The sequence below is a fragment of the Akebia trifoliata genome, chromosome 4, assembly GCF_017979445.1.
Source record: "Akebia trifoliata isolate Shusen 1 chromosome 4, ASM1797944v1, whole genome shotgun sequence".
Taxonomy (NCBI): Eukaryota; Viridiplantae; Streptophyta; class Magnoliopsida; order Ranunculales; family Lardizabalaceae; genus Akebia; species Akebia trifoliata.
Window position 1 is genome coordinate 37,612,874 of NC_141378.1, and position 144,179 is coordinate 37,757,052.

At 34.3% G+C, this 144,179-nt stretch overlaps 6 protein-coding genes, 3 long non-coding RNA genes, 2 other non-coding genes and 1 pseudogene across 18 annotated transcripts; 7 read left to right on the plus strand and 5 right to left on the minus strand.

Moving 5' to 3' along the window:
• The first annotated feature begins 6,953 nt into the window (after positions 1–6,953).
• On the plus strand, positions 6,954–14,540 carry LOC147404861 (cyclin-dependent kinase D-1-like). Of its 5 annotated transcripts, none has more exons than XM_086440954.1 (8): positions 6,954–7,112; positions 7,817–7,980; positions 8,108–8,406; positions 9,121–9,229; positions 10,033–10,158; positions 11,463–11,698; positions 11,776–12,072; positions 14,079–14,540. In XM_086440954.1, the coding sequence occupies exons 2-8, from the start codon at positions 7,852–7,854 to the stop codon at positions 14,134–14,136; spliced, it is 1,254 nt and encodes a 417-aa protein (XP_086297080.1). In that variant the 5' UTR covers positions 6,954–7,112; positions 7,817–7,851; the 3' UTR covers positions 14,137–14,540. The 5 variants fall into 5 exon arrangements, with proteins under 5 accessions (XP_086297080.1, XP_086297084.1, XP_086297081.1 ...); XM_086440955.1 differs by having other exon boundaries at positions 6,970–7,112; positions 7,735–7,980; XM_086440956.1 differs by having other exon boundaries at positions 6,970–7,112; positions 7,752–7,980.
• Positions 14,541–30,053: 15,513 nt separating this feature from the next.
• On the minus strand, positions 30,054–33,182 carry LOC147404862 (putative carbohydrate esterase At4g34215). Its single transcript, XM_086440960.1, has 2 exons — positions 32,549–33,182; positions 30,054–30,425 (listed from the first exon to the last, which is right to left on the minus strand). The coding sequence occupies exons 1-2, from the start codon at positions 33,140–33,142 to the stop codon at positions 30,180–30,182; spliced, it is 840 nt and encodes a 279-aa protein (XP_086297086.1). The 5' UTR covers positions 33,143–33,182; the 3' UTR covers positions 30,054–30,179.
• A 7,499-nt stretch (positions 33,183–40,681) lies between these two features.
• Positions 40,682–52,171, plus strand: LOC147404863 (uncharacterized). Of its 2 annotated transcripts, none has more exons than XR_015177983.1 (3): positions 40,682–40,886; positions 50,681–50,866; positions 51,932–52,171. It is a non-coding gene; the product is annotated as an uncharacterized LOC147404863 (long non-coding RNA). The 2 variants fall into 2 exon arrangements; XR_015177984.1 differs by having other exon boundaries at positions 40,686–40,886; positions 50,681–50,782.
• A 5,621-nt stretch (positions 52,172–57,792) lies between these two features.
• Positions 57,793–58,355, minus strand: LOC147404864 (OVARIAN TUMOR DOMAIN-containing deubiquitinating enzyme 9-like; annotated as a pseudogene).
• A 766-nt stretch (positions 58,356–59,121) lies between these two features.
• On the minus strand, positions 59,122–67,226 carry LOC147404865 (ion channel DMI1-like). 2 transcript variants are annotated; one of them, XR_015177985.1, is made up of 3 exons: positions 67,207–67,226; positions 60,262–60,456; positions 59,122–59,314 (listed from the first exon to the last, which is right to left on the minus strand). XR_015177985.1 is itself a non-coding variant. In XM_086440961.1 (3 exons), the coding sequence occupies exons 1-3, from the start codon at positions 60,912–60,914 to the stop codon at positions 59,291–59,293; spliced, it is 336 nt and encodes a 111-aa protein (XP_086297087.1). In that variant the 5' UTR covers positions 60,915–60,926; the 3' UTR covers positions 59,122–59,290. The 2 variants fall into 2 exon arrangements, 1 of the variants encoding a protein (XP_086297087.1); XM_086440961.1 differs by lacking the exon at positions 67,207–67,226 and adding an exon at positions 60,798–60,926.
• Positions 67,227–74,954: 7,728 nt separating this feature from the next.
• LOC147404866 (small nucleolar RNA R71) lies at positions 74,955–75,061 on the minus strand. The gene has a single exon (XR_015178186.1). It is a non-coding gene; the product is annotated as a small nucleolar RNA R71 (small nucleolar RNA).
• Positions 75,062–76,080: 1,019 nt separating this feature from the next.
• On the plus strand, positions 76,081–77,121 carry LOC147404867 (uncharacterized). Its single transcript, XM_086437922.1, has one exon. It carries the CDS (start codon positions 76,081–76,083, stop codon positions 77,119–77,121), a length of 1,041 nt encoding a protein of 346 aa, XP_086294048.1.
• A 5,492-nt stretch (positions 77,122–82,613) lies between these two features.
• On the plus strand, positions 82,614–84,808 carry LOC147404868 (uncharacterized). Its single transcript, XR_015177263.1, has 3 exons — positions 82,614–82,912; positions 84,093–84,143; positions 84,418–84,808. It is a non-coding gene; the product is annotated as an uncharacterized LOC147404868 (long non-coding RNA).
• Positions 84,809–92,972: 8,164 nt separating this feature from the next.
• LOC147404869 (uncharacterized) lies at positions 92,973–94,334 on the plus strand. Its single transcript, XM_086437923.1, has one exon. It carries the CDS (start codon positions 92,973–92,975, stop codon positions 94,332–94,334), a length of 1,362 nt encoding a protein of 453 aa, XP_086294049.1.
• On the minus strand, positions 93,369–93,475 carry LOC147404870 (small nucleolar RNA R71). Its single transcript, XR_015178189.1, has one exon. It is a non-coding gene; the product is annotated as a small nucleolar RNA R71 (small nucleolar RNA).
• A 6,658-nt stretch (positions 94,335–100,992) lies between the features above and the next one.
• LOC147404871 (uncharacterized) lies at positions 100,993–112,546 on the plus strand. 2 transcript variants are annotated; one of them, XR_015177264.1, is made up of 3 exons: positions 100,993–101,289; positions 102,791–102,886; positions 112,194–112,546. It is a non-coding gene; the product is annotated as an uncharacterized LOC147404871 (long non-coding RNA). The 2 variants fall into 2 exon arrangements; XR_015177265.1 differs by having other exon boundaries at positions 112,213–112,546.
• A 13,023-nt stretch (positions 112,547–125,569) lies between these two features.
• LOC147404872 (stearoyl-[acyl-carrier-protein] 9-desaturase, chloroplastic-like) lies at positions 125,570–143,159 on the plus strand. The gene is made up of 2 exons (XM_086437771.1): positions 125,570–126,026; positions 142,599–143,159. The coding sequence occupies exons 1-2, from the start codon at positions 125,589–125,591 to the stop codon at positions 143,157–143,159; spliced, it is 999 nt and encodes a 332-aa protein (XP_086293897.1). The 5' UTR covers positions 125,570–125,588.
• Positions 143,160–144,179: the final 1,020 nt, after the last annotated feature.

Consider the following 144,179-nt stretch of genomic DNA (forward strand, 5'->3'; position numbering starts at 1 on the left):
CAAATCATAAGTATTTCTATTGGGGTACTTTAAGAAACTAATCAAATCCAATAAAACCAAGTAAGACATGGTGGTTCCGACAAAGTTTTAAGTATGAATTGCTTTACCATGACAGTGTAATGTAGTTTCCCTTGCATACTATTTGAATTATTAAGAGAAGTAGGTCCAACTTTATCTTGAGCTATATGACCTTATACTATTCCTTCACAGTTCACCATGATTTGCATACCATTCATACACACATTTGTAGCATTTATTTGTTATTCTCTTGAGTATCGATTTCTTATGGAAAGAGAGAGAAGACATTTGAAATAATTCCTTATTTACAAATTGAATGTAACAGAAAAATATTACCTAAAATAAATGGTTGAGGCATGTACAAAGCACTATCCTAAAATGAAATTCGCCTTTCCTACGGTACCACAATTTGTAGGCATTCGTTCTCCAAGATCCAACAAACCACGTTTCTAAAAAGGTACTATAATTGGAATGTAACTTCGAACTCTACAATGTTGTGTGCTCTCATAATGAAAAATAAAAGTATACTAATAATTGAAAATATGTAAAATAAAATATCAGAGATCAAATGTTTTAAATCGACTAAACTAGAAGATATACGCAAAGAGAAAGTGATTGTTTAGAATAGTCACAAACCTGTTCGAATGTACTGGTTCAAAACAGACATAGCGCGTACCCACGTGAGATATAAATATGAGATTTTGCACCCCCCATGCGGGCATGTCGTACGTGTGCACACCTATTAAGGTTTTCAGACCAGTGGATCCAAATCCCAATTGAAATCTTAGATTTTTCTCTTGGGCCGCCTGTGCATGCGTGAGTCCACCCACTACTTCTATTAACTTTAAAGCTATTAGAAGGATAACTATTTAAGAATTGCAAATCAATTCTTATCTTAATCGATGTGGGACTAAAATTACTCAAGGCAAAAAATAAAACTATAAACTAAAGCTTAAAGTAATAAAGTAAAAAAACATAAAACATAAAACATAAAGTAAATTTGGGATTGAATTACCCTATGGTTTAAATATTGGTTTACTATATGGTTTAAACCTATTGAATATTAAAAGGTTTTCAAATTCAACCCTCTAAATTCCAACAATCCCCCACATGAATGTAGAAAACATAAAATAAAAAATATATAAAAAGATAGCACTTTTTGAACAACTATGTTTCAGTATAAGTGTTTTTTGAACTTGAACCTTATCTAGTATAAGTCTATCGGATTTACAAATCGGTTAGTGGACTTTAAGCCATTAATTGCCAATCTTTATAGTAAACCAAAACAATGGACTATACACATAAGTTACTCAATCAACTATCAAGTTCTATCAATGGTGTTCATTTTGGCCCTAAATATAACCTAGTATCATGAGTGCTTTAGATAGATTAGCCTAAACTCACATAGAATCAACCCAATTCTACACTCATTTTAGTGTGCTTATGAGAAGTACCCTTATATACTCCACTTTTACAATAACCTTTCTTCTTATAGGCAACACTAAACACTTCATAGGAATGGACTTGGAATAATATATTTCATTAGTGTTTTCTTTTAAATCACATTCAACTAATTTGCCCATTAAACTTATATTTTGGGATCTCTAATCAATTAGGTTGGGTTTTCATTGAAGTAATTTTCAATCAATAGGTTTTAGGCCTATTCCCCTCGAAGTCAATGCAATTAACTCTTTAGATAATCATTTTGTTAGAGGATCCGTCAAATTTTCTTAGACTTTACAAAGTCAATGGAACTAATCCCATTATATAATAGTTGTTTTATTGAGTTGTGTCTCCTTTTAATATGCCTTGACTTGCCATTATATACATTATTTTTTGTCCTTGCAATGGCAGTTTGGTTGTCACAATGAATAGATATAACAGATACTGGTTTAGGTCAAATAGGAATGTTAATAAGAAAATTCTTTACCCACTCAACATCTTCACTAGTTTTGTCCATGACAATAAACTCAAATTTCATGATGAAACGAACTATGCATGTTTATTTTGTGAATTTCCATGAGATTGCTGCACCTCAAAGTGAGAAAATATAACCACTAGTGAATTTTGACTCTTCCAAGTCTAATATCCAATTAGTATCACTATATACTTCTAATACGGCATGATACCTATTATAATACAGTATGTAACTCATGGTATACCTTAAGTATATCATTATAATCCATTTACAACCAATTATTTTATTATCAGGAGGTAGATTGACTAATTTTCAAGTGTTATTACTTATAATTGAATTCATTTCACTATTTATAATTTCTTTTCAAAATGGAGCCTTAGGTGTTGAAATTACATCTTTAAAAGTTTGAGGATCTCCTTATAAGAAAAAACTAATAAAATCATATTCAAAGGATGTTGTTGTTCTAGTTCTCTTGCATTTTTTAGATTCTATATCAGATTCTTATTCTCTAGGTTCATTATTAGATAATTCAATATGAGGTCTCTTTAAAGATTTTTCAATTTTATCCTTACAAGGATGCACATCCTCAAAAAATTCAGCATATCTGGATTCAATTATTAATATCATTTACATCAGATTTATATACAAGAAATCTATACGCACTACTATTAATAACATATCCAATAAAAATGCAATTTATAGTTTTAGGACCTAATTTGGTTCTTTTAGGTAAGGAGACAATCACTTTAGCTAAATACCCTCACATTTTCATGTATTTAAAAGTAGGTATTTTACCTTTCCAAAGTTCACAAGGTGGTTTTTTGAAATTTTTTAATGGAATTTTATTGAAAATATAATAAGATATTAAAAGGACTTCTGCCTATAAATTTAAAGTTACACTTGAACTAACAAATAAAGAGTTAACCATATTTTTCAAAGTTTTTTTTTTCTTTCTGCTACACCATTTTGTTGGGGAGAATAAGGAGTAGTAGTTTGGTGTATAATTTCATTTTCTTGACAAAATATAGTTAAAGGATTATATTCATATTCTCATCTTCGATTAGATGTTAAAATTTTAATTTTCTTTTCAAGTTGATTTTCATTTTTAGATTTATAAATTTAAAATAATTTTAATGCTTCATTTTTACTACTTCAAAGATAAATCATACAAAATCTAATGTAATCGTAAATAAAAGTTATGAAATATTTTTTACTACTTCTAGATTGAACGTATTTTAGATCACACAAATCAAAATCTATTAATTTTAAAGATTTTGTACATCTTTCAACATTTTTAAAAAGTTATGTAACAAATTTTGATTCAACACAAATTTCACATTTTTTAAATGTATTAATATGCATTTTACGAATCATACCACTATTCATTAATTTGATAACCGATCTATTATTAACATGGCCTAATCTAACATGGCAAATATTATAGTACTCATAAACATAAGCATAAGAAGTGATATTATTAATAAAATAAAAAATTACATTGAGTTTGAACAACCCATCACATAGATAGCCTTTGCCCACAAACATCCATTCTTTGTGATTATACATTTATTAGATTCAAGCACCATTTTGAAACCTTTCTTACTTAAAAGAGAATCTGAAATCAGGTTTCTTCGAATGTTTGGAACGTGAAGCACATCATTCAGAGTTAGAATCTTGCTAGATGTGAAATTCACATTCACTTTTCCTTTTTCGATCACAATAGATGTAGAATAGATTTCCATGAATAATTTTTCGTCTCCAACGTTGTTGTAGAAGGAAAACATGCCTATCTTAGAGCATATATGTTTTGTGGCTCTCGCATCCAGCCAGCAATCATTGGTATTTTCTACCAGATTCACTTCTAAACAATCACCGATAGGTTCTGCGTTTTTGTCACATTAACATGTTCATGTTTTTTATGGTATCGCTGACTTTTTCTTTTGCGAAAGTCCTTGGCCCGGTATCCAAGTTTATTGAAAAAATAACAATTTCCCTTGGTTTTCTAGATATTGACTTTTGAACCATGCAAGTTTTTCTTTACATATTTTTTTTGGAATCTGGGTTTGAACTTTTTAGTGAATTTGGAAGGTTCTTCTTTCACTACATTCACTTTAGAAATCATATAATTTTTCTCATTCTTTTGGTTATCGTTTTTAATTTTAAATCTTATCCCTAGATCCTCGAGTCCCATTTTTTTTTATTTTTTTATGTTTCAAATTATTTTTGAAGTCTTTCTAAGATGGTGGTAATTTTTCAATTATCGATCCAACTTGGAATCCTTCACTTATACTCATGCCTTTAGCATGAATCTCATGAATAAGGATTTGGAGCTCTTCGGATGTGATACAATGAACTTAGAGTCTACCATCTGAAAATCTAGAAAATGTCCAACAATAAATTTCTTTATTTTTTTTCAAGAATTTTCCACAATATCTTGGTAGATTCAACAGAGGAATAAACCTTATAAAGAATAGTATTTAATCTATTTAGAATATAATTCCGACACATGAAATTGGAATGTTCCCATTTTTGATATTCAGTTATTTGATTTTGTCCTCCTCATCATCATCCAAAGAAATTATTTCTTGAAAGATGATATAAGCCAAATGTAATGTTGTTAAATAAAATAACATTTTCTGTTACCAGAATTTGAAATTCTTTTCATCTAATTTTTCGGATTTTTCACTGTGCATGGAATTAGAGATTGTCTTCATAGAAATCAATAATTAATATAATTTCGTTTTAGATTGTTATTTTCTTAAGTATTGATTTCTTATGGAAATAGAGAAAATAAGTTTGAAATAATCCTTGATTTGCAAATTGAATGTTATAGAAAAATATTACTTAAAATAAATGGTTGAGGCATGCATAAAGTACTGTCCTAAAACGAAATTCGCCTCTACTACAGTATCATAGCTTGTAGGCATTCGTTCTCCAAGATACAATAACCCACGTTTCTAAAAGGGTACTCTAATTGGAACGTAATTTCGAACTCAACGATGTTGTGTGCTCTCACAGTGAAGAATAAAAGTATACTAATAGTCGAAAATATGTAAAATAAAATATCAAAGATCAAGTGTTTTGAATCGACTAAATAAGAAGATACAAATAAGGAGAAAGTGATTGTTTAGAACAGTCACAAACCAGTTCAAATGTGCTGGTTCAGAATAAATGAATTTTAAAACGACTATAATCTTAAATAAAAACGGGCCTTTGCACATACCCACATGAGGTATAAATCCAAGATTTTATACCCCCCTTACGACACGCATTAAGGTTTTTGGATCCAAATCCCAATTGGAATCTTGTGTTTTTCTCTTGGGCCCCTGTATGTGCGTGTGAGCCTGCCCACTACTTTTATCAACTTTAAAGCTATTAGAAAGACAACTATTTAAGAATTGCAAAGCAATTCTTCTTCTAGTCGATGTGGGATTAAAATTACTCAAGGCAAAAAACAAAACTATCAACTAAATCTTAAAACAATAAAGTAAAAAAGCATAAAATATAACGCATAACGTATAAAGCAAATTTGGGATTGATTTACCTTATGGTTTAAAGATTGGTTTACCGTATGGTTTAAACCTATTGAATATTAAAGGGTTTTCAAATTCAACCTTCTAAATTCCAACATTATATCAATCCCAAAACACTATTGACCCAAATTCAAGGCCATAGAGACATGCCATAATCCTCTATCCAATAGTATAATAATTGAGCATCTTGGATTATGTGATGGGTAAGTTGTACTCTAAAACATGTAAAGTTATTGCATGGTTTAAATTATAGATGGATAATTAATATATGTGACATTCACAGATAGAAAAAATTTATTAGTCAAATTTTTTAGGGAATATGTTATCGAAATTTTAAGAAAATTATTATAATTTTCTAGGTTATATGTTGTCAAAATCAATATTTTTATGAGAAAATATAAATAAATTTCATAATAATTAAAAAAAAAGTTTCATATATGGAGTTTTTAGGGGTTTTAGGTGTAAGATTATTGAATAATTAAAAAAAATGTTAAAAAGTTTTTTATTTTATTTTATTTTTATATATAAGTTTTTGTGATCAATGCACAAACAAACAATTGCAAAGTTTTATGATGACATGAAAACGAGTCTACCAAGCATTGCAATTGTAAACAATTGTGAAAGATAGAAATTGCAAAGTTTTGCATTTTCCTATCTTTTACGAGATACCAAGCATGTCCTAAATATCAAAGAACTACTAATATAGAACTAAACTCTTTTTATCTTTTCTAATAATAATTCAACAAGCACATTTCAGTGTTCCACTAATTCAAATATTAGGGTTTGGGAATTATGAGAATGGTAAATCCCTTCATCTCCTCAAGTGACCTCTTCTCTAGCGATTGTTTAGGTCTCTCTCATCTTCATTTTTATAAGATACGACTAAATGAAATGGTAAAAGATGATTTGACTGTCCCAAATGGAGTAGATCAATAAAAAAAATTAAAATATTTTATTTTTAATTTAAAAATAAAAATAATAAAGTTAATTTTATGGAGAAAGGCTCGAAGAAAGTCAAAATCTCTATGTTGTAACCTATTCCATTAGTTTCTTCTTCCCAAAATGAAAATCATTTTTTTTATAGACCCGATCTAGTAAAATTGGATTCGAATTATTATATAAATATAAATAATAATTATAATTATTTAATTTATATAATAAAAATATTTTTTCTCTTAAAAATTTAGAGATCTTCTATAGCCACACCAACATTTTTTAACGATACCCCAAGATCAGTGCTAATTAATTGGTGATTTACATATGAATTGGGTGGCTTTTAGCAAATATTGGTGTGGCAATAGAACTCTCAAAATTTATTCTGTTTCGTTCTTCACTTTTCGCTTTAAAGTTTTTTTCCACGCTCCACGGCTCCACCCATCTTTCCGTCAACATGACCGTTGGATTTGAGGGAAAAAAGCAGATTGCCTAGAGATCCGTTCCTCGATGATTCAATATTTTCCTAGGGATACATATACGTTGGGAATCCCTAACATCCCAACGGTCATATAGGCTACCATTTTCCTTCATTATTCTTTCCTCAGTACTCTTCCCTTCCCCCATTCTCAATCGGCTTTGCAAGCAAAGGAGTGGGGGGCGATGAGTTACCTTCTCCAACCAGCCATCATCTTCCCCCGCAATTCCATGTAAGTCCTCTCTCTCTCTCTCTCTCGCTCACACACACACACACACACACACACATCTTCAACATCAGCTAGAAACCCTTGATTTTATCTCCCCAAGCTAAAAAAATCTTGATTTTTTCTCCCCAAACCCCTCATCTTCAAACTCAAGCCAAAATCCTTGATTTTTCTCCCCCAAAACCCCTCATCGTCAATCTCAAGCCAGTAAACCCTTGTTTTTTCTTCCTCAAACCAAAAAAACTTTTGAATTTTCTCCCCCAAATCCATCACCTCTAGGGTTTTGGAGCAAAAAATCTTGATTGGCGATGAAGGTAATTTTTTTTTTTTTTTGGGTAACGAATTGGATATTATTGGATAAATCCGATTCGAATTCGGATGTTGCTTATTGATATCAGTCAGATTTCGAATTCGGATTTTAGATTTTTTTTTTTTTTTTTATAGTCTCACTTGTTGTCTAAACCCTCATTTACTTAGTTGATGTTTCCAGGGTTTTGAATTCTGCTCTATTTACGATTTTTTAGTTTTTTTTTTTTTTTCTTACTTTATGTGTCAATTTCTTTGACGTTTATAAATGGGGATGGGGTTTTCTTGATTGCAAGATTTGTGAATTTCTTTGATTTGATAGTTAGATCTATCAAGTAGGTGTTGAAGAAAATGGAGTGGCAATACCAAGTGCCGAATTTGAATCTCTTTGATGCATATTTCAGAATAGCAGAAGGAAACATAAAACGACAACTTTAGGATGAAATCATTAGCAACAATGTCTGAAGTCGATCAATTTTTATCGAAGAAAGTTGCAGATCGATACCTCAAGCGTGAGGTCCTCGGTGAGGGTACCTATGGAGTTGTCTATAAGGCCATCGACACAAAGGTTAATCAAACTCTAATTTATTCCTTTTCATTGATCATGATCATGATCAATCTAATCTAGGGCTTGTGAAACATTCAAAACTAATAACAAAAATTTATTAGAATTGATGTTTTTTTGGTGTGCACAGACAGCACAAACAGTTGCGATAAAGAAAATTCGGTTGGGGAAGCACAAAGAAGGTGTGAATTTTACTGCACTTCGGGAGATTAAATTGCTTAAAGAGCTCAAGGACCCGAATATAATTGAGTTGATCGATGCTTTCCCGCACAAGGATAACTTACATCTTGTGTTCGAGTTCATGGAAAGCGACCTCGAAGCTGTAATACGCGATAGAAACATTGTTCTTTCTCCCGCTGACATAAAGTCGTACCTTCAAATGACATTGAAAGGCCTTGCTTATTGCCATAAGAAATGGGTGTTACATAGGTACATTTTGCTCCAATGGATTGAACTAATGTGAGATTGTGGTGTTGTATATTGCACTTACCATAGTGACAAAGTCAGAGAAGGGGTTTAAAAGGGCAAGGAAAACGATAAAAAGTAATATTTAAAAATATATTAAAAATTATGAAAAATGTGTCTACATTATACATTTATTCTAAGTCTTCAATATATTTTTTTTTAGTAAGAAAAGACACTATTGAATATTTATGCATGATAACAGGTGAAAACCTTACATAGTTATACATTTTATGATGCTAAAAAGTTTAATCATCAACATATCTTTTCTTCAAAATAACACACTATTGAAAAAACTAAAATCATAACATTAAGAAAAAGCTAAAATTATAACATTAAGATATTATCAATTTATCATCAAATTCCATATTTCTACATTTTTGAATTACCAAATCCTACATTTTGTATCAAATCCCACATCAAACAACATTCAATAACCAAATCACAAACAATCATAAGGTTACAAAAAAAATGTTCACTTTTGAGAAATGTGTTTAAAACATAAACAAACATATCTTTTTTTTTTTAATTTTCTCAAAAAAATGTGTCCTTTTTAATTTTTTTAAGCGTTTTAATTGCTAGATGGACAAAATACATTTTAAATGTCCCCCCCCCCCCCCCAAAAAAAAAAAAAAAAAAAAAAGATTTTTTTGTGACTATGTCACTAACTTGTGGTTTCAGGGATATGAAGCCAAATAACTTACTAATAGGAGCTGATGGACAACTTAAGTTAGCAGACTTTGGTCTAGCACGTATTTTTGGGAGCCCGGATCGCAAATTCACTCATCAGGTATGGGATCTTGGTTTAAATTCATGAGGTGGTATTTTCTTTAACAAGGGGAATTTGGGAAAGCTATTTTGTTGTTTATGAAAAAAAGTCATTGATGGTGTGGATGTTTAGTAGATTTTCTTAGTTGTTTGGTGCTAATTGATCATTTTTTTTTGCTGGTCATCTTCAATATTGTGAATTGACCTATTTGATTTGTTTTAGTGTAGTGAATATTTCAATAAAAAATGACTACCAAATATGTAATTAAACTCTTATTTACTTGTCAAACTTAGATTAATCTTTAGTCTAATTTTTCTTTCATCTAGTTTATGACATTGTGAGTAATTACGAAGATGAAAGGTAGCTTGGGCTATTGCCACAGATTTTATTCGCTAATACACGTCCACTTGGGACTCTGATCTGGCAAATCCAAATGCTTTATCGGACAGATGATCATAAGGACTGACCACATGAATAGCACCCTCTTATGTGTCACACTCACAATTACCATGTTAATACTTCTTTCCTATTGATGACAGACCTTGATGGTTAATTTTTAAGCAGAAGTTGCAAGATGACTTCCTCTTTTGTCACGTGACAAAGGGCAATGTGGCTGAAAATTGTCATAGGGAGAGGGGGTCAGGTCATACAATAGGGGTACCCTTTGGTTTCACCATGTCATCTGCCGTGTATAAAAATTATACTTCGCATAATGTTATGTTCACTCTCAGTTCTGTGTCTCAAATTTTTTTTTTTTTTTTTTTTTAAATATATGAATCCACATCTTGTTTTGAGTGTCAAATTGACCAATTCCTTTTAAGTAGGTTTTTGCTCGATGGTATAGAGCACCTGAACTATTGTTTGGCACCAAGCAATATGCATCTGGGGTGGATGTTTGGGCTGCAGCTTGTATATTTGCTGAACTTCTCCTCCGTCGACCTTTCCTACAGGTGAAAGTTTGATACCTTCATGATCTTTACCATTTTGTTTCATTTGTGACTAATTATATGTTACTTTGAATTATTTTCAAATACTCATAGATTGATTATGCCTTTCCTACAGGTGAAAGTTTGATACCTTCATGATCTTTTCCATTTTTTTTCATTTAATTATATGTTACCTTGAATTATTTTCAAATACTCATAGATTGATTATGCTTGTTAGATTTATGAAGAATTTTAAGAGCTTAGTTCCATATCATAAAACGAGGTGCAAGTGGCAACAACGGGATATCCAATCCATTCCAAAAGGGTTCAATTTTCAACCCTTATGTTTAAAAGAAGTCCCACCGTCATTGGGATATTATCCTCCTGAATCATTTCTTCTTGTTGATCATTGATCCTTCTAAGGTTCGTGCATCATTCCACCATGAACTACAACATTTGCCTCTCATTTCCTTAAAGGCTCAAATGTTAAATCATCATAATCAGAGCCTAATAAAAATATTGGGAACTATAGAACGAATCCTGTTTCCTCCATTCAATTGTTAAGCCATCTCTTATGTTAATTCAAGTATGTTCATATCCACCCTCATTATTTCAATCTACTTCCTTTTTTGGGGATCTTCTTCTTGTTCTTTTAACTCCCAAGGTACAACTTAATTCCAATATGCTCTATACTTTGGCATACAATGGGGAAAATTACCCCACCCCCAATCAACATAGATCTCTAGATGACACGTGCTCGGTTGAGGTGTGTTGCATGTTTTTACCCATTACCAATGAAATAGAAAGCATATGCGGTCTGTCTTTGGTTTATTCGTTAGGCTCTATTGACATAGGTGCTTTCACCTAGTTGACTTCATGATTAATTAAAGAGATCGTCTTGAGATAATTATCTTTCCTTCTGTTTTGGTGTTTCCATCTAAGAAGAGAAATTGATTCCCAAGTTCATAAATTGTTGGAATATATAACAATGCATGGTGTTTTGATGTCATTTTTGTAGTCAATTTATGTTGAAATATTTCTTTCGCTCCTTTATGGTTTTGCATTTGTTCGTATTGGTATTTGGATTGACATTTCCACTGCATGGGCAGACATGTCCCTTAAGCTACATGCATCTCTTTGAAATTTATTTCTGCTATATATATACATTTGATAGGTAAATTTATTGCCACTATTCAAAATCTGCTAGAACATGCCCATCTCTTATCACGTTAACTAGCATCTCTAATTATTGGTTCTCGTGTGACAATAAATGGGATGTTCAACATGAATTGATAAAGATACTGATCAAGTTGGATGTTTGATGCCAGGGTTCTAGTGATATTGATCAATTAGGAAAGATATTTGCAGCTTTTGGGACACCAAGGCCTGCTCAGTGGCCTGACATGGTTTATCTTCCTGATTATGTGGAATATCAATTTGTTCCTGCACCTCCACTTCGTTCATTGTTTCCAATGGCGAGTGACGATGCTTTAGATCTGTTATCGAAGATGTTCACCTACGACCCAAAGACAAGAATTTCTGTTCAACAGGCACTGGAGCATAGGTATGTGGTAACTATGCTATTTCAATTCGAAGGGCCATTTCTATTCTTGGGTCTTTATTCTTTTGTCTTCCTATTAGGTATTTTACATCTGTACCTGCACCGACAAAACCAGCTTTGCTTCCAAGGCCTCCCCCGAAGGGAGATACTTTCAATTCTAGGCCCGTGGATCTCAATACACAAGAGGGTCCTATTGTGTTATCTCCACCAAGAAAGTCAAGGAGGGTAACGCTACAGCGGGAGAATAAGGTTGATGATCACTTAAATGAAGTTAGACAAGCAATTGGTGAAAATACGGGCAGGAGCGAAAATATACCAATGTCAATAGATTTGTCTGTGTTTGGATCAAGACCTCCACCCAGACCTACACTTAACAGGTAAACAATAGAGAGCTGCTATTGGCACCCCAACTTTTACTTACTACACCCCAATTTCTTAAATTGTTTCACACCCCAATTAACGATTAAATCACTTTCTTCAAACATTACCAAGGTTTGGCTTAAATTATGATCTCAACATTACAAAATATTATAGCACTCGTTCAAACAATTTCAGTAGTTCACAATTATGATCAGGCTCATAAAATCCTAAACCCAAAAAATAGAAATCTAAAAAAAAAATTGAGATTTTTTATTGGCAACCCCAACTTTTACTTATTCTAAATCATTCACTTATTTTTAATTGGGGGTGTAATAAGTAAAAATTGGGGTGCCAATAGCAATTCTCAAATAATATAGATTTGTCATTATTCCAGTTTGCGGTTCATCCAATTAATTCAGATCCTGAGAATTGCACCTAGTTTGATGACCTGACCATCCAATCAATCGTACTCTGTGTCACATTCAGGAAAAGAATTTGCATTTATAATTAGATGGTCGAGAAGAATTAATTCTACTGCTTGAATGGTAGATCTTTGGACTGCTGCAATTTTATTGTTTGTGACTAACTCAAGATAACCCATTGATTGGGTTGTAAAGCAAGCAAATGGGAGTATGGAATTCCCACAATAAATTACTGGTGTTCATGCTTGTTGAGAAAATGTTTCCTTGAAAATCATTTTCCCTGGAAAAAATGTTCCTGGGGAGTTGGATTTCCTTAGAGCATGTTTTCCAGTGTTTGGTTGCACCCAGGAGAATGTCAAAAAAGAGAGTCTTTTAGTTTAGGGTTGGGGGTAATAGTTGCAGATTACCTTTGGAATTTCCAAACCTGGTGAGAAAATCATTCTCCTAGGATGCTGGGTTTGTCAGTGATTGGCTGCACCCAGGAGAATGCCAAAAAGAGAGTGAGTTTTTTTAGTGGGGGTAATAGTTGCAGAATAACCTTTGGAATTTCCAAGCCTGATGAGAAAATCATTCTCCTAGGGTGCTGGGTTGGAGAATATTTCTCCCGCTAAGATGGAAGAATCATTTTTTAAATGTTTTTTAACATCTGCATCAAGTAGTAACATCTGCATCAAGTAGTAACATCTGCATTAGGGCTGCAACTCGGGTGGGTTGGGAATCAACCCGTGCCCAACCCAAACTTGACAAACACCAACCTATGCCCTTGTCCAACCCTCTCGGGCATGAAATGCTCAACCCGAACCCTACCCAAGTCGGGTTAAATACATTCCTCATTAATACTTATAGAAAAAAATACTTTCCTCATTAATACTAGGTAATTTAGTACTAGTAAGGGTTTATATAAAGATAAGTGGCGTGTAAAAGAACTTAAAATTTACAAAAAAATTTCTTAAAAATGTGTTTCAAAAGTTTATATACATAAAATTATAGTTAATTTAAAGAGAGAAGAAAAATAATAAGATGAACTAAAATAATCATTTTTTATAATAATCATAATTTTCAAGAAAATAAAAATATTTAAAATTGTAATATAATCATTGTATGACAATATAGTATTACACTTAAAACAAAGCATTAATAACAAACATGATTATTTATCTAATGAAAATAATCACACATTAATTTTGATATATAGATAAACAAAAGCATACATATTGAAATATGAATTATGAGTGTGAAAGAAACCAAGATAAGAAATATTTTTAAATTAGAATAATATTAAGTTCGGGTTTGGGCAAATCGTGTTGGCCGATACCTATGCCCATGCCCAACCCAATTTGAGTCGGGCATTTTTTAGTTGCCCGAACCCGGGGCCGAACCCAAGCTAATATGCCCAGACATGACCCAAGGTTGGGTTCAACCCATCGGGTTCAGGTTTTGCCCACCCAAGTTGCTGCCCTAATCTGCATCACATTTTCTCTGGAAAAAAACTCATTTCCCACTGATTTGTCGCACTCAATCATGCATAGCCTAACATCTTTAAGAAAGAACATTCGAATGCCTCTTGAAGATAAAACATGATTTTCGTTTCTTTTCTGCAGTGCTGACAGATCTCATCTAAAGAGGAAATTAGATCTTGAATTCCTACATCCCGAGTGAGGAAAACCTATACCCACCTCCTCACTCACTCGTGTGTGATGGGTGTAACTCGTTAAATATGGTTTCAGCTTCTTGGAAAGGAAATTGTGGATGGTGAGGTTGAAGTGGAATTCATATTTCTGGTTCTTGGACCATGGGGCTAGGTTTTTGCATTGGCTGGGATGGGATGCTGAGAATTTGAAGGTACACATTTTTTTTTAAAAATTTTCCCCTGAGAATTTGTACACTAGCCTAACTGCTTCAAGTTATTCAGTAATTTATTTGCATAATTAAATGCCTGAAAGGATTGGAGGAATCTTTATTATTCAGAGGGTGAAGGCTTTCTGTTTTATGTAATGGAGTATATTACCATTGTTGCAGACTATGAATCCCACTAAATGTCTACTCTTTCCTGGGTCATTTAATATTTTGTGAAGTTTTTTGTTGTTGAATTTGAATGTTTATTATCTAGCAAAAAAATAAAAAATAAAAAAAAATTGAATGTTTATTGCTATGATGTATTATGCTGTTTCTTGTAAGTTGAATTTGAAAGATAAGTTCCTAGAATTCCAGTGTAGACATTGCATTTTGGGTCTCCTTTATGTGTTATAGATTGATTCACGTGTCAAGATAAAGTTGCAGTTCAGTGGTTGGGTAGAAGACTTGTTATAGGTACATCTTTAAGTATCATGGAATCAGGAAGGAATTGGAGCCATTTCATCCAATCTTGCAATTGATCTGTACAGTGGATTTGTGTGTAAATGTGTGCAAGGTTTTATCTGCACTGAATTACATTTAAGCCTAAAGACATACTTTGTGCTAAATGCACTCTTGCTCAGTATCTAAGCCATCGATAAGCTTGGTGCCTGTCACCTAGAGGGTCTTTGTCATCTGTGCGACTGTTCTCTTTTGCATACGAAAGCCTTACTCCACTTTGTTGGTGCCATGAGCCACTCCATCTATGTCCACCCCGCCTAATCCCCGCCGCGATGCCAAGGTAACTGCAACGATTTTTGCTAGTGTAGTAAACCGACCTATAATCACAACTGTTCTCTTCTGTGGCAAGGCTCATGTGCCTACTGCAATTGGCATCATCAACCAATGAAAGATCGATTTTTAAAGTTATAAATCACATCAATTTCATAAATAAATAAAAAATATTAATTAAGTAAATAAAACGTTGGAAAAGTTACTTAGGGTGTGTTTCATTGCACATGGAAAATAGGGTGGAAAATCAATTTCCATGGAAAATGACATTTTTCAAGTATTTGATTGTACATGGAAATAGAAATTCATTTTCCACCCCATTCAAAAAGTCCACTAAATCATGGATTTCACTTTCCCACCCATATGGGTGGGAAAGTGAAATCCATGATTTAGTGGACATTTTGAATGGGGTGGAAAATGAATTTCCATTTCCATGAAATCCACCAATATTTTCCATATGGGTGGGAAAGTGAAATCCATGATTTAGTGGACTTTTTGAATGGGGTGGAAAATGAATTTCCATTTCCATTTCCATGAAATCCACCAATATTTTTCATCCTCAATTCTTCCCTACCACTACCACCACCATTACACTAACCTCATCGTCGTCGTTACCATCGCCGTCGCCGTCGGCTCCGTCTCCGACCACCTTCTCTCTCTCTTTTCTTCTTCTCTTTCTTCTCCATCTCTCACCTCTTCCGCCACCACCACCACAACGTTCTCTCCCCATCTTCCTCACTTACCTCCGTCTCCGTCGCCGTCGCCGTCTTCGCCGCCGCCACCGTCACCACATCCTCCCCCCTCCCTCTTCCGCGTCATCATCTTCTTCCTCTCCCCCTCCTCTCATCTTCTTGCTCTTTCTCCTCTTCTTCTTTTTTCTCATATTTTTCCATGATTTTATCCAAGTGAAATCAAACAATGGAATTTGATTTTCCAACCCTACCTATTTTCCACAACTAATTTTCCATGGATTTCAAATTCCATGGAAAGTGACTTTCCATGCAATCAAGCATACCCTTAATGTATCCTGATGTTCTTAATACCCCCTAATTCTAGGGTGGTAGCATGATAAGCCAGTTGGTAAATTCTTTCTTTCTAAACCCTCGAAACCTCTTATATCATTTTTCAAAATGCCCAAAATACACTGCAAGGTTGGTATAAAATTAATTTTTTTTCTACCTTCTTATTACCTTCGAGATCCAACTTCACTCTCTCTCTTTTGACGATTTTTTGCATCAAACTCCGGCAATCCACTCTAAAAAGTGATCTAATGCCCCGTTACGCACTACATTTGCAATGTCTTGTCAATGAAAAGTTCATAAAATGTAGGTCATTTCTTTTTTTAGGATATTAGGGTTTCTTGAAAAATCACATCGTATTATTAGGGTTTTATACAAAAATCATATAGCAACAAGAAATGTGGTTCATTGCCGAAAGAGTTATTAATCAAGCTATTTCCAATAAGTTGCACAACTAGCGGAGATCTTATTGCTTCTCACTAAAAAGTTGTGAGATCATTGTTTTCACAAAAAAAACAAGCAGCTTATCTTATATATATAGGGAAGCATTCAAAGAGCCAAAACAGAGTGCCAAACATTTTTCAATATATGGGCTAGAAGTTTTGGAATGGGCTGTTTTTATTTTTGTGAGGATGATCTCGATGGTGAGGAGATCATCCACACAAAAAAATCAGCCCATTCTGAAACTTCTAACCCATATATTGAAAAATGTTTGGCTCTCTTTAGGGCCTCTGAATACTCCCCATATATATATATGTATAAAAGTGTATGCCCTGTTTTTAACTATTTTAATTAATTGTTCATGATGCATATTAAAAGATTTGGCATGGGTGGTCTTAGAAAAAGGAAGGTTATCGAACCCCAATCAACTTCTGGAAGATGGATGTTAATATTGAAAAAGCGATGGATCAACAATTTTTTGGGTCCCCCAATGACTATTACATCATTATGTAGATCCATAATTCCACTATTTTTTCCTTGTTGATCTAAAGGAAGGGGTATTATAGGTAGATCATTATTAATATCTTAGTTTTTTTTCCCTTTGATGTAAATAGTTATGGGAGATTGTTGTAGGATTACAATATTGGTTTTTTTGGTTCTTTTGGTTGGTTTGTAACGCATTGGATGGTTGTAAAAAGCATAGCAGAAAATAAAGTGCACAAAAATTTTCTTTCATTTGATGCAATGATCTACCAAACATAGCAGAAAATAAAGTACACTAAAATGTCCAACAATGAGATTTAGTAGCATTGGATGGTTGTTAAAAAAGAAAAAAAAATAGTGAAAGCTCTAAGGTCCACTAAAATTTTATTCATTTCATACACTGATCTATTCTGTACAATATAGTAAGATTTAGTAGCATTCTTCCTCTCAAATGATACCCAACATCCTCACATTTTAGTACCTGAACATGTCAACTTTTCGTGATTTTCCACATCTATCACTGGTAAGGTTTGAACTTGCAAGGTATCCAATGCTTTGGAGCCCTTGTGATCCGCATATAGTAGTTGATTGGGGCTCTAGATAACTTTGATCCCCTATCTCTAATCATCAAAACCTGTTTAAAACCTATTTTTCCAAGACAACCCATGTTAAATTAAAAGCTTGAGTATGTATCCTACATCGTAGAAAAGGATAAATGAAGAGTTCAATTGTGGTCGTTATCTTGAAGTTTTATGGTCAATTTTTGAACCATCGTGTACTTGAGGAGCCGATGCAGAGATGATGGAACCGCTTTGACACTGTGGACCTAAGGTCTTCCGAAAGGAAAATTGAAAGCAGCGGGATTTCCAAGACTTCGAAGGTGAATGGTCCGATTACCACGGGCAATTGAATTTTCCCTGAGGGATTTTTTTTTTGAATTGTCTAATGCTTGAATATATCTTTCATTAGGCTTGATTTCAGAGCGTTTTATAGTTTGCAAACGGTAGCCCATGGGCAAACATTTAGAGTAGACCCATTGTCTATCAGAACTTGGGCCACGATCATCGCTTGACATTTGGCTATGATATTGTGTGGCTCAAAATGACCATATCCAACTTGGCTCATCCTTTGTGAAGGTAATGGCATTTGGGGCTAAGATTTGACCTTCCATTTTTCTCATGATCTCAAGGGAGGTGATCTCTGGTATGTGGGTAGTACCGGTGACATTTAACTGTTTTCCATGTGATTGTATGAGTTTAGAAGTGCATGATGGAAATCTGTGCAGGTTGCTTTCCCAATAGTTCATTGCCTTGTATTCACTGCACTTTATGAGTGCTAAGAGCTCAATGGTCATCTTTCATTATTCAGACTCTTCTTGTCTCTCATATTTTTTCTCAAGGATTGATTACTCGGAGTTATCTATTAATTTCTCTTTCTTTTTTCAATCTCCTCTACCTCCTGTGCCTTTTCCTTTGCTCTGTCAAGTTTTTCTGCCTCTTATGCCTTTTCTCTTGGTGCCCCTTCTAAAAGTTCCAATTTACTTTCCATAGGCTTTCCATTGTTTTCTTTTCCTTTTTTCCTCTCCAAGGTGGCCTTGTTGCTTTCTTCTTCTTTCCCCTTTAAATCTTATGGTTTGTAGTACCTGCCAGACCTTATCATGTTCCTTATTTGCCTGGTCATTTCCTTTGTTACTGATGAGATTCCTGACTCATATACCTAGGGGTGTCAACAGATAGTAGAAAATCCGATTCCGATTTGAATTCGAATATGAAAAATCGAATATTATTCGAAAATTTCAGATATCGGATATCGGATTTGAATATTTTTATCTATTCGAATCCTTGTCGGATTCGGATTCAGATATTAACATATTGAATCTGATAATATCCAATCTGAAATATTATATATATATTTATAATATTGAACACAAGGGTTTTTTATTTTAATTTTTCCTTTGATTTTGATACAAATGAAGATGAGGATTTTCTATTTTGATTATGAAAAATCAGATGGATTTAGGAATAATCGAGAATTTTTTCTCTCCACATGTTACTCAAATCAAATCGGATATTTTTGGATAGCCAATAAGAAAATCAGATTCGTATTTGAATTCATTGACAGCCCTACATATACCCAACATATACCCAAGGGACAACATGGTTGGAGTGATAAGGGAATGGAGCGGGGGTATGCAAGATGATTGGGGGAAGATCTGGCTTAGAAAGTAGAAAGAAAGGTGGTGGTATAGAATTGATGGAGTCCATAGGAGTGGAGGATATTCAATGATGAATAGGGGTAAGTTTTCGAAATCCCGATTTTCTCAAAGTAGTGTAGATAGTCGGGTAATATAATTAAGGTCCATGTTGATTATTTGGGCCTCAACTTCTGTAGTTTGGGGTAATTAGTGTCTTCAATCATGCAAACTAAAGGTATAGGTGTCTTTGTTTGAAGGGGACTCTAAGTTGAGTACTTGTTGGACCTATAAGTTGTTAATGATAAATTTTTTTTGAATCGGTTGGGGGATTTGGAAGGAGAGGTCGGCTAAAGTTGTGATCTTGCAGATCCTGGGTCTCCTCTTCTTATGGTGCAAGTTGAATAAGGATTTTGTTTTTAGATGGGTTGAGTTTTGTTCTATGTAATTTTGTGAAGGTGTTACTGTCCTGGTGATGTAGCTATGCGATGTTAGAGTTTGAAATATTGACATTATGCGATGTTAGTTTTATAAATCTAATTTTTGTAGTGATTCTCCTTGGATTGGACACCAATACATCTAAGATTTAGGTAAGGGTTCGATTAGAAAGTGGGAAAGGCGTTAGGTACCCCTCTTTCTCCACCTGAAATGGTAACCTTGAAACATGACTATTCTTAGAAAATAAAACACGATAAAACTCGATTTGAACCCTTATTTGCAAGGGATATTGATATTGGCCTATATCATGAGGATCCTCTTATTGAGAGAAGGGATCTTAATCATGTCTTACCTTAGAGCACACAAAATTTGAAGAATGTAGGCTTAATGGTTATGGGCCCATTTTCATGGAGAAAAAGGTCCAATGCTTTTAGCCTTGAAAATCAATTTTTGTGGTGCATGTAAAGGTAAGGAAACGGAAATTTTCTTTTTGAAAAAGACTTCCATCCTTATCTTTTCGATCGAGTTGAAGTCCAATTAATCTATTGGGTGCAGATGAGGGTGTTCATTACATCCTAAGGGTTTGCTAAATCGAAATTAAAAAAGGGGAGAGAAATAGAAGAGGGAAAGAGGATAACATTTACATTGATTTTAATCCTTGAACCTACCCTGTTCTTGATTGTCTTTCTTCTTAATCTTCAAAAGTAGTATTTTGATATTGAATTGAGGTTGAAAGTTGTAGGGATTTAAGATTGAGAGAGATGGTTTAGAAGCTTGAGTGGAGATTTGAGGTTGAGAGAGAGTAATTATTTAGACTTAGAGGGAGAAATTGAATTTTTTTTTTTGTTTTTTTGTAGATATGAGGCTTGAGGGAGAGGATTCAAGCACGTCCTTTTCAATACGAAAGGGTATAAAAATGCTTTTGGTATAAAATGGTTAAGGATAGCTTTTGGGGTCAAAAGGGTCAAAGATAGAAGGTGGAAGAGAAAGACATGAAATTTGAGTATAAAATGCTTAGAATTTGAGGTTAGGGAGGTGTAAATGTGGTAAAGGGTTAAATGGGTTTCATTTAATTTGTACTCATGAATAAGATCCAAATGGGTTTGTTTGACAACCCATACCTTAGGTTTAGTAGAGGTAAAGTTAGGAGGTGTGATTTTTTGGTTGAGAGAATGAGTTTCATTTAACCCATATCCTAGGTTCATTGGTGGTTAAGTTAGGAGGTGTGGTTTTTTGGTTGAGAGAATGGTTAATGTAAGATGTGGTGGTTTGATTTTGTGAGGGTGAGTGTGGTGATGATATGTAGCAAAGGAGTATGGCGGTGTGAGTTAGGCGAGTTGATTAAGGAGAAGGGGTGTGGTGTGGTATAGAGGTGGCTTGTGATAAGTTTTTGGTGGTGGGGAGAGTAGTATGTGAGCTTTTGATGATGAGGTTTGGTGGGATAGATTTGACAGGGTGAATGTGGTTGTGACACATGTCCATTTTGTGAGAATGGGCTTTTGATATGTAATAGGACCCTGACCTTGGTCAATGCACCTTGATTGTGTGGTGTTGGGGATAGTTTTGACAAAGGTTTGAAATTGAAATTGAGCTTAAAATTAGGTTAGAATTTGGTTAGGGATTTGATTGAGTATGGTTTAGGTTGCAAAATGGTTAAGGGGTTGGAATTGACTAAGGATTGGGAATAAGATTGGGCTAGGCTTATGTAGGATTTGAGATAGGGATATTATGATTTAAAAGTGATTTATGAATGATGGATTTAGAAATTGGTGTAATAAGAAGCTAAAAGTGAGTTGTTTGTGAGCTTATGGGCCAAATAAAGGCATGGGCCATTTTATTAGAGAAAAATGTGGCATTTTAAAACATTGGATCCTTAAGCCATTTTGATTATTAAACACTTTTGATAGGCCTTTTCGAGAGGGGCCCGTGCAAATTGGGGTGTCAATTTCATCAAAATCCGATATTTCAAACGAGTTTTATGCTAACGAGACCAAGGAATATCAGACCCTGTGCTTCGGTGTTTTCAAAATCGTATCTTAGCAAGTTTATTTGGACTAGCACAAACAAGGGTTCAGTCTATTCTTTGCAGTTTTTTGCATGCAACTCTTGCAAAAACGGGTGACTGTAGATACCTCAATTTGTAAGGGTCCCTCTCGAAAATGCCAATAAAAATTGTTTTACAATTAAAATGACCCTAGGCCTAATATTTGAAAATGCCACTTTTTGTTTTAATAAAATGGACCAAGGTCTTTAGTTTCTCATTACACTTATTTCTTAGTCTATCATTTCTAAATTACTTTTAAACTATAATCCCTCTCTCAAATCCTTACCTAACCCCAATCTTAGTCAATTCCAATCCCTCAACTATTTTTCAATCTAAACCATATTCAATAAAATCCTAATTTTAATTTTAATCATAATTTTTTGTTTTGTCAAAACTATCTTCAATACCATACCACCCAATCAAGATCCAATGATACATCAAAAGTCAATTATTACAAAATGGACATGTGTCACCATCACATTCACCCTCTCAAATCTATCTCACCAAACCTCATTATCAAAAGGTATACACACCACTCCCCCACCATACCTCATGTCATAACCTAATCTTATGATTTTCTCTCAAAATCTATTACAAGCCACCTTCATATCACTCTACACCCCATCTCCTTAATTAACTCACCTAACCCACACCTTCATATTCTTTTGTCACATGTCATTACCACAGTCACTCTTCCAAAATCAAACTGTCCAATTTCTTACATTAATCATTCTCTCAATCAAACAACCACGCCTCCTTAATTAATCACCACTCAACCTAGGGTATGGATTGACAAACAAAACCATTTGGATCTCATCTATGGGTATGGGTTAAATGAGACCTATTTACCTCTTTTCCACATTATTTTTCGATAAGTAAACTGAATTGTAATAAAAAGAGAGAACAAACCGGTTGAGATAACCAATTAACATACAAGAGTTAGGTAACAACTAAAAAGCTAGCAACAAAATTAACTAGAACATAAGGACTCCCACTTAAAACACAAACTCATCAAAAAACACTACTTTGAAATCTGAATCCAATTTGCTCCAAAAGAATAAGAATCCCAACACCTCCAAACTCTTGGATTTCCAAAACATGCCTATTGAAGACTCTACAATTCCTTTTTCTCCATGTAACTTGGCAAATCACAAAAGGGACGAGTGACCAAAGGTATCTTTTTCTACTCGAATACATGTTATGGATATATAATTCAAGTAAAGATAACACTGAGTTTGGAAGCACCCATAAGAAATGAGCCCACAAACTATGAACAAATGGATAGTGAATCAATAGTGGCAAATGGACTCCCCATTCTTTCTACACATAAATGCAATAATTTGAACCAACAAAACCCCTAATCATAAGATTATCAAAAGTGAGAATTTTACCCGACACGGCCAACCGTAAGAAAAAATAGATCTTCAGAGGTATTTTATGACCCCATATAGGACCAACTGGGAATGAAAGAACCCCCGAGAGAGTGAGAGTATCGCGGAATGAACTTACTGTGAAGTTTTTGTCCTTTGTGCAAGTCCAAACCCTCTTATCAAGCCCTGATAACTCCAATGTTGTCTGGTTAAGCTTGAAAGTCAACTCTGCCAACTCTTGAATCTCCCAATCATTAAAATCCCTTCTGAAGTCAAAATCCCAAGATGTCCCTAACTCAGAGTGATTCAAAAAGTTAGCAATCAGATTTTCCTTTTTCAAAGATAGCACATAAAGCCTTGGGAATTGAGAGTTCAAAGGAGGTCCACCACATCAATTGTCCTCCCAAAAGCGAATCCTCTTCCCAATCCCATATTCGAAAGCCACCAACTCCCTAAACTTTGCATTCACACTCATTATACCCCTCCATAAACTACACGCGTATGGTGACTTCACTTTTTTACTCTCACCCAAAGATCTTTCCCCATACTTTGCCTTAATAACCTTCCTCTAAATACTTGACCTTTCTACCCTAAACCTCCATAACCATTTCCCTAAAAGTGCCTCATTCGTCAACTTGAAACCTTTTATGTCTAGACCACCATTTTTCTTTGGCATGCAAATAACTTTCCACTTAACTAAATGGAACTTTCTTTTCCCTTCTCCTATCATTCCACAGGAAATCCCTAACCATTACACCTCTTTAACCTCAAATTCCAAACATTTTATCCCCAAATCCCATGACTTTTTCCCCTACATTCTATCTTTAACCCTTTTGATACTAAAAACTATCCTAAACTTCTATAAAACCCCTTTTCTCCTATTGAAAAAGACATGCTTGAATCCTCTCCCTCAAGTCTCATATCTACAAAAATCTCTCTTCCTCTAAAGTCTAAACTATGACTCTTTGTCAACCTTAAATCTCCACTCAAGGTTCTAAACCATCTCTCTCAATTTCAAATCCCTACAACTTTCAACCTCAAGTCCATCAATCTCAAGCCTTTACACTACAAATCTCTCAACCCTCAATTTTTCTACACTAAAATTCAAGATCAAAAGACTTATTTTGAAGATTAAGAAGAGAATTTGAAGAAAAGAAGACAACCAAGGACAAGGTAGGTTCAATGATTAAAATCAATGTAAATGTGATTCCCTTTCCCTTTTCTACCTCCCCCTTCTTTAATTTCAGTTTAGTAAGTCCTTAAGATGTAATGAACACCCTCACCTACACCTGATAGATTGGGTTTCGCCTCGATCGAAAGGGTAGGTGTTGAAGTCTTTTTCAACAAGAAAATCTTTGGTTTCTTTACACTTACACTCATTTTCACCCACTACAAAAAGTGATTTTCAAAGCTAAAGGCATTGGGGCCTCTTGCTCTATGGGCCATATATTCTTTAAAATTTGTGTACTCTAACAAGACGTGGTTAGAATCCCTTTTCTCACTGAGATGATCCTCATGATCTAGGCCAACATCAGTATCCCTTGCAATCAATAGTACAAATCGAGTTTGATCGTATTGTCTTTTTCTTTTGTTTTATTTTATAAAAATGGTAATGTTTCAAGGTTACCATTTAAGATTAGAGAAAGAGAGGTGTCTAAAACCTTCCCCACTTTCTAAATGAACCTCTTACCTAAATCTTAGGCAGACCAGTTACTTTATCCGTATGAGAGTCACTATGATGTCAAAACGTTAAGTTTTCAAAACTATTTTTTGAGTGGCCATTCGCACTCTTTTCCAAAAATGAATGGTGGAGACTTCAATTCACGTGGTATCGATATTTCGAACTCGAAAATCGCATAGTTACTGGTGTTTTTTCTTCTGTTTGTTGCTTCTTGTTGGGAGGATCCCTCATCCTCCTTGTTTGGTTCTTTTTTCTCAATAAAATTTATACTAATAAAAAAAATGAAGATTTGGGGGAGATGGTTTTGACGGTGTTTTGTGAGCTTGGGTTGGTATGGTCGTTAGTAGGTATGGGATTTTGTTTATACTTTGTTGTGGTGGAAGAGATGCAGTTGCTTCCAGGGTCCGGTTGACCCTCGACTCAACCAGTTGCACGTAGGACTTTCTGAGGGGGCGGTGTTTGTGACTGTGGGATTAGTCTCACCTGAAGCGTGGGGATACCCACGATAAGGGGGAAAAAAAAAGATGACCTTGGGAAGGACCAAGGAGTCCACTTTCATGGTTGGCTCAAACTTTCTTCCGGGCCTTCTGAAACCAAGGTTACTACAGATTGTCCCTGTTGATCCATGGCAAACTGATGCTCTCCCACGGGGGTCCCTACAAAAACAATCCAATGATCGAGTCAAAATTCATTGGAGTAACATTATAGTATGAGACATTGCATATCTATGCCTTGGTCTGGCCCCTATTTGTAGATTTTCTGCTTCAAATCTCTCTAAATTCAAGGTTACCCCCTAATTGGTAGTTTCCTTTTGAACCACTACTTTCTAATTACATGAGATTTAAAGTTATCCCCTTGCCATGTTGACAACTACCATTTTTAGCATTGTCTCTGGGGAGTGAAATATCTCACCATTGATTTTCAGGTGTAGATATGTTATTGCCTAAAAGCTAAAATCCAGTTGGGATTCAAAGTGTTCCTTTCCATGAATGTTTCATGACGAGACGTTGTATGCACAATATATCTTGCATACAGGATTGGGAATATTTTATCCTGCCCTCAGTATATATTTGAATGAGATTCTTACATGGGGTATTTTGATATTAATGATTGATGCATTATTGATTTTGGGTTTGCTTTTTGACTATACATGGAGTAAATGGTTTTAGTTTGATAAAATTTGTGTTTTTGTTTAGGAGTTCCTTGATATGCCCATTCATGAGCTTTATAATGTGTTCTTTAAATTTGTCCCTTCCAAGAATGACCACTAATCAATTGCCAATTTACTTGGATCCCAATTCTTAGTGATGTGGCTATATCTTTTTGGCTGTAATGTGCTCTTTAAATTAACTCACTTTTTTTTTTGAAATTATTTTATTAGTGAGATCCACAAAACATTGTTTCAGGGCATAGTTTTTGTCTTAAGAAATATAAAAATAACAAACGATGCTTTAGTTTACATAGAAGCACATTCTAGTCAATTTTCCAGAATCCAACCACACTTCTCCAACATCATTTTCAAACACATATCTAGCTCACAACACTTCTCCAGCTCCTTCTAATAGCACTTCAACTCTACCTTGAAGTGTAATCTAGGAACTGATCCATGCAGACCCCTATTTCCCCTAAATCATTTTCATCATCATATTTCACCTAATCGATCTTCCCAAATACCAATCTATCTATGATCTCCTTGCAGAACTATATGCATATAATTGAAGTTGAACCCTGAATGAAGCATATAAAACATTGCAGAAACCTGCAAAGTGAAAGTGGGTTCAATGAGATTTGAACTTAGGTAGTGGGATCAACACTCCACATGCCTTTACCATTTAGCTAAGTTGGCACCTTCACTGAAACTTGCAAATCATTGATCTTGTACATGGTTTTATATTATACATTCTTTCCCGGTCCTCTTTAATGAACTCTTATACTTGTCACAAACTAATTATAGCTGAGAAAAGGATGGAAAGCAGTTGAGGGTAGTCCTTAACCATGCATTATGTTTTTTAGTTGGATCCATTGGTTGCGATTCATCATCATCATGTCAATATATAGGTCTTTCCTTAGATTCCAATTATTTGTTCTTTAAGATCCGACACTAATCCTTTCATATCTACTAACTGTTGTATTGTAGAAGCATTTACTATATAGATGGTGTAATGTATAGTTTTTTGCTCCATAGCTCCTGGGATTGTTTGGATCAGATTTGACATTTAACTTCGAGCTCTCACAAGAATGCAAAGAACACTCTCGGCTTTCTTGAGTTGCCTTAATTATCCGAATTTTGACAGGTACTCTGAATGTACCTGTATAAGCTAGTGTTCATCAACACAACCACAAACTCTTTTTGAAGTGAAACCCCAAGACGACTTTTATCTGTTTGTTTCTGCATTTGCCTCTCTAGTATATATATTTAGAAAGATATTACTAACTTCACTCAGCATTCGATTTAGTTCATCTTTGTCGTTGTCGACCACGAAAATTAGGCCTTGTGTGTTCTGGAATTGGAAGTAGTAGTGCCTTCATAAAGGCCAAATCGGTTTAGCATTGAAATGTAAAGATAAACATATTAGTTCCAGTAACAATTCATGATGCATGGTAACATAAATTTTTCTATGGTATATAACCATAAACCAAATAGTAAATGTCATTGGGTTCCATATACCACCACATGGCATGTAAAAGAATGAGGAGTAAAGTGGACACCAAATTCCCATGTCTAAGGTAAACCACTCATGCTTGGGTCAAGATCAAAGGTGTGGACAATTGTATTTTTTAATTGTTATAATACAATTATCTGTCAAATGGGTTAGAAAAAAAGGTTTAGAGCAATGGGACCACATAATATAGTAAGCAATTAGAACAAGTCTCTTAATGACACTGGAACACGTTCCTTGACTGTCTATTATCGGTCAAATGAGTTAGAAAAAAAGGTTTAGAGCAATGGGACCACATGATATAGTAAGCAATTAGAAAAAGAAGGGACAGGTGTTTCACATGGAAGGATTTTTATAGAGAAATTCTATTGGCACATCAATTCTTTTTTAAATTAAACAGTTGTTTACATATAGTTTGGTGTGTTAAAAAGTAAAAGTTGGTGTATTAATAGAAGTTCTTTTATTTTTTAATATACTCTAACCATGTTGGACACTTAGATGTCCAACTGACACGGCTGAGATGGAAAGTGAAATCAGATTTTATAACGATCAGTATGGGTAGGATCTGTTTAGAGCTATGTTACCTGATTTGTGGGTTCACTCAGTTCAAATTCGGGTTTGTGATTCATTACTCGAGAATGAACCAGTTCATATGGGTAGACAGAGTTGGAGGCATTTAAAGGCTGAAATGAAGAGTAGGGTAAAAAAAAGAGATTGAAAGTGGCTGCTTTTGTGAAGAAAAAATTCAGGTTTTTATTTTTTATTTTTATTTTTTTATTTTATTTTTTTAATTTGATGTTGAAGATGAGGGCATTTGGTCATATTTCATTAGTCTATTAATAATGATCAAGGTCAAAGGGTATACTATCAATTTGAAATTTTAGGGCGATATCTCAAATATTATCCATGTGTAGGGGAGGTTTTTTTTTAAAGGTAGAATGGATTGGCTCGGTTCGCAACTTTTCAAATACTCCAATAGCAAACCATACCACGAACTTGTTCGATTCAAACTGTTTAATAGTTCTGTACCTTTCTCACAAATTGGGTAACACTGGTTTAAAGATGTAGGATATGTTTTGAAACATTAGGAGTAGTGTTTGATCTGGGTATATTTCCATATGCATTTTAGGTATTTCAAGAAGATCTATCTGTTGTCGAGGTTGAAAAATCAAAACATCAAAAAAATTTGAATCATCAATATCGATGGTTGAAGCATTAATCTCAATAATTCATGATGATTGATTTTTTGAGATTGACAATGGATTGATCTTCCTGAAATTCCCAAAATGCATAAGACACTTGGATCAAATGTTACATCCAAAATTCATACATTATAATTGTTTTACGTTGGATCCAAATGTCCGTTTCACTATCATAGTATATGCATTTTTAGTATATCAAGAAGATCGATCTAGTGTTAAGCTTGAAAAATAGAAAATTTTGAAGTGTTGCCGATCTTGACGATTCAAATGTTTTGATTTTTTAAAATAGAAAAATATGATGCCATTCTTCATTCGTTAAATCTACAGAAATAAATGGAAAATTGTATCTAAATCTTCCAAATTATGAGTATATTGTTCTCTGTAGATGTAAAAATTTGCACTACTTCGTGATTCTTGCTGATAAAGGAATTCTAGTTTTCTTGTGCTCTTAGGTGTGTTTGCAACAACACCACTCAGACGTCCAAATCAGGATTTTTAGTATCAGAAATAGTATAGGGTATTTTCAAAGAAAATTGCATATCTTTCAGTGCCTTGCACTTATGTATTTATGAGGGTTTCCTTCCTTAGATCTTCCTAGATTTTCTCCTTGATTTTTGTTTGAACAATTACATCCTTTTAGGGGCTTGTCTTGATTTCCGCAAATACAGTTATACATACTCCTTTTAGGCTTTTCTCAAGACGTTTCATTTACTTTAGCAAATGAACGTGCACCTAATTACTCTAAGGGTATGTTTGATTGCACATGGAAAATAGGATGGAAAATCAATTTCCATGGAAAATGACATTTTTCAAGTGTTTGATTACACATGGAAATGGAAATTCATTTTCCACCCCATTCAAAAAGTTCATTAAATCATGGATTTCACTTTCCCACCCATATGGGTGGGAAAATGAAATCCACCCATATTTTTCATCCTCAATTCTTCCCTACCACCACCACTACCACCATCACCACCACCACCACCATTACACTAACCTCGCCATCGTCGTCATCGTCATCGCCGTCGGCTCCGTCTCCGACCACTTTCTCTCTCTCTCTCTCTCTCTCTCTCTCTTCTTCTCCATCCCTCACCTCCTCTGCCACCACCACCACCACCACGTTTTCCCCCCATCTTCCTCACTTACCTCCGTCGTCGTCGTCGCCGCCGCCACCTTCACCGTCGCCATCACCACATCCTCCCCCTTTCCTCTTCCTCGTCATCTTCTTCTTCCTCTCTCCCTCCTCTCATCTTCTTCCTCCTCTCCTCTTCTTCTTTTTCTCATATTTTTTTCATGATTTTATCCAAGTGAAATCAAACAATAGAATTTGATTTTCTAACCCTACCTATTTTTCACTACTAATTTTTCATGGATTTCAAATTCCATGGAAAGTGACTTTTCATGCAATCAAACGTACCCTAAAAATGATCCAATTTGTTAATTATATTTAATTCTTTTTCAAAAAACAATTCGTACAAAATTCCTAAAATCAATGATAAGGACACTATCATGAGTTATATATTTCATGAATAAATAAATCAAGAGGTCTCAAAACCAAAAGTAAGATTTCTTTGGAGCAGCATTGCTGATGGCCGTGGGGTTTTGCAAAGTCTTGAGAAAAGCCTCAGCCAACATGTGTCCAAGCCGAACCTGAGCGATTGTGCTGAGGTGCAAGCCATCTGCTTGGAGTGGTAGTCCCATGGCATCGACGCACCTAACGCTTGGTAGGTCGAGTCCCAGCTGAGCTTCTCTCACCTTCTCTATGAATGGGCCTTGTGCTGATGCCAAAGCAACCTGCATGTAAATCAAATGTTTGTTAATGGTATTTTACATGAAGAATGTAGGTAGGACCCATAATGATGAAAGGTGAAAAAAATAAATACCCATCCGAGTCGAGTCAACTCAACTCAAAGATTCATAGCCCATTCATTGAATGAGTCAAGAATAGTAGACAATTTTTTATTTATTTTATTTTATTGGGTAAGGCTGGGTTTGAACCCACGACCTTAGTAGACCAATTTTATTTTAATTATTATAAATTTATAATAATATATCTCATGAGGAGGTAAGCCAACGCCATTACAAGAAGTCTTTTATGAAGCTGGAAGGCTTTCACATTACTTTGTAGACTACTAACTATCAAACAAATTTAAAAGGGCAAAAAAGGCTTTGGAGCAATGGAACCACATGATAACATGGACAAACACATTGGGTGATTCACGTGGATGGATTTTTATATTTTCCAACCATGTTGAACACTAAGATGTACAATAAACGGCTGAGATTGAAAGTGAAATAAGATTTCATAACAATTGGTTTACGTAAGATCTGTTTGATTGTAGAGAGTTCGTGTTTAAGGGAATTTGAATTCTTTCAAATTCATTTTCCACCATTTGATTTTACTAGGAAATATCATAAAGAGAGTCGAATAGTTTTAAAACTGAGAAATTTTCCAAAATGGAGCACTATACATCTTATTTTCGAAAACGATTATTTATCGTTTTCAGAAATGTTTTATTTTACCAAAATGGTAAAAATAGTAATTTTCATATTTATGCTACCGAAAATATCTTTTCTAATCTCACGTTAGAATTATCCTTTTGATACTATATAAAATGCATTCTGATCTCATGTCAGAAGTATTCTTTCGACAAATTTTTTTTTTCAGTAGTAAAAACATGAAAATTACTATTTTTATTGTTTTGGTAAATAAAATATTTTCCAAAACAGTAAATTACCATTTTTTAAAATAAGATTTATAGTTCAACATTTTGGTAAATAATCGATGATATGCCTGTTTTGGTGAATTTTCCTTTAAAACTTGTTGAGTCAACTTCAAATCAATTTGATTGGATTTTTATGTGACAGCCAAAAATTATCAATGGAACCAGCTCATCAAGTCAACTTGACAAAACATTGAGCCAAATCGATTGAGTCCACAAAAGAATACACCTAGACAGGTAGAAAAACTCCATTAAGTTATTCAATTATGCATAATAATGCTTTGGAGAACAAAAGATAAATACATTATTTTTTATAAACTATTAAAGATAGTTTTAAAATTTATTTATTTTTAATAAAATTTTATTTGACCATTCAAGTCAACTAGCAAGTTTTTTTTTACTCGGCTCGTCGTGTTTGTAACATTCTGAAGCGGGAAAATCATTTTTTGAGGGGGCAAGGATGGGAATCTAATTTACGTACCCTCGGGGTTCAAAATCACATTGATTACAATTGAATTTCAGGGAAAATATGTAATCAAACTCCTAAAAACTATATATAATTTTTTAAGGAAAATTATTTTTCAACCCATTTTTCCTAGAGAATCTTTAATGAATATCAGTCCCAGAATGTCCTCCCATGATCAACACTAGATCATTCACTTATGAAAGAAAGAAAGATAGAGAGTTGCTATTAGCATCCCAATAGCTTAAATTATTTATCGAGTCATGTTGGAGTGATCTCAAGTTGGAATCTTATATCGCACTTGTTGACGTGAAAGTGGATAGGAATCATAGATGCTTTTTGAATCATATTTCGATGAAGGGCATCTATGGGTGCGTGCACGATATGAGGTTCCAGCTTGAGGTAGCTTTATTCTTATATATCACACTCCAACTTCAATTATTAAAAAGGTTTGGCTCAGATTATAATTTCAACATTACAAAACATTGAAATACTTACTCAAACAATTTCATCATTTGTTTCCAATTATGATGAGGCTAATATAAAATTCTAAATTTAAAAAATAGAAATAAAAAAATTAGAGCTTCCAGTGGCACCCAAACTTTTACTTAATTTTGACTAATCGCTTACGTTTTCTTTATTTTTAATTGGGGTGGGGGTGCCAATAGCAGCTCTAAATAACAAGAGGGAGGAATAATTATAATTAATAAAATTATAGGAGGGAGACTTACCTGAATTATAGGAAGCAATGGAGACTCGAGATCCAAACGCAAGTCAAGGAATAGTTTCTTCAAATTCATCTTATAAGACTCAGCATCCTCTCGAATCACTGTATCACTCTCCCCTTGGTACCAAAGAATCGCTCGAATCGATCCACCCTCTTCCAACGACACCTTCGCCCTCTCCACCAATTTGTTGTAAAGCCGAGTCCCCCGAGCCCACTCGGTGATATTTGTCCCTCCAATGGCACATGGGACAAGACCCACGACCCCAATACTCGAATCAACATCTCGAAGTCCATTCGCAAATGCCATTCCGGGCCCTACCCCACATGTTTTATTCACATCGATGTCGGCATGGAGAGGCTCATGGGCTTCTACCCATTTGAGTCTTGCATTTAATCGGAGAATCGCTGGGCTGGGTTGGCACTCGGGTGGGACAATTCGATCCCATTTGTCGTCAACAACGCCTCCTCGACCAGCCATGTTACTCTGCCCAGCTAGAATAAATATGTTCTTGTCTAGAAATCCAGATCCATGGACGAGTTGTGAGGTTTTGGCCAACCAAGCGTAAGTTAGAAGAAAGAAAGATAAGAGGGAGAACATAACTTGCTTCCACTTCAAGGTGTATTATTAGTTAGATTTATTCTCCAAGCATTATGCGAGGGGTGGGTGGATATGTCAATACTTCTCTTTACTATTATAGAACGAACGAGTCATCCTCTCGAAAGCAATGATTCCTTGATTTTTTTAGAAAATTTTTGGTCACATAAATAAAGGCATGTTACCTGCGCAACTGGTGGGTTTTTTTTTTTTTTTTCCACAAATGCTTTTCATAAGATTCGTGCTGACTGATCAAAACTGAATTCAATTCACACTTTGCTGATCTGGAGGGCCCACACAACCATAGATATTTTTTTTTGCTCTTATCTCCACGAAAAGTATCTATAATTTGTTCACACCTCCACATCAGCAAAGTGCGAAATGAGGTCACTTCATCATTATTCATTGGATAATGATTAAATGACTCGTTGACATGAGTTAGAATTGTAGATCTGCAATTCTTGGGATACATAACTCTAAATCTTCATAGATATGTGAAGTTATGTATCTCGAGGAGTACAGATCTACGGTTCTAACATGTCATGTCAGGGTAGTTGATTGAGTATGTCACGTGGGGCGGCGAGTCATTTTAGCACTGACTCTTTTCCATTTTTTATTCCCACATGACATTGTCCCCTTACGACTTTCCCATGTCCATTTTTTTTTTATAAAAAATAAAAAATAAAAATCTAGGGAGTAGATCCGTTGTAGTTGTTTTTTAAAGATTCCATTGGCACACCAAATTTTACTAACAACACATCAATCCTTTGAAATTAAATGATTGTTTTGCACAAGATTGGTTTGTTATAAGTACAAGTTGGTGTGTTAATAGAAGATCTCTTATTTTTCCTGTAGTACTTATTGGACGGTTGAGAGAGGGCCACATAGACAACAGTTAAATCTGACCATTTAAAATTGAAAGTTTAGTGACAGCTGTCCATTTTAAAAGCCTTCGATCGAGTTCAAAAAGTTCTTCGTTTTATTTCTAAATCTGATCTAGACCATGAATGCTAGGGGCTTGGGCCCTCTTCCAAATTGCGTGATAAGTACTAAAGTGTACTACTAAAGAAGAACTACCACAGAGGATCCACTCCCTTCACCATCGTATTGAGTTTCCAAAGTCCATTTCTTATGTAAAATCTAGCCTCTACATGGGCCAACAAATGGCTGGGATGTGAAGATATTCCCTTGGGATTCCTCGTAGAAACTGATTTTGGGAAAAATAATTAGCTTCTTTTTAAAAATATATATAAGGGAAATTGGATATCTTCACATTGCGGCCATTGTTGATAAAGATCCTCTTATTGGACCCAAAATTATATACTTGGGCACAAGAAAAACTCAAGGGAAAATGATTGTCAAGGCCATATTTGTGAATACACCAACCAAAAGGTCTTCACCTACAAAGTATGTATCATGCAAGGCACTGTCTTTGAAACTTTGCCCTTTGAAATATCCAAAATACCTTTAACATATAAATTATTAACTTATTCCTAAATATTTAATAAGACGCAGGCTATTGACACCTACCTTTTTGCTTACTACACTCACTTATTGCTTTCACCCACTGTACTTGGGGGTGTATGCAATAAAAAATTGGCTGCTAGAGGCGTTTTCTCTAACCTCCTGTAAAGAAAACGCTAATTGCACCTCTAAATCCCATTGATTTTGTAGTGAGAAATGTTTTCTCCAACCGCCTGTAAAGAAAACCCTAATTGCATCTCTAAATCTTGTCGATTTTGTAGTGGCTATTTTCACCCACAGATTTATTTTAAAACAAACAGTAACCTACCGAACCTTTCAATAATTTTCGGCAAATACATGTTGAACATTTTCAAAAAGGTTCAATAATAACATACTGAATGCTTTACACAAGAGAGTTCATGCATGGAATTGTTCGATATGTAACTATCGATCTACGAATGATAAATTTAGTAGAAACATATTGAAAAAATATGCTATTATATGGTAGGTACATATCGAACAACCCGTTACATGTGATTTCATGTGAAAAAAAGCATTCGGTATGTACATGTTGAAATAGTGTTGATGACTTCACTCTTGACTTAACATATGTACTAGAAATTTTGAATTTTTTTTTATGAAAAAATAAAGATAAAATCGATTTTTAACATGGTTTATTTGCAAAATGATTAAAAATAATTAGAAGAACATAATATGATAACAACTCACATCCATGTATCAAAATGCTTAATTATGCCAAATAATGGTATAAAAAAAATCATATTTTAATGAATAATGTCCCCCACAAATGGATCGAAACACGATCATTTGATGAATCTTTGAAGAAATATTTATTGGTTATGTGGATTTAACTGAACATTTGAAAGGGTTTTTCAATATGGATGTTTTAGTAGGATTTGATATGCTTCAAATTAGTAAGAGGGCAAAGTTGTTTCTGTTCAGTGAGTGTTGGGAAGGTGTATGTAGTAAAACATAATAAAACCCAAAAGGGTATCTAAATACTTACACATTATTGACATTTAACGTTTAAGTGGGTATGATGAGCAAAAAAGTTAGTGTAAATAGCGTGCTCCATTTAATCAATTAACTATTTTTATGTCTCCTCCTTCCAATAGGTTATTAATGAGTCGTGTTATTGGAAGGACTGAAGAAAGAAATAAAGAAAAGTTTTCAAAAAGTGAAATTCTCTACACATTCTCTTATGTAAAAGCACCAAAATCTTTTATTCTAAAAGATTTCATACATCTCTCACATTCTATTTTAATTCGTTTTTATTTTTTCTATTCTCCTACCATTATTTGTTTTTCTAGACTTCTCATTATTATTATTATTATTATTATTATTATTATTCAATCTTCCTTTCTAATCTCTCTGCCTTTTTGATTTTTTTTTAGTTTATTTTTCTAGATTTTTATTCAATAATTTTGATGGACTTGTCTATATAGATTGTTGGCTAACATCCTAGTTAAGGCTAAGTATGAAACTTGAATATTGTAATTTTATTTCGATCAATAATGATAGATTAATATTTATATTTTTTTGGATTTATCTAAGGTGAATTAGTTATTTTTGTTTAATTATATATCTATAAATTCTTTTTTAGTTTTTGTTTACAATCATCATATTGAATACTTGAAAAAAATTTCTTGATTCATTGTGGATGATTGTTACATTAATTACTTAAAAAATCCCTGTGGTATGTGAATGTTCTACACATGACAATCTTATATTTTCAAAATATTATAAAAGAATAAATTTTTGGTTTAGTTGTTATATCATCCGATTAGGGAGAATCTTTATTCGAAACTAACCGAGAAAAAAGTAAAATGAATAAAATTATGATTTTTTAGTGGATCCTTAATGCCTTAGAGTTTTTTAATTTTTGTTTTAAATATTTTAATTTTTATTCCATACGAAAGTGTGGAAAAACATTTTTTTCATAGTTTAAGTCAAAGCTTCTTTTATCTAATCCATGTTTTATTTCAATTTTTACACAATCCATGTAGATCGATCTCGGATTCCCAAGATTTGATTACTTCGCTACAACCTTACACTTGGGGTATTTAACTTATACTATTTCAGTCATAGCATTCAGTAGGTACTTACCAAATCGGATTTCTAATATTCAATTGAAAATTACGTTCGGTAGGATATTTATTGAATCTTCTAAAACAAGTTTGGTCTGAAACTTCTGAACAATATCTATTAAAAAATCTATGAGTGCTTCAATTCGAAATTGTTGTTTTGAAGGTTTTAATAGTGGTTTTCCATCTTCTTTGATGGTTTAATGCAAAAAAGTAAAACAAAAATAAAAGAAATAAGATTTTTGAAAAAGAAAACCTAAAACCTAATCTCCATTTATTCGACCCCTCATAAAATTCAAAATGAGATGAATATGAAGAAGAAGATAGAGAGAGAGAGAGAGAGAGAGAGAGAGAGAGTAAAGAAGAATGAGACAATGAATAGAGAAAATGGTGAGATGGTTGGGATTTTCATACAACAGATAGATATATGGAGAAAATGGTAGGTGTGTAGAGTAATTCAATGAGGGTATTAGTATAATTTTTTAAAAAAACTTAAGTGGGCATGGAGAACGTATATAGTGGGCACTAATAGCACTACTCGTTATTAATTTATGAAAATATTATCTTACCACAGCCATCTGGATTTCCTAGAAAAAATTCAAATCCAAATTAAAAAAATTCCAAAAAATAATTTCTTTTGGGTTAGATCCAAAGTTTTGAAATGGACGGTTATTGAACACCTAGGGACTTCCAAATTTAAAATTTAACTATGAAAATATTTTTCTTAAATATTTATTTTTCAAAGTACTTAGAATTGTGTCATCTACATCCTTGTAGCATGGAATCATGTCTTTTTTTTTTTTTTTTTAATGTCGAGGTGAGCTCCACAACACTTAGTAAGATTAGTTTTACTCTTATTTGAATTTTATGACTTCTAGTCCTTACAAACACAACACAACCTTAAGAGTCATTTTTCCTAATAATATGAAAATATTAAATGATTTATTTTAATTTCAAAGTGACAAATTAAATTAAAACATTTTGATTTACATGAGAAAACAATTACCTATTTTATAAGACAATAGATATTTTCCCAATTTTAGTTTTTGTAAACTATTAAAAAAATCCATTTTAAAAATTATAAATCTTTTCTTTATGTTAACAAAAATATTTTAATTTCACAAATAGTAGTTTACCATTTCGAAATTAAAAATATAGTCTTTTGTTTAAAGAATTTTTCAATATTTAAAAAAATATTTTACAGTTAAATTTTAATCTTAAATTTGGAAGTCTATTTCAAAACCTTGGATGAAGTCCAAAAAAATTGTTTTTTATTTTGGAATTTTTTATTTGGATATGAGTTTTTTCATGAAATCTAGAGGGTTGTGGTGTTGGATTGCCAATGAGATAATCCATTTGAGCTTAAACGACACCCTTAGTATGATTTGAAATCTTACCAAGTTAGTAAGGTGAGTCTTTTTCTTAGATTAATAACCTAAGTAGATGAGAGAGATGTAAAAAAAGTCACAACTGGGTTAGAACAATTGTGTGCGACACAAAACATTTAATCAACTGCATTGTTGTGGGCGACAAATCAAATTAAGATAAACCTCTCATCATTTACAGTTTTGTGGGTTAAATCTCCCATAAAGGTATAGTGTCATGGGACCCACTTTATTTCCTTTATTTTTTACCTCCTCTATTTTTATTATATTTTATCTTCTATCATTTTAATCTATTTTATTATTTTTCATCTTTTACCCCTTTAATCTTATTTTTTTAATAATAGGCATTCAACTCTATATTTTTCACTTTTACTTGTTAACCTGAAAGAGGATACCCTCTCTAACTTTACTATATTTTCTATTTTACCCTTTTAATTCACTTTATTATTTTTCATCTCTTACTCTTTTAATTTAATTTTTTTTAATAATACCTCTTCCATCAAATTATAGTTTCTTGGGACCCACTTTATTTCATTTATTCTTCACCTCCCTTAACTTTACTATATTTCATTTTTTACCCATTTTATCTACTTTATTATTTTTCATCTTTTACTCCTTTAATCTCAAAATTTAATAATAATTTTGTGGGTTAAACCTCCCATCAATTTATTGTTTTATAGGTTCTGTTTTATTTTCTTTATCCTTCACATCCTCTAATTTTACTATTTTTTTCTCTTCTTCCGTTTTGAGTCACTTTATTATTTTTCATCTTTTCCCCCCTTTAATCTTTATTTGTTATAATACCCCTCAAACTCTATTTTTTTTTTTTTACTTTTACCCTCTTAACCCGAAAGATGATGCCTTTTTCTTTAACTTTACTATATTTTCTCTTTTATCCCTTTAATCTGTTTTAATTTTTTTTCCATCTTTTACTCCTTTAATCTCAATTTTTTAATAATACCTTGTCCATCAAGTTATAATATCTTGGGATCCACTTTATTTTATTTATTCTTCACCTCCCCTAACTTCACTATATTTTCTTTTTTACCCATTTAATTCACATTATTATTTTTTTTTTGTCTTTTACTATTTTAATCTCAGTTTATTTATTTATAATAATACCCTTACAACTTTATTTGTTTTTGCTTTTATCCCCTTAATCCGAGAGATGATGCTTATGTCGCAGGTACGGGTGAACTCTCATATATATAGGGGGCTTTCAAGGGACATAAATAAAAAACATATGTAAAAGCAATCATTTTTCAAAATATGGTTAGAAGTTTTGGATTGAGCTAATATTTTGTGAGGATGATCTCTATGATGAGAAGATCATCCTCATAAAAAATTAGCCTAATTTGAAATTACTAAATCCATCAAAAGTGATTTACAAATTATTGGTAAAAAATCAACGATCCACATTCTAAACCACTTTTGATGGATTTAAAAGTTTTCAATTAGGTTAATTTTTGTGAAGATAATCTTCTCATCATAGAGATCATCTTCACAAAAAAACAGCTCAATTCAAAACTTCTAACCCATATTTTGAAGAATGATTGTTTTTACATATGTTTTTTTTTACTTATGTCCCTTGAATGCTCTCCTATATATATATATTCTTGAGTTTTTAAAATTTTGTGATCATGTAGCATTGAACGTGTTTTTGGGAAATTTTATTGACACGCCAATAATCTTTAAGGGTTGGGCACTTCCAATCAAAGGGCACCCTTTGCGACACCATTGAATTCGACGATCAAAGAGAGAAGAAAAAGAATGTTTGGAAGAAAAGAAGAAGAAGAAGAAGAAGAGAGAGAGAGAGAGAGAGAGAGAGAGAGAGAGAGAGAGAGACTGACTTGTTTGTTCATCAGAAAAGACGTAGAAGTAATAGAGAGGATAGTCGACGTGTGGGTTCATCGAAGAAGTCTTAGAGGTGAGGGAGAATATTGCGTACCTAATTTTTAGATAACATAAAAAATAATAAAAAAGCGAAAAAAAAGATAAAGAGATCTCATTCGAGGGAGATCGAACCTCCCAAGTAACTAATTCGAGATGTTAGTCTCAAAATCCCAAAAGACCTTTAATATTAATTCTCTCCATGTTTTCTAATACAAATATGAAAAGTTTAATAATAAAAATTCCTAACTAGCCATTACAACTTAATTTCCTACCATATAGTCCCCAAACTACCAACCTACCAACATTGCAAGTACAAGATACCCTCGTCTCCTACTTTTTCCTTTTAACTAAAACATTAAGAAAAATTTCTATGTTTCTTATCTATTTTAATCAAATCATATCATTCCATAGGTAAGGTTGTGCCTTTATTTATTTATTTGAAAAATGTTGAAATGATATAAAGTATTTACTGCGATTCTCACAAGTCTGACATGGGATGTGCACATAATTATAGATGTGTTTCCTCGCAATACGAGTAAAAATCATATACGGTTACGTAAGTATGCCCACGTCAGACTTGAGGATCACAGTAAATCCAATGTCACCCCAGCCTATGTTTTTACCTGGAGATGTGATAACCGGAACTTTCTTACTCCTCACTCTTGATCATACATGTCACGTGTAAAACGTGACACAGGATTTCTTAGATATTAACAACAACAAAAAAAAAAAAATCTTACAGCTAATCTTCCATGGGTTTCTTTGCAAACTCAATCGTTTTCGATAGGGTTCTCTAGGTTTTATCTCCTAACAATACACTAATGGCTTCTTGTGGGAACTCTCATATAGACCGAAAGTTGCAGAGATAGATCAGAGTTCGATTTTTTCATCAAACATCTGGTACTCGTTCTTGTGTGTTTCATTTTTATTTACTTGTTTCGATAAATTTCCATTAAAGTTCAACTGAATTAGAAGAATAACAATTGATTAGGGTTTATAAATTCTGTTATTTTTCTATATTTCTTCAAAAAAATGTTTTTTTTTCCAATGTTTTTGAAGAACTTGAGATATACTTGTCTGAAACCCTCTATAATTTGCAGCTCATTTTAATCGATTTGTTTCTGTGAATCTTTAACTTCTAATGTCTTGATTACTTTTTAAGAGAAACTAGGGATTTAATTTATACTTGGGTCATCTCTTGATTTTGAGAAGAAAATAGAAAAAATAAAGAAAGAAACAAAGAACGAAAAGAAAGGTGGTTGTTTTTGTTTTCTTTGCTTAATTATAACTTTTTTGAACTTTTTTTTTTTGCATTAATGGGTATCTATTTTCAAACTAATTGTAAGTGATGACATTGAGGCTCAGAATTATCCAAATTTATCGATGATTTTGCAAAGTTGTTGTTGTTGCAATCTTTGATTCCTCCCAGTTTGGTGAAGGCTCGAGCTATTTATACATCCTCTAATGAAAAAAATATCCAAAATTGAACTTTTATGGTTTTACCACCTGTTTTTTGTTTTTTGTTTTAATTAATTAATAATTTTCTTGATTGGTAAACCTGTTTTTAATGAGACCGGTGAACTTGATGACGGTGGGAATTTTATTTTGTTTTTTGGGATTTTTTTTTTTTTTTTCAAATTGGTAAGCCTGTTTTTTATGAGATTTGTGACATGATGATGGCGTCTATGGTATCTTCACCTATAGATTTCACCAACTAAGCAAGCTGGAACCTTTGAATATATCACTTGGCAAATTAAATTTTGTGTAAAATCCTTGGTCATGTCTTATTAAACGAGTCTTGAGGTATGTTAATTAGGTTTCATTTACATCCTGGATTACTGCATTTTGTTTTTACAAATGCTCACTGAACTTGTAATGTATGAGAGTGAAGGTTGATATTTGTGTACATGAACTTTAAACAGAGCCCCTGGCATAAAGTTTTTATAATTTGGCCATGTTCGATTTGGAAAAAATTTCAATTTGAACAGTACCCCTTTCTCTAGGCCAAAAATTTGTTCAAATCGATTTTTTTTAATTAATTTTTTTTACAAAAAAACTTAGTCTGGTTTTTGAAAACTTGGTCACATCAACCAGCTTGAATCAGTTTTGGTGCTTTTTTTTTTTTTTTTTCATAAAATATATGAACGTTTAAGTTATTAATTTTTTTAGTGAAATTTTGTGATTGTTGCATCTTAATCCAGTTTTAACAGAAAAATAAACTATTTCTGATACATATATATGTTTGTATGTATATATATTTAAATTATGAATCGGTTTAAGACAGTTTGACTAAACCGAGTTGGATTGGATTGGTCAATTCAAATGGACTTGCCAAGTACAGATCCGATCCCAAAAATCTGGTTCTTAAGATCATGCCTGGCATGGGAGAAGCGTCAGTAGGTAATTTTTCAATACGTTCTTGGTTGAAGATCTTGGTGTAGAGATGAAAATTGTGAGCCAAGTATATTTTTATTAATATGTTCATGTCTTCATATGCCTTAGTTTCCCCTATTTGAGGAACTTAATTTTTTGTTATTATAAACCTTTTCTATGAGCATGTCTCAAAGACGGTTTATCAGCTTCAAGTTAAACTAATTTGACTGCTTTGATATATTCGTTTACAATGCAAATGGCATATGTAATTTTTGTAGATGGGTAACTGAAATGAAACTAACTATATTGAGTTGGGTTAGATGAAGATGTATAATTAGTTGAATAGGTGGTCATATTTAAAGAGACTTCCCTTGGTATATGTTATTTGCATATGGTTTATTGTCGGTCAATGAAACAAGGATGCAATAAATTCAAAACTATAATTGGTAGGATACCTTCGAAACTAAGAGCTTTTAGACAAGTAGGATGAAGGCATGATTGATGTTGTGCAACTTTAGTATGAACGTTGCTAAGGGCAATATTTTAGTCAAGATTGATGGGAAAGAAATATCCCATTGAGATCACTACTGCGATTAAGATTCAGTTACCCATAAATATGGAAAGATTTGTGAGATATACCATGTTGGGCTGATAAAGTGGAGGAGCATTTTTCGAGGATTATGTGGTCAACACATATTGATGAAACTAAAAAGAAAGATAAAGTGAGAAATATGTTCATTTGAAGGAACTAGGAAAAACTCCCATAGGAGATTAAAATTGAGGAATGGTATGGAATATGTATAACAAAGACCAATGGAGGCATACTGATAAGGAGTTATTATGTCGAAGTTAAAATCTCTACAAAGGCGAGAGGAAGGCTGAAAATGACGTGGATGGAGGTAGTATGAAATTATATAAAGCCATATGCTTTAACTAAGGGTATAACTTAAAATAAAATTGAATGGCAAATAGAATTCATGTTGGCAATCCCAATATTTGGGACAAGGCATAGATGATGATGATTTTACTCTCAAGTTGTGTCAATGTATTCTTATCATTGAGCTGCTTAAAAGAAATCAATTCGTGGTTATGCTCAATCAGTGAAAATAGATATATTTGGGAATATCCATCTCCAATCAAAGAAAATAAGTGAAGTGAAGAATAGTGATGAAAAAAAAGATGGCATATTAGACCACTTAATGTCACTTGATACATCTTGAGAATGATTCACCCTTTGAATAACTTCTCTACAAGAAATGATGAGTGAGGTCTTCTACCCATCTCTCATAAAAAGGATGTTGAGATCTTCTTTATCTGTCTTGTTATCAAAATTGTCAAATGATATTGTGCTCCATTTCCTTACACTCGTTACAGTGAGATTACAAGCATATCCTGATGATGGATGAAATGTAGGTTTTAGATCAAATTGTATAAGATTAAGATTGAGCATGATAGGATGACGAAGAAAATAGTGTTTTACCAATACTTCTTGATCAATGTTAAGTTTGTACAGGATGTATGTTGGTATTTGCACGTAAACTCAAATGCTTATTGATCTAGTAATTATCTTAATCCACATTCATCTTGGATATCTAGTATGTATTCTATTTCGCCATTCAACTTTGTCTAGAGCTATATTTATTTTCAGGGCATTTGTCTTTAAAGTTTCTCTTATTACCTCAATCCAAGTCATTTTTGACCTTCTTTTCTCCTTTTAGATCTTTCAAATTGCACCAAAGAAATCTTTAACATTGGTATGATCATCAATTTTTGTTGAACATGCTCAAACCTTTTAATCGACTTTCCTCTATTTTATGTACTGTTGGGACTATTCATCTGTTCCAATATCACATTTTAACGAGGAAATGTTAAAAAAAAAAACCTTGGAATAGACCATTGCCTTCCCTTAATCTTGTTTGATTTTGTAAAATCAGCATATTGCAGTTGCACGCATATTCTTTGAAGGTACTTCAGCGAAACAAAAGTGTGCTTCTAAAAGTTGTTTCTTGTTAGTTCTTACTGATGAAAAATAAAAATGTTTGAAGGTATTTTGATGCCCGTTAGTTGCCTAAAAGTGAGGGATGTTAAAGAAGGTTTTTTTTATATGTATCATTGGAGAAGGACTTATAGTCCTTTGCAAACCAAAGAGTAGAGGAGGCCTTGAGTTCAGGCAATTTAAAGATGTTAAAAAAGACTTGTTCGACAACTGGCATTGGATATTTGGGGAGGAGCAAGTTGCATATAGAGAAGATTTATGATAGTGAGATAGTAAAAGCCCAAATATCTTATATGAAGTGTGAGTATCGAGGAACATTTGAAAAATTCAAAGGTTAAGGTGAGTGGGTCAGATTTTGGGAGGAGATTGATGTTTTGAGATATCTTTGCAATCTACCTATATTTTTGTATGTTGGTTGGAGGTAGATAATCGTTCTTCTTGGAATTTGAGCTTGAGAAGAAATGTGATGACTGGAAGTGAATAACATGGAATGGGTTCAATGTGAGGTGCTTGGTAGGATTCGAAAAGGTAATAGCTGTTGGATTTTTAGGGTTGTAAGAACTGGAAATAGTGATTATCTAGGGTTAAGGTATCTAAGAAACAACTTATCAAAAAAAAAAAAAAAAAGGGAAGCTAAGAAACTAGTTGAAAATATATTTAAAACTGATTTGACATCAGGGCTCGAAAGGGCTGCAAACTAGGCTAAAACAAGCTAGCAAGTCTGATCATAGGGTAGAAAACAACACAAAATTCTACTATTGATGATTTTGGAAGCAAAAAAGATGGGTCGATTGGGTCTCATAGCCCTTGTTAATAGATTTTAATGCTAAATTATCCCAAAAGAAATTGAAATTATCAAACAATGAATCCTAAAAATTCTCAACTTGCTATAGTCTATTAACTAGGGTGAGCACGGAAGAGGATGGGAGGGAGTGGACTTGTGCTAATGGTTTTAACTTCTTTGTTAGTTCATTTACCTCTTATATGATTTCTCCTAATACCTCCTCTTTGCAATTCCCTTTCAAGTTCATTTGAAGCTCAAAGGTTTCTTCAAACATCTGTTTCTTTACTTGGTTAGCGACTCTTCACAAATTACCCACTCTTTATCACTTAATTAGGTGGGGTTTTGTAACTCCAAAATTTTACCATCTTTGCAATGCGAGTGGTGAGTCATCTTACAATGTATCCTAATAATTATCCGCTTGCTAATGAATATCATAAACTCTCTTAAGCACAAGGAGTTTAGGGGTTTTTTCTTTGAAGGTTTTATATTTAGGTGGGAAACTATAATTAGGGAGTAATTGTCATTTGTCCTTTTTTGAGGAGTCCTTGTCCTTGCATCAATAAATTTTATCTTATCAAAAACTACAATAAAAAAAATAAAACCTTCAAAATTTTGTCTACCCAAACCCTAATTTAGTTAAAATATTAATGAATTTTTTTACTGAAAGAGGAAAATGTAAATACTTATAATTGCAAGTTCATGATTTTACCATAGATATTAAAATTGAATTCTATTATGACCAGTAAAAATTGTAATATACTAAAAATACTAAACTATTATTCTTTTTTTCTATAAGACTCATTTGACGAGATCTTAATCTTGGTGTAAGACAAGTATATTACATGTTAATTCCTCTCTTTTTAATAGATGTCTTAATCTCTATTTCTTAGTAAGTTTCCTTCTGTATTGGGATTCTTGCTATTTTTTCATGTTTGTCTTAGCAATTACTTGGTTTTGTGATCATGCTTGATATATGTTTCTGTTTTCGGAATCGATTTTCGTTTTTTGTTAATCTTTTTCAATCTTGGCAATATCAACCATCTCTTTATCTCTTCTTTGGTAATATCAATCACACTTATCTCAAGGTAACATATTTATAATGGGGGATAGAACTATATTTTTATCCCCATACCATTTTCTTCTTGATCATCCATGGCAATTTGTTCGACAAATCAAAGAAAGTACTACTCTTTTATGAAAGACAACATCATGATTAGGGAGAATTAGAGTTTTGTTTTCTGGAGGAATCAGTTGCAATTTATTATGATAAAGGCCCATCTAAGGGTATGAATGCTCCCAAAGCATTCCAATCCTTATCAGAAGGATTTAGTGATGTATTTCTTGAGGAAAACACTCCCTCACTTGAGAAATGAGTAGTCTACATCCAAGAATGTTGGGGAAGTCACTTCTAATAAAAATATGTTTAGATTCAATAGTCGATCAGCTCGAGGACCCACTCCAAAAGTTAAACCATTGATCAAGCCTTTTGATCCTGGGCTTTACCCAGATCATCTGCAGGAGAAGATGGCTGAGGTAATATGGCCTATTCATAGTATTGTTTAGAGTCTTCATCATGCAACACCTTTCACCTTTTCATGGATATTAAGATGACGTTATCTTTGAGAACTCAATGAGTGAGTTCTTTCAAACATGGAGGGTTTGTTGTAGGTTGAATCTCAAGAAAACAAAACAAAAAAAAGAACACATGAAAAGTAGTTGTGATCAAGGGTGGTAAAAAATACCAGCGTTTTTGGGGAAGAATGAAGATTTCTATTAGCCAAATGTGGACCATAGGATTGGAATGAAAATACAAGCTTTTGTGAGAAAATTGAAGAGTTCATGGAAATAAAATGGGCTCTTAAGGCAATGACAAGTTTGGGTTGGAAAATTAGTCTCCAACAACCTTTTGGGACTTGTTATATACATTTAGTTAGGTTTTTTTGAATTAGTGCCTTTGTGAGTTCCTTGAGAATAATTTTTCAATTTTTTTAGGTTTATTTAGTTGTTTAATTCCATTTTTTTATGTAGGTAGCAGTTAGGGGTTGGAATTTTGAATGTGGTAGGGGGTTGACAATCATGGAAGTAGTTAGGGGTTGGGTATTAGTGGTTGGGGGGTTATGATCAATATGACATTTGTAAGCCTACATTTTGTTTGCGTGTGTTGGGGTTTGGTGGCCGGGGGGGGGGGGGGGGGGGGGGGGGGGGGGGGAAGAGATTGGCACCCTTGGAGCCATCCAAAGTGGATTTTATCTTTTAGAGATTTTCTCAAAATCTTGAAGTTGGGTGTTTCTTTCTAAACCCGAAGTTGGAGGTTTCTTTCCAAACCTGAAGTTTTGTGGTTTTCTTTTGAAAACCTAGACAAGGTTCTTGGTTTTCTTTCTAAAACCTTGCCTATCCTCTTCCTCATCCCTCAATTAGAGGTTGGCACCCTTGGAGGCATCCTTGCGTTGATTGGATTTTTATCTTTTAGAGATTTTCTCAAAATCTTGAAGTTTGAGGTTTCTTTCTAAACCCGAAGTTTAGTAGTTTTCATTTTAAAACCTGGACAACATTCTTGGTTTTCTTTCTAAAACTTTGCCTATCTTCCTTCCTCATCCCTCAATTCTTTATTTATTTTCCTTTTTGATAACCTATTCCCCATCAATTCATAAAAAGCAATTGCATCTTTATCAATCTCCATTTCTTCCCCATGTTAATAAGAGGAGGAATGCTCGTGGAGCATTAACAAAATTATGTATAATAGTGGAGAGATTGACTAAAGTGTTGGGTGTATAAAATAGATGAGTTTTTTAGAATTTTATGTGATTGACGTGTATTGGTGAAACCAAAGGAAAGTTTTTTACAAGACAACAATACGATAACCATGTGCCATGGAACAAAATTTCAGATAATCAAGAATGGGCATGCTGATGGAATTAGAGTGGAAAACATTAGAATGTTGGGATGGATGAGTGGTAATTACTAGGAAAGAAAAAATAAGAAGAAATTAGGAATAGCTCCCGTAAGAGAGAAATAAAGGAAAATCGATTGAGATGACATAGGTATTTATAGTGAAGATCAATGAAGGAACCCATGAGGAGTGCTTTGGTGCAAGTGGGAGGCTCTATAAAGGTGAGGGGGAAGGCTAAAAGTGATGTGGATTGTGGTAGCAAGAAATGATATTAAGACATGCCTTGACTAATATAGCTCAAAATAAAATTGATGGCAAAATAGGATTCATGTCGGCATTCCCAATATTTGTGATACGACATACATCATGATGATAATGTAACTCCAAAGGAGTGTCTTATCATTAACTTCATTTAATTTGCGAGTACATTCAATCTAAGAAAATAGACATATTGGGGAATGAGCCATCTCAAATCTAAGAAGATAATTGAAGTTATCAATAGTTGTATAAGGATGATGTGTGGTCGAGGCAAACAAATATAGCATAAAATGCTACTTTATGTTGATTGATACAACATGAGAATGATCGAATGTTTTGCATAAAGTCCTTAAAAGGAGATATGGGAAGTGAGATCTTTGGATTTAAAAGAAAAACAGGGGGGGTATGAGATCAATACTTGGCATGTAATTAAAATTGTCAAACGTATTGTGCTCCAACTTCTTACACTTCCTACCATGAAAGTACAAGCATAGCTTGGTTATCAAGAAAGGGTACAAGCATAGCTTAATGATAGAAGTGTAGTTCGATGGTAAAATTGCATAAGAGAGCTTGTTTTGCCAAAACTTCTTTATCCAAGTTGAGTTTGTTATATCATCCCTGTGTAATTTAAAGTAGCTTGTACAAACTGGATGTTGGTTTTTTTTTTTTTTTTGCATAATCTCAACTACTAAGGTGCTTGTTGATACAACATCACCATCATCATAATTCACGCTCATCCCAAATATTGTGCAAGATGAATCCTAAAGCCATCTAACTCTATATAGAGCTATATTTTTTTGTCAAGGCACATATATGTAGAGTTTTTCTTACTATCTCAATCCACATCAGTTTTGGCCTTCTTATCATCTTTGTAGATCCTTCAACTTGCACCAAAGCCTATCTTTTCATTGGTCTTTATTTTACATGATTAAATCATCTCAATAAACTTTCCTTTATTTTATCTCTTGTTGGGACACTACTACTTTGAATGTACTTGTTTCTAACCCAATATCACTATAATGGTCAAATGTAAAACCTTTCGGAGTGTACTTTTCCCTTATAAAAAACCCTTATTAGCTCTTGCTCCAATTTGTAGAGTTAAGCGAATTGCAGTTGCAAGAATATTCTTTGAAGGTGCTTCACAAAAAAAACAAAGTGCACCTTTAAAGATTATCTCTCATTTGTTCTTATTTATGAAGAAAGGAAGGAAAAATTCCGGGAAGGTATTTGAATCCCACGAGTTGTCTCCTAATTGTTCCATTTTTTTTTTTTTTGGGTATTCCCTGATGCAGTTTTTCCTCTATTCCTTGAGTGGACTGACAATGTTTTCTCTAATCGCAAAAGATATTTATGGGTCATCCTTTTGTTCATCGTTTATTGGGGGCTTTGGAAAGAGATGAACAACATGACTAGGGAAAGGAGAATTCCACTCTGGAGTGCAAGCTGAGCGAAGATTTCAAGGGTGTTTTTTTTGTTGTTGAGGATTTTGTGTTCAAGTGGGACTCTTTTTGTGCTTAGTTGGGTTGGGCGGTTTTTGGCCCCTTTTTTCTTTTCTCTTTCTTTCTGTTTTTTTGGTTTCTTGCATCCTTGTTGGGGGCCATCTCGGCCTCCCCTTTTTTTTTTTTTCTTAATATAATTTTATTAAAAAAAAAAAAAAAATCAAGATTGGGGTCTTTATCATTTGTGGGATGGGTTGAGGAAGTTTAGAAATATTAAAAAACCATGGTGGACAACTGGCATTTGAAATTTGGGGAAGAGCGAAGTACATATTATGGAGAAGAGTTCTTCATAGTAAGTCTGCAACTACAACAATGGGTGAGATATTAAAAGGCTGAACACTTCATTTGGATGAGAGCAAGAGTATTTCTAGTGTTTAAGGAAAACTTGAAAGTTGAGTATTTTTGTAGTTGGGTAAGGTGAGTGGATCAATTTCTTGGACAACATTTGGTGTTTGGAGACATCTTTGCAATCTACCTAACCTTTTCAATATGCTCTATCAGATTTAAAGAGTGTTGGGTGGAGGAAGGTGATCATGTTCTTGGAATTTGAGAATAAATGTAAATGACTGTGAAGTCGAAGATGATGATGAGGGCAGATGATGTGGAGGCAAAACGCTAATGGAAATTGATGTAGGACTGGAGCTCTAATACCAAAATTGATGTAAAATAGTTTTTTTTTTTCTTCGGGTTCAAAAAATGGTACTAGGTGTCTATTTCAAGGGTTGAAAATAGTGAATTGGTCTGTGGTTAAGGTGGGATAACTAACTAAGTGGAAATATGACTAAAACAGATCTGAAATTAGGACTCAATAGCTGCAAACTAGGCTAAAACAAGCTTTACTAGTCTAATTTTTGGGTAGAAAAAAAATTAAAATTCTGTTCTTGATGATTGTAGGAGGAGAAGGAAAGTTGGAGAGGGTTTCATAGCCCAAGAAAATCAGATTTTAGAATCATATCAAGATCAGTCTTTCCTGCTTGATTGGAGTCGCACCAATCGGTCAGTAGAGTTACACCTTGCGAAGCACACTACCAGTTTACAAAGCAAAGAATATTCATTCCATTCCATATAACTTTGTAAAATGTGGGTGACATGCTCCATTTATAGATAAATGCTAAAATTTCCTTAAATAAATAGAAATATCTAACAATGTAGTCTAATAATTCTCTACTTGCAAATGATTTTCAGAAATTTTTGAAAAATTAGAACTCTTGAAATGATATCAATGTAAAAAGGTTAATTTACTAAAAAATTATTTATAACAAATTTATCAAAAATAAAGCAATGTTCACTATAAATGGTAGGCTTGTTATTTACCATAAAAAGTAAAAATATAATATTTCGAAGAGTCATGTTGGAGTGACCTCATTTTGCACTTTCCTTGTGTGGAGGTGCGCTGAGAACCATAGATGCTTTTCACTTGCATCTTGATGAAAAACATCTAGTGTAATGATTTTGTAACTCAACCTGACAAGATAGCTTAAAAACTCAATTGATGTGTACCCTACAAGAATCATAGATTTACCCTCTTGGGATATACAATTGTACATCCTCATAAAACATGGAGTCGTACTGGAGTGGCCTCAAGCTGGAACCTCATATCGCACTTCATGACGTGAAAGTGGATAGGAACCATAGATGCTTTTCATCAAGATATGGGTGAAAAGCATCTATGGTTCCTATCCACTTTCAAGTCATGAAGTGCGGTATGAGGTTCCAGCTTGAGGTCACTTCACCATTATTCTAAAACATGTGCAGTGTGCATCCCAAGGGGGAAGTCTAAGGTTCTTGCACCTGCCACGTCAGTGAGTTTTTGAGTTACAAAGGTCCACATCAGGAAAGTGCGAAATGAAGTCAAACCGAGGTCACTTCAGCATTAATCAATTCCCATAACTAAGCAACTATTTTCATTTGGACTCCTAATGCTTCCTTTTTTATCCTATTGCATTCTCTTGATGAGAACTTTGGTGTACCACGGGTGCATTGATGCAACAAACCCTCCTAATTTGAAAATAAATCTTGACCTCGAGTTCTAGCGATTATGGTTTTTTAATTCTCAAACGTGCAACCTTAGTTGTTATCGTAGTATGAGTTATGATACAATCGTTGACTTCCAATTATTTTCACCATTGTCCTTTCATCTTCTAGATGTAGACTCGCATGTAACTGGAGAATGCGACTAGAAGGGGAACAGGAGCATCCATTATTTATTGTAACCTTTTTTTTTTGGTTAATCAATTGTAACTAATAAAATTGAATATTACTATATGTTGTAATAGTTTATTGAAGAAGTAAACTGCTAGGCATGGTTTTAAAACTCGTTTTGATGTAATAGTTTTTGAATAAGACCGAGTCGTCTTGGTCTCGGATGAGTTAAAAGAGCTTAAATTAAGTTTGGTATTTCTTGTTTCAAAATATGTGCCCAGCCCTTGAAAATCCATCTACCCTTTATTGTCAAAACATAAGTTTTGTTATCTTTTTAATTTGTGTTTTAAGTTATTTATCTCTTGCAATGGTGTATTCTTGTTATGTGTTTTGGTGTAGTGCAAGAGATTTTGGCCAATTCCTTGTAAATTTGGAATGAACATAGTTGTGTGTGACACTTACGTCTCACATATTTTTCGGACACATGTGTCAGCCATTTAAATGGTTGAGTTTCAATCTTGTATGTTAATGTATCATTATTATATTTCAAATTGGATCCAAAGAGACTGACTTGATATAAAAAAAGATTATTGTTATTATCTGATATCTCAAAATTTTCCAAGAACTAAGGAGTTTGATTCTCAGCAGGTATATGTGTTAATCATTTTGATTTTCCACCCATTGATGCCACAATCATGTGGATCGATTACCTGATTAAGACCAAATATTCAAAAAGGGATTAACGTCATTTCATTTTCGTAGCGGGAGTGAAAAAGAATGACATGGAATGTGATGAAGGTTTAGCTGCAAATAATAGTTTATTTGCAATTAGAACTTAATAGTGTCTTTGGATTGAGAGAAATGAAAAGAGAAAAAAGTCTCCATTTCTCGTTTTTTTTTTTTCTCTCCAAAATGGAGAGAAGAAAGGTTCATGAATGATATTAAATTTAAAATTGTAACTCTACTATTATTTTTTTTTTCTCCAAACTTATGTTTTTTTATGGTTAAACCAAAAAGGGTCGGTGGAGAGAAATAAGATTTTTTTAATTTTTTTTTCTTATTTTATTTTCTTTTAATGATTTTCTCTCAATCTAAATACACCACACGGGTAACTTTAAAATAATAAGAGAAGACAAATTATAAATTTATAGCCAGAATGTTGGAACTCAATTGGATCACTCCTTTAGATGCCCCAACCTATTTTATTCCTCTATATTTACAAGACTTAGGTCTAGAGAGAAGGCTGGTAGTTCTCTTTGGAATTTTGGGGGAAAACAGTTAGCAGATTTGATCTTGTGCTGCAAATATCGATACTCACAGATGCTTAAATAATAAATACAACAAAGCTTTATCCCAAAGATTTGTGTCAACTAAATGAGTCCTATACCTTCATACCATTGTTCATATGATGATCATAAATAACGTAAAATTGATGGTCTATGGTCGATGGTCTATTATTAGCTTGTATTTTTTATATTCCTGAGACCATTCTCAAAAATAAAAAAATATTAATCAAATGTTGTTTTGGATTGTGAGTGGATGAATCTAGTGAGGTTAGTTACATATCTCATAGTAGAAACACTTACGTTGTGTTTGGATTGAGAGAAATGGAGAGAAGAGAATATAAAATAAATGAGTTTCTCTCCATTTCTCTTGTTTGGGCTGTTAAGTGGGGAGAAAAGAGAAAAGAATTGAAAAGAAGAGGAGAGAAAAATATGTGAGTTTTCTTTCTCTCCAAAATTGGAGAGAAGAGGAGAGAAAGCCTTTTAAAATATTTCCTTTTGAGATTCATCGTAAAATCCACCCTTTTCCTTCTTGGTTCACTTAAGGAAGTAAAAATTTTCAGATCAATTGTAGACATGATACTCGTGGTTTCCGAGTTTTTACCTGGTTTAAATTGGATATTGAAGCTTGGTCATTCAAATTTTTGATGTTTTGGCTCGGACTGTCTCTTCAGATTTTCAACTCGATGGAGATTTTCTTTTGGTCGGTTTAACTTTTGCTTAGATTGTCTTTTCAGGTTTTCAATCTAGTGAGCATGGTCTATCTTTTGTTTAGATCGTCTTTTCAGGTTTTCGATCTAGTGAACTTATAATTTTTTCTCATTTATTTTTTTCTTTACTCTAATTGTTGTCAAGATTGTCCTTTCGGATTTTCAACCTTACAAGCTTGCCTTAATTTTTGTCTAAGTTGCTTTTTCGAGTTTTCAATTTTTTAGTTTTTCTTTTCTTTTTCTTCTCTTCTGAACTTCTGGAGTTATTGCTTAATCATGCTTTGCTATTTTCCTTAACTTTTTCGCACGGTACTTAGGAAGACTTTCTATAAGTAAGCTTAAGACTAAGTATAAAAAGAAAGGTAGTTTGAAGCTCAAAACCCGAATGCTCCTTGTGTGGTATTTCTTTTAAATTTTTTTTTCTTTGAATTTTCTTCCCTATTTTGACAATATCTATTTTATTTATTTATTTATTTTTTGTCTTTTTGATTTTGACAATATCTCTATTTCTTTTTTTTTTTTGACGTGGTCGGGCCTGAAGTAACTTCTCAGGTTGCCTACGTACCCCAAAATTTTGGGATCAGATCAAAACGTAGTTTGACTACATTCCCTCCATTGGGTTGGGTGGTCGGGCTGAGAAAAAAAAAATAATTCTTTATTATTTTATTTTTTTGAAAAAGACTGTAAAGGGCTGAGAAAGGAGACATTGAGCTTGGTAAAAAGGGGAATTGGTTCAATCAAAGATGGTCTTCTTAAATATAATACTGTTTGATTTGGTCAAGATATGTTGGTTTTGGTAGTTCAATTCCATCATGGTCTTAAAGTTTGATGGCTTTTCTAGGAAGTATTTCCTTGATGATGAAATGACCTCTTTAATTAGGTCTAAACTTCCCTCTAGGGTCAAAGACAAGCGCTCGATTCTCTTTAAGTACAAAATCCTCAACTTACAAATGGCAAGCTTTGACCTTCTTGTCAAATGCGCGGGTGACTTTTCTGAGATATCCTTGCATGTGGTACATAATCCTAAGTCGTTTTTCTTTGATCAGGTTTAACTTTCATACTGATGACGGACCCAGTCTGTTTCTGACAATTGACTTTCCATCAAGACCTTGAGAGTCAAGATTTTCATTTCAAAAACTTCCTTTCATGCCACATAACAGAGAGTACTGAGTAGTTCCCATAAAGGATCAAGTCGAAGTTTGACATGTTAAGAGTATGAAAGATAATTTCTTATGTCAATCTTGGTGTGATCGACACCTCTTTATGATGATTGTCTTGAGATTTTTATTGACTACTTCAGTCGTTCCATTAATTTCAGGATGTTAGGGACATGATTCGTGATGCTAGATCTTGAACTTTGAACATAGAGTAATAACCTCAACTTTAAAATGTGGACCTTTATCAGCGATCAATTCTGAAGGTACCCCGTATTGACTGATGATATTTGCTTGGATGAACTTTACAACTCGAGATGCAGTGAGGAAAATATTGATACATTTTGTAACATCTTCTTTGATCTCATCGATATTTCCATTTTATTAGGTGAGTATCTATTCCATGTTAAACAATACCCAAAGTTATACTTAACATATCCTTATAGGATTACGCAAATAAGTCTTTTGAAATTTCTAAGTAAATCCATCATTTCCTCGTGTTCTTTTGGGGATAGGATGATTCCTATCTGAATTTCTTAGAAATTATTTTTGAGTTCCGAGGTCAATGACTTTTACTTCCTCGATTAGAGGTTGAGCACTACGTTTATCTTTTCATTCAAGAGGGGGTTCCTTGTTAGAGGAATCTCTCATTGCGTTCGAGGTATGCAAAAATTTCTTTTATTCAATTAAATTCGGATGGAACGATAGATACCATTGTGGATTCGATAAACTAACTCGATTCAAAAGGGAAAAAAAAGGGTAGACTTGATTGCTAAATAAAAAAACTAGACTCAAGACTCATGAAAAACTAGAGACAATTACCCAAAATGGACTTGATTACAAACTGAGAACTCATGACATTATTTCCAAACAGTAGGACTGAGGCACTATAATCTTCAAGGAACATCTGGGCAACGTTAAGGGATTCTGTGGTAAAGACTACCAGGATCTTGTAGATCTCTACGAGTTTAGATTCTGAGGCCATTTATAATTGTTGACTTGGTGTTAACGTTCATTTCAACTGACTAGATTTACGAGTCTAGTTAGGCGATAGACGTTTGAGCTCAGGTGCAATGATAACCCTCAAATTCCATCAAAGGTGGATTATTGGTTGCAGACCCGAGAGTAAGTTTTTAGCCATTAGAAATAAATGTCCCTTTTGATAGCATTAGTTAAGTTAACCCTTGAGATTCAATATCTCTAATCGGTGAAACATTTTGAGTAAGAAATATTACATGAAAATGATTTACTGATTGATCAAGAATCTTAGAAAATTTTGAATTATAATTAAGGGTCGTATGATCTTCCAAAAGTAAGATCCAGATTACGTTAATCGGTATACCCCTTAATATGATTTTTTTACTAATCCTGATCTTGTTAGATGTGAAATATATAGTATTGCATTAAACTGGCCTATACAAAGCAATTGGGACTATGTACCTATTTGAGTTTGGACCGGTTTGATCTATTAGATCCGAACATTCAACTTGATATTGATTGGCATGTTTATTGGGTCAGACCGGTCCACCCACTTACTTTTTGGATGGATTGAATAAAGCAACCCAATAACACTTATGATAAGTTCGGGTTATGACCTATATGAAAGTTTCTAGACTTTAGGTTTTTTACATGCAATGCAATTTATCTAACTACCCTTGCCCAAGTACACTTATATACCTTTCGAGTGTACTCAATCAGAAGGTACATGGTGACTTGGTTTGATATATTGTATAGGTATGAGTCTAAAGTTGTAACTTTCGTAAATCGTTGAGCGTTCCACAAGGGGATCGACCATGTACTAGTACTATGTTGGCAATCGAGACAAGTGACTTTGTGGATTACAATAGGAAAAAGGTTTAGGTCACTCCAGCGTGGGGTGTATTGATATACCTTTCAAGGTCACTTGATTGAACGGTACTGATACTCTAGTTTTATATATATCAAAGAGGTATGTGACAGGAGTTGTGATTTTTATGAATGACGTCGCGTCTCACGAGGAGATTGGGCCACATACTAGTACCACGTTGGCTATAAGGGACATGCAAGCGTGTAATGCATTATAAATTAAACGTACTAGTTGTGTGTGCAAATAGGGTGGGGCGCGCCCGTGGCGTTTTTCAGATAAATGGGCCAGCTCATATCACCAAAGTATAGACATTAAATAAATATTCATCATAAAACATATTAATATCCATAACATTAAGATCAAGATCAATGCACGTACATCAAATATGTATATCAGTTAAGATCAAGGCATCTCAAATAGACTATCAATCATAATAGCACACAAATAACCAATCATCGGCCAATCTTTGAGATAGGCAGAAGAAAAAACTTTTTATTGTCAAATTAGATAAAATAAAAAGACTTTTTTTTTTTCAAAACTGAATTCTGTTTTATCAAACAAAATAAAAAACTTTTTTTATTTTTTCATTATGATGAAAATTTCTAATTAAAAATAAAAAAAATAAAAAATAAAAAAATGAATGAATGTAGGATAGTCTAACAAGAAAAAGAGAAATATGTACAAGTAAAAGGGGAAAGAGCCAAGCGCAGCAGGCAAAGAAACAAAATGAAATGTGAGGCTTCACCAAGTCCATCACATTACTGAACAATTGTATGACATTTTCTCCAGAAAATTTTCCCTGAGAAAAAAAAAAAAAAAAAAACCTCTATTAGAATTTCCATGTGAATGATTAAACCAACCAAGCCTTCTATCATTCATTTACTCCCAAATTCTTATTTCCAAATATCCACAACCTTCTCTTCTTCTTCTTCATCGTCTCAATTTCTGGCATATCTCCTTCGAGATACATCGAGTTGCAGTGCACCTCTACCCAAAAGCTCAAGAAAATAACTCGATTTGACTTTTGAATGTTAGGAAGAATCTCGATGTAACATGTATCCTTGAAAGATGTTAAACACCATACGAATCTACAGCTCCCTGTAATGTGACATGGTCACCCCATTGACCTGACTTGGACATCTTCTTCAAGTAATCACTATAACCCATAGGAACATATCCCTCATAGATTTTTGGGTGAGACTTAAGCTAATTAACAAATTGTTGCCTCACAAATTTGTGGTGTTCAGGTGTACAATAGAATTGATCTGATAGAGAACAGAACTGGTAGTAACCATCTCCCTGGATCTTCAGTTCAACCAAATCATATAACTGCTATCTGTCTAGCAGCCTTTGATGATCTGAAGTTGCCTTGTCAACTGATGGTATTTCTCCATTGATTATAGGAACCAACTTCATTGGTTTCAGAGGAGATGATCACGACTGGTATCTCTCTGAATGTTGAGGATTTCTTTATTTTCTTGAGAAGCTCATATCCTGTCATTCCAGGCATCCAATAGTCCGTGATGATCATGTTGACCTTCAAACCATTGAATCCAACAGAGATTTTCTCTCCATCAAGTTCAAGTTATTGAAGAGCTCTTCTTCCACCATCCACCGCAGTAACTCTACAAGAAGTGATCTTAAGCAACCACTCTATAACTTTTCGATTTATGAGACTATCATCGACAGCAAGTACATGGAATTCTTGAGAATCTACAATAGAAGAATCAGAATTGAAACCTTCAATCCTCTTCAACAGAACGGCGCAACATAAAAATTGGATCACTGAATTTTCCCCAATCTGTTTCTTCCATATTCAAGGTGGAACCATCTAATACATTGGAAGACGTCACAACAGAAGAATTCATGCTTGGGTTAAGGATTCTTTTCTCTATTAAAAGTCTTTGAATCATGAAGCATTTCTTACAACAGACCACTTTTACATGATGAAAAGGCAATCTGACTGTACGTGTTGAGTTGGCAGAGGAGATTGGAAGCAAGAATCAACGGTATCAATTAAGATTTTGAAATTGAAATAGACCCAGCTTCACATTAAATCGAAGAAAAAAGAAGAGAAAACGAAAGAACAAAATCTGAGTAAGAGGAGAAAATAGATTCAATGGCCCAATTGATTTCCTTCATTGACATGCACTTGTTGATTGCTTCTTTGCAGTTGTGACCTTTTTTCGCAGTATCTTTTAGAGCATCCATTGTCACATTATAAACATGTACAGATTTTACCCCTTCATCCATTGCTTAACCAACAACTATATGATGGTAGATGCATTCACATACCCATCAAAAAACGAGTTTACGCTATCACTCCCCTGGGTTATAGACATTTCACCAAAGAATGTGTCTCGCATTCTCTACATCAAGATAAGCACAATATCCTGCAAAATAGAAATAGAACTCTTCAATTTTTCTGATTTTTTTATTACTTCCATAGAACAATAATACATAAGCTACACATTTATCAAATCAAATGAATGCATTTAATAAATCAGCTAGTTCAAGTGTATGTGGTATTAGAGCATCATCATTTTCATATATGTTGTATCTAAAGGACTGACTCAAGTTATTTGCAAGTGTATGCATTTAATAAATCAGCTAGTTCAAGTGTATGGACTCGATTAGGAGTTGATAACCTTCGGGGACTGTAGTCTGCAGCTCACACACTCCGCTAATGCAAATATAAAATTGAAGTTTGAAGTTTCAATATAACAAGAACTAAATAAAAACCTGAACATTAGATAATGAAAAAGGCTTCATGAAAGGACATAGTAAATGTTATGTTACCAATTGTTTAAGTACAAAAACATACCTCTTGATGGCCTATTATAAAAAATTGGATCATCATTTTCCCTCATTTATCTGAGATAAAATGCTGACAATTATTGGATCATAATATACAAGCTCAGCTTGCAAATCGTGAGTACACATAATACTTTAGACAAGGTGGGTTGAAGAATATACAAAAACTCTAATAGAAGCAAGGTCTTACCCGAGTTGAAATGACAATTATTGGATCATAAATATGAAATTGGCTTCCACTTTTCATTGTTAGACTTATGTTGGGTATCGGACTACTGTTTGCATCTGAAATGCATGATTATAAAGAATGAGTTGAGGCTTCATTACTAAGAAAGATGATAAGAAACAAAGGGATAATTTGGATAAGTGACCTTATAGCATAAAAATATTCGAAAGGGAATCTGGCATCATGAGGACGCTGGTTCAGTCTCAAGCTCAATATCTCTAGTATTTTCAGCATTTCCTTATATCAAGAGAAATCTCTAAGTAGAAAATATAAAATTAGGAAGAGATGATGGACACTCACAAAATCAAATGTCTCCACAAGAAGACTCTCTAAATGCTGTCGAATAACAGCATTTCCCTCTTTATGGACAAGCCTTATGTTCTCCAATCCCAAAAGATCAAGTCCACCATCAATTAACTTCTTCTCTCTTTCTTTTTCTGGAACCTCATTAAACATCCACAGTTCTGAACCTGGTGCCAAGAATGACTCTAGTACCTGAAAAATGACATTGGAGAAGCAACAAATCAAGTTAGAGAATGAAATATCTTCTCTTCATTGGTGAAGAATGCCCATAGAGATTGAAAGAACTTGTTTTCAATCTCAGCTATTGATGAAGTTAAGGCCTCTTAAAGGCCAAGCATTGTGAATGCACCTTTCCTTGTCCACTGCTCCACCTGCAGAGAAACAGAAGACATCCAGAAAAAAAGGCACACCTTTCCATATGTTTTCATTTCTTGCACCAAACACCCACTTAAGTGTATAAAGGGAACTATTATCAGAACTACACAAACAACTTCAATGTGATATTGAAGGATCTAAAAGTACAATCAAATTACCATGATCATATCATCTATGTCGTGATGCCACCCACAGAACAGTATCTTCTTTGAATATTTTGGAGGGCTAAAAAGATTGGGAAAATTTGCCTTGCGTACCTGCAGATGGAGGGGCATGAATAAGATAAGAGAAACATTTCTGAGTTCTCCAGGTTTTGCAGATCATTTTAGTTTTTTCCCATATCATATCCAAAGTGATCCTACAAGATTAGTCATCCATTCTTTGCAGTAATAATTCAACAACTAAAAGTTTTCATCTCCCAAAACAGTTCCAAGAATCAATTAACAGGCAAGAGACCATAGAGGCTGACTATGGAAGTAAATCTGACTGTCCCCTAGATTTGGTACCTTTGGCAATCTTCAGGAAAGATAGTAGGGACACGAAGCAATTTCCATGAACATAATAAAGGTACCTAAAAAAGCATAACAAAATCTGGACGAAAGCTACACAAAGGAGATGTTTCCGATAGAAACCTACAACAAACCAATGATTGAAAAGTGAGATCATTCAAGGTGTTGAAGACAACAGAGAGCAATGCATATCAAAATGGTTTGTTTGTAGATGAAATCTCTAATATCTTCAATTTAGCTGATTTGCATGAGTGCCATGGGAGTGATGATTTACCAAAATGAGTTATCTTGAATTGGGAGGGGCAGGTGCAGCTGGAACCCTGAAAAATAGTGTCCCAAGAAACCAACAACCTTCACAGAGATGCATATCATAGGAGATCAAATGGAAAGAAACTTCATCATTCAGAAGAGTATACTCAAGGCGTAAAACATTGCAAAAACTGAATATATTGCAATGTCTCATGTTGTTTCTGAACTGACACAGATATGATCTCTCATGAAAGAATTGGGATTCAAAGTTGAACCACCTTTGAAGTTATACCTGATGACTGATTGCCATCTGTACATTCATTATATTCTCATGAAATAGAATGGATGAGACAGTTGCCATGTATAATATGCCATGGCACTAACCCATTGAATCTGTTAGGAGGGAAGCCGCGGAAGCAAAATACCTAGAGAGAAACCCTTTATAAAAACTTATACCAAGTTCCAAAATCGGAACTTATACCAAGTTCCAAAACACACCAACAAGCAATGACCAACACTACTAGCAATCAAAGTAAAGTAAAACTAACTACGAACGTAAATAGCAAATAAAGAGATGCTCACACAATATTTACATGGTTCAGCGATGTGCCTACGTCCACGGGGGTGAAGGGAGAATCCACTATATGAAGAAACCAACGACTTGCATAACCCGCAAGTTTGTCTCAAGAAGAAAGCTTGGTTTTTAATCAAAGAGAAGATCAACCTCTTCCTTTGTAATCTCTCCTAGCCCTCTCTCTAAGTTTACAGATTTATATCTTACTTATTCTACCACAAGATAGTTGTTGTATTTATAATAAAGAGAGATGTGCTATTGCCACACCAACTACTATTGCTGATGCAACAATTCTCCACCTCGTACATAATTTGAAAAACACCTCAAATTTTGGACGAACACAAGAAGAAGCTGCAAGCATGCAAAGCTATACCACACAAGAGTAACCTGTAACACCAACTCGGCTGCACCATTCTGACCATGGTTGCCTACGTACCCTCTGACCGGGATCAAGCCATCGTAGTTCTTTCCATCTCTTCATAAAGACTCCACCTCACCCAACTCCGCCCCAAGGGCCATGCCCTCTTGGGCAACTCAACACGGGCCAATATGAAGCAAGTCCAAGCAGTACTGGAACTTGCTACCTGTTACCACCTTGGTTAACATGTCTGCGGGGTTCTCATTTGTATGCACCTTCATGAGAGAAACATCACCTTCCTCTATGACATCCCGCACAAAATGATACCTGACGTCGATATGCTTGGTACGAGCATGATGAACTTGATTCTTAGCCAAGTGAATCGCACTCTGACGATCACACCACAAGTTCACACAATCCTGCTTAATCCCCAAATCATCTAGAATACCCCACAACCACAATGCTTCCTTCACTTCCTCTACCATGGCCATGTACTCGGCCTCTGTAGTAGAAAGTGCCATTGTAGCCTGTAACATCGATCGCCAACTAACTGGAGCACCATGTATACTGAACACATAACCAGTAGTAGACCGTCGTCTGTCTAGATCACCTACATAATATGAGTCAACAAACCCACTAATCTGACATGTATCTCCACCAAAACACAAACCCGTATCAGCGGTACCCTTCAAGTACCTTAGGACCCATTTCACTACTTCCCAATGTGTCTTCCCTAGGTTCGCCATGAACCTACTGACCACACTGACCGCTTGTGAAATATTTGGACGTGTACAAACCATGGCATACATCAAACTGCCAACTGCACTAGCATAAGGTACACGTTCCATGTGTGCCTTCTTTCCGTTGTAATGGGAGATTGTTTACTCGAGAGTCTGAAATGTGGAGCCAATGGAGTCACCACTGACTTAGCACCTTGCATCCCGAACCTTGCGATGACCCGCACAATGTAGCCTTTCTGACTTAAGAACAATCGCTGGTTTGACCTCTCTCTTTTGATCTCCATACCTAGTATTTTCTTAGCAGCTCCCATGTCTTTCATCGCAAACTCTTTACCAAGTTGAGATTTCAGCTTATCTATCTCCACCTTACTCAACGAAGCAATAAGCATGTCATCCACATACAATAGAAGATAGATATAATCACCTCCACGAAGCTTCCGAATATAGACACAACAGTCATAATCACTTCTGGAGAACCCATGCTGTAGCATGAAGGAATCAAATCGCTTGTACCACTGCCGAGGAGATTGCTTCAATCCATAAAGTGATTTCCTCAAGCGACATACCTGACGTTCCTTACCCTCAACCTTGTAGCCCTAAGTTGATGCATATAAATTTCCTCATCCAATTCTCCGTGCAAGAAGGCTGTTTTGACATCGAGTTGTTCCAACTCAAGATCACATGAGCAACAATACTTAATAGCACCCGAATAGAAGTATGCTTCACCACAGGAGAAAAAATCTCATTGTAATCAACACCCTCTCTTTATGCAAACCCCTTAGCCACTAGTCTAGCCTTGTACCTTGTACCGCCGAGATTGGAAGGATCTTCTTTCCTTTTGTACACCCACTTACAACCAATAGCTTTCTTTCCCACGGGCAATGGGACTACCTCCCATGTTTGGTTCTTCCAAAGAGATTCCATCTCTTCTTCCATTGCAGCTGACTAACTCTCACTATCTCTATCCCGAATAACTTCTTTGAAGGTGACCGGCTCATCATCCTCCACCGAGAGTGCGTACTCAACCAAGTTTACCTACCCATAATGCCTCAGAGGCTGATATGAACCTAGCTTCTGAACTTGCTTGTATGCTCGCTTCGGCCTAGTGGAAGCCAAAGACTCTTCAAGCTGTTGTTGTTGAAATGCTTGGACATTCTCTTGCTGAACCTCCTTATGTTCAAGCTCATCATTACTCTCATCTTGAGTGTCTCTATGATGCTCCTCTTGAACATGACTAGAACCTGGTTGGTCTTTAGGTTCTATATCAACCACTTGAGACTTTGAAGTCTCAACACCTTCATAACCGGCACCATAGCTTTTGACAAAGCTACCATGGAGCTCTCATCAAAAGTAACATCTATGCTAATTATGAACTTAGAATCCTCTACACACCAAAGGCGATAGCCTTTTACTCATGTTGCATACCCCAAGAATATTGCCTTCTTGGCTCTAACGGCAAGCTTTCCCTCGTTGACATGGTAATAAGCTGTGCAACCGAAAATTCTAAGTCTCTCATAATCTGCATGCTCTCCTGACCACACCCTGTAAGGTACATCTCCATCTAACTTCGAATGTGGAGATTGGTTTACTATGTAGCAAGTTGTAGCTACCGACTTTGCCCACCATTCTTTGCCCAAACCAGCATACGAGCGCATACACATTGCTCTCTCCCGCAATGTTCGATTCAGTCTATCTACGACTCCATTATGCTGTGGTGTTTTTCTGACTGTCCAGTGTCGAGCAATACCTTCCTGATCACAGAATTCCTTGAAGGCACCCTCTGTATACTCTGTATCGTTATCAGATCGTAATGTCTTCGGTTTTCTGCTCGTGTGTTCTCAACCATTGCTTTCCACTTCTTGAATGTCTTGAATACCTCATTCTTATGCTTAAGGAAATAAATCTAAGCATACCTAGAATAATCATCCACGAATGAGACAAAATACCTAGAACCACCTTTGGAAGTTACCGTAGCCGGACCCCAAACATCTGTATGCACATAGTCTAATATACCTCTGCTTCTGTGTTTGCCTGAAGAACTGAAACCCGGTGTGCCTTTCCATAAGAACAAGCTCGCAAAAAATTACCCATGCAAGGATTCATGCTCTTCAGTAAACCACTTCCTATTTGGACACATATGGTAAGAGCAACCCGAATCAAGAATCCACTTACCAGAGATTTCTTCATCACTCGTGACGGAGTAAGAGCAACCCGAATCAAGAATCATTACATCACTGCCTTCTTCTTCCGAAGCATAGCTAGCCTCTTGCTTGCCTTGTTGCTTCCCATTAAACTTATTTTTGTTGTTCTTCTTCCCGCCTACTCTTTTGTTAGGGCAATTTGCCTTGAAATGCCCAAGCTCACCGCATTTGAAACACGGTCTTTCCGCAAGAGGTCTAGAACTCGATCTAGACTTTCCTTCCTTGCCTTTTCCTCGCTCATTTCTTCTTCCTCTTACAAACAACCCCTTTGCTTGCTCCTTATTACCACTAGTAGCCATGCCACTAGTTGCAATCTTTTGAAGATTATCCGCTAGAAGTGATGTTCTAGTTCATTCATCGTTAAATTTTCACCCACAAGCATCAATGTTTGTACAAGGTTCTCATATGACTTTGGCAACGAAAGAAGCAACAAAAGTGCTTGATCCTCATCTTCTACCTTCACATCAATATCCTTCAAATCTGATATGATCCTATCAAACTTGTTAATGTATTCCTAGATTGGTGTATCTTCCTCCATCTTGCAAGTATACAATCTGGACTTCAAATAGATCCGATTTGTTAGAGTCTTCGTCATGAAGTTGTTTTCTAACTTTGACCACATACCCGCAGCCGTTACCTCTCCATCTACCAAGAAAGCTACATCCCTTTCAAAGCATAGAATTATCGACGCTCGTGCTTCGAGATCTAACTCTTCCCAATCCTCATCAGACATGTCTTTGTGCTTCTTTTCTTTTCCTGCCAACGCCTTATGCCATTTCTGTGAGATTAGTAAATTTTTCATTTTCATCCTCCAATAGGAAAAATCATTCTTCCCATTGAACTTTTCTATCTCATACTTTCCCACTTTGACGGTTCCGCTTGTTTAACAACACCAGCTTTTCTCAGGAATTTCAAAAAACACCTTGTGTACACTACACAATACCCAAGCAAATACCTCAAATCAGAGCTTAACCACCCTGATTTGAATAAGGGCTCTGATACCAATTGTTAGGAGGGAAGTCGCAGAAGCAAAATACCTAGAGAGAAACCCTTTATAGAAACTTATACCAAGTTCCAAAACACACCAACAAGCAATGACCAACACTACTAGCAATCAAAGTAAAGTAAAACTAACTACGAACGTAAATAGAAAATAAAGAGATGCTCACACAATATTTACGTGGTTCAGCGATGTGCCTACGTCCACGGGGGTAAAGGAAGAATCCACTATATGAAGAAACCAACGACTTGCACAACCCGCAAGTTCGTCTCAAGAAGAAAGCTTGGTTTTTAATCAAAGAGAAGATCAACCTCTTCCTTTGTAATCTCTCCTAGCCCTCTCTCTAATTTTACAGATTTCTATCTTATTCTACCACAAGATAGCTGCTGTATTTATAATAGAGAGAGATGTGCTATTGCCACACCAATTATTCTTGATAGATGCTATTGCCACACCAACTACTATTGCTAATGCCACAGAATCCTAACTCCTTTATCTAACATTGTGGAAAAATTGAAATAGTAAAGTTCACACAATCCCATAAAACACAAGGATTTACGACATTGTGCCTATATCAACGGAATAGAACAAGAATCCGAATTAGTGATGGCAGAATCAAACCACTAATACCATCAAACCCCATTATTAGAAGAAAATGTATCATAACAAGACCATCAAGAAAAAGAAAGACCATTGTTAACCTAACAAGCTCAATCAAGATTAGAATAAACTGATTTTTTTTTTCTTGTTTTGATGATCATCAGGATATTGAGAACAGCTAATTTGCAAACTCAATTCTGCTCAATCAAAGCCTTGTCCTTATTTGCAAACTCAATTCATTAAGAAGAACAAAACCTATTAATAGTCCATGAAAATATTTTTTGTCAAAATTAATCTTATAGAACTATAGCAATATTATCATGTGAAGTTGCAAACCTTCTCTTGGGTCCATAATCTTATTGAACTCGCCTTTTCTAATTAGGTGATTTAACTAATTATCTTGTAAATGGACAACGGTTACTAGAATGAACAACAAACTATTAAACAGTGATAGATGATATCAAGTGGAATATACCAGCAACAAGGCTGGAAACCAGATCCTTTCCAGCCATTGCTGTAACTATGGTGTTGTGAGCACCAGAGACAAAAGGCCCATGGCCGGCACACAACATGATGCAAATCTGACCAAGCCAAATGTTTTGATTAGACAAAAAAATATAGAAAAAGATAATTTTGCTTAATGACGAAGTGCTTGATGTACAAGAAAAAATTAGCAAGCATAGCAAGGCTAAAGTGATTAAAACTCTAAATGCAAGCAAATTTAAGATGGAAAAATGGGATCATAACAAAGCTCAACACTTGTAACAAATCTACCTCAATGAACTGTGTACAATAACGAGGAAGACTTCGTTTGAACCACAAAAAAGAGATAACATCACCAACACCATAACCCTGCTCCACAATGGATGACATTGGGACACCAGCATAACATGGCTCCTCACTTGCAAATAGAAACAAAGGAGAATTTAATGAATCAAATCTTTGAGCATTTGATCAAATGGCTAAATATAAAGTGAAAAACGATAGCCTCAAATCAAACCTCTGTCATCTGAGATGGTGGAAATAATATGAGTAGGAGCCCGAACTTTCCCGTTTTTAATTGCAACATTCAAGTCCTCGGAGATCTGAGGAGGCTTAAATTCTTTCACCAGCGTAATCTTCCCCTCTTCGATCTAAAGATAAAAATAGCAATCAGTCATGCCAAATAAGCCAGTGATGGGTTTTATGGCATAAGTTTGCCCAAGCATAAAAAATGTTAAAGAAACATCCGTATGAAGAATAATAGTGTGTGATGTGTGATGACACATACAAGTTTATCAAATGTCACCTTACCCCAAAAAGTAAGAAGAACACCTTATTACTCAATAAAGATTTCGATTAAGATCATTCCAATTAGTCAAGAACCCTCTTTGATTGAACCTCAACCAACTAGTGATTCACTCTATTCTCATCATGACCAAATATGTTGGATATTTTGGGAGTAATACGATGAAGGAAAAAATTAACTTCTAGGCTCGAATTTAATTCGATCTCTTTTAGACAAATATTCTCCCTTACTGGTTGAACCAAAGTACACAAGGGATCGATGAACAAATGCCTTCAGGATACAAAGAAGCCTTACACTCAATATATTAAATCAGATTATGTACGATCCGATTTAGCCTAGAACACTCGAAAAAATAAGAAACTGATGATGCCTAGATATTAAGCTTAGAGAGATGAGAATACATAATTTTTCAGTGAAGAAATCTGGATTCTGGTTAGCTTTTTATAGCCAATTTTGTGTCTGTTGACTAAGAGTCATGATTTAATGTCTCTTGGTCTAATAGCCGTTCGATTGTGTCTATCTGAGATCTAACGATCCAAATTGCACTCTATCGAAGGTATGTGTTTCATGCCTTTTATCTAACACCTTTTAGTTGAATCTGTTTGATCTAGTGGCTCTGATTGCGTCCGATCAGTTGCCATTTGATCTAATGCATCCGATCATTCCTGATCGGATACCAATCATGAACCAACACATCTGATCGATTTTGATTGGGTACAATCATGAATCAATGCACCTGATCTAATAGGGTACTAACTTGATCCAACGCACTTGATCGAATCTGATCAGGTACTATATCGATCCATTGCACCTGATCGTTCTGATCAGGTACTATGTTGATCCAACGCATCGAATCGCTCTCGATCCAGTATTATTTCGATCCATCGTATCCGATCGGTTCCCGATCGGATACTAACTTGATCATTCGGTGCTGATCATACCCAATCCATCATACGTGACGAATCGACCACAACCGTTGGATATTTTCGTATCTAAAAAACTTTAAGACTCTCCAATTCCTCGCAACGATGCATACGTGCGAAGTGCAAAATGCGCCTCAAAGCGCCCTAAACGCCCAATCGTTCTTTCGCACGTTGCACGTGGGTGTGCGTGTGCGCGTGCGCAGGTGGTATTTCGTACTACCTCGAAGCACTGGATCAAAGCATAAAGGTGTGACACAAATACAACTAACTATGTAGACTATTACTTATAAGGTACACCACTTTCTTATTTGTGAGCGATGTGGGACTAAACCTTATATACACAAAAAATCTCAAAATCTAACTTAAGAAAAACAAACCAATACATCACAAAATACTTATTTTATTTTGAAAATATTTAACAAATCCCCTACTATTTCAAAATATAAATAGTTGAAATATATATATATATATATATATATATATATATATATTAAAACAGATGCACCACTTCAAGTAGCTGCCTACGTACCCAATTAGGGATCAAACTTTCGTAGTTCTTACAACTAAAGAACGATTAAACAAATACATTAGTTTACAAAAATTGACATCATCGTAGAGATTAGTACATAGATGAGAGTTATCTTTTGGATTTGAACCTTCACTTAGTATAAACAACCAAAGTTTTGTCAAGTGTTGTAGTGAACGTATCTTAAACCAAGGACCCTTAGAAACGAGCCGGATTCTTCACACATACTTTTCTCCATGAGGTTGAGTGTACTATTTGCTTTGCACATTAATGGTCATGCGCTATATCCTATTTTTATAAGTGCTTTTAGAAACGATCTAGTTTTCATAGGAAACGACCTGATTTCCTTACTCATATAGGTAAGTTCACTTGAAGTGATTCTGCGAGTCACTACTTAAAATTTTAGAACATATTAAGAATTTGCATCCATCTTTTATCTTGTAGAAACCAACACTAGATTTAGAAAGTGGGGTAAATTAGTTCTAGTATCCTGTTAAACCACTTATTTGACTTGTTCGTACCCATTGAACCTTGTCTATCTATTTCAAGACAAAGGTTAGGTTCCTATCAAAGGTGATTGATTTATTTTATAGACCTTAGCCCCATTTCTTTAGAAGTTTTAGATATCATATCTCTTGGAAGTCCTTTAGTTAAAGGATCCGCTGAATTCCTATTGGATTCCACATAATCGACTGTAATTACTCCACTTTTGAGTAATTATCTCACAAAATTTTGTCTTAGGCTTATGTGCCTTGATTTTTCATTGTACGCTTTACTTTTAACTTTGTACAATGTTTCCTGGCTATCACAATTGTTCATTATAGCTGGAGTGGGCTTGTTCCATAATGGTATATCCATTAACAGATTTCTAAGCCACTCTGCCTCTTTACATGAATCTGCCAATGCTATCATTTCTGATATCATGGTAGAGTTCGAAATACAAGTCTGCTTCTTAGATGCCCAGGAAATAGCAGTTCCACCTAACGTAAAGATCCAACCAGCTGTAGACTTTGAATTTGACTTGACATTATTCCAACTTGCATCACTGTACCCTTCAAGTACATTTGGATATCCTTGATAATGTAGTCCATAGTCTAAATTCCCGTTCAAGTACCTTAAAACTTTAGACACATCATTCCAATGCTCGGTACTTGGATTACTAGTGAAATGACATAACACACCTACTACGTGTGCAATGTCAGGTCTTGTGCAATGCATAACATACATAAGACTCCTAATAACACTGGCATATTCTAATTGAGTTTTAGCACGACCAGTATTCTTGATTAATTTGATACTAGGATCCATAGGGGTAATGTATGTCTAACTATTGTTTGATACTAGGACCAGTGTTTCTAACTATTGGATCATTGAGAAGATAAGTATGCAACTAAAATCTTAATGGGTAATGTATGTCTTATCATCAATATAGCATCTGATCTTCATATTTGGGTAAAAACCAGTAGAGAATATTAAATATCTTATCGAATTTACATGGAGTACCTAATATACGTTGGACTCTTAACACCGATTTCTAGTGCGACACCTCAAGATTTCTTTTTTTGCTTGTTTAGGTAAAAAGTTTACCATAAGTTTATGAGATCAATTTTTCTAGTTCCAACCTTCTATATGCTTATATGAGTGGATGACAAATCTAGGAAGTCCTTTGTATTCTATTTTGTAGGTAGGGAGTCCAATTGTTAGTGTGATGGTTTGTAAGATTTTGCATGATATTGTTAACTACAATAACAATCTTGAAAGAAAAAGTAGAATTTTTTATGTGACAAAGAGGGGGAAGAGCTCATTGAGGAGTTTTTATGGAGGAGTGAAGATGACAAGTTAAGTACTGTTTAGCATATTGGGAGGCTCTAAGCAAACCCAAGGATATTGGGTGGTAGGGATTGAGACAATTCTTGAAGATGAATGGAGCTCTCTTGGAGAAGTGGTTGTGGAGGAACCAAATGTTCTTTGGAGTAAAGTATTTGACATAAAATTTGGGTGTCCAAAGAGAGAGGGTAGGAGTGTGCTAATTAGGATTTTGGTGTCTATTTTGATCATCCTAGAAAGAAACATTTCCTACAAAAATATTTTGACTAGTGTGGAAGTTGATACACTTGTCATGGAAATGGTGGAAGTGTTGTGGAAATGACCAAAATTTGAGAACTTTTTCCTCAAAAATCCAAATGTCTCTTTCAAAATGGCCCAAGATGGTCAATGGAAGCATTTTTCATAAAATATGATGCGAAGAATTGAAGGCCTCTTCTTGCAACCCATGAAAAAACTTCAAAATGCTCGCCGGGGGTATCTGTTTGATTCAAGACATGCTCATGTTCAGCATGGGCCGCCTTCCTTGGTTCCAAATTTGTAGTAATCATAATTCCTTTTTATTTTTATTTTTTTTTGTTTTGTCGAAAGCTTTTCATGGAATTCTCTCTTTTGTAATGTCATTTTTGGTTTCAGGAAATTGATGACATTTTATTTAATATGCAGATATGAGTACTACTTTGGCCTTTTGCGTGATTTTCCAGACGTACAATTCACTATGAATGGAGGCATAACTAGCATTGATAAGGTGATCCTTTGCCAAAATAACTCTTTATCTGTTTTGTCTGACTGGGACACAACATATGGGATCATTGAAAACAATGTCAATATTTTTCAATCATGTATTAGGATAGCTAGCTAGGACAAGGTCATCATGCTGACACATTTACTATTTTTATACATCATAATGAATTATCATCTACACCATACATTGGTCACAAAGGTTGAAGGTATTATTTTCAAAATAAAAGAAAGTACTCTTTGGAATGCTTCAGAAGTCATTTTCTTTTCATCTTCAGAATTTTTACTCGTCCTTTTTATCAAGTTCTCTTTCTTTCTTGTTTCCGATTTCAGTTCTATTTTTGGTACTGGTTAATACTAGTTGGGACATCTAACAAGCCAACCACATTTGTGGAAGTCCATGGTCAACTTTGGGACATGTTGATAGCTCATATATGGTGCCCCTGGTGTTGGTCTTTCACTCCGTTAGGTACTTGAATTGATAAAGCTACCTTAGTTGTATTCATTGTGGGCTTCTTCTCACCCTTTGCAAATCTTTGTAGGTCCTTGAACAGTTTCAGGCATATGGTGATTCTGTTGTACGAAAATATGGGCATAATAAGCCAAATGTTCAGCAAGTGGTTAAGGTTAGTAAGGAATGTTTCAAGTGGTTAATTCTTTTGGCCAGAAATATGGAGAGGATACTACTATCCTTTCTTTCTTACTTTTTTCCATGGTATAAAACGTTTTCCTATGCCTAATCAATTTTCCAGGCATATGAGAGAAATGGAGGACTTGTGGTCAAAATATCACCAATTACACTTGTTGGCAGTAGTAGTGGAATGGTATGTCAATAACTAATATGATATAATACCTACGAATTAACCACTTTTAAATATAATATTTTGTTAATTTTAGAATCTTTTAGTTATTTTTATTTAAGTTTAGTTTGTTTTATACTTTTTATGTGATTCTATGTTTTTATTTGATTTTTATACTTATTTTGCAGTTTAGGAACAATATGGAATATTGGGATATTTGCCAAACTTTAGGAGAAATTCTGGCTCCAAATTGGTTCACTCTCCGAAAAAAGGAAGCTAAGCATACAAGCTAAAAAAAGTCTTCAAGCCGCAGCTAGATAGAAAACGAGGGCACGGCGAGAATTTAAGAATTGCAAAACAGAAATATTAAAATACAAGCCGCGGCATGACATGTTTTGAGGCCATGGCCTGCTTACGTTTCCAGTTTTACACGTTAATTTTTGGGATCGAATTAGAGACGGATTTTGGGACTCTTAAACCCTAATGACTCCATACCTATAAATATGAATGATTAAGCCTTATTCGGAGAGAAGTTTTGAGTTTTTCATGGAGGCAAAAGATTTAGAAGGAGGACGAGAATTGGAGATTGACTCTTGAGTTTTATCTTTCTTAACTTTAACTCTTCTCTTAACTTTGTAATCTAAGAATGGCTGAATACTTTTGTGATTTTATTTTATTTTCAATGATGAACTAATTTCTATTCTAGGGTTATAATAGAACCCATTCATAATATTTAATTAGTTTTCTTTCTTTCTTCTATGATCTCACATGTGATTGTTTATTCTATCCAATGTCTAATGCGATTTAATTAACTGGCCATTGATTGAATTGAATTGGTGAAACTTAATAATATCGACAGAGTTATTTTGTGTTCATGACCTTGATAGAGTAACATATGCTAATTTGAGATAGACAAATACTCACGTTGCATGTGCATCCCTTATGAGAGCTTATTCTTAATGAATTCTTCTTGATTTAATTCTCATAGACATATAGGGAGTTAGTTTAGAAAGGTATTTTTACATGACCATCGACAGAGGCTTGTAGAGAATTTAGTGTTCTTGGTAACAATCATAGTGGATTAATTTATCATAAAGGGAAGGAGAATTCAATCAAGTGGATTGTTTGGGGGAAATTATAAACTTAGGTTTCATCACTCATTGATTTTAAATCTGTAAATTTATTCTGTGCATTATTTCATTGTTTATTTTTAAATCCAATTTTTTACTTTTGTTTAAATAAAATTAAAGTGAGATAAATTGGTAATTAGCAATAGATTGGTATTTAGTTTCCATGGGAACGATACTTTCTTATCACTTTATTACTTGTTTCGATACGTATAATTGTGTGCGTAAATTTAGACTACAAGTTTTTGGCATCACTGCGAGGGACTAATTTATTAATCTTTTTGTTAATGTTAATTCAATCATATTTGATTTTAGACCAAACTTTTCTTTGTTTTGTAGGTGTTTGGCTAGTGTATGCGTAGTACGGGAAATTCAGAGCTTGTTCCTTTGGATTTTGAGATTGAAAAAACTTGTCGAAGAAATAGAAAGAATAAGCGAGAAACTTCTCAACACCATACAATGGCCGACCGAACTAATGGTAATGAGGTTCCTAAGTCTATGTGGGACTATGCTGTTCCATTGGTGGATGTGATTTACATTAGTATTCGTCATCCAACGGTACAGAACAACAATTTTGAGCTCAAGCCGGCTACTATTCAGATGGTACAAGCATCTCAGTTTGGGGGTTCACATGTTGAAGATCCCAATGCACATTTAGCTAATTTTTTGGAGATATGTGCTACTTTTAAGTATAACGGTGTTGATGATGATGCCATCCGGTTGCGACTATTTCCATTCTTATTGAGGGATATGGCGAAAAATTGGCTGAACTCATTACCAAGGGAGTCTATTACCACTTGGGATGAGTTGGCGAAAAAGTTCCTCTCTAAATATTTTTCTCCGTAAAAAACTACAAAGTTGAGGAATGATATCACTACTTTCGTGCAGTTAGACAGTGAGTCTCTCTATGAAGCATGGGAAATGTATAAAGATCTAATTCGGAGATGTCCTCATCATGCTCTACTAGATTGGTTGATCATCCAAATTTTCTACAATGGGTTGGTTGGATCTATTAAAACGAATGTTGATGCTGCAGCAGGTGAATCTCTTATGGCAAAAACATTTGAGGATGGGTATAATTTATTAGAAGAGATGGCCTCTAATAATTTCCAATACCATACAGAGAGGATGAATTCAAGAAGAACAGCAGGAGTGCATGAATTAGATGCTTTTACTGCTTTGACTGCTCAAGTGGCATCTTTATCTAAAAAGTTGGATTCATTTGGAGTTCATGTCATTCAAACTCCTATTGTTACATGCGAGATTTGTGGAGACAATCATTCAGGAAATATGTGCCATAATAATCCAGAGTCTCTAAATTTTATTGGTAACAGACAAAATAATCCATATTCTAACTACTACAATCCGGGATGGAAAAATCATCTGAACTTCTCTTGGAGTAACAACTATCAAGTTGATGCCTCTTCATCTACAAAACCTATGTTTTAATCGGGTTATCATCCTCAAGTTCCCCTTAGAGAAAAGAAGCCTTCTTTGGAAGATCTAGTACATCAGATGGGAACCAATACTAATCAGTTCATGACAGAGACTAGAACTCAACTCCAAAGCCAAGCAGCTTCTATTCGCAATATGAAAATTCAGTTGGGTCTGCTTGCTTCAACAATTAACAATCGTCGTCAAGGAACCTTGCCTAACAATACAGAGACTAATCCGAAAAGAGATGGTAAGGAGCACTGCAATGCTCTCACATTGAGGAGTGGAAAAGAGCTGAATGATGTTGTCAAGGAACCAGATATTTTAGTGGCAAAAGAAACAATTTCTAAAGAGAATGGTGAACTAGAGAAAGAAACTATAAACTAGGAGCACAAAAAGTCGGGCTTAGAAATATTACTCCGTACAACCCACCCCCACCATTTCCTCAACATTTCATGAAACAACAACATGACGAGTAGTTTGCAAATTTTTGAATGTATTCAAGAAATTGCATATTAATATCCCATTTGCTGAAGCTCTGGAGCAAATGCCAAGTTATGTCATGTTTATGAAAGACATCTTGACTAAAAAGAGGCAATTGAGTGAATTTGAAACAGTAGGTTTGACTGAAGAGTGTAGTGCTATCATTCAAAGGAAACTTCCAACAAAACTTAATGATCCAGGGAGTTTTACTATACCGTGCACTATAGGTAATCAATTCTCTGGTAGAGCTTTGTGTGATTTGGGGGCTAGTATTAATCTAATGCCATTGTCTATATTTCAAAAATTGGGATTGGGAGAAGCCAGGCTTACTACTATGACACTCCAGTTAGCGGATAGATCACTAAAGAATCTAAGGGGGAAAATTGAATATGTGCTTGTTAAGGTTGACAAATTTATATTTCCTGTGGATTTCATTGTTCTTGATATGGAGGAAGATAAGGATGTTCCAATCATTCTTGATAGACCATTCTTAGCCACAGGCAGAACTCTAATTGATGTGCAAAATGGGGAGCTTACTATGAGAGTTCAAGATCAAGATGTGAAATTTAATGTTTTCAAAGCTATGAAGTTCCCCACTGAAGAGCCTGAAGATTGTTATAGAATTGATGCAGTGGACACATGTGTTCGACAAGACTATGAAGAAACACTCTCATTTAACCAGCTTGAATTAGTAATCATTAATACATACAATGAAAAAGATTTGGAGTGTTTGGAGTTGGTGAACTACTTGGAGGCTATACCAAAATTCTCTCGTTCTAAACCAGAAATTGAATTGTTAGAAGTACCACCATTAGGTTCTCATTTGAAGCTGTCAACTCAAGAATCATCATCATTAGAGCTCAAGTCTCTTCCTAGCCATTTAAGGGAGTTGCGAGATTACAAAAAAGCATTGGGATGGTCCATAACGGATATTAAGGGGATTTGTCCTTCTACCAGCACGCAAAAAATCCGTATGGAAGAATATCATAAGCCCTTTATTGAGCACCAACATCCGCTTAACCTAATCAAGAAGAAGGTAGAGATCTTTGATGTGTGGGGAATTGACCGTCAAAAATCCACCATCACTCTAGCAAACCTGGAGTGACTTCAGACAAAGTCGGGCTAATGACTTTAAAATAAGCGCTTTTTGGGAGGCAACCGAAGTATTTTAAACTCTATCTCTTCGTTTATTTTGAGTTTCATTAGTTTTTTTATTATAAAAAAATAAAAGTTATTAGTTTGTTTTTATTATAATTTTTAGAATTCTATTTAATCCTATTTAATTATGTTTTGTTGAAACATGTTGGGAGTCTCTAAGCAAATTAACTGCAATAGCAACATGACACAAGTCATTGGTAGCACAACAGAAGCTTCTACTCAATCATAGTTGCAACATTTAAAGCAGACAGCAGTTTTGATCTCTTAGTTCGAAGATGCCATGGCTTAACTTTTCTCAGGCCAAGGCATTAGTCCGTGACAGAACTGATCAGAAATATAAAAATGCAGACCATGGCATGATACTCTACTAGGCCTCGGCCCAAAAATCATACTAACATAGAAAAGGGTTACACTTACCCTAATATTTCGAATGTTACACAATTTCACAACCAATCTTCTCTTCGTGCCTCAACGATAGAAAACTCTTCATCTCTCTCCATCTTTTCTAGCATTATTTATACGTTTCCCTCTCAATATTCAAGGGTGGCTAAAGAGAGATAAAATCCGTGAACATGATTTTATCAAATTTCAACAAATCTTCCATTCAAGGGTGGCTAAAGAGAGATCAAATCCGTGAACATGATTTCATCAAATTTCAACAAATCTTCCAAGTACTTTCTTTGCCGATTTAACCAAATCAAGTGGAGTACCATCAGGTTTTGTCTATAAGTTTTACATTCAATTAACCTATATTGCATATTGAGTACAAAAATATTGACTATTTGGATTGGAAAATTTGACGGGAGTATTTGATGGATTTAATTGGTGATTGACGCTAAGTGATTGAGTGGAGTGATTGATGTTGGAATGGGTATTGGATTGTTTGATTGATGGAGTATTTTGTGCTGCAATATGTACGATTTTTTGTGACAGTAGCTGGTATTACTAAATTTTGGGGAGATCATTAAATTTTTGTGCATACCTGGTATTTGTGAAAAGTTCAATGACAATGAAAGAGGTTGGGAAGGTTAAGTTGTTGAAAATTTTGGGGGTTGTTTGATATACATGGTGCTTGCTGGATATAATTGAGTGCAATTGTGATACTTGTCATTTCGACTGTTGGTGATTGGGTTACGATTACTTGTTGTTGGAGTCGTGATTTTTGGCCACCGGTTGTGAAAAGTAACATAACATAAACTTCACCATTTCATCACTACCACCAGGATTGAATGACAATAGCAATGAAGATGACGTAGATGATGCTGATGACTCCTGACCGCCAATAAATATGTCAGGGAAGTTCTTTCACCTACCTTTGGTTCTAATTGATTACATTGAGGACAATGCAATAACTAAGTTTGGGGGTGGGAGTTGTATTTTTTTGAAAACTTTTTTTTTTATCTTTATGTTTGCTTTAATGTGTTTAAGTTAGTATTAAATTTTTTTTTTTTGTGTTTTGTGATGATTTTTGTTTAATAATCTACAGCCAATGATAATGATTTTGATTGAATATATACATGGTTCTTGGAAAATGATTGAAGTCGAACTTGTCTTTGTGCTTGACCCTAATGAAATTCAGCATTGTTTTGAACTCTTTTACATTGAGCTTAAAATCTTGATGCTCTTGGTTGTTTGATACACTTGAGGAGTGTTTATGCTTTTGAGTGTGATCCATGATCTCAATGAACTCTAGAACTTATTTGATTGTTACTCGAGATGAAATTCTAGGTTGCACTTGATTAGGGACATGATTTAGGCCATTTTTGGATCGATTGAGCCTTTTAAACTTACCTATGTTGATTTTATCACCAGTCTTCCCCATTGAGCCGTGTCTCCCATGTTCTTTGGCACCCACAGTTCTAACCAAGCCTTTTTGTCTAATTTTTCCAAAATTTGACCCATCACCTCTTAGGCATATTGATTGCTATTGGATAATTTTGAGCTATGCAAATAAGGGTTGAAGGTGAAGTTTCGAGAATGTGGAAGGCAAAGTTTCAAGAATATTCAATTGAAGGTTTGGAAAATACTTATGTTGAAAAAAAAAAAACAAAATTGTCTCATTACTACATCCCTTCTTGTTAAAGAATACATTGAATCAGATAAGTTTGGGGGTGCAGTGGGCTATAAAAAAAAAGTATGAAAAAAAAATGAAAAAAATGGTAAATAAAAGGTTGTCAAGGGAATGAAGTAAAACAAGATTGAGAATGCGGAGTGACTTGATGTTGAAATGTAAGTTTGCGCTCTATGAGAATCCTAAGAGATTGATGTGTTTAAGGGGTGATCTGAGGCACAAAATTTCCTTTTATCCTACCTTTAACCCAGCTACACATTACAAGCTGAATAAAAGTCCTATTGATTCTTGATTGAGTGACGACCTACATTAGTGGAGAATAGCATGAAAAATAAGCCTATGGAGTTCATCAATGTCAATATCTAGAGATCACCTGTGTTTATGCTTAATTGCATAAACTGATTCGAGTTGAAAACTGATTAAGTGATAAGGAGTTGCTTGCACATATATAGGGGGTTCAAGGTGAGGTTGAATGACATTTGGGTTGAAAATCTAAACTGTTTCGATTTTTAAAGTTTTTTTTAAAATTTTGAAATTTGCACAATCTTTGAGGCAAGTATGGAAAATCAAGCTAGTATCATCACTTGTGTTTTATTTGTGTTTTAGATTTCTTTCCCTTAGGTTTTTTTTTGTTTTTTATTTTGCTCAAGGACTAGCAAAATGTTAAGTTTGGAGGTATTTGATGAGTGGGTTTAATACCTGCGAATTAACTACTTTTAAATATAATATTTTATTAATTTTAGAATCTTTTAGTTGTTTTTATTTAAGTTTAGTTTGTTTTATACTTTTTATGTGATTCTATGTTTTTATTTGGTTTTTATGCTTATTTTGCAGTTTAGGAACATTGGGATATTTGCCAAACTTTAGGAGAAATTCTAGCTCCAAATTGGTTCACTCTCGGAAGAAGGAAGCCAAGCATACAAGCTAAAAAAAGCCTTCAAGCCGCAGCTTCATAGAAAACGAGGCCGCGGTGGGAATTCAAGAATTGCACAACAGAAATATTAAAATACAAGTCGTGGCATGACATGTTTTGAGGCCATGGCCTGCTTACGTTTCCAGCTTTACACATTAATTTTTGGGGCTGAATTGGACACGAATTTTAAGACTCTTAAACCCTAATGACTCCATACCTATAAATAAGAACGGTTAAGCCTTATTCGAAGAGAAGTTTTGGGTTTTTCATGGAGGCAGAAGATTTAGAAGGAGGACGAGAATTGGAGATTGGCTTTTGAGTTTTATCTTCCTTAACTTTAACTCTTCTCTTAACTTTGTAATCTAAGAATGGCTGAATACTTTTGTGATTTTATTTTCAATGATGAACTAATTTCTATTCTAGGGTTATAATAGAACCCATTCATGATATTCGACAGAGTTATTTTGCGTTCATGACCTAGATAGAGTAACATATGCTAATTTGAGATAGACATATACTCACGTTGCATGTGCATCCCTTATGAGAGCTTATTCTTAATGAGTTCTTCTCAATTTAATTCTAATAGACATATAGAGTTAGTTTAGAAGGGTATTTTTACATGACAATCGACAGAGGCTTGTAGAGAATTTAGTGCTCTTGGTGACAATCATAGTGGATTAATTTATCATAAAGGGAAGGAGAATTTAACCAAGTGGATTGTTTGGGGGAAATTAAAAACCTAGGTTTCATCACTCATTGATTTTAAATCTGCAAATGTATTCTCTGCATTATTTCATTGTTTATTTTTAAATCCTATTTTTTACTTTTGTTTAGATAAAATTAAAGTGAGATAAATTGGTAATTAGCAATAGATTGGTATTTAGTCTCCATGGGAACGATACTTTATTATCACTTTATTACTTATTTCGATACGTATATACTAGCGTGCGTAAATTTAGACAACAATAGTTTTTGTGATTTTTATTGAGTTTAGTCCCACATCGGAAAATCATTGCTTTGTCTCTCTCCTTATAAGCTCTTGAGCCTAGCCTAGACTCACTGCCAATTGGTTTTGAGTTGGACTCCCAAACTTATCAATTTTCACTTTGCAATCGTCTTTGTAAGTTACGATTAATTACTGAACTCAACATGCCATGTATTGAGAATTGATTGAGGTTAAAACTATTAAGAATTGGACCCCCAAACTTACAATTATACTTGTTGGCAGTAATAGTGGAATGATATGTCAGGAACTAATGGCGATGGTTTTTACCAGCATTTTTAGGCTAACGACAGTGTTTTTAGATCAGACTTTACTCCAATATCATCGAAGCCTATCATCAATTGTTATTTGTGAAAGATCGTAACTGTTGAAACATTAGACAACTCTCAAACCCATAATCAATGAAATTAACCCACAAACTGATCCTCTTTGGATTAGTTTGTAGAGGTAGAGAACAAAAGAAATGTTGTCTATTCTGTTATTGTTGAATGAGAAATTGTTGTACCTATAAATTCACACATATCTAGGTGTTCAAGATTATACAGTAGAAAACCTATAGGTCATGATTGGACCTCTTTCCTGACTTCTTTAGTACTGAACTATTAAGTTACAATCCCAAACATCTAAAAAAAATTCGAATTTTTGGAATAGATATACATGTGGGTTGAGTTTTTTTTTTACGGGTGCCAAGAACATGCTGCTAGATTTCAATATGAAATTCTGCTAGATCCCAATGTCAAGAAGGTTACAAATTGAAATTCTGGATTATCCTTTTTTTTTCTTTTTCTCTAGTATGCATGTTCCTAGATTTCAATATGAACAAAGTTCTCTATTACAGCCAGAGGATTGGGATGAAGTAGAATTCATTCCAGATCCCGACGATAAGAAACCCAAGGTACATAATTGTTCTAAATATGAAATTGTACCCCTAAAAACAGAACAAAAATGGGTAATAAATTTGAGTACTATACCTTGAATGAAGTTGAAATGTTAGATTAAATGGCGGATTCCTATTTTTATTTCGTTGTATTTGTTAAGGTTAGCATTTTTTGCTTTATTTGAATGCAAGCATGTATGGCTCTTGGACCATCCATTTGTGAAGAGGCATCTTCCAATTTCCTTGGTATCTGGTTCCCTCACTTTGCATAGTGACAGGAGACGATCTTAGATTCACCTTCCATCAACATTTGATGTTCGAAGATAATTAAGGTAAAGATCATTTTAGATATCAAGTGTTCTATTTACAATGGAGATTAACTTGACCCAAACATACAATTCATTTTTGATGGTCTGAATACAATTCATTTTTGTTTTTCTTTGAACCTAAATACTGTAATCTAAAAAGTAAAAAAAAAAAAATTCCTACAATTTTAATTTATACAATTCACTAAAGTGGGCCAATTATTTTTTGTGTTCTATTCGCACTATTTTAATATAAAATGAACCTGGCAGCAGTATTATGCCAGGTTCATTAATAATGTGTATATATTCTAAATATATGTTCATGCATCTCTAGCTGAAGTCTTTGTCCATTTGAAACTATTTTGTTTTTTTGTGCATTTAGAGAGCTTGCTTATACGTTTGGTGGTCTGAATTTGTTAGCTTGAAGGAAAGTAGCCAGAAAAATAGTTGAACTACATATCTATGTTGTGACGAGTTACATATTGTGTGGAGAAAAGGGGAAGATTACTGCAGTAATTCAATGGAAGCCAGCACTAGACAATTGGAGGCCTAACTTTCTCAACAAAATGGTGAGTAGATGAGATTCTCAACTAGTCAGACATGATTGGGAGTTCAACTTTTATATGAATGTCCGTGTCATAAGTTTGACACTTGCATCCCTTAATGCCATGGCAAACACTTTTTTGTGCCCAACTTACTAGATGGATATTGGGTTTACCCTTTGATGACCCTAGACAACAAAAAATGGCCTAAATGGTGATTTCTAGCCCTTGAATTTTATCATTCTTGTAGGTGGTCTTCAGTCATTTGATTTGACCATGCGTTTTTGGTATACGAATCAACATATTGAAATCACCAATCAGGCTGATTTTGTGTAGGCCCACTGAGAGGTGAGGCATTTATCCATGGTACCAGTTGGCCTGAATGTGCCACATGGTAATTTTGGCATGGGACCCATGCCAGGTTCTCGCATTGAGCTTTAAATCATGCACCAAGCTAGTCATGCACCTTCTCACAGCAACTAAGTTCAATGATGTGAAGTCTTAAAAAGGGACAGCACTCTAGATGGCCCCTGAGGTGTGCATTTTCCCTTTCAAAATGTTGTATTCTTCTGCATTTTGTTGTGGTAATTGTGTAAATTTATTTTATTTTATTTTTCCTTAACACCTTCACCGCTTATCTGATGATACATTAATCCTATTTTTCCATTCAACTCTTATCTAAAGTCATATCATCATGGAAAGCATATTGCATTCTGTATTTGTGTGGAAGGGGAGCTAACTGTTTATCCCGTTTTTCCTTTTGATTTATTTTTCCTCGTAATAGCTACATGGAGTCGGTCAATGAGATTAATGGTCTATTGCTGGTTCTGTTATGATTGAGGCATGATGTGGTTGGGTTTTCCCAACTTTTTATTGGACAGCCCTGTCAATCTGTTGTGCTTATCCAAAGCTTGTTTATTGGTGTAGAAGTTTTGTATTAACTGATATTCTAAATTGGCAGGGCTGTGTTGTTTAATTTTTGTACTTTCTATCGTACTTTTATACCCTAATAAGCCTGAAAATGAACCGGGCAGCAGTATTATGCCTGTACAGTCCTTTTCTCAACTTGTAATTCTTATTTATTTTCTGTTTCTATTGCTAAAAGATAAAACAAGAAAAGAAAAATTCTTAAAACTTGTAATTGTAAAGTTAGCACTTAGTTTTCATTTACTTTTTATTATTTAGCTTAACTTTTATTATGTTTCAGGGCAAGGTTTACACTACTCAGTGTGAGGCCCTCACGATGGTTTGTGCTCAGGTAATGTGTAGTCTATACGTCCTTGTTCATGTTATATAACGTAAATATTTGGTCGTATCATCAACAAACAGTTTCATAAACATTAGAAAATTGTAATACTCATCAAATTTTTTTTTTTCTGTAATAATACTTTTCACAAATCTCAGACATGGTCACAGAATTTACAAGCACGCTTATTGCTAGATAAAAGAAGAGTTTTCAGTTGGTAAAATTTTATATGGTTAAAAAAATTTGTTTGCTGAGTTCTACTAATCAATGTGTTACAACCTTGCAGGTTATGGGGAACCATGTGGCCATTACAGTTGGTGGATCAAATGGTCATTTTGAACTCAATGTATACAAACCACTGATTGTTAGTGGCCTTCTACGTGTACGTTCTGTTTTACAGTATTATTAGGATATATATTTGGAAAAACAGAGTACATAACAAAAACTTGAGAATCATTTTGGCTCTTTTAGTGGCAATATTTGATACTTTGGGGCGTCATGAAATTTCATATTTTGGCCCTCAAGTCATTCCATGCGACTATTCTATACTCTTTTTTACCATCTCAACATGACAATGGTTGGTATTAAGAAGATTGCATTTTGTATTTGCAATGATTTTGATTTTGGAAGGGAACCACAGTGCCATACCCTTTTTCCAGATCCAAACTATTAAGGGGAAGAGAAGTTTTGCATCATGGCCCATTTTTTGTTTTCAATTGGTGGAGGTAGTGAACTTATCCTGTGATGATGGATTGGTAACAGTAATTAGTAATTCACAAGAATGTAATACATTCTTATGTAGTGCAAACAAGCCTAAAGACTCTCTATAAAGTATCTAGTATTTCTTTGAAAACATAGTTGGACAAAGTGAGCTATAAGTCTCTCTACAAAGAAACCCAAATTTTCTAACTAGTACTCGGGATGAGAAGAGAGCCTACCTACAAATTGAACTGTGACTTTCTATCGTATCCTATACGACACTCTAAAGGTTACAATTCCTGATATTAACAGTTCGATCGATTAAAATCTCATACCAAACTCAGCTCGATACATTTTGATAACGACAAAGCCTAACCTGAGTTTGAAAAGTCACAAATCTATTTCTCAAGATACAAGTAACACAATTGGGCCAGCTCAATACAAGGCCTATAGCGAAACTTCAAAATGAGGCCTTATTTATATTTAATATATTACTATAAAATATAATATTTATATTAATTTTTCTTTTTTTTTGAGATGCCAAATTATTAATTAAGTTTTTATATTCAATTGTTTTTTAAATATAGAGATTTTTATTTTCAAGTAGACATACTTATAATTAAAAAAAAAGCTTACAAATAAAATAATTATATTTATAATGAATGACAAAATAAAATTAAACTAAAATGCAAACCTTCAAGAACAATAGAACCTGGCATCTTAAAAACGAGAGAATAAGTGAAACTTTATTCTTTGTTGCATAGATTGATTGAATATCAGTATTATACCTCGTCCACCACCAATTCACCAATAATCTCAAGAATAAAATCATGGTACCTAGGATCGGTAAAATGAAAAACATTATTCAATATCTTTTTTAATATACAAAAAAAAATTCTAATTACAATAAAGAATTTTTTTTTAAATAGTAAATAATTAAGTAAAATTATATTTAAAATTGATATATTTTATTTTAATAGACAAGATGTTACAATTAAAACTATTTTTAATTAAAATAAATACAAAATTTACCTAGATAAGAATACCCTCTTTGTGGTTCGATCCAGCAAATCAATACAATCTTTTGTTAATTTTTTCAATTGTTTGTAAAAAATCGAATGATAAATTATGAGTTAGAAAAAGTGATAAATGAAGATTTGTGTTTTTCATATTTATTCTAAAACTTTTAGAGTCCAAGGGTAAAGGGTTTGATTTCTTTATATTTATTTTTCTCTTTTTCACCAAGTTTGGAAATAGAATTGTTTTATGTATCGGAAACTAACCATTTTCTTTGAAAATCTCCAAAGGGGATGGATTTTGTGTTATTTTTTAATTTTAAGTTTAAATGGCTGTTTTAAATATTTAGAAACCATCAAATTTTTTGGTTTTTTTAAGAATCGTAATAATCTGACTATCACACATGGCACACCAATAGATTATTCTGAGGTGACAAGTTTGGGGATAGTATAACTGTGCTCCTCGATATACACAATTGAAACTTCCCCATAAAAAAGTGTATCCCCAGGAAGTTGGGTATACCGAGGAGCACAGATCTATCATTCTCAAACTTGTCACGAGTAGTCAATTGAGTTTGCCACGTTATATAGTCAGATTATGACAAGTCTTTTTTTTTTTAAGGAAATGGAGCTAACGTGTAAGAGAGAATAATATCTATAGAATATATTTTTTTTTTTGAAAACTAAGAATTTTTGTGAATATGAGATTTGGGAGATCTTATCTATTATATATATTTTATATAAACTCCCTAATTAATTGATCTTTTACTTTATCTAATCTTTTTTAGTCCGTATTTTTTAATTCCCAACATTTATTTTCTGTGTGACAATGTTATTAATAAGACATATTTTGATTAGGTTTTTGTAAGACATTAGATCATAGCAAATTAACAATTTTTTAATGAAACCTCTTGTCTATTAAAATAAAAGAATAACTTTGGTAAATAAAATTAGAAAATATCAAATTTAAAAATTTTTTTGTTGTATTTTTGAATTTGAAAAATATATTTTCACTTAATTATTTACTATTTTTTTAATTAGATTTTTTATTATATTAAAATAAAATATTGAATAATGTTTTTCTTTTTAGAGATCCTTGGTACCATGATTTTAATTTAGAGATTATTGGTGAATTGGTGGTGGACTGTGTATAATACTGATATTTAATTAATCTATGAGAGACCACTCCCTTTTATCTTGATTGGTTGTCTGGCTTTAATTAAAGAGAAATTTATCCAAACGGTACTGTTTTCATAATTAATTATCAAAACGGTAAATTGTAGTAATTAATTCTGAAAATGATAATTTACCGTTTTCGGAATTAATATTTTTTATCAAAACGGTAAAAATAGTAAAATATAAATTTTTTTATCGAAAATACCTTTTTTGTTTTACATATGTATTTACCATTTTAACCTTAGAAATAAATCAAAATCCAACCAAATCCTTCTCTTCTTTTTAATCTTCCCAATACTAACAACAACTTGAACTTCGTCTTCTCCATCTTCTCAAATCTAACCCAATACAAATGACACCAAACAAAAATATGAATGAGGCGAGGATTTTTTTCGTAATTTAAGTCAACAAATAAAAAGAGGGTATATATATAATATTAAAACAGCTGTACCACTTCAAGTAGCTGCCTACGTACCCAATTAGGGATCAAACTTTCGTAGTTCTTACAACTAAAAAACGATTAAACAAATACATTAGTTTACAAAAATTGACATCATCGTAGAGATTAGTACATAGATGAGAGTTATTTTTTGGATTTGAACATTCACTTAGTATAAACAACCAAAGTTTTGTCAAGTGTTGTGGTGAACGTATCTTAAACTAAGGACCCTTAGAAATGAGCCGGATTCTTCACACATACTTTTCTCCATGAGGTTGAGTGTTCTATTTGTTTTGCACATTAATGGCCATGCGCTATATCCTATTTTTATAAGTACTTTTAGAAACGATCTAGTTTTCATAGGAAACGACTTGATTTCCTTACTCATATAGGTAAGTTCACTTGAAGTGATTCTGTGAGTCACTACTTACAATTTTAGAACTTATTAAGAATTTGCATCCATCTTTTATCTTGTAGAAACCAACACTAGATTTAGAAAGTGGGGTAAATTAGTTCTAGTATCCTGTTAAACCACTTATTTGACTTGTTTGTACCCATTGAACCTTGTCTGTCTATTTCAAGACAAAGGTTAGGTTCCTATCAAAGGTGATTGATTTATTTTATAGACCTTAGCCCCATTTATTTAGAAGTTTTAAATATCATATCTCTTGGAAATCCTTTAGTTAAAGGATCCGCAAAATTCCTAATGGATTTCACATAATCGACTGTAATTACTCCGTTTTTGAGTAATTATCTCACAAAATTTTGTCTTAGGCTTATGTGCTTTGATTTTTCATTGTACGCTTTACTTTTAACTTTGTACAATGTTTCCTGGCTATCACAATTGTTCATTATAGCTGGAGTGGGCTTGTTCCATAATGGTATATCCATTAATAGATTTCTAAGCCACTCTGCCTCTTTACATGAATCTGCCAATGCTATCATTTCTGATATCATGGTAGAGTTCGAAATACAAGTCTGCTTCTTAGATGCCTAAGAAATAGTAGCTCCACCTAACGTAAAGATCCAACCAGTTGTAGACTTTGAATTTGACTCGACATTATTCCAACTTGCATCACTGTACCCTTCAAGTACATTTGGATATCCTTGATAATGTAGTCTATAGTCTAAAGTCCCCTTCAAGTACCTTAAAACTTTAGACACATCATTCCAATGCTCGGTACTTGGATTACTAGTGAAATGACATAACACATCTACTACGTGTGCAATGTCAGGTCTTGTGCAATGCATAGCATACATAAGACTCCTAATAACACTGGCATATTCTAATTGAGTTTTAGCACGACCAGTGTTCTTGATTAATTTGATACTAGGATCCATAGGGGTAATGTATGTCTAACTATTGTTTGAGACTAGGACCAGTGTTTCTAACTATTGGATCATTGAGAAGATAAGTATGCAACTAAAATCTTAATGGGTAATGTATGTCTTATCATCAATATAGCATCTGATCTTCATATTTGGGTAAAAACCAGTAGGGAATATTAAATATCTTATCGAATTTACATGGAGTACCTAATATATGTTGGACTCTTAACACCGATTTCTAGTGCGACACCTCAAGATTTCTTTTTTTGCTTGTTTAGGTAAAAAGTTTACCATAAGTTTATGAAATCAATTTTTCTAGTTCCAACCTTCTATATGCTTATATGAGTGGATGACAAATCTAGGAAGTCCTTTGTATTCTATTTTGTAGGTAGGGAGTCCAATTGTTAGTGTGATGGTTTGTAAGACTTTACATGATATTGTTAACTACAATAACAATCTTGAAAGAAAAAATTAGAATTTTTTATGTGGCAAAGAGGGGGAAGAGCTCATTGAGAAGTTTTTATGGAGGAGTGAAGATGACAAGTTAAGTACTGTTTAGCATATTGGGAAGCTCTAAGCAAACCCAAGGATATTGGGTGGTAGGGATTGAGACAATTCTTGAAGATGAATGGAGCTCTCTTGGAGAAGTGGTTGTGGAGGAACCAAATGTTCTTTGGAGTAAAGTATTTGACAGAATATTTGGGTGTCCAAAGAGAGTGGGTAGGAGTGTGCTAATTAGGATTTTGGTGTTTATTTTGATCATCCTAGAGAGAAACATTTCCTACAAAAATATTTTGACTAGTGTGGAAGTTGATACAATTGTCATGGAAATGGTGGAAGTGTTGTGGAAATGACCAAAATTTGAGAACTTTTTCCTCAAAAATCCAAATGTCTCTTTCAAAATGGCCCAAGATGGTCAATGGAAGCATTTTTCATAAAATATGATGCGAAGAATTGAAGGCCTCTTCTTGTAACCCATGGAAAAACTTCAAAATGCTCACCGGGGGTATCTGTTTGATTCAAGACATGCTCATGTTCAGCATGGGCTGACTTCCTTGGTTCTAAATTTGTAGTAATCATAATTCATTTTTTTTTTGTTTTGTCGAAAGCTTTTCATGGAATTCTCTCTTTTGTAATGTCATTTTTGGTTTCAGGAAATTGACGACATTTTATTTAATATGCAGATATGAGTACTACTTTGGCCTTTTGCGTGATTTTCCAGACGTACAATTCACTATGAATGGAGGCATAACTGGCATTGATAAGGTGATCCTTTGCCAAAATAACACTTTATCTGTTCTGTCTGACTAGGCCACAAAACATGGGATCATTGAAAACAATTACAATATTTTTCAATCATGTATTAGGATAGCTAACTAGGACAAGGTCATCATGCTGACACATTTACTATTTTTATACATCATAATGAATTATCATCTACATCGTACATTGGTCACAAAGGTTGAAGGTATTGTTTTCAAAATAAAAGAAAGTACTCCTTGGAATGCTTCAGAAGTCATTTTCTTTAATCTTTGGAATTTTTACTCGTCCTTTTTATCAAGTTCTCTTTCTTTCTTGTTTCCGATTTCAGTTCTTTTTTTGGTGCTGGTTAATACTAGTTGGAACATCTAACAAGCCAACCACATTTGTGGAAGTCCATGGTCAACTTTGGGACATGTTGATAGCTCATATATGGTGCCCCCAGTGTTGGTCTTTCACGCCGTCAGGTACTTGAATTGATAAAGCTACCTTAGTTGTATTCAATGTGGGCTTCTTCTCACCCTTTGCAAATCTTTATAGGTCCTTGAACAATTTCAGGCATATGGTGATTCTGTTGTACGAAAATATGGGCATAATAAGCCAAATGTTCAGCAAGTGGTTAAGGTCAGTAAGGAATGTTTCAGGTATATGCTAAGAAAGTGTTTATTGTTGATTGAGAATCACCAATAACTCATGTTAACTATCATTGTTCTGTTATGTTTTATGTAAAAATACTTGTTGTTTGTCATTAATGTTTATTTACATGTATGATTGAATTAGCTGAAATGTGATGGGCAGCCTTGATTTCGTTGGTAATACTGAAAATTAGATATAGAGCCTGAGTTGCTTTAGTAATTTCTATTTGGTTTATAGGTAGTATTAAGTGCAGGCACAATGTCTGTGTTATTGTAGCACAAACTATTTTGACTTGCATTAGCCATTTCTATTGGACCTTCTGACTGGTCCTAATTTGATGGGACTTGGCTTCGGTGACTTTTAATATAAGAATATATTGTACTTATCATGTAGAAAAACCTATAACCTGTTTCATCTTATGAATTTCTACAATCCAGTTTGGGATCTTAAGGGCTTTGCAATGAAAATTTGCAAGTTTGATTGGTATCTAAATCTATGTAATTTATTTTTTGGCCTGAAATACGGTAGCATATTCTATTTAATTCTTTTGGCCAGAAATATGGAGAGGATACTACTATCCTTTCTTTCTTACTTTTTTTCCATGGTATAAAACTTTTTCCTATGCCTAATCAATTTTCCAGGCATATGAGAGAAATGGAGGACTTGTGGTCAAAATATCACCAATTACACTTGTTGGCAGTAGTAGTGGAATGGTATGTCAATAACTAATATGATAGTTGATGAGTGGGTTTAATACCTATGAATTAACCACTTTTAAATATAATATTTTGTTAATTTTAGAATCTTTTAGTTATTTTTATTTAAGTTTAGTTTGTTTTATACTTTTTATGTGATTCTATGTTTTTATTTGATTTTTATACTTATTTTGCAGTTTAGGAACAATATGGAATATTGGGATATTTGCCAAACTTTAGGAGAAATTCTGGCTCCAAATTGTTCACTCTCTGAAAAAAGGAAGCTAAGCATACAAGCTAAAAAAAGTCTTCAAGCCGCAGCTAGATAGAAAACGAGAGCACGGCGGGAATTTAAGAATTGCAAAACAGAAATATTAAAATACAAGCCGCGGCATGACATGTTTTGAGGCCATGGCCTGCTTACGTTTCCAGCTTTACACGTTAATTTTTGGGGCCGAATTAGAGACGGATTTTGGGACTCTTAAACCCTAATGACTCCATACCTATAAATATGAATGATTAAGCCTTATTCGAAGAGAAGTTTTGGGTTTTTCTTGGAGGCAAAAGATTTAGAAGGAGGACGAGAATTGGAGATTGACTCTTGAGTTTTATCTTTCTTAACTTTAACTCTTCTCTTAACTTTGTAATCTAAGAATGGCTGAATACTTTTGTGATTTTATTTTATTTTCAATGATGAACTAATTTCTATTCTAGGGTTATAATAGAACCCATTCATAATATTTGATTAGTTTTCTTTCTTTCTTCTATGATCCCACATGTGATTGTTTATTCTATCCAATGTTTAATGCGATTTAATTAACTGGTCATTGATTGAATTGAATTGGTGAAACTTAATAATATCGACAGAGTTATTTTGTGTTCATGACCTTGATAGAGTAACATATGCTAATTTGAGATAGACATATACTCACGTTGCATGTGCATCCCTTATGAGAGCTTATTCTTAATGAATTCTTCTTGATTTAATTCTCATAGACATATAGGGAGTTAGTTAAGAAATATATTTTTACATGACCATCGACAGAGGCTTGTAGAGAATTTAGTGCTCTTGGTAACAATCATAGTGGATTAATTTATCATAAAGGGAAGGAGAATTCAATCAAGTGGATTGTTTGGGGGAAATTATAAACTTAGGTTTCATCACTCATTGATTTTAAATCTGTAAATTTATTCTCTGCATTATTGTTTATTTTTAAATCCTATTTTTTATTTTTGTTTAGATAAAATTAAAGTGAGATAAATTGGTAATTAGCAATAGATTGGTATTTAGTTTCCGTGGGAACGAAACTTTCTTATCACTTTATTACTTGTTTCGATACGTATAATTGTGTGCGTAAATTTAGACCACAAGTTTTTGGCATCACTGCCAGGGACTAATTTATTAATCTTTTTGTTAATATTAATTCAATCATATTTGATTTTAGACCAAACATTTTTCTTTGTTTTGTAGGTGTTTGGCTAGTGTATGCGTAGTACGGGAAATTCAAAGCTTGTTCCTTTGGATTTTGAGATTGAGAAAACTTGTCGAAAAAATAGAAAGAATAAGCGAGAAGCTTTTCAACACCATACAATGGCCGACCAAACTAATGGTAATGAGGTTCCTAAGTCTATGCGGGACTATGCTGTTCCATTGGTGGATGTGATTCACATTAGTATTCGCCATCGAGCGGTACAGAACAACAATTTTGAGCTCAAGCTGGCTACTATTCAGATGGTACAAGCATCTCAGTTTGGGGGTTCACATGTTGAAGATCTCAATGCACATTTAGCTAATTTTTTGGAGATATGTGCTACTTTCAAGTATAACGGTGTTGATGATGATGCCATCTGGTTGCGACTATTTCCATTCTTATTGAGGGATATGGCGAAAAATTGGTTGAACTCATTACCAAGGGTGTCTATTACCACTTGGGATGACTTGGCGAAAAAGTTCCTCGCTAAATATTTTCCGTCATCAAAAACTACAAAGTTGAGGAATGATATCACTACTTTCGTGCAGTTAGACAGTGAGTCTCTCTATGAAGCCTGGGAAAGGTATAAAGATCTACTTCGGAGATGTCCTTATCATGCTCTACTAGATTGGTTGATCATCCAAATTTTCTACAATGGGTTGGTTGGATCTATTAAAACGAGTATTGATGCTGCAGCAGGTCAATCTCTTATGGCAAAGACATTTGAGGATGGGTATAATTTATTAGAAGAGATGGCCTCTAACAACTTCCAATACCATACAGAGAGGATGAATTCAAGAAGAACAGCAGGAGTGCATGAATTAGATGTCTTTACTGCTTTGATTGCTCAAGTGGCATCTTTATCTAAAAAGTTGGATTCATTTGGAGTTCATGTCATTCAAACTCCTATTGTTACATGCGAGATTTGTGGAGACAATCATTCAGGAAATATGTGCCATAATAATCCAGAGTCTCTAAATTTTATTGGTAACAGACAAAATAATCCATATTCTAACTACTACAATCCGGGCTGGAAAAATCATCTGAACTTCTCTTGGAGTAACAACAATCAAGTTGAGGCCTCTTCATCTACAAAACCTATGTTTCAATCGGGTTATCATCCTCAAGCTCTCCTTAGAGAAAAGAAGCCTTCTTTGGAAGATCTAGTACATCAGATGGGAACCAATACTAATCAGTTCATGACAGAGACTAGAACTCAACTCCAAAGCCAATCAGCTTCTATTCGCAATATGAAAATTCAGTTGGGTCAGCTTGCTTCAACAATTAACAATCGTCCTCAAGGAACCTTGCCTAGCAATACAGAGACTAATCCGAAAAGAGATGGTAAGGAGCACTGCAATGCTCTCACATTGAGGAGTGGAAAAGAGCTGAATGATGTTGTCAAGGAACCGGATGTTTTAGTGGCAAAAGAAATAATTTCTAAAAAGAATGGTGAACTAGAGAAAAAAGCAACAAACTAGGAGCACAAAAAGTCGGGCTTAGAAAATATTATTCTGTACAACCTACCCCCACCATTTCCTCAACATTTCATGAAACAACAACATGACGAGCAGTTTGCAAAGTTTTTGAATGTATTCAAGAAATTGCATATTAATATCCCATTTGCTGAAGCTCTGGAGAAAATGCCAAGTTATGTCAAGCTTATGAAAGACATCTTGACTAAAAAGAGGCAATTGAGTGAATTTGAAATAGTAGGTTTGACCAAAGAGTGTAGTGCTATCATTCAAAGGAAACTTCCAACAAAACTTAATGATCCAGGGAGTTTTACTATACCGTGCACTATAGATAATCAATTCTCTGGTAGAGCTTTGTGTGATTTGGGGGACTAGTATTAATCTAATGCCATTGTCTATATTTCAAAAATTGGGATTGGGAGAAGCCAGGCCTACTACTATGACACTCCAGTTAGCGGATGGATCACTAAAGAATCTAAGGGGGAAAATTGAAGATGTGCTTGTTAAGGTTGACAAATTTATATTTCCTATGGATTTCATTGTTCTTGATATGGAGGAGGATAAGGATGTTCCAATCATTCTTGGTAGACCATTCTTAGCCACAGGCAGAACTCTTATTGATGTGCAAAAGGGGGAGCTTACTATGAGAGTTCAAGATCAAGAGGTGAAATTTAATGTTTTCAAAGCTATAAAGTTCCCCACTGAAGAGCCTGAAGATTATTATAGAATTGATGCAGTGGACACATGTGTTCGACAAGACTATGAAGAAACACTCCCATTTAACCAGCTTGAATTAGCAATCATTAATACATACAATGAAAAAGATTTGGAGTGTTTGGAGTTGGTGAACTACTTGGAGGCTATACCAAAATTCTGTCGTTCTAAACCAGAAATTGAATTGTTAAAAGTACCCCTATTAGGTTCTCATTTGAAGCTGTCAACTGAAGAATCATCATCATTAGAGCTCAAGTCTCTTCCTAGCCATTTAAGGGAGTTGCGAGTTTATAAGAAAACATTGGGATGGTCCATAAGGGATATTAAGGGGATTTGTCCTTCTACCAGCACACAAAAAATCCGTATGGAAGAATATCATAAGCCCTTTATTGAGCACCAACATCCACTTAACCTAATCAAGAAGAAGGTAGAGATCTTTGATGTGTGGGAAATTGACCGTAAAAAATCCATCATCACTCTAGCAAACCTGGAGTGACTTCAGACAAAGTCGGGCTGATGACTTTAAAACAAGTGCTTTTTGGGAGGCAACCGAAGTGTTTTAAACTCTATCTCTTCGTTTATTTTGAGTTTCATTAGTTTTTCGTTAGTTTTTTTTTATATAAAAAAAAAATAAAATAAAATAAAAAATAAAAGTTATTAGTTTGTTTTTATTATAATTTTTAGAATTCTCTTTGATCCTATTTAATTATGTTTTGTTGAAACATGTTGGGAGTCTCTAAGCAAATTAACTGCATTAGCAACATGACACAAGTCATTGGCAGCACAGCAGAAGCCTCTACTCAATCATAGTTTCAACATTTAAAGCAGACATTAGTTCTGATCTCTTAGTTCGAAGATGCCATGGCTTAACTCTTCTCAGGCCAAGGTATTAGTCCATGATAGAACTGATCAGAAATATAAAAATGCAGGCCATGGCATGATACTCTACTAGGCCTCGGCCCAAAAATCATACTCACATAGAAAATGGTTACACTTACCTTAATATTTCGAATGTTACACAATTTCACAACCAATCTTCTCTTCGTGCCTCAACGACAGAAAACTCTTCATCTCTCTCCATCTTTTCTAGCATTATTTATACGTTTCCCTCTCAATATTCAAGGGTGGCTAAAGAGAGATCAAATCCGTGAACACGATTTCATCAAATTTCAACAGATCTTCCAAGTACTTTCTTTATCGATTTAACCAAATCAAGTGGAGTACCATCAGGTTTTGTCTGTAAGTTTTACATTCAATTAACCTATATTGCATATTGAGAACAAAAATATTGACTATTTGGATTGGAAAATTTGACGGGAGTATTTAATGGATTTAATTGGTGATTGACGCTAAGTGATTGATGTTGGAATGGGTATTGGATTGTTTGATTGATGGAGTATTTTGTGCTGCAATATGTACGATCTTCTTTTGTGACAGTAGCTGGTATTACTAAATTTTGGGGAGATCATTAAATTTTTGTGCATACCAGGTGTTTGTAAAAAGTTCAATGACAATGAAAGAGGTTTGGAAGGTTAAGCTGTTGAAAATTTTGGGGGTTGTTTGATATACATGGTGCTTGCTGGATATAATTGAGTGCAATTGTGATACTTGTCATTCGGCTGTTGGTGATTGGGTTACGATTACTTGTTGCTGGAGTCGTGATTTTTGGCCACCAGTTGTGAAAAGTAACATAACACAAACTTCACCATTTCATCACTACCGCCAGGATTGAATGACAATAGCAATGAAGATGACGTAGATGATGCTGATGACTCCTGACCGCCAATAAATATGTCAGGGAAGTTCTTTCACCTACCTTTGGTTCTAATTGATTACATTAAGGACAATGCAATAACTAAGTTTGGGGGTAGGAGTAGTATTTTTTTGAAATTTTTTTTTTTATTATTTTTATGTTTGCTTTAACGTGTTCAAGTTTAGGTTTTGGTGTGTTTAAGTTAGTATTTAAAAAAAAATTGTGTTTTGTGATGATTTTTGTTTAATAATCTACAACCAATGATAATGATTTTGATTGAATATATAGATGGTTCTTGGAAAATGATTGAAGTGGAACTTGTCTATGTGCTTGATCCTAATGAAATTCAGCATTGTTTTGAACTCTTTTACATTGAGCTTATAATCTTGATGCACTTGGTTGTTTGATACACTTGAGAAGTGTTTATGCTTTTGAGTGTGATCCATGATCTCAATGAACTCTAGAACTTATTTGATTGTTACTCGAGATGAAATCCTAGGTTGCACTTGATTAGGGATATGATTTAGGTCATTCTTGGATCGATTGAGCCTTTTAAACTTACCTATGTTGATTTTATCACCAGTCTTCCCCATTGAGCCGTGTCTCCCATGTTCTTTGGCACCCACAGTTCTAACCAAGCCTTTTTGTCTAATTTTTCCAAAATTTGACCCATCACCTCTTAGGCATATTGATTGCTATTGGATAATTTTGAGCTATGCCAAATAAGGGTTGAAGGTGAAGTTTCGAGAATGTGGAAGGCAAAGTTTTAAGAATATTCAATTGAAGGTTTGGAAAATACTTATGGTGAAAAAAAAAAACAAAATTGTCTCATTACTACATCCCTTCTTGTTAAAGAATACATTGAATCAGATAAGTTTGGGGGTGCAGTGGGCTATAAAAAAAAGTATGAAAAAAAATGGTAAATAAAAGGTTGTCAAGGGAATGAAGTAAAACAAGATTGAGAATGCGGAGTGACTTGATGTTGAAATGTAAGTTTGCGCTCTATGAGAATCCTAAGAGATTGATGTGTTTAAGGGGTGATCTGAGCCACAAAATTTCCTTTTCTCCTACCTTTAACCCAACCACACATTACAAGCTGAATAAAAGTCCTATTGATTCTTGATTGAGTGGCGACCTACATTAGTGGAGAATAGCATGAAAAATAAGCCCATGGAGTTCATCAATGTCAATATCTAGAGATCACCTGTGTTTACGCTTAATTGAATAAACTGATTTGAGTTGAAAACTGATTAAGTGATAAGGAGTTGCTTGCACATATATAGGGGGTTCAAGGTGAGGTTGAATGACATTTGGGTTGAAAATCTAGACTGTTTCAATTTTTAAAGTTTTTTTAAAAATTCTGAAATTTGCACAATCTTTGAGGCAAGTGTGGAAAATCAAGCTAGTATTATCACTTGTGTTTTAGATTTCTTTCCCTTAGTTAGGTTTTTCTTTGCTTTTTATTTTGCTCGAGGACTAGCAAAATATTAAGTTTGGTGGTATTTGATGAGTGGGTTTAATTCCTGCGAATTAACCACTTTTAAATATAATATTTTGTTAATTTTAGAATCTTTTAATTATTTTTATTTAAGTTTAGTTTGTTTTATACTTTTTATGTGATTCTATGTTTTTATTTGGTTTTTATGCTTATTTTGCAGTTTAGGAACATTGGGATATTTGCCAAACTTTAGGAGAAATTCTAGCTCCAAATTGGTTCACTCTCGAAAAAAGGAAGTCAAGCATACAAGCTAAAAAAAACCTTCAAGCCGCAGCTTGATAGAAAACGAGGCCGTGGCGGGAATTCAAGAATTGCACAACAGAAATATTAAAATACAAGTCGTGGCATCACATGTTTTGAGGCCATGGCCTGCTTACGTTTCCAACTTTACACATTAATTTTTGGGGCTGAATTAGAGACGGATTTTGAGACTCTTAAACCCTAATGACTCCATACCTATAAATAAGAACGGTTAAACCTTATTCGAAGAGAAGTTTTGGGTTTTTCATGGAGGCAGAAGATTTAGAAGGAGGACGAGAATTGGAGATTGGTTTTTGAGTTTTATCTTCCTTAACTTTAACTCTTCTCTTAACTTTGTAATCTAAGAATGGTTGAATACTTTTGTGATTTTATTTTCAATGATGAACTAATTTCTATTCTAGGGTTATAATAGAACTCATTCATGATATTCGACAGAGTTATTTTGTGTTCATGACCTAGATAGAGTAACATATGCTAATTTGAGATAGACATATACTCACGTTGCATGTGCATCCCTTATGAGAGCTTATTCTTAATGAATTCTTCTCAATTTAATTCTCATAGACATATAGAGAGTTAGTTTAGAAGGGTATGTTTTACATGACCATCGACAGAGGCTTGTAGAGAATTTAGTGCTCTTGGTGACAATCATAGTGGATTAATTTATCATAAAGGGAAGGAGAATTTAATCAAGTGGATTGTTTGGGGGAAATTATAAACTTAGGTTTCATCACTCATTGATTTTAAATCTGCAAATTTATTCTCTGCATTATTTCATTGTTTATTTTTAAATCCTATTTTTTACTTTTGTTTAGATAAAATTAAACTGAGATAAATTGGTAATTAGCAATAGATTGGTATTTAGTCTCCGAAGGAACGATACTTTCTTATCACTTTATTACTTGTTTCGATACATATACTAGCGTGCGTAAATTTAGACAGTAATAGTTTTTGTGATTTTTATTGAGTTTAGTCCACATCGGATGCTCATTGCTTTGTCTCTCTCTCCTTATAAGGTCTTGAGCCTAGCCTAGACTCACTGCCAATTGGTTTTGAGTTGGACTCCCAAACTTATCAATTTTCACTTTGCAATCGTCTTTGTAGGTCACGATTAATTACTGAACTCAACATGCCATGTATTGATAATTGATTGAGGTTAAAACTATTAAGAATTGGACCCCCAAACTTACAATTACACTTGTTGGCAGTAATAGTGGAATGGTATGTCAGGAACTAATGGCAATGGTTTTTACCAGCATTTTTAGGCTAACGACAGTGTTTTTAGATTAGACTTTACCCCAATATCATCGAAGCCTATCATCAATTGTTATTTGTGAAAGATCGTAACCGTTGAAACATTAGACAACTCTCAAACCCACAATCAATGAAATTAACCCACAAACTGATCCTCTTTGGATTAGTTTGTAGAGGTAGAGAACAAAAGAAATGTTGTCTATTCTGTTATTGTTGAATGAGAAATTGTTGTACCTATAAATTCACACATATCTGGGTGTTCAAGATTATACAATAGAAAACCTATAGGTCATGATTGGACCTCTTTCCGGACTTCTTTAGTACTGAACTATTAAGTTACAATCCTAAACATCTAAAAAAAATTCGAATTTTTGGAATAGATATACATGTGGGTTGAGTTTTTTTTTTACGGGTGCCAAGAACATGCTGCTAGATTTCAGTATGAAATTCTGCTAGATCCCAATGTCAAGAAGGTTACAAATTGAAAATCTGGATTATACTTTTTTTTTTCTTTTTCTCTAGTATACATGTTGCTAGATTTCAATATGAACAAAGTTCTCTTTTACAGCCAGAGCATTGGGATGAAGTAGAATTCATTCCAGATCCCGACGATAAGAAACCCAAGGTACATAATTGTTCTAAATATGAAATTGTACCCCTAAAAACAGAACAAAAATGGGTAATAAATTTGAGTACCATACCTTGAATGAAGTTGAAATTTTAGATTAAATGGCGGATTCCTATTTTTATTTCGTTATATTTGTTAAGGTTAGCATTTTTGCTTTATTTGAATGCAAGCATGCATGGCTCTTGGACCATCTATTTGTGAAGAGGCATCTTCCAATTTCCTCGGTATCTGGTTCCCTCACTTTGCATAGTGACAGGAGACGATCTTAGATTCACCTTCCATCAACATTTGATGTTCGAAGATAATTAAGGTAAAGATCATTTTAGATATCAAGTGTTCTATTTACAATGGAGATTAACTTGACCCAAACATACAATTCATTTTTGATGGTCTGAATACAATTCATTTTTGTTTTTCTTTGAACCTAAATACTGTAATCTAAAAAGTAAAAAAAAAAAAAAATCCTACAATTTTAATTCATACAATTCACTAAAGTGGGCCAATTGTTTTTTGCGTTCTATTCGCACTATTTTAATAGAAAATGAACCTAGCAGTAGTATTATGCCAGGTTCATTAATAATGTGTATATATTCTAAATATATGTTCATGCATCTCTAGCTGAAGTCTTTGTCCATTTGAAACTATTTTGTTTTTTTGTGCATTTAGAGAGCTTGCTTATACGTTTGGTGGTCTGAATTTGTTAGCTTGAAGGAAAGTAGCCAGAAAAATAGTTGAACTACATATCTATGTTGTGACGAGTTACATATTGTGTGGAGAAAAGGGGAAGATTACTGCAGTAATTCAATGGAAGCCAGCACTAGACAATTGGAGGCCTAACTTTCTCAACAAAATGGTGAGTAGATGAGATTCTCAACTAGTCAGACATGATTGGGAGTTCAACTTTTATATGAATGTCCGTGTCATAAGTTTGACACTTGCATCCCTTAATGCCATGGCAAACACTCTTTTGTGCCCAACTTACTAGATTGATATTGGGTTTACCCTTTGATGACCCTAGACAACAAAAAATGGCCTAAATGGTGATTTTTAGCCCTTGAATTTTATTATTCTTGTAGGTGGTCTTCAGTCATTTGATTTGACCATGCGTCTTTGGTATTCGAATCAACATATTGAAATCACCAATCAGGCTGATTTTGTGTAGGCCCACTGAGAGGTGAGGCATTTATCCATGGTACCAGTTGGCCTGAATGTGCCACATGGTAATTTTGGCATGGGCACCCATGCCAGGTTCTCCCATTGAGCTTTAAATCATTCACCAAGCCAATCATGCACCTTCTCACAGCAACTAAGTTCAATGATGTGAAATCTTAAAAAGGGACTGCACTCTAGATGGCCCCTGAGGTGTGCATTTTCCCTTTCAAAATGTTGTATTCTTCTGCATTTTGTTGTGGTAATTGTGTAAATTTATTTTATTTTATTTTTCCTTAACACCTTCACCGCTTATCTGATGATACATTAATCCTATTTTTCCATTCAACTCTTATCTAAAGTCATATCATCATGGAAAGCATATTGCATTCTGTATTTGTGTGGAAGGGGAGCTAACTGTTTATCCCGTTTTTCCTTTTGATTTATTTTTCCTCGTAATAGCTACATGGAGTCGGTCAATGCGATTAATGGTCTATTGCTGATTCTGTTATGATTGAGGTATGATGTGGTTGGGTTTTCCCAACTTTTTATTGGATAGCCTTGTCAATTTGTTGTGCTTATGCAAAGCTTGTTTATTGGTGTACAAGTTTTGTATTAACTGATATTCTAAATTGGCAGGGCTGTGTTGTTTAATTTTTGTACTTTCTATCGTACTTTTGTACCGTAATAAACCTGAAAATGAACCGGGCAGCAGTATTATGCCTGTACAGTACTTTTCTCAACTTGTAATTCTTATTTATTTTCTGTTTCTATTGCTAAAAGATAAAACAAGAAAAGAAAAATTCTTAAAACTTGTAATTGTAAAGTTAGCACTTAGTTTTCATTTACTTTTTATTATTTAGCTTAACTTTTATTATGTTTTAGGGCAAGGCTTACCCTACTCAATGTGAGGCCCTCACGATGGTTTGTGCTCAGGTAATGTGTAGTCTATACGTCCTTGTTCATGTTATATAACGTAAATATTTGGTCGTATCATCAACAAACAGTTTCATAAACATTAGAAAATTGTAATACTCATCAATTTTTTTTTCTGTAATAATACTTTTCACAAATCTCAGACATGGTCACAAATTTACAAGCACGCTTATTGCTAGATAAAAGAAGGTTTTCAGTTGGTAAAATTTTATATGGTTAAAAAAATTTGTTTGCTGAGTTCTACTAATCAATGTGTTACAACCTTGCAGGTTATGGGGAACCATGTGGCCATTACAGTTGGTGGATCAAATGGTCATTTTGAACTCAATGTATACAAACCACTGATTGTTAGTGGCCTTCTACGTGTACGTTCTGTTTTACAGTATTATTAGGATATATATTTGGAAAAACAAAGTACATAACAAAAACTTGAGAATCATTTTGGCTCTTTTAGTGGCAATATTTGATACTTTGGGGCGTCATGAAATTTCATATTTTGGGCCTCAAGTCATTCCATGCGACTGTTCTATACTCGTTTTTACCATCTCAACATGACAATGGTTGGTATTAAGAAGATAGCATTTTGTATTTCCACTGATTTTGATTTTGGAAGGGAACCACAGTGCCATACCCTTTTTCCAGATTGAAAGCGCCCCTCGATCCGCGGGGTGCGCGGATCCGCTTTTGACCTTTGAGGTATGGGAGTTGCCACATAGTTATTACGGTCTAGGAACCAAACTGACTCTAAAAAAAGTAAACTAATCTACGAAAGAAAAAAAAAGGGGGTCCGGGGATCATGTTACGGGGTTGGAAGGGGTTATGCACCATGGTGTAGCGTAGAAGGGATGGCTTTGATCTGGTGTAACCATGGTCTCCCTAACAGTAAATTGAAAGAAGACTGGATGTCAATGACCTGAAATTCCACAGGAAATTCAGCTATGCCTATGGACAATCGAAGGTGCAAAATTCCCAGTACATCCCTCTTGGTGTTGTCATAGGCTCTAACACCTTGACTAGTAAGTTTGAGATCTTCAGCCTTAAATCCGAGACAAGTAGCCGTTTTCAGCGGGCAAACGTTCAGTGCACTCCCGTTATCAATCAAAACTAGAGGTACCCTCATTCCGTTACAGTCAACTGTAATGTGCAACGGCTTAATGTGGCTTGTCTCTTCTTTTGGGAGATTTGAGTCTGAGAAGGATAGGATATTCTCCACGTAAGTTGCCCCTACTATACTGGCCAGCTAATCTGGAGAAGTATCAAGGGAGACTTGGGCTGTGTTTAGTGCTTTGAGAACAGCCTCCCTATGAGCAGTGGAAGTCATGAGTAAACCCCATACTGAGATATTGGCCCCTGATTTTTTTAACTGTTTGATCACGGAGTTATCTTCTTCGATGCTTTCCTTAGTGGGATCTTCTCCTTCTTTTCTTGCCAGGACTGCAAGATTATCAACACAGAGTTCTTGTGGCTTAAAAACTCTTCTCCCTCGAGTCATATGTCTAACTTCATCACAAGAAAGGGGGAAGGACTCATCTTCCTCAGTCAACAAGTATGGATCTTCGTCTGTCAAAGGTATAGGACTTTTCAGATTCATTTGGACCAACAAGTAACTAGTGAATGTGGGACTATCGTAACGAGGTGGAGATAAACAATATGTTTCATCTGAGGTTAGATCAAATGGTTCATAATTCGTAGTGAAAACCTCATCAGTGAAAGTTATCTCAGCAAGGGGGTAACTAGGCAGTTTGACTTGGATTGGGTGGATAAGAGAGGCGGGATCAAATGGCAATGAGGTGTGAGAGACCATGTTTAGGGTTGGTGGAGGTTGATAGGTAGGTAGTGGATTAGTGGTGACATTTGGTGGGCTAGGGATTGTGATCTTTTTGTTATCAATGAGGTTTTGAATGGCATGGCGCAAGGTGATACATCGATCCGTGTGATGGCCAGGATTTTGATGAAATTCACAGAATAAGTTGGGGTTGTGTCCGGCTGGCAAGGGATTTGGTAAAAGTCGAGGTTGAATCGGGGTAAGCAACCTTTTTTTTAATAGTTTTTGCAATGCTACGGTAAGGGTCATCCCTAAATTGGTAAATTGACGAGGAGTTCGAGGTTGACTTGGGTGAACCTAGTTATTAGCCCTGGCCAAGGGTTGAGCTGGGGTAACGGAGGTATTGGCGATGTAAGTATGGTTGATATTGGGTTTGGGAACATATGGTTTCTTAGGCTTGTTATCTGAAGGGTTGGAAATAATCCTAGAGGCAAATGCATCCTCGAGTTGGCTTCCGGTTTGTAGTAAGGATTCGAAAGTAGGGAGGTATTGGGCCACTAGGTGCTGAGCATATCCTTGAGAGAGGTTCTTTAGGATAATCGCTACTTGTTCCTTCTCCGAAGGTCTATCCCACATTTGAGTAGCCTTGGCCCTCCAGCGACCAATGAAATCAGTGAATGTCTCCCCATTTTTCTGTTTAGTTGCTTCCAACTCCCTTCTTGAGGTCTCAATCTCAGTACTGTATTTATACTGATGCCAGAAGGCCTTTGACATGTTTTCCCATGTACCCACAGTAACTGGATCTTGAGACATTAACCAATGTAGTGCTGATCCTGATAAAGTTCTTTGGAACAATAATGTCATATGTTCGTCGCTGAGCCCCATAGTGCGCATGTTGGTAACATACACCTTAAGATGCGTTTTCGCACACCCTGTCCCACTGAACTTGTCCATTTTAGGCATTACAAACTTCTCTGGCAAATGGATTCTAGGGATGCGGTTCAGAGCTTCAATGCCTGCTGCAATTTCATCAATACCCTTTATACTCTTCATAGCTGACTCCAATTGAGACATTCTGTTAGATAACGCCGAATTTTCATCAACATACTCTTCGTCTCCATCGAGTTCGAAGACTTCACGCGGACGTTTCTCTTCTACCTTTTTTCCTTTTGGGTCATCTAGAGGAATTCCCGTCGATTCCGAGGTCTGTTCCAACATTTCTACCTTGCCTTTTTATATTGTTGATATCATTGGCAAAGGCTGCCAAGATCTTATGGATCTCTGTGAGCTCAGATTCTGAAGCCATCTCTGCTTGTTGACTTGGTACTGTGGTTCTTTCTAACCGACTGGACTTACGACTCCAACTAGGAGGTGGACGCTTAAGTTTGGGCGCAATGATAATCCTATATGACCTCATCTAAGGTAGATTTAGTCAATTTCAGTATTTCCCCCTTGATAACATTTTAGAAAATCATTTTATTGAGGTTTGTGCACCAATCCATTCACACAATGAATATTCGAAAAGGAAATAAATATTTATTCAAAAAGAAAGATAGTTTTATTAAAAATGATTGACAAACAATATGTTCTTATTAAAACATCTTTCAACAACTTTGACTTGAATTATTTTTACATGGACGCTTGGCTTTGTCTTGATGGTCATCAGGGTTACTGTCAGGCTTGACCCTCTTGGCTCTAACAACTGGCTCTTTGAATTCTACTGGTCCGTCTGGATATCCTAAGGTGCGCTTGTTCCAAGCTTTCTCAATGAGGTGTACTAACTTTTCAGTCAAAGGCTCGGGGGAAAAGAAAGCTTTGTGCTGAGGTAAGGATAACTCTGTAGGTACATCGTACTGTTCTGGGATCAGATTAGGATGGTAAAAAGATGTTTCTTCTAAACCAATCAGACGGACATAGTAGGATCCTTTGGTTCCTAGAACGGGGGGATCAGTCATCCACCAAGGGCACCTAAAATCGATATGACAGGCGAGGCGAGAGTCTAACCATTTGCTCCAAGCTTTGACTGAGTTGTGACACACTAACAGGTTTCTCTTTGAAAAGTGTTCTGGCCCATATTCGAGGTTTGATGGAACCTCTACGATTTTGAGATGATCACAAAGCCACATATAGAGTAAGTAGGGGCTTCCCTTGAAGCTTTCCCGCTCACCATTTTTTATGGCATCTAAACTTGAGAAAGTTTCAGCTAGGATGAGAGGTACTGGGTTGGCTTTCCTTGAGAGTTGAGAGGCTATATCTATGAAGGAGTCAGGGATGGTTTGGCCATCACTATTGGAGGTCAGTATGTATTAGGCTAGGATTCCTAGGCATAATCGATAATCTCTAGTGGCTCGCCAGGCTTCGGGTTTTACATTGATAGGGTGACTGCGGGAGCGATACGGGCCCAGTAAAGGTACTAATTTCAATCTCTCGTCATGGACTAAGGCCTTGGCTTCTTCCTTGGAAATATTCAGTCCTGTGGCGAGGTCACCAGAATATCCGATCTTCAATGAGGGCCTGACTAGAGGTCCTGAAGTGGATATCCTCATGATGCCACAATAATCCTCGTGAGTAGGGCATAAATGCATATACCCCATATGGAATATGTGGAGGTAGGGGTTCCATCGCTTAGCCATAGCGTGTAAGAGGTTCCAGTCTATCTCAAATTCGTGGAAGTAGAGAGCACTCCTCAACATGAATCTCCTAAAATTGATCTTCTCTACAGGGTGCATTCCTGTGACGGTTGTTTTGACTAACTGATCGATTGGGTTATCGCCGGCGGCTAACATCCTGGTTTGACACAAAGGGGTATTTTAGTACTCTTCCAAGGTCCATGTAAAATATTTTTCTTTCAGAAAATCTTGTTCTTATAGAAAACATTTTTCGGAAATTATTTTTTCTCGGAAAACATTTCTTCTAGAGAACACTTCTTTTGGAAAACAATCTTTTCTAGAAAATATTTTCTTTCTGTAAATTATTTGTCTTCTTTTGAAAATTTGATTTCCATTTTCAATTTAAATGGCTCGGCCCCACCATGATTGTTGGATCGGGATGGACTGGGTCATTATTGTAAAAGAATGGGTTCTTTATTGGGTTGGTGCACCCATTTTAATTTTCAAAAATAAATTTTTGATCCTTGAGGACAATCATACACTTTGATCTCATCATTCACATCACTCACATACATTCATCAATCAACAGGCTCCATTCAATAAACAACCCGGGAACACCCACGATAAGTTCGAGTCGTGACCTACGGGGAATGTTTCTAGACTCTAAGCTTACTACGTGTAATGCATTTTTATCTGGCCACCCTTGCCCAAGCACACCTATATACCTTTCGATACGTGGTGACTTGGTTTGATATACCGTATAGGTTATAATCTAAAACCTCAATTCACTTCTCTGAATCCAAAAACAGCCAGTTTGATCTCCAGTTGAGAGGTGGCACACAATGCTGAGCAAGGGCCCACTTAAATACCTCTCGTCTAGAATAGACGTAGTCTATCCCCCTCGTACAGTAGGGTATAGCGGGGCAAGATCTTGCTTAGGCACCGATTTTGATCAAGAAGTGCAATTGATATACTTAGATTATCTTTTATATACCTACGGGTACGAGTCAAGAGTTGTAGCTTTCATAAATGGTTTGGCATCCCACGAGGGGATCGACCACGTACTAGTACTACGTTGGCAATCGGGACATGTGACTGTGTGGCTTACAATAGGTCAAAGGCTCAGGTCGCTCCAGCCTGGGTGCATCAATATATCTCTCAGAATCACCTGATCAGACGGTATTAATGCCCCCAGTTTGATATACCCTAAGGTACGTGACTGGAGTTGTGGTTTTCATGAATGACGTCGCATCTCCGAGGAGACCGGGCCACGCACTAGTGCCACGTTGGCTATATGGGACGTGTATGTGAGTAAAACAGTAAACGTGCATGTGGTGTGTGCAAAACAGGGTGGGGTGTGCCCGGGGCCTTTTCAAACAAATGGGCCGGATCTAATCATCACTTTATGATTATCACATAAATATTAATCGAAACTATTACATTGAAACATACATATCAATATTATCTAATAATCAGGATCGTGATACACCGAGTAAGCATGACACCAAGATAATCAATCATCAGTCAAATCAATGAGTAAAGAAAAAAAAAATATGGCTATTCCTCTACGGCCCAATCGAGGACTATTTTGGATGGCGCAAAATCATTCGTGATTTCGGAGAATATTTCATTGAAAATAGGTTGACAGTTGTTGAGACAAAGAGTAATTTTTTTTTTTTATTTCTACTTTTTTTTTTATTATTATTATTAGACAAATCGATTTTCTTAAAAATTTTCTTTTCATTTTTCTTTTATTGGAAGTATGAGGCGACCAAAAATGGACCTTTGGACTGCCAACCATACTCACAGGAAGGAAAAATAAATAAGAAAATTGGAAAATAAAAAAAAGAAAAACCCAAAACTCAAAACTTCCAATACATGCTAGTATAAGAATGTTCGATAACCAAACGAGATTCAATTCTCCTATGGATCTGACATTTTAAAATCTAGATTTTATTAGATCGAACTAAAACTCTTTTATCCATTTAACGATTCTATCGATCCTGAACTCAAGGCTTCCAATACATGTTAATCCAGAAATCAGTGGATGATTCAACAAAGCTGATGAACCCAAATCTTCATCTGTAATTTTAGATTGATCGCCCCATCTCTAAATCCATAGAAATCTGGATTAATTTCTCTTATTTTCTGAAATTTTGTTTTTTTTCTTTTTTAATATTCTGAACGAAAATATAAAAAAAATTGGTTGAAAGAGGAACAATCAAAACCAGGTTCGATTTGATCCGCAAAATTAACATCCCAAAGCTTCTGTTTTTGAAACGCAAAGTCTAACACTTCCACTTGCAATTTAAGGTTCGAATGAGATCCGAACTACCCATTTTATCCGAAAGGATAAATCAGATATTAGGAGAAAGCCAACACGGATCTTTGGCTCTTCAAACAGGATCCATTAATTGAAGTTGAACGTCCTCCAACGATTCGAACCAGCACGCCAAGAAACATTCTTCAACAGAAGAAAGAGTTAGTAATTCATTAAAACCGTTTAGATCAGATAGATTTAAAGAGGGTTGTCGATTTGAAGCTTAATGACTCTTCATCAACGATTTTTTTGGGTCCTAAACCGAACGACTTAAACCAGTCAGCTTGTTGAAGATGATGAAGTTGGGAAGGAACACGTTAAAAGCTGAAACAGGTAAGGGTTTAAAAAGCAAAATCACATTTTTACTAAAAACACATCATCTATCCTCTTAAAACATAATGGGTTTAGAAGTAAAAAATACACTTTGACTCGATGCACACCACCATCATCGTTTTACACAGTGCTGTTACCAACAGCACACTTCAAAAAATATTTAATTTTTATTTACTCTTTATTTTTTTTATTTTTTCATCATTACTGTCAACGGACAACACAGCCACTGTATTAGAACAAGCAGAACTCAAAAAAATAAAAAATAAAAAAATAAATAAAAATAAATAAATAACATAAATATTGTCAATCGAACGATCAATCCTACATGCACAATACAAATAAAAATAACTCAAAAAGAGAGAAAAAAAAAAGAAAAGAAATAAAAAACATTAAAGGATAGATCAACGCATGCACCACGACAAAAACAAATAAAATTGTTATTATTTTTTTTTATAAAAAAAAACAATCTCCCTACTTCAACAACCATTAACCAGTTCTTAAGGAAATTAACTTGTGAGATCTTGTATTATTTAGGGCCATCTTAAATGTCCTTCAATTGATCCATAGAAAACAACATGCCAAATCACATATTCCAAGTTCAAATCAATGATCAATAATTGAGACAATAAGGATAAAAAAAAAAAACTCAAAATAAAATAAACTAAGAATCTAGGTCCTGTTGGCAATGTTCCCATACTTGAGGCTTTTCAAGTCTGATCCTCAATGGTCCCCAATGAAGTCGCCACTGAAAGCGCCCCTCGATCCGCGGGGTGCGCGGATCCACTTTTGACCTTTGAGGTTTGGGAGTCGCCACCTAGTTATTACGGTCTAGGAATTAAACTGACTCTAGAAAAAGCAAGCTAATCTACGAAAGAAAAAAAAAAGGGGTTTGGGGATCACGTTACGGGGTTGGAAGGTGTTAGGCACCAACCCCGCCTGGCCAAAGCTGGTCTCTACTAACTTCCCAAAGAAATTACATTGCTAACAACCTAGATAATAATAAATAAATAAATAAAAGTTATACCTTTCTGATAGCAAATACTTTATTCCCTCAGATCCGACAAAAATTGCTCATTGTACCGTACTCTTTGCTTCGTTCTGTCTTCGGATTTGATTCCTGATCTCCGAGGCAAAGTATCTCTACTTTCTTGGATTTGAATTCTTCAAGTTTATTGTAGATTTTGGGATGTTTTTGGAAGGCTTTTAGGTATTTTTTAGGCTAAAATCGAAGGAGGGATGTTAGGTAAGGAGTTGGGGCTCCAAAACTAAGGTTTATGGGAGGCTAGGGGGCTTTTAGACCTATTTCTCTTAGGGTTTATGATTTGATACGAAAATAGGGTGTGAGCACCTCTATTTATAGATTTTTTTAGGGATTGATTTTGATAGAGTTAGTGTTTAATTAGAGTTCTTTTAATTAGAGTTGTGTTTTAGTTAGAATTGTTTTAGGTAGAATTGTGTTTTAATTAGAATTGTTTCAGGTAGAATTATTTTTTAGTTAGAACTCTATTAGATAGAGTTATTATTTAATTAGAACTCTATTATGATTTTGACTTTGATCTTATTTGATTGACTTTTAATATTTTGACTTTAGTCATAATTGATTGACTTTTAATATTTTGACTTTAGTCTTGCTTAATTGACTTTAATTTTGACTTTAGTCTCACTTGATTGACTTTAATACCTTGACCTTAGTCTTGCTTGATTGACTTTAAATTTTTGGAGAACCCCCTCTATTATATCTTTAATTCTTTGGACCCCCAAATGTAGGAGTCCTTAAAGAAATATCTCACGAACCCTGAATAATTTTCCATTAGAGTCCGATTGATCGATTTTTTTAATTCAAAATTTTAAATTAATTTCATCAATGTTTCACTTTAATTATTTAATATTTTATTTATTAATTTCAAAATTTTTAATTATGAAAATTGTGAAATTACCGTTTTACCCTCGGAGAGGACTTTTCACGTTTTAAGTCGGTTTTTAATGTTCTAGGATGTTTTAGAATCGATTTTTCATAAGGAATTCAATGAAAATATTAGTTTGTGTCATTTATGAATTTTTTTGTGTGAAATGGTCATGAACTTTATGAGGGGTATTTTCGTAATTTTGTTAAATTCTGTTAAAATTGGCGAAATGATTTATTTGATTTCGATTTGTTATTTTATGTGTTTGAATGGGTTTTCCTAATCGTAACGTAGGCTCTAGGGTTGTTTTGAGGATAGGGGTATTTTGGTAATTTGATAGTTTTTTAGTGATTTTTATCGTGAAGCTTCTTTTTGATCTGCAAGATGATGATTTCTATGTTTTTGGGGTCGTATTTTCCTAGCGTAGCGTGGTTTCTAAGGTTTTGTCAATTCGAGATACCTTATCCGGATTTCTGAAATATTTCTGGTAACAAAATAAAACAATGGAAATAACATTCATCATTGGGAATCATTGCGATCGGGTTGACGAGTTGATTAATCAGGTGAGTGCAAAAATGGGGTGTCTATACAGATCCAAACTATTAAGGGAAGAGAGCTTTTGCATCATGACCCATTTTTTGTTTTCAATTGGTGGATGTAGTGATGCCAAGATAATCTTCTGTTTTGTTCAAGGCTTCTTGCATTTCCTAGTAATAACTATTGTTGACTTCACATTGGTAGACCCACGGCTACAATGCAGGTATCCAGAGACTGAGGCCAAGGAAGCTATTGGTTTGGGATTAATGTGTGCTCAAGATGATGTTGCCAAGCATTCTGACATTCAAGCAATTGTGAACATTATGTCCAAACTTGAATCATTGTGAGAAGTAATAAGAGAGGTGGAAAGATCAAGATGGACAAGGACTCATAAGCAACAAGTCTATCATTTATTTTTTTTCAATTGTATTGAATATCAGAGATGAGAAAAAATAAGCAACAATACCTTTTTTATGTTTGAGTACATTGTACTGAATGTTAGAGATGTTAGTGGATACGAATGGTAGTAGAAAGAAGTTTTTTGAGAATAAATACATTTCTATTTGGTGGCAGTGGTTTTTGTATTTCAGAATAAATTTTTTTTTAATGATCCATTTTTTTTAACTTATAAATCAAGAAAAACGACTACCTAAGACCGTTGTTTTTTACGATTGTTAAAAACAGTCGTTTTAACTGTCATTTTTTTCGACTGTCAGAGACAGTCGTTTTTTTTCCGACTATTTTGGACTATTGCAATTAAAAAACCACTCCTTTTGAAACGACTCCTTTTGTGACTGTTGAGGCAGTCGTTTTTGGCGCATTATGACGTAGTGAACTTATCCTGTGATGATGGATTGGTAACAGTAATTAGTAATTCACAAGAATGTAATACATTCTTATGTAGTGCAAACAAGCCTAGAGACTCTCTATAAAGTATCTAGTGTTTCTTTGAAAAAATAGTTGGACAAAGTGAGCTATAAGTCTCTCTACAAAGAAACCCAAATTTTCTAACTAGTACTTGGGATGAGAAGAGAGCCTACCTACAAATTGAACTGTGACTTTCTATCGTATCCTATACGACACTCTAAAGGTTACAATTCGCAATATTAACAGTTCGATCGATTAAAATCTCATACCAAACTCAGCTCGATACATTTTGATAACGACAAAGCCTAACTTGAGTTTGAAAAGTCACAAATCTATTTCTCAAGATACAAGTAACACAATTGGGCCAGCTCAATACAAGGCCTATAGCGAAACTTCAAAATGAGGCCTTATTTATATTTAATATATTACTATAAAATATAATATTTATATTAATTTTTCTTTTTTTTTGAGATGCCAAATTATTAATTAAGTTTTTATATTCAATTGTTTTTTAAATATAGAGATTTTTATTTTCAAGTAGACATGCTTATAATTAAAAAAAAAAGCTTACAAATAAAATAATTATATTTATAATGAATGATAAAATAAAATTAAACTAAAATGCAAACCTTCAAGAACAATAGAACCTGGCATCTTAAAAACGAGAGAATAAGTGAAACTTTATTCTTTGTTGCATAGATTGATTGAATATCAGTATTATACCTCGTCCACCACCAATTCACCGATAATCTCTAGAATAAAATCATGGTACCTAGTCGGTAAGATGAAAAACATTATTGAATATCATTTTTAATATACAAAAAAAAATTCTAATTACAATAAAGAATTTTTTTTTAAATAGTAAATAATTAAGTAAAAATATATTTAAAATTGATATATTTTATTTTAATAGACAAGATGTTCCACTAAAAATTGTTAATTTTTTATAACCTAATGTCTTACAAAAACCTATTCAAAGTATGTCATATTAATAACATTGTGGTTCGATCAATTAAAAGACCAATTAAAAATATTAAAACTATTTTTAATTAAAATAAATACAAAATTTACCTAGATAAAAATACCCTCTTTGTGGTTCGATCCAGCAAATCAATAAGATCGTTTGTTAATTTTTTCAATTGTTTGTAAAAAAAAACAAATGATAAATTATGAGTTAGAGAAAGTGATAAATGAAGATTTGTGTTTTTCATATTTATTCTAAAACTTTTAGCGTCCAAGGGTAAAGGGTTTGATTTTTTTATATTTATTTTTCTCTTTTTCACCAAGTTTGGAAATAGAATTCTTTTATGGATCGTAAACTAACCATTTTCTTTGAAAATCTCCAAAGGGGATGGATTTTGTGTTATTTTTTAATTATAAGTTTAAATGGACTGTTTTAAATATTTAGAAACTAACAAATTTTTTGGTTTTTTTAAGAATCGTAATAATCTGACTATCACTATTGGCACACTCAATAGATTATTCTAAGCTGACAAGTTCGGGGGATGGTAGAACTGTGCTCCTCGATAAACACAATTGCACTACCCCATAAAAAAGTGTATCCCGAGGGAGTTGGGTATACCGAGGAGCACAGATCTATCATTCTCAAACTTGTCACGGGTAGTCAATTGAGTTTGCCACGTTAGATGGTCAGATTATGACAACTCTTTTTTTTTTTAAGGAAATGGAGCTAACGTGTGAGAATAATATCTAAAGAATATATTTTTTTTTGAAAACCAAGAATTTGTGTGAATATAAGATTTGGGAGATCTTATCTATTATATATATTTTATAAAACTCCCTAATTAAAAATAATTTTAATTGATCTTTTACTTTATCTAATCTTTTTTATGTGTGACAATGTTATTAATAAGACATATTTTGATTAGGTTTTTGTAAGACATTAGATCATAGCAAATTAACATTTTTTTAATGAAACCTCTTGTCTATTAAAATAAAAGAATAACTTTTGTAATAAAATTAGAAAATATCAAATTTTAAATTTTTTTGTTGTATTTTTTAATTGGAAAAATATATTTTCACTTAATTATTTACTATTTTTAATTAGATTTTTTATTATATTAAAATAAATATTGAATAATGTTTTTCTTTTTAGAGATCCTTGGTACCATGATTTTAATTTAGAGATTATTTGGTGAATTGGTGGTGGACTGTATAATAATGATATTTAATTAATCTATGAGAGACCACTCCCCTTTTATCTTGATTGGTTGTTGGCTTTAATTAAAGAGAAATTTATCCAAACGGTACTGTTTTCATAATTAATTATCAAAACGGTAAATTGTAGTAATTAATTCTGAAAATGATAATTTACCGTTTTCGGAATTAATATTTTTTATCAAAACGGTAAAAATAGTAAAATGTAAATTTTTTTATCGAAAATACCTTTTTGTTTTACATATGTATTTACCATTTTAACCTTAGAAATAAATCAAAATCCAATCAAATCTTTCTCTTCTTTTTAATCTTCCCAATACTAACAAAAACTTGTACTTCGTCTTCTCCATCTTCTCAAATCTAACCCAATACAAATGACACCAAACAAAAATATGAATGAGGCGAGGATTTTTTCGTAATTCAGTGAAAAAATAAAAAGAGGGTATTTTCGGTAAAAAAAATTACATTTTACTATTTTTACCATTTTGATAAAAAATATTAATTTCAAAAACGGTAAATTATCGTTTTCAGAATTAATTGCTACAATTTACCATTTTAATAAATAATCGAAATGTGGGGTATGTTTTGATAAATTTGCTTTAATTAAAAGCACATGGTCCAAGTATCAAAGCATGGAGCGATGAAGAGGTAAAAAAAAAATCTATGAGACAAAAACTAAAGGTTCACTTATTCTCTCATTTTTAAGATGTCAGATTCTATGGCTCTTTAAGCTTTATATTTAGATTATTTTTAATTAGTCATCCATTTAAAAAATGTTTTTTTAATTATAAACATGTTTACTTGAAATAAATCTGTATATAAAAAAAATTTAATATAAAAACTTAATTAAAGTGGGTAGTTGAGGATAGTGCAAATTTTATTGTTTAGTATTTCATTTTTCTTTGACATTAGGGAGCCCCACCTACTATTTAAAAGGGATTTAATAGAGAATAAAAATGTCCCAGTGCAATTGATAATTCATGAACTCAGAAAAACTATCTTTGTCAAACAGATTTAGCAAATCCACGTACTTAGGAAGGTACATGGAAGTTTGATCAAATTTATATATACTTAATTAATAATGATAATTTCTAATTGAAAAGTGCTGAGCTGTCTTCATTTGACACTTCACCCGTCAGTCCAATGTTGAACACAGTGTCATACTGAACAAAGTCAACGTAACATAAATATTCCCATTGTAAATTCATTATAAACATCTCTCTCTTTGTTTGTTTGTGTGTGTGTGTGTGTGTGTGTGTGTGAAGGAAAACAAAGCAAAAGAAAGGCCGAAGAGAAATGGCTCACCTCACCTTTCAATCTCAGAAATACCCCTGTTTTGGTATGCATCCTTTAGCCAATCTCAAATTATCTCCAAAGGGTTCCATGGCTTCCACCTGGTCTAAGTGAGCTTATTGTTCTTTTTCAACACTTCAAAATTGAATCTTAGAGATCTCATCATATCATGGTTTTAAAACTTAGTTTCACATCTCGTCTCGTTTAGGCCGATATCGAGTCATCTCGGACTAATTTTCCGATACATTTGAGACGTCTCGTTCAAAAATTCAAAAAATTGAACGTGAGATATTAAATCTCTGTCAAAAAAGTGACTTGTGAGTTGGTCTCATTTAGCTCCGATACCAAGTTAACTCGGGCGATACGTCTCAATCTCGGACGAGTTTTAAAACCATGCATTATATCTACCCATTTAACTATGTTTTCTAATTTGGGTTTTTTGAAAAATTCATCTTCTAATGTGGTTAATTTTTTTTATTAGATTCTGTGATGATTCAATTTCGCTATTTTTAGTAATATTAAATCACGAAACTTTATGTGGTTCTAAAGGTATGAAGAACTAAATGGTATGAGACCCACCAATATCCTCCTACTTATCTGACTCACATGACTCGAATAAATATTGTGTTTCGAAAGAAGAAACATATATATGGGAAGCATTCGAAGGCCCTAAAAAGAGCCAAACATTTTTTAAAATAGGGGTTAGAAGTTTCAAAATGAGCTGATTTTTTATGAGGATGATCTCTTCGAAAGAAGAACATATATATATTGGGAAACATTCGGAGGCCCTAAAGAGAGCCAACATTTTTTAAAATAGGGGTTAGAAGTTTCAAAATGAGCTGATTTTTTATGAGGATGATCTCTATGGTGAAATTCCTCACTAAAAATCAGTTCATTCTAAAACTTCTAATCCTAGTTTACAAGTGAGAAGAATCGTGGACCGTCCAATCTTTATATATATATAAGGGACGGATCATGGGACATATGTAAAAAAATAATGGTTTTTCAAAATATGGGTTAGAGGTTTTGGATTGAGCTAATTTTTTGTGAGGATGATCTCTATGATGAGAAGATCATCCTAAAAAAAAAAATCAGCTCAATCTGAAACTTCTAAGCATCAAAAGTGATTTAAAATGTTAACCGTCAAATTTTTACCAATAATTTGTAAACACTTTGATGGACTTAAAAGTTTCACATTGAGCTGATTTTTGTAAGGATGATCTTCATCATAGAGGACCATCCTTACAAAAAATCAGCTCAATCTAAAACCTCTAACCCATATTTTGAAAAACCATTGTTTTTACATATGTACCATGGTCCACCCCCATATATATATATATGGGTCAGGTCCTCGTAGACAAATTTTGTCTTATATGGCAAAACGTTTTGGATTGGGCTGATTTTTTTACGAGAATGGTCTCTATGGTGAGTAGATCATCCTCACAAAAAATCAACTAATTCTAAAATTTCTAACTCTATGAAAAGTAGTTACAAACTAACGGTTAAATGAACGGTCCACGATTTCTTTAACTTGTAAAATTGGGGCTAGAAATTTCAGAATGATCTGATTTTTTGTACGGATGATCCCCTCTCCATAGAGATCATCTTCACAAGAAATCAACATGAGCTGATTTTTGGCAAGGATGATCCTCACCATAGAGATCATCCTCACAAAAAATCAGCCTATTCCAAACATTTTTTCCCAGATAAAACAAAACGGTGTGTCGCATGTGAGTCGTAATAGGGGGTTGTAAGAACCCGACCCTATATATATATATATGTATGGGTCAGGTCCCGTAGACAATATTCTAGACAATATTTTGTCTTATATGGCAAAACAGTTTTGGATTGGGCTGATTTTTTTATGAGAATGATCTCTATGGTGAGTAGATCATCCTCACAAAAAATCAACTAATTCTAAAATTTCTAACTCTATGAAGTTTTGGAATGGGCTGATTTTTTGAAAGGATAATCTCCTGACCATAGAGATCATCTTCACAAAAAATCAGCTCATGCCGAACCTTTTTGCCCATATAAGATAAAACACATTGTAGTTTTATGTGTCTATGGATCCTGACCCATATATTTCAAATATGGGTGAGTGAGGGTTTAAAGATCTTAAAGCTCAATCTACAATGGATTTTGGAGTCGCCACCATATTCAAGGTTTAGGTGTGAATGGGGATCAAAAGTGATTTTAGAAAATCTGTATTCTTGGCTCATAGTGACTCACATCAATGGAAATGATGGTCTACCTAAGAAACTATGTAGGAAGATTCGATTTAGGGACAAGGAAGATGTTAGGCACCTTGTCCCGCCCACCCATCAAATGATGGTTACCAAAAGATGACCATAAATGAAGTAGATTTTTTTTCTATATATTTTAAGTTAGAAGAGATGGTAAAGGAGTTAAGAGCAAAATGTACTATAGTTTGGCTTGGAAAATTTTGAGAAATAAAGGCAATTAGCAAGCTAAACTAGAAAAATTGTGCTGTTGGAAATTTATATGGATTTGGGACTTGAGTGCAAATTCACTTGGAATTCATTATTTTGGGTCCTTAAACAATAACACAGTCCTACACTCTTATATACTTATTGGGGAGTAGTTTTGTCTTTCGGTTATGTCATAGGTTAGACATAACCTTGATGGAACTAGGACCTCTGTGCATGAACACGTGTCTCGATAGGCCTATTTTTGTTGGCTCAGAGAGTTAGGTATAGGTCCAAGAAGACCTCCACCTTTGACTCTTAACTCTTTTTAAATAATAAACAAAGTGGTGGGTGCATAAAGTGTATACATGAATATTTCCAAAAGGAAGTTATAGTATGGACTTATGAATAAGAAGATTACCTCAATGAAGAGGGATTACTATCCTCTTCTTTAGCCACTAATGTAACGAAACTAAACTAAGAGCTTGAAAATAAGGTGTTAGGAAATTAAAAGAAACTTGAAATAACATGCATTTATATTGAACACTCTTAAAATTCATTGGGGACTTAAAAGGGGAAGATGGCTTCTCAAGGAGAAAACTCACTTTCTTCAACCCTATGCCCTAGAAGGAAAATAAAAGATCTACATTGCAAAAAGTTTGAAGTTAAAAAAAATATAAAAAGGAGATTAAATGAGAAAGATAGAGAAGCAAATAAACTTAGATAAATTAAAAAATAAGCAACTTAGGTATCCCAACCCACCTTAGCCTTTTTCTTTCATTCTAACTTCTTCATCTTTTTGCTCTAGGGTTCCTAAAGGGATATGCAGAGAGTTGGACAAAATTTTAGGGTTTATAGGGGTTTTTGAGAGGATATTTGGACCAGGGTTGGCAACAGATCATTTCAGTTCCGAATCAATACCATACTATTATCGATCTAAAATCTTTAAATTATGAACCAAATCTGATTGGATCAGTAAATTGTTGAACCGAATCCGATTCGATTAAGAATTTGGTCAATCTGTATTTGATACATGACGAAGAACAATCTTCCAATTGGTTCGTTGATTCTAAAAAAATACCTAACAATTGGGCATTAAAAACTTGTTGATTCACACAAAATACTAAGCAATTGAAAATAAAGAGAAACTCTCTAAAACTCATAGATTTTATTAATCAAATATATTCTTCCATATTGGAGTTACAATACTATTTATAGAAAAAAAATCTTATTCTAGAAGAACATGAAAATAGTCAAAATAGAAAAAAAATAAAAAATAGTAAAAATGACCTAGGGATGAAATAGATACTACATGACCTTAGAAATAAGAGAGAATCGACGATGCACAATTCTAATATCTATAATTAACATTATTAACAAAATAATTTTTTTCTAAAATAGCAAAAACGTCTAAAAAGTAGGGTAAATGAAGGAATCAAGCTTAAAAACAAAAAATCCTTAACTTTATGTGGATCTTGAAGATTTCAACGTTCCACTCAATAATAGGTCTCATTGAATTATTCTGAATCCGTTGCTCATCCAAATCAGTAGTCCCACTTGGGCTTGTTGTACTGCATCATTCTTCCTAGGTTGAAAGGAACTCATCCTCGAGTTCAAGGCATTATTGTTTGAAGCATATGATCCAATTTACTTTAAGATCAACTTGTTGTACTTAACAATTGGATAACAATCTAAAGGCCATCCGAGTGATAGTTCTTTGGGATATATATCGATGAACTCATCTAATAGGATTTTGACCAGCTGGGACACAGTTGAAATCTATCCCCTTTAGGCCTTTCTCGAAACAAAAGAGCATGAAAAGATTTGGATGAATTTGAACTCTTATTTGCAATTTTGATAAGATTTTATTTGACACAACATTCCTTAAGCTTCCACCGTCAATCACCATATCACAAACTAATTCTTTGCTTGTTGTGCACGTTGTGAAAGACATTGTTGCAAAGCCAACCATCATTAGATTTTTATTTGGATGTAAAGTAGCACTTCGTGGTGTTAGATCCTCATCCATATATTCGTAAGCAACTTCCTCTTCCTCTTCCTCAACTTCATCATCGTAGATAGGATGAAAGTGAAAAAAACCATCTATATTACACGATTTACAATATATGAACCTACGGACTTCTCCAATTCATATACATCTTCTAGAATATCTTTGTGTTGAATTGATTGTCTTCTCGAAGACACCTCAACTAGAATAACAAGTTACACGATTGATGCAAGCTTTGATACCAATTGATGCATGACAAAGAATAGTTTTCTAATTGTTTCGTTGATTCTCAAAAGAATACCAAACAGTTGGGCATCAAAAACTTATTGATTCTCATAGAATACCAAGCAATTGAAAATAAGGAGAAACTCTCTAAAAGTCATAGATTTTATTAATCAAAGATGTTTCCCCATATTAGAATTACAATATTATTTATAGAAAAAGTATTATTTTTAGAAGAACATGAAAATGGCCAAAATAAAAATTACTAAAAATAGTAAACATGATCTTGGGATGGAAATAGATACTACTTGACCTTAGAAATAAAAGAGAATCAATAGTGCATGATTCTGACTTCTATAACTAAAGTTATTAACAAAACAAAACATTCCTAAAATAGCAAAAACATCTAAAAAGTAGGGTAAACAAAGGAATTGGGCCTAAAAATGGAAAATCCATACTATGGATTTTGAAGATTTCGACGCCTCCATTCAAGAATAGGTTTCCTCAAATTATTCTAAATCCGACGCTTATCCGGATCCATGATCCTACTTGGGCTTGTTGCACTACATCAATCACCGATTCGATCCAAACCAACCAACAACTTTTCTCAAAGAAATTACTTTTGGTGAAAATAAAACTAAGGTTTGAAAGAAATCTAGAGCTTGGGGGGGGTGAGAAAGAGATAGACATTAATATGATCAAATATTAAAATCAAAATAAAAAATCCTAGAAATGAAGGATGTAAAGAAAAAAAAAAAACCCCATGATGATCCTTAGAGGTAGATTGATAACTGATTTTTTCCATTAAGGTAATAGTTTAGACCTCCTAGAGAGAGAGAGAGAGAGAGAGAGAGAGAGGGGGGGGGGGACAATGCTCTACATTAGAGGTTTGGTTCAAACATCTCACACAAACACATAGAGAACCTACACACACACAAAGCATGATTACCTGGAGAGGGTCCCTTGGAGCAAATTGTTGAAGACAATGGATTTTGGATTTTCTCCTCACTTGAGAACGATAGATTTAGATGTGTAATTTTTAAACAAACCAAAGATTTGAGGAATAAGAGAACGATGGGTAAGCTTATAAAATGTTTCTTTTATTAAACATGATTGGATCAAATTGGGGTCAATCCAAAATTTAATCAAATTTTAAAATGTCGATCCAAATCCAATCTAAAAATACAAAATCTTGATCCGAACCCTATTTTTTTTTTGGATTCGATTGGATGTTGGATAAAGGTTGGATCATTGCTAGCCCTAATTTGGACATAAAATTATTGTTCTAAAATCCTCCTCCCCATTTGCCTTGAATATGCTCTATTTATAGTCTTGAGAGAACCCTTGGAGGCAAAAAAGCCCCAATCCTCTCAATCGTACGATATTCTCAACAAAACATTCATGTGTGGCTTTCATTTTTTTCATATGCCCTTGCCTTCAACGGTCTTTTCCATGGCTCTTTAGCCTCACCAACCAAGATTTTCCGAGGATAAAGAAATAAAAGTGCGAGAGATTCTAGAGCACTCTCCAATTGTGACCAAGGTCAAAGGTAATGGAATAAGCAAATTGACTATAAAACCAATGTGTAGAGTGATGGAAGAGTGTAAAGTGAGGCTTTGTGGTAAAGTTGTTTGTGCTCCCCAAAAACAAGAAAAGCTAGTGGGGTGTGAGGAGGCATGGAAGGGAGTCAATGTTGAGAGGCTTTAACCAAATTATCTTAGACCCAATGATAAAGTGACGGGTGAGGTAAAAGTGAGAGAAAAATGGTAAAAATGTATGTGGTCCAAAGAGAGTAAGGTTATGACAACTAGAATGTTTCTAGGGAATGAGGCTTGAGAATAAGTCAGGTGGAGTGATCCCCAAAAGAATGAGGCTTGAGAGTGGAATGCCCCCTAGTGTTCTGTGGATGTAAGTGGTGTGGATAGAAGAAATCAAAATTGTCCACAAGTGGGATGTTGGAAGGCTAAAAAGTAGCATGTCCACACCTTAAGTATAGACAAGCCAAATTTGGCTTGTCCCCACCTAAGGTACGGATGGCCCTTATCACTCAACTTTCTAGCAAGGTATGTGGGCCTTAGTTCTTCATTTTGGTTGGGCTTTGGGTTTTGTGTTGCTATCTTGGACTGAATTCTTCTTCCATATGCTTTTTGATCTATCGAACTCGATCGATGCAGAAATGGGGTGTCTATATATATTTGTTCGGAGGCCCTAAAGAGGGCCAAACATTTTTTCAATGTATGAGTTAGAAGTTTTGGAATTGACTAATTTTTTATGAAGATGATCTCTATGATGAAGAGATCATCCTCACCAAAAATCAGTCCATGCTGAAACTTCTAACCCCATCAAAAGTGGTTTACCAAAATTGGATAGTCCACGATTCTTCAACTTGTAAATTAGGGTTAAAAGTTTAAGAATGAGCTGATAATTGGTAAGGATGATCTCTTCACCATAGAGACGATTTTCACAAAAAATCAACGCATTCCGAAACTTATAAACCCTATTTTGAAAAATGTTTGGCACAATGTTTGCTCTTTTTGGGGCCTCTGAACACTTTGATATATATATATATATATAATGGATCGTTCGGCTGACAATCTTAGGATGACAAAACACTGGCAAATTTTTTGTCCTATGTGACTTAAAAGTTTCAAATTGAGCTGATTTTTTATGAGGATGATCTCTATGGTTAGAGATCATCCTCACGAAACTTCTAAGTCTATCAAAAGTGATTTACAAATTTTCGGTAAAAAAACTACAGTTCACAATTCTAAAATAATTTTGATGGGGTTAGAAGTTTCAGATTTGGCTGATTTTTGGGAGGATGATCTCTCCACCATAGATATCATGCTCACAAAACATCTGCTCAATCCGAAACTTTAAAACCACATAGGAAAAATTTTTTGTCAACGTTTTATCATCCTATGATTGTCAATCGAATGCCCATATATATACATATATGGGTAGCATCCTTTTTTCAAAATCCTAGCCAAAGTGTTTTGTCCATATGGGTCAAAAGTTTCATAATGGGCTAATTTTTTGTAAGGGTGAATTCTATGGCCAGGAGACCATCCTCACAAAAAATCAGCCTATTCTGAAATTTCTAACCCTAGTTTATAAGTTGAAGAATCGTGGATTGTCAATTTTTAACCATTAGTTTGTAACCATTTTTCACGGGGTTAGAAGTTTCAGCATGGTGTGATTTTTTGTGAGGATGATCTCCTCACCATAGACATCATCGTCACAAAACATCAGCCTATTCTGAAACTTTTAGACCATATAATACAAAACTTCGTATAGGATTGTGGCTAGGAATTTGGTTGTTGAACCCAACCCTATATATATATATATATATAAGTGGCGTTTGGCAACCAACGTTAGGGAGCCAACACATTTGTCTTATATGGCTTAAAAGTTTCGGATTGAGCTGTTTTTTTTTTTTTTTTTTTCTCTTTTTTTTTTTTGTGTGAATGATCTCTAGGGTGAGGAGATCATCCTTGCAAAAAATCAGCCCAATTAGAAACTTCTAAATTCATCAAAAGTGGTTTACAAATTATCGATAAATATTTGACGGTCCACAATTCTAAACCAGTTTTGATGGGGTTAGAAGTTTCAGTTTGGGATGATTTTAGGTGAGGATGATCTCCTCATCATATAGATCATACTTACAAAAAATCAGCCCAATTCGAAACTTTTAAGCCATATAAGGCAAATGTTTTGGCTGCCGAACCTGACCCTATATATATAAATTTAATCATTATCTTAATTGAAATGAAAAATTACAAATAATCTGAGCCTAATCTTATCAGATCCATTAATCTAATTAATTATATGAAAGTAAAGTCTGAATTAACAATTTCATGCATGCACACACAAATATAGTTTCGAGCCTTGCTATAGTAACTCAAAATAACACTTGATTGAGGCTTTTTGGCCAAAGCCTTCAAACAGACGGTTGGGATGCTAAGGATTCCCAAGAAAAATGTATTCCTAAAAGAGTCATGATTTTCTGACGCTCCCTTTGACATATACTCTCATACGCTCCTGAACGTGGCATGGGCTAGAACCATAAATTTTCTATTCGGGATACACAACTGTACATCCCCATAAATATGTGAAATTGTGAATCCCGAGGAAAATCTATGGTTCTTACCCATGCCACATCAGGGAGCGTATAAGACGTATGTCAGAGGGGGACATCACGTGTCAATAAATCATTATTCTTCCTAAAAAATATTATACTAATCCCAAAAAAGTCAGTATTTATCTTGAGGAAATCTGTGTTTATCCTCTTATCTCGATCGTCTCTTTGATGGAGAGCCTCAACCATGGGATTAGGCTAGAAAAGTCCAAGCTAAAATTGTATTGAAGTTGATACAACTTATCTGTCTACATAAAGAAGAAAAAAAAATTACATAACTGGATAAATTTTACTTTTTACATAAATACTTTAAAACAATACGGGAAAGAAAATATGAATACTATTATACATTTTCATATTTAGTTTCACCTTGTAATTAAATTTGATTCTTATATATATTTAGGGAGAATCTCAAGAAGCCCTTCAGTTCTCCCCATAAGGTACATGTTCAGGTCACCCACTCTATGCCACCTCGTAAGGTTGAGATCTTCAAATCCTTGGAAGACTGGGCTGAGAATAACATCTTGGTACACTTGAAACCTGTGGAGAAATGTTGGCAACCACATGATTTCTTGCCAGATTCAGCCTCGGATGGATTTTATGAGCAAGTCAAGGAGTTGAGAGAGCGAGCAAAGGAAATCCCCGATGACTACTTTGTTGTATTGGTTGGAGATATGATTACAGAAGAAGCTCTCCCAACTTATCAAACATTTCTAAACATCCTAGATGGAGTTAGGGATGAAACAGGTGCCAGCCTCACCTCTTGGGCAATTTGGACAAGAGCGTGGACCGCCGAAGAGAACAGGCATGGAGATCTTCTCAACAAGTATCTCTATCTTTCTGGGAGAGTAGACATGAAACAAATTGAGAAAACAATTCAATATCTAATTGGGTCAGGAATGGTATGATCCTCACTTCAAACCTAGCTAATTGCATGCATGAGTTGTTTTTCATCAAACAATCAAAAAACTATTGGTAAATACCATCAATACCCTTATTTGATGAAAACCCAAATTTACCCTTTTAACTTGTTGCATATCTTGTGATAGGGGCAAAATCAATATTTACAAAATGGGTCGTGGTCTAATGAATCAGATCAAATAGTCAATCCAAATTAGTTGGATCTAATGGGTTGAATAAATGAGTTAGTTTGGGTCAGAGCCAAACAACTTTGATAGGTAAGTTTAGCAAAGTTGATTGACTTGACTTTGTCAAATATCTTGACTTTGACCGGTCTAATGCATGCCACATACGCCACAATCCAAGGAATTATTGTATCAAGAATAATGATTTTCTTACTCCCCCCTCTGGCATACTCCCCATACTCTCTTGACATGGCATTTGCTAGAACCATAGATTTTCCTCGAGATACATAACTGCAAATATTTATGGAGATGTGTAGTTGTGTATCTCAAGGAAAAAAAATCTATGGTTCTAGCACAGGCCACATCAGGAGAGTATGGGGGAGTATCTTAAAGGAGGGGAGTCAGACAATCACGACTCTTGTATAAAACTATAAATTGTGAGTTGTGATCTTCTAACTCTCCCCAAACTCTCCTAACGTGGCTGTCCATAGAACCATTGAGCTTTTCCTTGGGATACACAACTACATAAAATATCTCCCTTTTGAAATTTCCTTGAACTGTGGCTTACATGGCATGTATTGAGGTGTGTGAGGAGGAGGTCTTCCTCCTCCACCCTAGGTGCATACAATCTGGACTCTTTTTTTATTCTATGAGTCAAGAGTGATATTTGCAAACTAGAACACTTCCTCATCCTAGATAGGCACAAGCTATTCTTTTAGAACAATGTTCAATTTGTGAATAATATAGTTGCACATTGACCATGGTCCCAAATGTTATAAAATGTGTACTAATTTTCTATGGAAAGAAAAAGAATAAGTTTGAAATAATTCCTGATTTTTTAATTGAATGTAACAGAAATATGTTTCTTAAAAATAATGGTTGAGGCATGCACAACGTACTGTCCTATTATGAAATTCACCCCTACTACGGTACCACAGTCTGTAAGCGTTCACTCTCCAGGATACAACAACCCACATTTTCAGGAGAACACTTTTTTAGAATATATATATATATATATATATATATATATATATATATATATATAACACTTTTTTGACCAATCATATTTTTGTATAGGTGTCTTTTGGACTTGAGCCTTACCTAGTATAAGTCGGTCGGATTTGCTAGTCGGCCAATGGACTTTAAGCCTTGAACTGCTAACCTTTAGTATAAATCGAAATAATAGACTATGCACACATATTAATCAATCAATTATCAAATTCTATCGATGGTGTTTATTTTGATCTTGAACAAAATCTAGTATCATGAGTACTTTAGAGAGCTTAGCCTAAACTCTCATAGAATCGGCCCAATTCTACACTTATTTAGGTGTGCTTATGAGAAGTACCCTGTTATACTTCACTTTTACAAGTATAGGTAATATTAAGAAATTATACTTCAACCTTTCTTCTTTACAAGCAACATTATACACTTCATAGGAATGGACTTGGAACAATATGTTCTATTAGTGCTTTCTTTTAAATCACATATAACTGTTTCACATATTTCCCTCGAATTCAATGTAACTAACTCTATAAATAATCATTTTGTTAGAGGATCCGCTACATTATTCCTAGACTCTACAAAGTCAATAGAAATAATCTCATTAAAGAGTAATTGTTTTATGGAGTTGTCTTCGTTTAATATGCCTTAACTTACAATTATATACATTATTTTTTGCCCTCACAATAGTTGCTTGGTTGTCACAGTGAATAGATATAGCAGATATTAGCTTAAACAAAATAGGGATGTTAACAAGAAAATTTATAAGCCACTTAGTTTCTTTACCAGTCTTGTTCATGGTTATAAACTCAGATTCCATGATGGAACGAGTTATGCATGTTTGCTTAGTGGATTTCCATGGGAATGTTGCACCTCCAAGTGTGAAAATATATAGTCACTAGTGGATTTCGACTCTTTCGAGTCTGATATCCAATTGACATCACTATATCCTTCCAACACGGCAGGATAAATCAGGTTCAAAGGATGTTGTTATTCTAGTTCTCTTGCTTCTTCTAGGTTTTATATTAGATTCTTGTTCTTTAGATTCATTACTAGATATATCATTGTGAGATCTCTATAAAAGTTTTTTAATTTTATCCGTACAATGATACACATCCTCAAAAAATTCAATATCTTTGAATTCAATTATAATGTTAGGATTAATATTATTTACATCAGATTTATACGCAATCTATATGTACTATTATTAATAACATACCCAATAAAAATGCAATTTATAGTTTTAGGGTCTAAGTTAGTTCTTTTAGCAAGTGGACAGCCACTTTGGCTAAACACCCCCACACTTTCATGTATTTAAAAGTATATGTTCTACCTTTCCAAAGTTCATAACGTGGTTTTTCATAATTCTTTAATTGAATTTTATTTAAAATACAATAAAATGTCAAAAAGATTTCTATCCATAAATTTAGAGGTACACTTGAACTAACAAGTAATAAATTAACCATGTCTTTTAAAGTTCTATTTTTTCTTTCTACTATATCATTTTGGTTGGGAGAATAAGGAGCAGTTCTATGGGGTACAATTCCATTTCTTGATAAAATACAGTTAAAGGATTAGATTCATATTCTCCTCCTCAGCTAAATCTTAAAATTTTAATTTTCTTTTCAAGTTGATTTTCAACTTCAGATTTATAAATTTTAAATATTTTTAATGCTTCTTTACTACTTAAAAGATAAATCATACAAAATCTAATGTAATCATCAATAAAAGTTCTGAAATATTTTTTACCACCTCTAGAACAAACATATTTGAAATCATACAAATCAAAATGTATTAATTCTAAAGGTTTTCTAAAATTTTCAACATTTTTAAAAGGCTTTTTAGTAAATTTTGATTCAACACAAATTTCACATTTTTTAGATGTATCAATATGCATTTTAGAAATCATACCACTACTCATTAGTTTAATGACCAATCTATTATTAATATGCCAAATATTAGAATATTCAAAAACATAAGCAGAAGAAGTAGTATTATTAATAAAATTAGAAATTATATTTAGTTTGAATAGCCTATCAGATAGGTAGCTCTTACCGACAAACATTCCACTCTTTGCGATTACACATTTGTTAGACTCAAACACTATTTTGAAACCTCTCTTATTTAAAACAGGATTCAAAATCAAGTTTCTTCGAATGTCTTGAAGGTGAAGCACTTCATTCAGAGTTAGAATCTTACCAAATGTGAAATTTAAATTCACTTTTCCTTTTTTTTTATCACAACGGATGTAGATGAATTTCCCATGAAATTTTTTTCATATCTAACATTGTTGTAGGAGGAAAACATACCTCTCTCGGTGCATATGTGTTTGGTGTTTCCCATATCCACCCATCAATCATTGATATTTCCTAGCAGATTCACTTTTGAAACAATCGTTGATAGGTTCTGAGTTTTAGTCACATTGGCTTATTCTTGTTTCTGATGGTGTTGTTGATTTTTTCTCTTGTAACAGTCCTTAGCATGATGTCTGGGTTTATTGCAGAAATAGTAATTTTCTTTGATTTTCTATATATTGGATTTTGGACCATGCAAGTTCTTTACATTTTTTCTAGAATCTGAGTTTGAACTTTCTAGTGAATTTGGAAGGTTCTTCTTCCACTACATTCGCTTTAGAAATCATAGAATTTGTCTCATTTTTTCTATTATCTTCATCAATTCTAAGTCTTATCACTAGATTATTTAGTGTCATTTTATTTCTTTTATGTTTCAAATTATTTTTGAAGTTTTTCTAAGATGGTGGTAATTTTTTCAATTATAGATCTAACTTGGGATCCTTCAATTATACTCATGCCTTCGGCATGAATCTCATGAATAAGGATCTGTAACTTTTCGATTGTGATACTACATACTTAGAATCTACCATCTTAAAATCTAGAAAATGTCTAACAACAAATTTCTTTGTGCTGGCATCTTCTAGAGTATACTTCTTTTCAAGACTTTCCTATAAAGTCTTAGCAGATTCAACAGAGGAGTAAACATTATAAAGAACACTATTTAATCCATTTAAGATATAATTTCAGCACATGAAATTGGAGTGATCCCATTTCTGATATTTGTCTCTTTTAGTTTGGTCTTCCTCATTATCATCCAAAGAAACTGGTTATGGGTGATGATATGAGCTAAACGTAATGTTGTTAAATAGAAACATTTTCTGTTGTCAAAATTTGAAATTTTTACAATCGAACTTATCAGATTTTTCATTGTGCATGGAATTAGACACAGTCTCCATAGAAATCAATAATTGAATTTCGTTTTAGATTATTATAAAATGTGTATTGATTTCTTGTGGAAAGAGATAAAAAGTTAAAAATAATTCCTGATTTTTTAATTGAATGTAACATAACTAAGTAACCTAAAAATAATGGTTGAGGCATGAACAAAACATTATCCTAAAATGAAATTCGCTCTTGCTACGATACCATAGTTTGAAGGCGTTCACTCTCTTGGATAAACCAACCCACATTTTCAGTAGAATACTCTAATTGGAACGTAACTTCAGATTCGACGATATTGTGTGCTTTCTGTAGACGCGTGATTTTTTATTTCCAAAGATCAAAACTACAAAGATTCGGAGTCGCCACCATTCCTTTTTGTAAAAGGATGTGAATGGTCACCCGGGGTGTATTTTTTTTTTATATGTTATTTTGATGTTTATTGACTCTCGTACGGATAAGATATCGATCTACCTAAGATCTAGGTAAGTAGTTCAACTAGAGAAAGGAGAAGGTGTTAAGTACCCATTTCTCTCCACCAATTGGTGATAACTTCAAAATAACTTGGTTATTTTCGAATAAAATTAAATAATAAAAAAATTAATCAAATAATCGACAACTGGTACCTTAAGAAGGTTTTTGCTATCGACTTGAGTTATCATAATCATTTCATTAAAGGAGATGATCCTTATAAGCATCTAGCCTTGGGAACAATGTATATTTTTAAAAAGTGTTGGCTAATGATTATAGTTCTATTCTCATGGGTTGAGAAGGACCTAAATATCGATTACCTCAAAATGAGTTGAAGGATTTAAAAATTTTTTCCTTTTTTGAAAGTGGTTACAACCCCTATACTTTCAACCGAGCCAAAGTCTAATCTACTAGAGGTAGGGGAGGAGGAACATCACATCATAAGAGTTTCTAAAAGAAAAATTAAAGAGGTAAGAGGTAAAGTAGAATATGGAAATGAAGAGGGGAGAAAGGAGAGGTGCAATGTTTATGCTCAACCCACTTTGAGGCCTTGACTTATTCCTTTTTTCCTTCTTCTTCTTCTATACTTCTTGAGTTCTTAGTAAAATTAGGAAAATATATTTTAAGATGATATGATAATGTGAATGTGAGAATGGATTAGAAGAGAGTTGAGGAAAATATTTTTTATCTTAGACTTGGTACCATTTTAGAAGGTGAGAAAGGGTATTTATAGGTGTTGAGGATCGTTTTTAAGGGTAAAATAGGGTAAAAAGGTATAAGAATAGATAATGGTATGAGGTTTGAAGGTGAGGGATGTGAAATTTAGAGTTGAGATAAGCGTATTTGTGGAATGGGGGGTAAATGGATACTTTTTTATCTAAATAGATTAGATCTTCCCAACCCATTTGGGTTCAGTGTTTGGTGAGGTGAAATGATGTGGTGTTTAGCTAAAAGAATGAGTTGTGTAAAGAGTTAGGTGGTTAGGTTTTGGGAGATGACAAGTGTCCAAAAGATTTTGAAATAGAGTACTTAGGTGAATTGATTGAAAGGAAAGAGTGTGGGGATGGCTCGTGGGGATGGGTTGAAAGTGAATGATGAGAGAAAGATATGGGTTGTAATGTAGGTTAATAGTTTTGTTAGAGAAAGGTGATGGGTTAAGCTTATGACATGAAGTATGGAAGGTGATTTTGTTAGAGAGAAGTGATTAGTTAGGTTGGGTAGAATGATTTTTTGAGAGGTGAGTTGTGGTGAGAACAAGTGTCCTATTTGATGATCAAGTGTTAATTGGTTGATGTGGGTAATGGTTTATGGATTATGGTTATGGATATGGATGTGATTTTGAATAGATGTTGGCTTTGACATGTTGGGCTTAGGATTTTGGGAAGATTTAGGTTTTAGGATTGACTAGGATTTAAGGTTTGGGCTACATGGGATTAGGGTTAGGTTAGGTTTGAGTTTTGACTAGGGTTTAGTTCATTTTAGGGTGAGGTGGACAACAATTTTTAGGGAATTGAGGGTTGGTCAACTTTAATCGGCCTTAGGGTAGTTTCGGATTTGAAAATGGAGCAGTGAGAGATGGAAAAGGTGGGGAGCATGCAAAGCCTCGTTGTAGGTCCATATGACCTTTAGGGGTCTTAGGAACCTTTAATTTGATAAAAATACTGAATTTCGTCAATTTATGCTTTTTGAGACACGTTGACGATTTTTGCTAGAAAATTACTTTTTATTTTTCTTTTCGAATGGGGATCCGTACAAATTGAGGTGTCTACAACTGCCCCTCTTTTTTTAGTATTTGCGTGTAAAGAACTATAAAGAATAAATTTAACTCATGTTTGTACGGGCTCGAAAGCTTTGTTAAAAATACGATTTCAAAACACCGAGTGGATTGAAGAATTTTTTTTTAGAAAGTGGCTACCCAAACACGGGGTCATACAAGGTTGGCCTTGTAATTCCTTAATCTTAGGGCACGGAGCTCGTTTAAGATCTCAGATTTGATGATGAATTTTGAAATTCTGGTATTTTTGGTTGTGTTTCGACAAATTAGGATTGAATGTAACTCAAAAAGGTTTTTTTTTATATGTTTTAAATTTTTTGATACGTTCAAATAATAAAACTTTTTGGAAGAACTAAAGTACTTGTGATGATTTTTTAACAGGTCTACATCGAAAAGTCTTTCAAACTTACCGTAACACTCTTTAATTGTAGTGGTTGAAAAAAAGAAAACATGATCTTCCCAAATTTTGAATCTGACAAGGCTGAAATCTGTTATAAATAAGGCGATCTTCTAGGCTAGGAGTCTGACAGGGATAAAACCGATTGTGCAAAGTAGAGATGAGATTTGCAATCTAAGTACGTTTCGATAAAAATGATTTTGTTTTAAATGACGAACCTATGAAATCTAAGGAAGATCAAGATTATTTTTCCTCGATTTTTTGATTTTTTTTTTTCTATTTTTAAAAAGACTAAGAATATCGTGTAGTTTATATTCATGCAACAAAAAACAACATGTAGTTTAGGCTCTTATTGAGGAGCATTAGATAGTTTATGCTCGTACAAGAAGCAATAAGTAATTTTAGGTTCTTACTAAGGAGCAACATGTAGTTTAGGCTCTTACTGAGGAGCAACATGTAGTTTAGGCTCTTACTAAGGAGTAACACGTAATTTAAACTTGTACTGAAGAGCATTATGCAATTTAGGCTCTTGCAAAGGAGCAATATGCAATTTAGACTCTTACAAAAGAGCAACAAGTAGTTTTAGGCTCTTACTGAGGAGCGACATATAGTTTAGGCTCTTACTGAGGAGCGACATGTACTTTCGACTCTTATTGAGGAGTGACATACAGTTTAGGCTCTTATTTATGAGCAACAAGTAGTTTTAGTATTAGGCTTTTGTTTAGGAGCAACAAGTAGTTTTAAGCTCTTGTGAGGAGTGATATGCAACTTAGGCTCTTGCTTAGGAGCAACAAGTAGTTTTATGATCTTACTGAGGAGCGATATGCAGTTTAGGCTCATGTTTAGGAGCAACAAGTAGTTTCAGGCTTTTACTAAGGAGCAATATCCAGTTTAGGCTCTTGCTTATGAGCAAGATTTTAAGACAGCGTTTATGCAAAATAGTTTTGATAATTATTGGCCTCTGATAATTTGATACCTTATTTTTAAGGAATAAATTAAATTTTTCGTTACTGACCCAAAATACTAATTTGGCATGATGGATGTAGAAAACTCTTTGTTTTTTGTTTTTTGTTTTTTATTTTTTTTTTACTTTAAAATCATCATTTTAGTATGAACAAAATGACCAGATCAAGAATCCGACATTGTTGAATACTGACCAAGGTATGTTTGTCAAATAGATATTAGTTTTCCTCAATTCTCTTTAAGGTCCCTTAGAGTCATCCCCACTATCGAATATCAACCAAAGGATAGAAAATGATTGGATGGTGTTTGATGATGAAATAAAGGATTGTGTGATAATTGGTGATTAATGGTAGACTTCAGAATCTGTTCAAGATATTTATATATCAATGATTATTCAGACTTCAAACATTTTTGAAGTAGAGATGATTGGTAGATACAGATGATCTTTCTTCTCCTTTTTTTGGCCATTCATGCCCCTAGTGCCAATTACGATTTTCAGCATGTCTGGCTCTATAATTTTTACACATCGATGCCTTTTCAAGTTTTCATCATGCCTATGGTATTTGATCTTGTTATTATTTGATTTTTTTTACCCACAACACCTTTGTAGGTTTTCACTATACCCTTTCAAGTCACGATACACTTCTTGTAAACTCCTCTTAAATAATTATTCCTTCATCGCCAACGAACATTCGTGGTAGAAGTATTCTTTTCATACCATTTCTCAATTAGAAAGGACTTAATGTTAGGATGTAACGTGGATAGGGTTGAGGTACGCAAAGAAATGGTATAGGCTCGAATATGAAATTTGATATAATGGATAAGTTGAACCGACGGTTTACCTTTTATTCTTTTTTTTTTTTTTTTGTTTGAGAATGAAACTACATCTCATTTTTGCATGAGTCAGAAATAACTCATTTACACACGTTTGAGAGCATCAAGCAGGATGGCGGATTTAGAAGACAATTACCCAAGCACGGGGTATGACAGGGTTTAGTCTTATTAAATTCCTTAATCTCGTGGCACGGAGCTCATTTGAAATCTTGGATTTGATGAAATTTGATGATTGATGGAAAATGGCTATCCAAGCACAGGTTGTGATAGGGTTTGCCTTATTAATTCCTCAATTTCCTAGCTCATAGTTCCTTTGAAATCTTGGATTCGATGGATTTTGGGATGGTTGATGCTTTTAACCATACTTCATTGACTTTGATCCAAGTCACTTTGAACGAGATTTTTTTCCTCCTTTTTTTCATTTTTTTCAATGATATTTTCTCGATTTTTTTCAAAATTTCCCTAGTGTGGGGTGGCATACCTTGGTTCTAGGTAATTGAAGGATAATAATGTCTCGAGTAAGTTGACTAACGGTAGATATGTTAGGGTAGTAGAAGGAAGGCCCCTCATCATTTCAAGATTTGATTTTTCGAGAATATTTTTTTATGTCACTTAATGTTTATCGACTTAAGAGATAGAATTTTTACAGATTCGAATCCTTGATGGTGGTTGATCCTTCGTAATTAAACTAGAATCTTCTCATTTTATTTTGCTGGACTTTCGTTGATCTGCTCTCCTTTTCGACATTCTTTTGATGTTCTTATTCATTTGTTTATCATTTTCGATATGCTTCCTAGGGATCATTAGGATCGTTCGTTTAGGCTAGTCCCTGAATCGGCACATATATTTTTATTTTCTTCTTCGATAAGTCTTGTAAGAAATAACTTCAAGGAAAAATAAATTAGTATATCATTCACATGAACTTTTTTTCAAGTTGCGAGTTCTATTTGAGAATTGAACATTGAAGTAGAAGTATTGGTCAAAAAGGACTTTATGCTTTTAAAATGAAGGTTTTTGAAAGATGAATGGGATTTTTTGTCTTGGGGTTGAGAAATATGGTGAGTATCTAAGTTTTGGCAAAAAGTTTTATTCTTTTATTGGCCAAGAGTAATCAAAATGGGTTGAAAAGAGTATGACGATAATCTTTAGGTTTTTGGGTCATCTTCAGTCCTCTAATCGAATCGAGTCTGGCTCTTCAACATTTGATAGGACACCCATATCGTCATTAATTCCAAGTTCTTTGTAGTCATGAAGCTCATAATTGAAAAAAAAATTGAAATATTTTGATTTTGATTTTTTTTTAAATATATATTTCTTAGGTAGGTAATAATAATTTTTTGTTTTTTTTTTAAATGGACACTCTGAATTAATACCCTTCTTGAAGACAAAGGTCCGATAAATATTCTCAAGAAGGGAATGCGACCCACTTTTTTTTTGAAATTTTTTATTTTTATATATTTTTTTTAAGATGGACATTCTAAATTAATGTCATTCTTAAGGACAAATGTCCGTTAAATGTTCCAAAGAAGGGAATGCATTTTTTTAAAAATTTTAAATATTTTTTTATTTTTTTAAAGGTGGACATTCTAAATTAATACCCTTCCTAAGGATGAATGTTCGATAAATATTCTCAAGAAGGGAATGCAGTTTTAAAAAAAAAAAATTTTGTTTTCTTACATTCTAACTTTATCTAAGTAGACTATCATGCTTATGCCTCAAAGTTTGCAAAATCAAAGATCAAGCTGGTTCGGATCCCGTTCTCAACTTGATCTGCCACTTATACTAAGTTTGAGAAGGTGCTTGTAATGTATCCCACCAAGTGAGTGTAAAATGTGTGTCCTAATGTCAAGATAAATATGGTATTCATCTCTTGTTTAGTCATTGCTGGCCTCACTTGTAAAGTTGACTTTTGCTATCTCTAAGCATACTCCTTCACTATCTCTCTAGGTTTTGTGTCATTTATGTCATGTCATTTTGATCCAACCCCATGTCTGTATTGAACCTGTAGTTGTGCCAAAATATTTCGACCAGGTCCCGCTAGCCTTTGATGAGCATATGGTCCAATCCCAAGAACCATTTGAGGCTGACCCTGTCAGGCTTCTTTCAAATAGTTGCACTAGTAATCTGTCAGATGCGACTAAGGGCATCCTATCCAGTTGTACTTCTCGAATTCTGGGCATTTAAATTTAGTCGGTAACTGGGCCTAGGGATAAAAATAGAGGTCCTTGAACCTACTCCCTCCTAAGGTGTTAAAGCCCTTGATTCTCCTCATCTTTTCTTGGAGAGACTCAATCTGTTGGGCAATCTTCTCGTTTGTTGTGCTCTTGGTTTCCATTGCCCTGTAGTCACACTCGTTATCGTGAATAACCACATGAGGTGGTTGATTATATGGAATGTAGAACGGAGGCCCTTGATATCCCAAAATTGTGGGTGGCAAGGTAGTCTGTTGCCCTTGTGGTGGTTACTTTGGGGAATCAAGATTCAATACCAACGCTTTGTGTGGTACTGTCTAGGCTTGTATTAAACTAGCGTTGGCCAACATGACACTTAGCATCTTCTCTTGTCTCTTTGTGATTTCTAATAATGCAGTTATTCTTGCGTCGATGTTGGTTGTCTCTATTGCTACTGGTTATAATGCCTCAGAAGTACTCATTGTCGATGAAGATCAAAGGAAATATAGAGGCTTTTCGGGATGTTTGTATTTCTTTCATTTGGCCACTTGTGAATACAAAAAACTAAGTGGATATTGTTTACAAAAAAGTAAGATGCATGATGTTTTATTAGGTCAAGTTAAGTTATTTATTTTAAAGAAAAAAGTTTTTCGGCGCAAAGTCAACATCAACACGAAGTTGGCATCAGCACGGAGTTGGATTGTGCGTTTCTGAGAAAGCGGGTTACATCAGCTCGGGGTTGGCATCGGCATAGAGCCAGCATCAACGCGGAGTTGGACGACATATTTTTTTTTCTTTTTGAACAGACCCCCACTCGAAAAGACAAAAAAAAAAAAAGTAATTTTCTAGCAAAATTCATCAACAGGCCTCAAGAAGCCCAAATTGCCGAAATTCGGCATTTTAATCAAATCAAAGGTTCCTAAGACCCCTAAAGGTATAATGGACCCACAATGAGGTTTTGCATGCTCCCCACCTTTTCCGTTTCTCACCGCTCCATTCTCAAATCTGAAACTACCTTAAGACCGCTTAAAGCCCCACCAAACCTCAATTTCCTAAAAATCGGTGTCCACCTCACCCTAAAATGAACTCAACCCTAGTCAAGACTCAAACCTAACCTAACCTTAATCCAATGCAACCCAAACCTTAAACCCAAGTCAATCCTGGAACCTAAATCTTCCCAAAACCCTAAGCCTAACATGTCAAAGCCCATATCTATTCAAACTCACATCCATATCCATAATCATAATCCATAAACCATTACCCATATCAGCCAATCAACACTTGATCATCAAATGGGACACTAGTTCTCACCACAACTCACCTCCCAAAAAATCATTCTACCCAACCTAACTCATCACTTTTCTCTAACAAAACCACCTTCCATACTTAATGCCATAAACTTAACCCATCATCTTTCTCTAATAAAATTATTAACTCACATCAGAACTCAACCCATTCTCACAAGCCATCCCCACAACCCTTCCCTTTATTCAACTCATTTAAGTACTCCATCTCTACACCTTTTGGACACTTGTCACCATTCCTTTCATCCTCCCAAAACCAAACCACTTTACTCCTTACACAACCCATTTTTTCAATCAAACACCACATCATTTCACATCACCAAATACTCAACTCAAATGGATTGGGGATCTAATCTATTTGGATAAAAAAAACTATTCATTTACCCCCCATTCCATAAATACCCTCATCTCAACTCTAAATTTCATACCCCTCACCTTCAAATCTCATATCATTCTCCACTCTTCTACCTTTTTACCCTATCCTACCCTAAAAAGTAATCCTCCACACTTATAAATATCCCCCTACTTTCTAAAATGGTATCAAGTCTAGGACAAAAAAGTTTCCTTTATCTCTTTTCTACTCCATTATCACATTCCCACATCATCTTAAAACATATTCTGCTAATTCTACTAAAGACTCAAGAAAGTATAGAAGAAGAAGAAGGAAGGAAGGAGGAAAGAAGGAACAAATCAAGGCCTCAAGATGGGTTGAGCATAAGCATTGCATCCCCCTTCTCCATTTCTCTCTTCTACCTCACACCTCTCCTCTTTAATTTTTTTTTTAGAAAGACTCTTAAGATGTGATGTTCCCCCTCCCCTATCTCTAGTAGATCGGACTTTGGTTCGGTTGAAAGTATAGGGGTTGTAACCACCTTCAAAAAAGAAAAATCTCTTTAAACCCTTAAACTCATTTTGAGAAAATCGGTATTTGGGTCTTTCTCAACCCATGAGAATAGACCCATAACCATTAGCCAACACTTTTCAAAAATATATATTATTCCCAAGGCTAGATGTCTATAAGGATTATCTCCTTTAATAAGATGATTCCTTTAACTCAAGTCAATAGCAAATCCCTTCTTAGGGTATAAGTTGTCGATCGTTTGACTATTTTCTTTTTTTATTTCATTTTATTTGAAAATGACAGAGTTATTTTAAAATTACTACCAATTGGTGGAGAGAAATGGGTGCTTAGCACCTTTTCTTTTCTCTAATTGAATCACTTACATTGATCTTAAGTGGATCGGTATGTTATTTGTACGAAAGTCATTAAATGCCAAAATGACATTTTTTCTACAAATACACTCGGGTGACCATTCACACCCTTTTACAAAAAGAAATGGTGGAGACTCCAAATCTTCGTAGTTGTGATATTTGGAAATAAAAAATCATACGTCTACAACTGGCAACTCCACTGAGGAAACTAGGTTCAACCCTCGTGTCAACTCGATCATTTTGAAATTTTTTTTTATGTTGTTTGAGTTTTCTTTGTTTACATATGAAATATTGTAATATTTATTTTCTTTGCTTTCTTTCATTACATACTTGTAAGGAGGTCAATGATAAAAATAAAAAAAAAGAATGCACAAGCACTTGCGAGTATAGCCCATTGCACAAATCACTCCACCCTCAAAAATATTAAGTCCCGATGCTTAGTAGTTCTACGGCTTGAGATCGTTATTTCAAGTGTCGATGATGAACACATTAAGTCCGATCACCAACTTATGACGTGTGTGCTCCAGTATGCATCGAGGTTTGAAGATCAGGTAACCATAATCTACCTATTAACCGCATGCATATTCCTGACTAGATGTGCTAGAACACGTGTTTTAAAGGAACACATCGACCCCCAATGACGAGTTGTATTTATTTTCGAGGCCTCGAAGCCCAAGTTGTAAGTCCACGAAGGCAAGTTGTATAGTCCTAGGAGTATTTTTTTCCTTTACTTATTTCCCTAGGTTAGAAGGGAAAATCCTTTTTTTTATTCGTGCATATCATCAAAAAGAAAAAGAAAAAAAAATGTATTTTCTTCTTGGCTCAAGCCAAAAATCAGAGGCAATATGCCTTAAGTTTGGACCAACAAACTAAAAAAAAAGAAAAAAAAATTTGGTTGAAAATAGTCGTACTGGTCTGTGTTTCAAGCACAGACAAGTATAAAATACCTTGGTTCGTACTTGAAATACGGACTTAAAAAAAACTATTTTTTTTGCTCATTTCGTTCTTTATATCAGTCATGACAACTTTTTTTCTTGGGTTTTTTTTTGTTTTGAATTTTAAGGCCTAAAAATGCTTAAATGAACCGTTTTTATCATTTTAAATAGGATCTCGACTCTCCTAAGTGTCCATGTATGATCCAAATTGAGTCCGCTTATTCTCTATCAATCAAAGTTAATTCAGATCCAATGTAGCGTACTATCGACCTCGGTCACAATCAAACCCACTATCATCCATTATCGAGAGTTAACTTAAATAAGGTTCACGACTTATAAATACTCTAAACTGAGTCCACTACCCATATTCACTTCGACCTGTGTCCACGACCTGTGTCCAATCCTAACCGGGTCCATGATCCATATCCAATCCGAATCGGGTCTACGACCCATGTCCAATCCGAACCGGGTCCACGACCCGTGTTTAATCCGAATCAGGTCCACGACCTGTGTCCAATTCAAATCGGGTCCACGACTCCGTATCCATCCAAACCAGGTCCACGACCCGTATCCAATCCAAATCGGATCCATGACTCACATCTATCCAAATCAGGTCCACGACCCGTATTCATTCCAAATCAAGTCCACAACCCGTATCCATTCCAAATCGGGTTCACGACTTGTATTTATTTCAAATTAGGTCCACAACCTATATCCAATCCAAATTGGGTGCACGACCTGTATCCATTCCAACCGGGTCCATGATCTACATCCGACCTAAATCGATTCCATGATCCACATTTGACCCAAACCAGGTCCATCCTCCAATTTCGACCCAAATCATGTCTATGATCTATGTGTGACCCAACAAAGTCGACAATCAACCGATCAACGTAAATGATAAAATAATTTTTTTTAAAACAAGCAAAGTAAAAAAAATGGAGATTTGAAGGTACCAATTGCACTTCTTGATCAAAGATAGTATCTAAAAATGATCTTACCATGTCGATATAAGGGGAATAGACTATGTTTATTCAAGGAAATTAGGCGATTTAATAGCGCCCTTATGAAGTGTTGTGCGCCACCTCTTTCCTAGGGATCTGACTGGTCGATCTTGATTTTAGATAACTGAATTGGAGGCTAACAAAAAAAACAAACAAACCAAAAAAATATATATATTTTTCCAACTCGATTTATTCGTAAGAATCTATTTTTACAAAATATTTTTTTCAACTCCGCATTGATGTAATCTCTTTTTTCAAAATTATACCAACTTTGTGTTGATGTCAGCTCTGTGTTGATGTAACCATCCTCACAAAATATGTAATCCAGTTCCACGCTGATGCCAGTCCTACACTGATGTAATTCACTCTCTCAAAAGCACACAATCCAGCTCCGTGCTGATGTCAATGAAGATTATAAGTATATTGATGGCTATAAAACAACAAAAAAATTTAAATAAGAGAGTAGTCACAGACCTCTTCATTTTAAATTGGTTCAGAATAGACACCAATAACGAGCCTTCGCACGCACCCACGTGAGATATAAATCCGAGAATGTCCACAGTTTTCCTCTTGGGCCCCCGTGTGAGCGCGTGAGACCACCAACTACTTCTATCAACTTTATAGCTAATAGAAGCACAATTATTTAACAGTTGCAAATCAACTCTTTTCCTAGTCGATATGGGACTAAAATTACACAAGGCAAAGTCAATACTAACAACTAAAGCATAAAGCATAAAACAAAAGTTAAAAAAACCTAAAGTTGAGATTGGATTTTTACCCTATGGTTTAAACCCATTGAATATAAAAGGTTTTCAAAGTTAACCCTCTAAATTCCAACGCCAAAAACGAATTTACTGAATGATTTTACCTTGATTGACTGAAGGCAAAAAAAATTTTCAAAATAATTTGCTTGATCTTATGGCTTGGTAATCAATTTGTTTTTGAGCTATGGTCGTCCAAGAGCTCAGTATTTATAGATTGAACTCAATGATATAAACACACAAGACGTACAATTTTGTTTTTAATTCCTTCAGATAAGTTGATTAATTGTTTCTCTTAAAATTTCTCTTTCATGACTATTTATTTTAGGATGTTGGGACCGAGAACAACCCCTACCTTGGATTCATCTACACATCTTTCCAAGAGAGGGCAACCTTCATTTCCCATGGAAACACTGCCAGGCTTGCAAAGGACTACGGGGACTTTAAATTGGCACAAATATGTGGAACAATTGGTGCAGATGAGAAGCGTCACGAAACCGCCTACACCAAGATTGTCAAAAAACTTTTCGAGATTGATCCAAATGGTACTATATTGGCATTTTCCGACATGATGAAGAAGAGGATACTGATGCCAGCATATTTGATGTACGATGGCCGAGATGATGATCTCTTCGAACGATTCTCAGCCATTGCGAAAAGGTTGGGGGTTTACACAGCCAAGGACTATGCCAATATAGTAGAGTTTTTTGTGGGGCAGTGGAATGTGGAGAAGTTAACAGGACTCTCTGGAGAAAGTAGAAAGGCTCAGGACTATATTTGTGGTTTGGCTCCAAAGTTCAGGAAGTTGGAAGAAAGAGCTTCTCAGAGAGCCAAGCAAGCACCCATCGTTCCTTGCAGTTGGATTTTTGATAGAGAAGTGAAACTCTAACTTTATCATGGAAGTAAGTATTGAAATAAAAAGGGATTATAGAAGAAGATTAAAGGAATAAGAAAATTTCTCCTGTGGCATGTAAAATATATTACTGCATTGTTTTATATATAGACAACAGATGTCCCCACTCTACTTGTGAAACAAATAATATGGTGTTTGAGATAATGTGAAATTCCTTGATAGTACAAATAGGTACATAACTCCTATTATATAGAGAGCTAGAGACATAGTACAAATAGGTACATAACACCTCTAACTACATGATCTAACCTTAGAGAATATGATGCAGTCACTGGGCAGAGCCAGGATTTTTCCCATGTGAGGGCAACCAAGGGTGATTTTTTTTTTTTTGTGGGGACAATTAAGAGTAAAAAAAAAAATAGTTGTGGGGGCAACTAAGAGTTGAAAAAAAAAAATTTTCTTTTTTTTTTTTTGGGGGGGGGGGGGGGCAATAGTGGCAGATCTTTTTATCTACGGCTAAAATCTGTCACAATAGCTCAATAATCCATAGACTTTGAAAATTCTTGTGGGGGCAAGTGCCCCCACTGTAAATCCGCCCTTGATTATTGCAGTGTGTCTCAATAAACCTGAATACAATGCAATATAACTGATTCTCTAATAGTTCATAAGGTCATCTACTTACTGTTGCCAATGTCTTCTCTCATCTATCTAAAATAAAAGGTAAAAGTGAAGCTACATGCATGTTCTAAGTTCGGTGTTCTTTGAAGGGTCTGGTGTATATATAGGAATCTAATATGTGAGTGTATATGCTCACAATCTCTTTTCATAATTAATGTTTCTTTCTCTATGGCATTTGTTATATGTTAAGTTATTGATAACAAACCCTTCACATATATGGGAGCTTAATTTTCTCTGTAGGGCCAGACCAGAATGTGATACCCACCCTTATTTTACATAAATATTGCAATTGTCCTTCCGTATATGGGCGTATCCATCTGCCCTGTTAGACCAGAAATTTATGTAGTCCGACTCACCTTACCAAGTTGGTAAGGATTT

What these genes read in the sequence shown, in the direction of transcription:
- LOC147404872 (XM_086437771.1), top strand. Translation starts at nt 125,589, where the DNA reads ATGCCACCTCGTAAGGTTGAGATCTTCAAATCCTTGGAAGACTGGGCT. An exon ending in ATCTAATTGGGTCAGGAATG is followed by an intron (nt 126,027 to 142,598) that starts GTATGATCCTCA and finishes TATTTATTTTAG; the next exon opens with GATGTTGGGACCGAGAACAA.
- LOC147404862 (XM_086440960.1), bottom strand. Translation starts at nt 33,142, where the DNA reads ATGTTCTCCCTCTTATCTTTCTTTCTTCTAACTTACGCTTGGTTGGCC. An exon ending in CATTGCTTCCTATAATTCAG is followed by an intron (nt 30,426 to 32,548) that starts GTAAGTCTCCCT and finishes ATTTACATGCAG; the next exon opens with GTTGCTTTGGCATCAGCACA.
- LOC147404865 (XM_086440961.1), bottom strand. Translation starts at nt 60,914, where the DNA reads ATGCCCCTCCATCTGCAGGTACGCAAGGCAAATTTTCCCAATCTTTTT. An exon ending in ACATAGATGATATGATCATG is followed by an intron (nt 60,457 to 60,797) that starts GTAATTTGATTG and finishes GTCATTTTTCAG; the next exon opens with GTACTAGAGTCATTCTTGGC. An exon ending in TTGTGGAGACATTTGATTTT is followed by an intron (nt 59,315 to 60,261) that starts GTGAGTGTCCAT and finishes TCTATTTTGCAG; the next exon opens with GATATTGTGCTTATCTTGAT.
- LOC147404861 (XM_086440954.1), top strand. Translation starts at nt 7,852, where the DNA reads ATGAAATCATTAGCAACAATGTCTGAAGTCGATCAATTTTTATCGAAG. An exon ending in ATAAGGCCATCGACACAAAG is followed by an intron (nt 7,981 to 8,107) that starts GTTAATCAAACT and finishes TGGTGTGCACAG; the next exon opens with ACAGCACAAACAGTTGCGAT. An exon ending in ATCGCAAATTCACTCATCAG is followed by an intron (nt 9,230 to 10,032) that starts GTATGGGATCTT and finishes CCTTTTAAGTAG; the next exon opens with GTTTTTGCTCGATGGTATAG.
- LOC147404867 (XM_086437922.1), top strand. Translation starts at nt 76,081, where the DNA reads ATGCCAAGTTATGTCATGTTTATGAAAGACATCTTGACTAAAAAGAGG.
- LOC147404869 (XM_086437923.1), top strand. Translation starts at nt 92,973, where the DNA reads ATGGCCGACCAAACTAATGGTAATGAGGTTCCTAAGTCTATGCGGGAC.